Source organism: Astatotilapia calliptera, chromosome 8 (genome assembly GCF_964374335.1).
Source record: "Astatotilapia calliptera chromosome 8, fAstCal68.1, whole genome shotgun sequence".
NCBI lineage: Eukaryota > Metazoa > Chordata > Actinopteri > Cichliformes > Cichlidae > Astatotilapia > Astatotilapia calliptera.
This window is the reverse complement of record NC_137429.1, coordinates 8,284,346-8,427,647: the sequence shown is the minus strand read 5'-3', so window position 1 is coordinate 8,427,647 and position 143,302 is coordinate 8,284,346. Positions and strand designations below refer to the sequence as shown.

At 40.3% G+C, this 143,302-nt stretch overlaps 8 protein-coding genes and 2 long non-coding RNA genes across 15 annotated transcripts in view; 3 read left to right on the top strand and 7 right to left on the bottom strand.

The window, feature by feature from the left end:
* The window catches only part of prph2a (peripherin 2a (retinal degeneration, slow)), a 6,687-nt gene extending 4,836 nt beyond the window's left edge, over window positions 1-1,851 (bottom strand). The window contains exon 1 of the mRNA XM_026178267.2: window positions 1,128-1,851. Coding sequence (XP_026034052.2) covers window positions 1,128-1,708 — 581 coding nt within the window. The 5' untranslated portion in view covers window positions 1,709-1,851. The remainder of the gene's footprint in view (window positions 1-1,127) is intronic.
* Window positions 1,852-4,463: 2,612 nt separating this feature from the next.
* Window positions 4,464-5,757, bottom strand: tbcc (tubulin folding cofactor C). Its single transcript, XM_026177626.2, has one exon. The coding sequence runs from the start codon at window positions 5,740-5,742 to the stop codon at window positions 4,615-4,617; it is 1,128 nt and encodes a 375-aa protein (XP_026033411.1). The 5' UTR covers window positions 5,743-5,757; the 3' UTR covers window positions 4,464-4,614.
* A 1,205-nt stretch (window positions 5,758-6,962) lies between these two features.
* bicral (BICRA like chromatin remodeling complex associated protein) lies at window positions 6,963-14,328 on the top strand. Of its 4 annotated transcripts, none has more exons than XM_026178258.2 (13): window positions 6,963-7,042; window positions 9,128-9,191; window positions 9,345-9,390; window positions 9,687-9,735; window positions 9,847-9,912; window positions 11,303-12,571; window positions 12,656-12,704; window positions 12,804-12,844; window positions 12,941-12,990; window positions 13,085-13,230; window positions 13,330-13,424; window positions 13,512-13,614; window positions 13,705-14,328. In XM_026178258.2, exons 3-13 carry the CDS (start codon window positions 9,350-9,352, stop codon window positions 14,178-14,180), a joined length of 2,385 nt encoding a protein of 794 aa, XP_026034043.2. In that variant the 5' UTR covers window positions 6,963-7,042; window positions 9,128-9,191; window positions 9,345-9,349; the 3' UTR covers window positions 14,181-14,328. The 4 variants fall into 4 exon arrangements, with proteins under 4 accessions (XP_026034043.2, XP_026034044.2, XP_080161153.1 ...); XM_080305027.1 differs by lacking the exon at window positions 6,963-7,042 and adding an exon at window positions 8,363-8,426; XM_026178259.2 differs by lacking the exon at window positions 9,128-9,191 and having other exon boundaries at window positions 6,973-7,042.
* LOC145430275 (uncharacterized) lies at window positions 8,407-8,846 on the bottom strand. The gene is made up of 2 exons (XR_013910741.1): window positions 8,751-8,846; window positions 8,407-8,494 (listed from the first exon to the last, which is right to left on the bottom strand). It is a non-coding gene; the product is annotated as an uncharacterized LOC145430275 (long non-coding RNA).
* Window positions 14,329-18,026: 3,698 nt separating the features above from the next.
* Window positions 18,027-23,252, bottom strand: LOC113028192 (uncharacterized). Of its 2 annotated transcripts, XM_026178261.2 has the most exons (5): window positions 23,076-23,252; window positions 19,132-20,433; window positions 18,700-18,810; window positions 18,283-18,399; window positions 18,027-18,195 (listed from the first exon to the last, which is right to left on the bottom strand). In XM_026178261.2, exons 1-5 carry the CDS (start codon window positions 23,083-23,085, stop codon window positions 18,167-18,169), a joined length of 1,569 nt encoding a protein of 522 aa, XP_026034046.1. In that variant the 5' UTR covers window positions 23,086-23,252; the 3' UTR covers window positions 18,027-18,166. The 2 variants fall into 2 exon arrangements, with proteins under 2 accessions (XP_026034046.1, XP_080161154.1); XM_080305028.1 differs by having other exon boundaries at window positions 18,101-18,399.
* Window positions 23,253-25,187: 1,935 nt separating this feature from the next.
* On the bottom strand, window positions 25,188-35,250 carry LOC113028194 (guanine nucleotide-binding protein subunit alpha-13-like). The gene is made up of 5 exons (XM_026178265.2): window positions 34,886-35,250; window positions 33,620-33,846; window positions 29,815-29,865; window positions 27,546-27,746; window positions 25,188-26,087 (listed from the first exon to the last, which is right to left on the bottom strand). Exons 1-5 carry the CDS (start codon window positions 35,166-35,168, stop codon window positions 25,716-25,718), a joined length of 1,134 nt encoding a protein of 377 aa, XP_026034050.2. The 5' UTR covers window positions 35,169-35,250; the 3' UTR covers window positions 25,188-25,715.
* Window positions 35,251-36,076: 826 nt separating this feature from the next.
* On the top strand, window positions 36,077-50,493 carry LOC113028193 (regulator of G-protein signaling 9-like). The gene is made up of 19 exons (XM_026178262.2): window positions 36,077-36,266; window positions 37,868-37,964; window positions 38,718-38,768; window positions 38,914-39,020; window positions 40,359-40,410; window positions 40,486-40,544; window positions 40,622-40,698; window positions 40,784-40,865; window positions 43,637-43,699; window positions 44,186-44,215; window positions 44,308-44,369; window positions 44,941-45,054; window positions 45,140-45,255; window positions 45,375-45,462; window positions 45,979-46,117; window positions 46,590-46,672; window positions 46,940-47,063; window positions 49,288-49,691; window positions 50,247-50,493. Exons 1-19 carry the CDS (start codon window positions 36,198-36,200, stop codon window positions 50,407-50,409), a joined length of 1,980 nt encoding a protein of 659 aa, XP_026034047.2. The 5' UTR covers window positions 36,077-36,197; the 3' UTR covers window positions 50,410-50,493.
* A 12,368-nt stretch (window positions 50,494-62,861) lies between these two features.
* Window positions 62,862-64,763, bottom strand: LOC145430274 (uncharacterized). Its single transcript, XM_080305029.1, has 3 exons — window positions 64,227-64,763; window positions 63,800-64,082; window positions 62,862-63,672 (listed from the first exon to the last, which is right to left on the bottom strand). Exons 1-3 carry the CDS (start codon window positions 64,640-64,642, stop codon window positions 63,001-63,003), a joined length of 1,371 nt encoding a protein of 456 aa, XP_080161155.1. The 5' UTR covers window positions 64,643-64,763; the 3' UTR covers window positions 62,862-63,000.
* Window positions 64,764-66,093: 1,330 nt separating this feature from the next.
* LOC145430276 (uncharacterized) lies at window positions 66,094-66,483 on the bottom strand. The gene is made up of 2 exons (XR_013910742.1): window positions 66,354-66,483; window positions 66,094-66,250 (listed from the first exon to the last, which is right to left on the bottom strand). It is a non-coding gene; the product is annotated as an uncharacterized LOC145430276 (long non-coding RNA).
* An 8,506-nt stretch (window positions 66,484-74,989) lies between these two features.
* LOC113028189 (glutamate receptor ionotropic, NMDA 2C-like) lies at window positions 74,990-135,903 on the top strand. 2 transcript variants are annotated; one of them, XM_026178255.2, is made up of 17 exons: window positions 74,990-75,787; window positions 76,203-76,327; window positions 87,109-87,481; window positions 89,056-89,154; window positions 100,697-100,762; window positions 102,397-102,585; window positions 103,371-103,711; window positions 104,103-104,217; window positions 108,640-108,851; window positions 116,978-117,146; window positions 118,877-119,030; window positions 119,423-119,548; window positions 120,825-121,054; window positions 125,650-125,810; window positions 128,488-128,675; window positions 130,357-130,589; window positions 133,042-135,903. In XM_026178255.2, the coding sequence occupies exons 3-17, from the start codon at window positions 87,125-87,127 to the stop codon at window positions 134,599-134,601; spliced, it is 4,200 nt and encodes a 1,399-aa protein (XP_026034040.1). In that variant the 5' UTR covers window positions 74,990-75,787; window positions 76,203-76,327; window positions 87,109-87,124; the 3' UTR covers window positions 134,602-135,903. The 2 variants fall into 2 exon arrangements, with proteins under 2 accessions (XP_026034040.1, XP_026034039.1); XM_026178254.2 differs by having other exon boundaries at window positions 74,990-76,327.
* The last annotated feature ends 7,399 nt before the right edge of the window (window positions 135,904-143,302 follow it).

Sequence of the window (143,302 nt, the reverse complement as noted above, 5' to 3'; positions counted from 1 at the left end):
CCTCCACAAAGCTAGCCTGAATTGGCATTCAGTCGTCAGCTAAAATGTTCCATCATACACTGCTGTTTCAAACTATCTCAAGGAGTACATATTAAGGTCTGAACAACTGCGAGAAGCAAGAAGGCAGGCACTCAAACACTGAAATTAGAATCACTGCTCAGTCTGAGTAGCTGATCTTGACTATGATTGAGAGTAGTAGGTCAATGGAAAGACAAGTGTAATTGGATCACAAAGAACTGGGGGGTGTCAGATATGTATCCGTTATTGCAAGAAATGTCACCACCTACTTGAGCTTTCCGAATTATGACCCAGACAACTTGTTGGTCAAAAGCACAGAGACTTTATGATGTAGAATAATTCTGGAGTTACTGTTACTAAGAAAGTTGGCAGTGAATGTGATATCTTGCATGTATAAGTACAACAAAAACCTGTAATGGCACCACAACAACACTGACCCCAAATGCTGCCCAATTAGAAGGCTCTAAAGCATAGCTGTTTCCTGTTTTCATGATAACGCTGTTGTCCTTAGTTTATGCTAATGTGAGCATCTCTGGCTACACTTTTTTTGACTGGCAGTGCTGTTATTGGAGTGCTGCCATGTCCTCTGCTGATTGGACAAGACACTGGTTCATGAAGGACAAGACACTGTAATCCTGGAGATTAAACACTAATTATGTCCCGGCACACAAAATTGTTTACAAAAAGTTAAGTGGTGCTGGTTGGCCGAGACATAAACAGGCTAGTGTAAAGCTTTCTCGTGGGACTTGACTGTATCTTTTTCTGCAACCATTCACTAAAGTCCAGATCTTCACATATAAATGCCCCCAGATCTCTTCTCTGACCCCAAGAACACATCTCTGCTATGAACTATAGCAGTCACCGTTTCTGCTATGGTAATCCTCAGTGGATGAAAGTAAGTATTACGCCTGATCTGATCTACCTTCATTTCAAATCCACTTATACTGAACTCTAACTTTGCACAGATCACCCCACCTCAGCAGCTTGGTGCACTTAGGTTCAACGGCAATCCAAACACATTCATTTTACTTCCACATTAAATAACTCTGCAACTTTTAAGGCCAACAATAAAGGATTTAACTTTTTTAAAAAAAATCTCTGTCACTTACTCTTTGACTTCCTTTGAGCTGAAGTCCAGGTAGCGGTTGCTGACCCACTGAATCTCAAACCAATCTCTGTAGTTGTCATTTCCACAGCAACGAAACTCAATCTGCATCAAGTCCAGGGTCCTCTTCATGTAGCAGCGTCCCGGTGTGTCGGTGTCCTTGTAGTACCTCATGCCGTTCCTCAACCCTTCAGCCAGGGTGAACTGCATAGGGATTCTCATCAAGAAACACAGCACGGCCGTGACAAGCAGCAGGGCGTTGAATCCTACACAGAATACCAAGTAGGTCTTCAACATGGGCTTCCACTTTGCAAACTTATCGGGGTCCAGTGAGTCATAGCACACTTTGCCTCCAAAGACGTTGATGCTGCAGGCTATTAGACCCATGAGAATAAGCAGATTGGGCAAAAAGTGGCTTTCATTGTTGTCCATAAGTTCAGAGCGTTTTCGCAGCTCGATCTTGAAGAACAGACCCATGCTGAGGACCAACACGCCGGCCAACACAGCAAACCAGTACATGAACCAGACTGTCTGAGCCAACTTTACTCGCTTTTTCAGATCAAACTTAACTGGCAACAAAGCCATTCTTCAATCTGTGATGTGTCCTTGCTTGTAAAAAACACTGCAGGAGTTCCAAGATTTCCACTTCGGTTTAGATAAAATTCTTGAGTATGCTAACCTGCACTTCCCTGTTTGTTTGTAATCAGTATGTCCTCTGGCTGGTCCGAAAGAACAGAAGAGTCAGCTCAGACTGTAATCCATCCTATGGCAAAAGAACCGCTATAAAGAACTCAGGAGAACAGCACCGGATCCTTATTTTAAAGGTTCTTCTGCACCATTGAGTCCTAAACTTCAGTGTTCAAAAGGGTTTATTTCTTCAAACCTTTACAGGAGAAGCTAATGTTGCGTTCTCTCAAAGAGGTTGAGGATGGCCGGGGATCCTCATGATTAAACTCAAAGTTGCAGTACGTCATGCTAAGCCCCTGTAAGCACCCTGATCCAATTTACAGAAGATGAGCCTGATCGTAAGCTGCTGCCAGGGGCCATAATTGGTTTGAGTGTTCATGTGGTCATGGTTGCCTTGATCAAACACATCAGGAGCAGCACAAGTTTCAGCAGATGGTTGACAAAGGTAATGGACATGACAGTAGGGCTAATGATAAAGCCTAATCATTCATAGGTATGGGGTCCACAAGCTCAACACAAACCAGATGTCTTCACAACGAATCAAAAACACTGAGTTAATAAAGCCCCACTATGACTTTACTTTGGAAGTAATTGCTTAATAAATCAAGACCAAACTGTGACAAACTGGACAAATTAAAATTTTGCTTAAACATTATTAAACATGAAAATTCAGTGTTTGCAGTAAACGTTGTCTGGCAAGCTGATAAAAAATATTCTATTGCTTTCATTGATGTTCTTGTTGTCATTTGCTATCTTGGCAGTTAGAACCAACACAGTGTCTGGCACATACACGAGCCAGATACTTATGCTGATCAAAGCCAGGCCTTTCCCTGAACAGTCTATTCTTCTTTCTCCTTGTGGCTGGATGTGAGAGCTGCAGTGTTGCTAAATGTTTACCAAATGCAATTGGAACACTGAAGGCCCAATCTCCTGATGCTCTTTTCACAATGTCTTTCATCAAACCTTTGTGCGTGTTTAGCGCTGTCTCACTAACAATATTTATGTGTTATAATCATAAGTTTGCAGTTGTCATAGACATGAATGTCATGCTAACACCAGGTATTCAATGATTTATTTAAACTGTTGGCCAAATGAATATTTCACAGCACTACTGGTTTATTCAGTAGTGTCTTATACTGCCTACAACCTGAGTGAGCAACGATATTTTTAGGAAGCAGCTGCCAAAAGCTCTTTCTTCTCTACCTCATGCAGTAACTCTTGATAATGTGACACATGTTTAGCAAAAAATACTCTTTATTGCGCTTAATTTCAAAGCTGGACTGTCCACTACATTTTATATTATGAGATATTTGCTGTGATTGTTTTAACTACATTTATTAAGCCATTTTATTTTATTTGCTTTATTAAATTTTAGGAGCCATTTAACTCTATATTGCCGATTTATTCTATTATCTTCCGTTTTTCCATAGCATTCTATTTTGTTTCCTTCTTATTTTTTGGATTTTTAAATGGCTTAGACTGCATTTTAAATAAAATACAAACACAGAGATCTTTTCTTTTCTTACTATTTTTCCCCCTCCTCCTTTATTTTGTGTAACTTGCATTACCTTTGTGGGCAGGAATTTTAAAAGGCAGAGTCGGTATAAAAACAAAGCCTGAACTATAACAGACTTAAAAATAAAAAATCTCAGACTTGGTGTCTTAATATTTTTGTGTAATAACAATTTACTTTCTGTTCCTTCTGCAAGAAAACCTATATAATCTCTCAAAAGATGCACATTTTACATTAACTGTAAACACTACTCCCATTTTTCCCCCACATATTTCAATGCAAAAATTATTCAATATAAAAATGGTTGAATTAATTATACCTGAACTTTATGGTCATCAGAAAACACATTTTGAGAGCACATGAAAGCTAGAGCTCCTTCAGTGTTGGTCAAGTCTTACTGAAACTTTATCAGTAACTTAGTAAGAAGGGTATTTTCAACAGGGTGCTCTACTTTGTTCTTGGGTCAGTGACTAACCCATGTCCACAAACTTGTTTTTTAACTGCATATTACCTGTTCTTCAGTGCAGTATTTTTTTCCCTCTGCATGGGAGTTTATGACATAAACAGCTACACAAGGGAATACCTATTGAGTACTCTGAAATATGGCTGGTGAGGTTTTCAAAGACATCCAAAGTTGGATCAGACTTAACCAGTTTGATTTCCTGCATTGCCCAAGTAGTGAAAACATCCCTCGTGATATGGATGGTGAACTAAACGCAGACCATAGATAATGATTGAGTATGTTTTGGTCCCTTTATACTCCCAGATCTTACTCTTCCTCCCCTTATGTACCATTTTTGATTTTGCAAAATGTCCTGAGTTAATCCCAAAGAGGTACACATGCAGTATGAATTTCTGAATACTTCTTCTGTTTATACACCTCTTTATAAATGTGGTGAATAGACTCAAAACTTCATATAAGCTGTAAAAATCTGATAGCTATTGAATTGGAATAATAACATGAAACTGAAAATCTTCATGTTTTGGTCTGTTAGGTAAAACAAGTGATTCTGAAAAGCTCAGCCTGTCCCAATACCAAACTACTTGAAATCTGACTTTGACCCTAGACTCTTAAGAATTAGACTTATTTTTGAAAAAAAAAAAAAACACAAACAAAAAAAATAACCACACAGTAACAGCCCAAATTAAGTGAATTTTTATTTAAATATATTAATGAAGATTATATCCATGAAATAAAATGGACATTAAATGTGCATTCTGGCCGCAAGCAGTTCATGTAAAATTTCTACTATCATTTGTTTTAGTGCATTAGGTCATTAAAAGTCCCATTCTAGGAGTCCCAGTTGGCTTTTCTGTCTGCTTCTGGAATAACAGTCCAGTTTGGGGAAGGTGTCCCAGCAGCAAGCCAGTTGAAGTCATCCACCTGAGTCCAGTTGTTTCGGGCCCGGTCCAGCCCAGACACAGTGAAGTCCTCTTCCAGGGTGGGATAGGACCATGTGAACGGGGCAAAGCTCACTCCGTGACAGTCCTCTATGATGGCTCGGCTGGTGACGTGCAGATACACTTGTGTGTCGGTTGTGTTGTGGGTCCGCAGCTGCTGACAGGGAAAGGCCAGCACGCTGTTTCTGCAATTATCTACAAAAACTGAACTGGACACCGGCCCGCACAGGATCTCACAGCTGTCGATGTGTTTCAGGTGCAGCGTGCTGGGGGAGCCGAACAGATGGACTTTGCAGTTGGTCAGGTGAGTGAGAAGCACATCTCGTTTTTGGATCTCTTCAGCCGTCTTGGTCAGAAACTCACTGGTCATGTTGGAGAAGCCGCACTGCTCGGCGGGTGCTGCTCCATCCACCTGGGTCCTACCTGTCTCTGCAGGTGTGCCTTCATCACGGGGAAGGGGATGAGCATCTTGTGCAGAGGCTTTATCTGTTGCCTTGGTGCGAGTTCGAAAGGCAAACTTCTTCCTGGGCAAAGCCTCCTCTTTGGTCTCAGACAGCGAGGTTTGGAGTTTCTGGAGAGCAGCCTGGGCTTGCCTGAGCTCGTACTGCGTTAGAAACTGCATACTGTCATTCAGAAACTTTTGCAGCTGGAGAGTTTTGGTCGTGGCCTCTTCTAGTTTCTCAGTCACCACAGCGCGCTCAGCTCCGGAACAGCTGGACAGTAGCTCCTCTATACACGCCCGCTCCCTGTTGAAGGCGATGGAGAAATACTCGCCCTTCTCCTCGGCGACAGAATGGCTCTCTTTAGCCTCCTTCCTCCGCTCGGCATCCTCGATCCTTGCCTGGTGCCGCTTCTGAAGTCGCTCTTGTATCCTGGCCGCCCCACTTTCGCCAGAAAAACCACTTTCCTCGTTACCTTCAATCACCGCTGCCATATTGTCGCACTGATAGTTGTGTCGGAAGTGATGACCCTCTTCTTCGTGACTTTCGCAAAGCCAACACACCGCCACCTGCTGCATCGGAGTTTTTAAGCTAATTTTAAAAACTATATATATATTTTTTCTTTTTCAAAGATGAAATAAAACCTGCAATTTAACCACAAAATTATATAATTTCTTCTACATTTGGTCTCTTTATAAGCTTCGACAGACTTCTTTACCTTTTGAACAAAATGAAACAAAATATTTGAAGCCAGTGACTGGCTAATTATAGCAAGTGAGCTTATTTTAGCCTCTGTGTAATAGAATATAGTATTATATTAATATGTATGTGTATTATTAATAAAACGCATTTAATGATACTGCTAGACCAAAATGTTTCTTTCATCATTTTAAAGTAAAACAAAATAAAGAACAGTAAATACTTGAACATTTGCATTATTTATTTAATTTCTTTTTATATTTCCATTCGTTTTATATTTATATATTTCAATGAAATATTTATATATTTCAAAGAACCTTTTAATTTTTTTTTCATATCACCTTCATTTTATCTACCCTGCTCCCTACAGTTTACCCATATTTATAGTGTGGTTTTTGTGAAACACATTACAGATATAGACAACAAATAAATTTAAATAGCATGCCATTTATTCATCTATCGTTTACTGTAAGGTCCCATCCCCCTGGTTGTGCAGATTGAATGAATCAAAAGTAAAAGTAAATAGAGCTATAAAAATGTTAGATAAAGATATGAAAGTAAATATCAAAGTATTAATATGAACAGCACACAGTATCTTAAAGACCATTTACAATAAGTGTTTATGTATAGAAATATGAGGTATTTACACTGAACTTCTTTTTTAAATAATATTTTCTTTAACGTTTTTATAATAAAGACATCACATACAACACTACAAGGTGGAAGAAATATTATTTTTACTCGAAAGTATGTGTAAAATGCGATTGAATTACATATAAAAAAAACAATAAGTGTAATAAATGTAAACGCTTTGCTTTCTTATAAAGTCTGACTGCTTTCTGAATACGAAATAGGCTTCTCAGCAGGCAACTAGGCATACCTGAGCAACATCCAGGTGTGGCACACACAAAGGCCCGCCCTCTACTGTTGGCAGTGATTAAGTGTAATAACGTTTATCCGCTATTTATAAAGACAGAGCCACGTGTAATTATAATTCACATAAGCATTAAAAATAGTTTATTAATTATTTGCGGTTGTTTTTAAGGTTTCGTATTCAAATGCATGGAGCCATATGCAGTCGTTGAGGACCGCTGATTTCGCTGTGTGCACTACCCCAACAACAACCCGTGCGGTGATGGCGAGGAAACCCCGTTGACAAGGCACTGCTTTTTCATGACGGTGAGTTTCCCTTTGAGTGTATTATAATTTTGTGATAAAAATTTCAAGGAAAAAACACACACAACCTCCTTCCTCCCTTCCTTCAGGGAGGGAAGAGAGTTTGAGCGGAGAGAAAAATCTATCCGAGACAGAGCAGGGACAGTGAGAAAAATATATGAGTGGGAGAGGGAGAAGGAGGAGGAGGAGAAGGAGGGGGGAGCAAATTAAAAGTTGCCAAATGGAGATATTGGGTTTCAAGAAGGAGTGAGACAGGAGTAAAAGGGTTTGCCTCTTTTTGAGTCGTCTTTATGTTATGCTAATCGGGATAAATATTTATGGCTCGACGCGGTTTTAGCCCTTTTCGACGGATTCTGGCTTTCAAAATAGGCGTCGTCATCGACGCCGCGGCTAGCTAACCAGCGCAGGCCGATATTTAAAGTTAAAAATGTGGCGGAGCCGCTGAGTTAATGTCCCGAGCAGGACACGGACTGGGGACAAAAGTCCCGGGTTGAAACGCGTCGATTCGGCTATATCGAGGCAAAATGTGACGTTTTTCATGCTGGCAGACGAGCCACATAGAGGACAAATGAAAGCCTTCCCCAACAGAGAAAGAAAGAGCACGTCAGCGACGACGGGCGTTTTGTGCTGCTTGAATGCGATTATCACTCTCTGTCGATTCAGTCTATTTTTGGAAATAAAACTTGCAAGCTGTACATTAGCCGTGTTTTTGTGCGGCTTTAACGGCGGGGACTAGCCGTGGATTTGCGTCGAAGCGCACGTGCTGTGCTGGATTTGCTGGTGGTTGTGAATTTGAGCTCGAAATTAGGCAAAAAATGCAACAAGAAATACGCCAGAAATATGCCAGTTTGATCAAAACTGGCATTAAAGATGCAAATCTGGCGATATCGAGCTAGATCACATTTTTTTAAAGGTTATTATTCTGGCCAGCATAAACAGCTCGTCATTTCATTTTTAATGCAGCTAACATTACAATTTGAGGTGATCGCTTGTAAACGTTAACTTTTTGCACCTTGGATTTAATTGGATAATATAGATTTTTACAGCCCGTATTTGATGCCTTTTTTTGTGAAGTGTTTATGGCTTAGTTTGCGTTGTTTTTGTCTCGGAATCTCGACATGGTTTTCTGTAACAAGTTTCGAAGGATAAATGACACTCGTTTGCTCGACGAGAAAATGTCGTGTTATTTGCTGTGGACACACACAAAAAACAACCGTGATTTTCCAGCGATTTAAATCGCTCAAGCGGTCGTTGTTTTTGCTTTAAACTCCAAACACGGTCCGTGTAAACGGCCTAATTTGTGCAGCAGCCCTGTCCTGTCTTTGTTCTCGCTCAACCAAAGATGGAGGCTCAACGTGGCTCTGCTGTAAAGACAGCCTATGGCATGGTAACAGCCATTTTGTAGAGTTGCAGTCGCCTTTCATGGGAAAACAAAACCTACATTTCCCCAGTCACCTGCAAACACACACACACACACACACACAGAGCAAAATAAAATTGAATGTGATACAACCATTTTATTCACATGCTCTATTAGTGATTAAATGAGTTTTTTATTATTATTATGTGATACAGTAAATAAAGCAGCCACAACCATTTACTTACAGATATTGAATCATTTAAGTGCCATTAAAAAAAAAACAACAACCCCTAAACCCCCAATTATTAAGTAGCACCAAGCTGACTGACTGACACAACATAAAGCCAATACCTCTTTCAATGGAGAGATGAAACCCAGAACATCAACCAGAACTATAATGTATAAATGTTGCAGGGTGGGGTTGTTTACACTCAAATACTCTTTTTCACTCTGCACACTGGAAAGACAACCAATGTGGGACAGCAGAGAAGCTTTATGGGTGGGAGTTTGTCATAGCTAAGCATTTGTAGGAGGGGATGAAGGCCATTCTGTCCTTATGTACTGAATAGCAAATATGTACCCCCCCCCCTCCCAACTTCCTGTCCACACCCCTGTTTCACACTTGAACCATTCTTTTATCTAGCACCTGCCTGCACTGTCTTACGCCCCTTATCTGACATACATGTCCAGTTATGTAGTTCTACTAAATGAAGTTTCTCACTCTGCAGCCCAGCCTTTTGCAGGAAAGAAAGGGTGTTAAATGACTGAGCCCATGCTTCCTGCTGGAAACCTGTGAGTGAAATGTCTAAAAACATGCCAGCCATTTAGAGCTCAAGCACTTTTACTTTAGAGTAAAACAAAAACAAGTTTTTTTACTCCACTGTTCAGTGATTAGACCTTAGCGTGTCCCATGTCCTCATCTGATGGCCTTCCATACTCTTTCAGGTGTCATGGATGATGATGACGATCGCCGTCTTCTGGATATTTTAGGGTAAACGTTATAAGATTATAAAATCTGCACTAAGATTCGAGCTCTTCTTGCCACACCCCGGGCCATACAGTTTTATACTTGTGAATATATAGTTGCCTTTAAAATCAGTGCCACAACTATCTGCAAGATCTGTTTTTTTGGTTTTAAATCTTTCATTGAATAAGGGAAGTGAATATTTTAATGGTCATAAGCACAAGACACATGTAGTAAAGCAAATGTCAGGGAACTTTAAAACCACAGATAGTGACACAAATAAAAAGAAACTGCTAAAGATGTTGCTTCTTTATCTTTTTCAGAGATGTAGATGCGTTGAATGACTATCTCCATGGCAGCAACAGCAAGTCTGTGAGTGACACTTGGAGAATTCAGAGTTTGTCTGAATGACTTCCTTAGAAATGTTCCTTAAACACCAGAATTACCCAAGTCCATTCACTCGCTTGTCTTTTGTTCCTGCAGATTGAGGAGGATGATGTAACAAACGCAGCTTATGGGTCTGATGGATCCCTCTTTGGTAACGACACCGTGAGTATACCTATGATTACCTTGATCCAAGCCAAACCACAAGGACATTTTGTTACAGTTCATCATTAGGAGTGGATGATAAAATGGTAACGATAACTACCAGGGATAACTTTTCCTCAACAGAAATATGAGTAACGATTAATAAAAAGTCAATCGAACTCATTCCGTCCATTTTTTTGACAGACAAGACAAAAGGACGATGACAATAGCTCTACACTGAACCAATCGTGGTTGGAGCAGAGTTAAAGCCATGTCAATTTAGGTCGTCACACACATACACAGCACTACAGAGCACTACGTTAGAAGTGTGAGTGAGATAAAAGAAAAAATGTTCAAAACGTCAGCTACAGCATTACAAAACAAGAGCCCAAGTGTCCAAGACTCTGTTAAAGGGAATTCGGTGTTGTGGAGATATTCTTACCGTTTAAAGATCGACAAAGACACAGAGTAGCATGTTTCGACAAAGGCAGGTAACATCATGAATCGCTTTTAGATCTGAAGCAGTGCTATCCCAGCACAATGCACAGTTTATCTGCAGTTACCTGAAAAATACAGTGCACACACAGTACAGGAGTTTGCAGTTCTAGACACTTGTTTGCGGTATGACAGAAAATGAAGAGGGACAGTGATCTCACAACGACAGTTAAAAATGTCAAATTTAGGCTGGTGATGAAAGGACCTGATCCTCATTACCAGTCTCTGGGCTGTGGACAAACAACACCTTTTCCCAGCTGCACAGGAGTGCAGAGAGACAGCTGAACAAGCGGTGTCATACTTCACTGCCACATCGGATTTGTGGTCAAATCACGCATCTGACCCATATATAAGCTTCACTGTCCACTTCGTTGGAGTGTACTGCACTGGTATTGCCTTTTAAAATGTCTTTACTTGTTGCCTTGGAGCATAAGCAGACCACAGCTGAGTGGATATGTCTGGTTTGTTTATGCTCTGTTAAATTGATAGTTTCTTGAATTTGTACTGAGGGTATGTATAGAATTTTTTTGCTATTTATTTGTGTTTGAACAGTTTGAATATATACAAATATACGAATATATACAAAATAATGAATACCGTTTGGTTTATTGGTTTATTGAGATTTTATTTTGTATTAATATCTGTTATTTGAACTAACCAAAGAATTTTCAGTTTGTGTTCTTCTGTAACACTAACAGATACTTCTTTATTAACTTTGAAATACAATATTATATTAGTATTTTATATTCTATAATAGATAATCATGTTCAATTTTTGACAGAAAGCTAATAATATTTGAAATAAAATTAGCCTGATATCTTAACTTGGGCATAAAAAGAAGCCTTTGACTTTGAAATCAGATATGCAGTTCACATGCAAATAGTTCTCCATTTTCTTCTCTCAATACTTCCTTCAGACTGGCTCCAACACTGGCCTCAAAGATGGTTCTTCTACAATGGGTGAATTTGGCGAGGATTCGACCGGGGCAGGCCTCCAACTCTCTAGCAGTCTCTCGTTTATTGAGGATGAACTGGGGCCTGAAACCTCCCCTGGAGGGGTGGATCTCGGGGGAGAGGACCAGCCCTTTGACATCCTTCAGAAATCTCTCTTGGAAGCTGATATCACTGAGCAAACGCTGGCCCAGGAAGCCTTACTGGACTCGCAGCCTGCTCCCACTCTAGTGCAAGCTCCTGTTCCCTTCTCCTCCCCGCTGGTCTCGGGGAACTATGGAGGCGGGGTAGGTGTGGTAACGACTGCAACTGCTACGTTCTCTGCAGGCCAGTTTTTGCAAGGCATGCCGTCACTGCCTAATGGTTCTGGTCAGCCAATCCAGGTGTTGGGTTCTTTTGGTGCAGGTGGCGGAGTGATGACTTTGAGTAGCTTAGAAAGATCACCACAGATCGTGCTAAGGCCAGGTGTTTCTGTAGCTCCAGCAGGGACAACAACAGGGGGGCAGGTGTTTGCTCCCACCCAAGGCCAAGTTGGCTTACCTTTCAAAAACATCCCGCTTCAAAATATCATCATACAGAGAGGCCCAGGAGGGACCCAGACTGTTGTCAGACCAATCCAGCCTAAACCCCTCCAACCGGGGTCTCAGACTGTCTACAGCCTTGGTCTTCAGCCCACTTCCACCACCGTGACTAATGTAGTGAACACTAATACTGCTGCTCCTGCAGGACAGTACACACCTAATGGCTCCATTGTAGTACAACCACACCTGGAGCAGCAACAAGCGTCTACACTGACAAATATATCAGCCGGACAGTTCTTGCTACCCAGCTCCTTGGCTCTCACTTCATCTAGCACCATCCACAACGGGCCCATCAACCCCAACTCAAATCCCCTAATTACCAGTCAAAACACAGTGCAGATTGTTGCAGCGCAGAACTTCAATGCACCAACAGCTGGTCCACTAATTTTGAATCAGGGAGTAGTAAGCGGGAATCAGGTTGGAGGAGGTGTAACTCAGATGTGGACAGGAGTTTCTTGTGCGAGCTCCACCTCCGTGCAGACACCATGCGCTCCTGGACGTCTGACTCTGGTTGGCCCGGCTACAACAGGGATCTGCAATCAGAGCCAAGCGTCGGCTACTCCCGTGCAGCGCCTTCTAGTGACTCCATCCCAGAACTGTACTTCTCTGTCCCCTTTACCTGGTAATGTGACACAGCAACAAGACTACAGACAGGTATACAGATGGCAGTCTTTTTATTAATTTGCTCTCTCCTTATTTGTTCTCTCTCTAACATAACTTTTACTTGAAATTTTTCAGAATTCTTCATCACCTGCCCTCAAACAAGCACATGCCAGCAGCATCCACGGTAAAAGAGGCGCCAATGGCTTCAGTGTATAATATGTTTCAATATAAGCTGCAGAATTTCAGACTGATAAAGTTGCTTTGTTTGTGTGATCTCTTGTAGCAATCAAACCCATGGTACAGGATTCAATACTAAACTCTGAGGTATGTTAGCTGTTTGTTTTACATGCTTGTGTGTCTTTTTTAGGTGGAACAATCTAATGTAATGACATCTTTGGTTTTTACACTTCCCCATCATAGGTCAGTGCACAGAAGAGGCCTCTGCTTCCTACTCTTACAAAAGGAGAAATGTGAGTTTTTTTGACATGCCATCTGTCCTGTGTAGTTGTGCTTTTGTCTTTCAGTCATTTAACAAACTTGTGTCTTTCTCTGTTATTTTTAAAGGATTTTACAGCAGGTGAGGAAGGATCATGTTGCAGTTCAGACCCCAGATCGACGTCGATTCACTTCAGTTGATGACGCACTCCTGAGACTTATCCCGTACCACGTGTTCCAGGGGGCTCCACCCAGCCCGGACGAGTTCTCCCAGGGTACAGTCATGACAATACTAGATTCACCCCAAGTCTTTTATGGAATTAAAGTTGTTGTTGTTTTTAATAAAAGTAGTGTGTTGTGTTTTGAATTTCCAGTGGATGAGGAATTTGAAGCAGCTGCAACTCAGGTGCTGATGAGGACACAGGGGATGGTAAACAAATACAGGCGACTACTGATGGTGGAAGCTGAGGTAGGTGCACGCGCTAGTTAATGACTAGATGTGAGGGATGTTAGGAAATGCACAGGGCTAACAGCATAACCTCACTCTTCTGTGCAGCGTTTCAGTCCGTCCTCAGAAATGGTGATGATCGACAGGACTTTCAACCAAGAGGAGCGCAGCACCTTGATACAAGACAAACGCATGGTACTAGTGGACCCAGGTAAAACAGAATTGGAGTGAATCCCATTGTGAACTAATATTCCCTTTTCAGTTAACTTTGATTTAACACTTTGCCCCGTCTGGTTTGTAGACAGTTTCTTGGAGGAGTTCTGTTGTGGGACGAAATCCAAACTTTTCCAAGTCCCTTCCCCGCCTCAGCCTATATCCAGCTATAAATGGAATGAGTCAGAACAAGGCTCTATGGAGCCACCATACAGGACAGACTCCCAGCCTGGTTATGAAGACCCAGGAGGGAGTGAGCCTGTAGGACCTGGCTCAACAGAGAGACTTCATCCACCACACTTCGAAAGCAAGAACGTGCTGGAAATGAAGAGATCCCAGCAACTCTACGGACCCAGCGGCATCAGCAACAACAGCCTGATTGCTGCCAATAGTTGCCCCCATAATAAACCCTCACCTTTCCCAGCATTGTCAGGAGGCCCGACAAACTACCAGGTGTCTCACCACCCTGTGCAGCCTCCATATACCCCTCAGCTCACCTCACCCCCTCACCCTGACACAGATTCTGCTCTTGAGGCGGCAGTCAACAGCATCCTGGAATGTTAAGATGTATAAACCATATTACACCCAATGTATGGTTTCTACTTCTTTTTTGTATGTGCATTTCTTTTTCTTTATGTCCCCTGTGTGAAGAGAGGCTAACTCTTCTTTCAGGTCTGTGTTCTTAGTGATACACAGCCATGTAGCATGTACGTAGTTTGCCTTGGGTTATTTTAGAGGAATTTTATGTTGAAGTCAGTTAGTCTGTAAAGGTGTTACGTGAACACATGCACTTACAGTTACCTATAAAGACCCGGGAATGTGTGCAATGCAATGTACTAACAGATGCAAAATGTTCTTTTGTTTATTTTACAGTGGTAAGGTTTGCAACTGAATGCAAGAGTGTCCCTCTCTTCACACACTAGTTAATACTTTTTGCCAGTTTATTGTTTATTCCCCACCCCACTACCTATGCCGAACAAGAGGGATGAGGAGGAGGGACTCTGTGCCTAATTGTAGGTTTTTATATGGAAGTGTTTACATGAAGAAGCTCTAAATATCAGAAAATCCATTTATTTCTGTTCTTTCTACATCTAAGCACGCAAACAGTTGCTTTTGTACAAGTAGTTCATGGTTGAGAGGTGTAGATCTCCTCACATCTAAGCTCAGTAGAGATACCTTCAAACAGGCAAGTTGCACTAAACATACTGTGGCCTATTTCAGGAACTATATAAACACAAGGCTTTAGTCAATATGCGGTGTATGCTGGGCTGAACTGGATGGACACGTCAAAGAGAACCAAAATCTTTTTGCCTGCTTTTGTGTTTTTGGCTGCCTGTAACAAGGACAACCTCTTAATCACACTAGAAGCCAGTTAAACTAGTCCCATTGACACATATGGTAGTGTTACAGTGCTTTTTTTGTGCTTAAGTCACCTTTTTCATTTTCTTTTGTACCTTAAAGGTATGCAAGTCCCGACACAGACACAGGACATATCTGTAGATCTTTGCCACCTTCATCATTTCACAGTGAGTTTGTGTCTGTGGAGCTACGTCCTCAGATTGAGGAAGAGATGTTAAATTTGCTGAACTTTTTTTTTCTTTTAAATGACATTGAAAGAAACAGGACTGTTTTTGTTTGTTGTTATGTGTTCCCCAGCGTTGAGAACGTGACAATACTGTCAGCAGTTTAAATGACCCAGGAGGGTCATTGATTGTATGTATGTTTGTTTGCCTTTTGCATATAATTATATATGAATCATATCTTTCTCTCTATGCTTTACTACCCTGACACGTCAGTGTGTGTGTGTGTGTGTGTGTGTGTGTGTGTGTGTGTGTGTGTGTGTGTGTGTGTGTGTGTGTGTGTGTGTTAATTGGCAACCATACACACTGATTTCCTGTAGTTTGGTAGTGTGATTGCCATACTTTTGACTTTATTGCCAAGCGTTTTCTTAGTTCCCTGGGATAGTTTTCTCACACTTTCGCTCTTTTCCTTCTCAGCAGCACAACCAAAATTATTAGGAGAGACTGTGGTCTCATCCAGAATCCCCGTCATTTGTCTCACCAGCTCTGTGGCTAATTATTTAAAAAAAAAACCCTGTAGTGTTTCCTCTGAACTCAGAATGATTATGTTTTTGTTTTATTAAACCAAGACTTAAAAGTCCTAAATAATGTCCCTCTACTTCTGTTTTTGCAACAACACAAAAGCCCTGATTAAATGCATTAAATGCTCTCAGGGTTGATTCTGGACAGCACCACCTTTCTCCTATGAGCATGTATGTGAAATATGCTTGCTAATAGACCACACAAACAGACTGAAGGCCTTTCATATGGGATGATAGAAGACCCTTTTTTAATTTAAGTGCCAGTGGCCATGGCAGCCTGCCTGCATCTCTGCCTCAGCTCTTGCAGACCTCTTCTTTCCGAGAAAAACTGGGCTGTTTGCTTTGAAAGCAAATCTCAAATGACAAGTGAGGGTCAAGTGAGATTTTGCATTTGCTCCTCCAAGCGACTGCTGCAAGATTTTGTGCCTCTATAGCACTTATATCTACAAGGATGTTCACTTTAGGCTTTCAAAGTAGGGACATACCCAGTGTTTGTAAACCATTGTGTTATCAGAATGCATATCATGGTCTTGAGAGCCTGGTAGGAACAAACTGTGCTTTTTCTCCCCTATCATCATCATTTTTTTTCATTTTTTTTTTGTGCAGAGATGCGTTTTCTGCCTTCATTTTCATTGTTTATTGTCCCATTTGATTTGTATAGTTTGTTGTTTTGTATAAAAAAAGTTAGACACAAAATATTTATAATTTTTGTACGAAGAAAAAGAGAATGTAAAGAAAAAAACGTAAGAAAATTATTTTTTATTGTGTTGACTAAGAAGCAGTGTCAGTAAAGTCATTACAAAAGAAAATGCTGTTGTTTCTTTATTTGTATTTGTTCAATACAGCAGTTAGGAGATTCAACAATGAATTAATTTTGTGTACAACAAGGAACAAAAGAGAAAAGAAAAAAAAAAAGAAAAAAAAAAAGGAAGTGGTCCAGTCCGGCTGAAAACCTTCAATTTCCCTCCATTGCTATTCTGTGAGGGTTCACACACTGGCACTGATGGACTAAGCATGCATAATCACATCATGTGACAGAGGAAGCAGTGGCAAAGGAAAACCAGATTTGTTACCCTCTGCTGCACAGATATGATCTTTTCATTGATGTCATGACATTTAGATTTCATGTTTCTCTGCATCACAGCTGCCAAAGTAATATTTTATCAAGTTAGAAATCTGTTGGTTCTCTTTAATCCTTTTATGGACTCCAGCACCGATGCCTCTACACAAAAGAGCTGAGAAAACTGCACAGCAGACATTAGACTGCCCAGCCCCCTTTGGTTCAAGTAACATAACCCAACAGTGACAGCTAGTGGATGTCTGGAGCACACAGTGGTCACTGATGAGGAAAAATGTTTTGACCCTTAAAAAAGCTGGGTTTTTTTTTAAAGCAAATACTTGTTTTTTTTTTAACATTTTCTCCATGAAATAAATAAGACAGGAATAATAAAAGAAACATACAAAAACATAAGCAAAATAAAAATAATACAATTTAGCATGACAAGCTTTCATTTTAGAAACCTTATACAGATAAGAATGAAACTCTTATCCTGGTCACCTAGAGATAGAAAGTTACATGTTTTAGTTTTGTATTCATTTGCAATTCATTTAATTAGGAAAATTCATAATCATTCAGTCTGTCTTCAAAACATATGCTTTTAGATTTTATACAAAAGATGGACAACCAGAGAGACTGAAAGAAACACACGACACCCAATTCTAAATATAAATATCTGGGAAAATTCAGCAAAAGCAAACAAGGTAGTAGGACAAACGGGGAAACAAAAAAGGCTTATTTTGGGGAAAAGTCATCAGGATTAAGCCAGTTTTATCAGATCTGACTGGTGATACCACACATGCAGTTTTATGTCCCAGTGACCACTGAAATGAAACTGCCCAAACAAGAACCCAACGGCAAGACTTGCTTCTAGAAAAACTCTAGAAGCACTATGAAGTCAACGCAGTCCCAATGTGAAGCTTAGAGATGAGCATTTGTTCTGTTGTCATGAGTGTATCTGGGGTTGAATTGAGGGGGAACTGTATGCTTATATGGAAGTGACCATTTAATTAAAAAAATAAGCATGTTGCATTCAATCAAGCTTGAAACTAGCTACTGAGACCCTAAACTCACTGGAGAATTGACATAGACTTCTATACACCTGTACTTGTTTTCCAACCAGAAGAGTTGTACACTTATGGTCACTACAAAGAATTCAGTTTAAGGCACTTTTGCACTTACTTCACTATTTATCATTTACTATATAGTGCTCCCACAATGTATGCTGGTGACAGAATACACAAAATTGGCTGAAGGGAAGGGCTTACATGCTGACAAGTAACGGTACCAGTTTCTCAGTTATAAATGCTGTGCAAATTCATCATATGGAGTCCTGAAGTTCTGAGACTTTTCTCTGTCAATGCTGCTGCTTCAAGTATCTTTCCTTGACCCTTAGTGATACTTCCTCCAGCGATCAAGCTCTGGGAAAAGAAAAAAAAGAAAAGAAAACCAGCTTATCTCCAAATCCATCAGTTAAATGGAGCACACACTTAGTAAAACACACTTACTTATGTGGCGGTAACTCCAGATGTAGCTGAGCACGCAGTATCCTGCTAACAACATGCCCAGTCCACCTACACCTCCTTTCCTCACATCAATATACCGCCTGTAATACCACTGCCAGCCTGAATCACGCACAGAAGAGTTGAGAAAGGACAAGCACAGAAATCTTAAAGAATAGACACCAATCTCACATCTGTATAGCAGATATTAAGCAGCTGCTAACAGCTGTTGGCTATAATGCTTTTGTTCTGAGGTAACATCTGACTACAAGCATCTACAATGTTCAATAAAACCTCATTTCTGAGAGATAACACTGTTACAGGAAGTTAGAAGTGACAGACAAACAAATGGGAGGACGGCTTTTGTGCTGTGAGTAGCACAAATACTGTGTCTCTCTGTGTGTGTGAGAGAGAGATACTGACCTCTTTGCAACATTCCCACAGCATCTTTTGGATGGCTTGGGGCTTTGCAGGCAAGCCATTTAGGTAATTCCCTCAGTCTCACCTGTCCAAGACTCCGGTGTGTCAGAGCTCCTGTAATCCATGACACCGACAGAGAATCAGGAAGCTGAAACACTACAATCGAGCTGAATATTATTCCAAAGTCTTTATTATTGGTACTGGCCCAGTAAAACTGACAATATATGGCAATAATTTTTCTTCATTTATGAACTACTTTATCAATAAAATCTGTGAAAAACGCCTAACACAGTGCGGTGAGCCACAAAGTGACTTGTTCAAATGTCTGAATATAATTCATTAATTATATTATTTTGTAAGTCAGACAGGGAAAGAATCCGGACCATCAGGTCTGTATACATTTTGGCTGGAATACAATTATTTCCAAATACTTACCTTTGTTTGGATTTTCAGCAGTGCTTTGCTTCCTGACCTCAGGCTTCTCCACTGTCTCCACGTTCACTGGCAGACTTTGTGATACAAGAGGGGAAAGAAGGCTGGAAAACTGACCCACTGGTGCCGATTTTGTGAGGAGGCCTGTCATGTGATGGCTCACCTTCAGCCCCTCATTCAGGTTGACTGGAGGAGGCATAGCTTGCCACTGCTGAGATGACGCACGCAGGAAGGGAGCTGTAGTAGGGGTTGATTCTGGCACATCTCGCAGAGGGACTAAAGCCAGTTGTTTAGTCTTTGAGGTTATTTTCTTATCTGATTTTAGGCCTGCATGTTGTGGGCTAGGGCTCAGCAGCTCATCAGACTGAGTTGCAACATACTTTTGATTATCTTCTAAAAGTGGAGCTGGTCCAACACCCGTATCGACTCTGATTTTACTGCACAGGTTGTCATTAGTTTGAATTTGGCTCAGGATGCTCGGCCTGCTGGACTGACGAGGCGATCTAGCTCGGCCTAATGTGGCTTTAACATCCTGGAGGGTGATCTTTGCCTGGTGGCCATTTCCTAACTTCAAAACAAAATTATTCATGGATGAATCCTCAATCTCCTGCTTGCCATCCTCCGAAAACTTGTGTCTTTTCTCTGGGAATTTTGTGCTACTTTCACTCTGTTTGGTTGTGGAAAGCATCTGATTAACATGATTCTTTGTCTTTGGTGTCTTCTTAGGTGCATCTTTGGGTTTAGCGTCTGCAGACAGATGGGCATAGTCTTTGCCTGAGATAGTTTTGGGCTCTGTCTGAGCTGTGTTTCTGGAGCTTAGAGTTGGTTCTGTTTCAGACACCTTTAGTGATTCCTTTGTAATTTGGTCATACTTAGCAGCTTCTATCAATGCACGGAGACTCTTCTTTTTTGGTTTAGAAGTGGTGGGGGGCAGAGCTGGAGATGGAGATAACAAAAGGGTGCTTGTCTTTATTTGATCAACCAGCTTTTGTTTCTTCTTCTTAGTTGGTGAAAGTAATGTCATGGATGATGATGTTCGTGGTGATGAAGATGTCGCATTTGATGGTCCTGATGCTGTGTCCCTTTTACGCGTCTGTCCTTGTAGATCTGTTATGACTGATGATGATGACTTCCTTCCCTTTGCTGTTGCTCTGGACAAAACCGAGTCCAGCTGAGAAGACGATGCTGTCTGGTTTGCTGTGACATCTGGTTTGGATGGTGGCGCTTTAGAGGCAGCAGCTGCCTTGCAATGTGGCAAGTGGCTCTTCAACCTTTTGTACGTTTTCCCGCAGAATGGACACACCTCTGTGGGTGGGTGGGTGACAGAGAACGGGTCAAAATGGGACTTCCAGGGCAAACATAGAATGACCAGTGAAGATGTGTTGGAAGGACATAATGGCTGAATATAAATAAGGTATAGTTTTAGCTTTATATGAACACTTTCATCTTTAAAGAAAGAAAATCATATCAAGCACCAGCTATGTGTGCATAAACATACTGATTATGATCTCATACACAATTTAGAATCACAAATTAACCTAACATGCATGCACGATCGTAGGAGGAAACTGGATCACCCAACCCCCGACCCAACCAGGACGTGCAAACCAAGAACCTTATTTTTGTGTGGCAACAGTGTTAACCACTGCACCAATTGCTTTTGAGGTTGTTGGGTTTTTTTAAATAATTAAATAAAGTCCATTTTGATGTTAAGTAGACCAGAAAATCAGCTGCACAAAACAGAATACCTATCCTTTCTTTTACTGTAAAGAAGAATAAGTTAAGGTCAGCCATTAGGAACAAAAATAACTAAAATTAAAATGTCACTACATTTTTACACTCGCAGAGCAGTCCACTTGGAAAGATTGGTTCCTTTGGTGGGCCGACACCTCTTCTGGTTCCCAATCTACATGTTTAACACACCTTGCATTCAAAATATGTCACACGTACAGTTGTGGTCTGAAGTTTACATCTACACATCATGGGCATTGATGTCGTGGTAATTTTCGACTTTTAACTTAACTTTTTCCAAAGTAGCATGGTTATACAACATACATCTTTAATGACTTTAAAAACAATACATAAGTGCACAGGTCTGGCTTTACTTTGCATTTTCTCTAATCCACACAGGGTTAAAAGTATACATACAGTACAACTGGTAACTTGTCTGCCAGCATAAAATGGATTTCTTTGACAGCACTCATTGAATGAGAAAGTCCAAAGAACTTGGTGAAGATCTCAGAAAGGCAATTTTAGATTTAAACAAGTTGGGAAGATCTCTTGAAGCAATTTCTAAACAGCTGCAGATCCCAAAATCATCAGTTAAGACAATTGTACATGTTGGATGTGCCACCACTTTGCCAACGTCTGGAAGATTACCCAAACTGTCCTCCTCAGATAAGATGTAATTAATTGGGATGTTCAGGAACAACCTGGGAACCAACAAGGCTCAAGCCTGCAATTAACTTGAAACTGCAGCACCAGTGTCACTGTCTACAGTGAAGCAAGTTTTACATAGCTATGGACTGAGAGCGTGCCAACCAAGAAAGAAGCCCCTGCTCCAAAATAAAAACCGTCAAGCTTGACTGAAATTTGCAGCTGCCCACAAGGACAAACGAAATGTGAGAAAGGTTTTATGGTCAGATGAGAGAAAGACTGACCCACAGTGTTTGAAGAAGTAAAGATGAAACTTTCTGACCTTAGAAAGCTGTCAGTGGTACTAGTATATTGCACAAAGTCAATGGAATAGTGAAATTAAAAGCCCAAAACTACCATGACATTCAGACCCATAATTGAGTGTCAATAAAATACTGCTTTGCATTGAAGACTACCCGATTAATGGGAAATGTAAGGTAGTTACAAGGGTGACCTTGTCACCTGAATAATAGGTTCTCTAGACCAGGGGTGTCGAGCTTATCATGGGGCACATACAACCAAATTTCAAGTTAAATAGGCTAGATCAGTGAAGCCTTAACTGTTTTTGTTCAACTTTCAGCACTATGAAAGTTACCCTTGTTTTCCCTGAGATAAGAAAAATCCCTCAGAAAAATAAGCGCAATTTTATTTAACAAAACATCTCAACTTTTCCATATTACAAAGAAATGCTGATTTAAAAAAATTGTAAGAGCTGCAAGAAATAAAGGACTTTATAATCTTTATTTGAAGTGTCCATATTTTCCAAAGCCATCCAGTGGGCTGAATTGGAGCTTTTTGGACCTACGTCTGGCCAACAGGCCATATAGTTGATACCTAGTCTCTAGATCAATTTTACATCAAGGGACGCATACTGGCCACTTTGAAATTAGCTAGAACTGTGAAAATCCCTTTTCTGTCATTGTAAAGTAGTTTAACTGCACATTTAATTCCTGGGATATCTCGATTTATTAAAAAGAAGTGTAATTTCAACAGTATGCATTAGTTTATATACTGTACATGATAAGGACATGTTTGTCAGCATGATTCTTCACACCTAAATTGCAAGATATGAATGTGTAAAATTACAGGAAAATTTCTGGTAGCTCATTGACCAGCTAAAGAGAAAGTTTTTGTTAATTTACAGAAAATGTCCTTTATTTTACTGAAGACACATTTGAAATAAAAACAGAAATTTCTAGTAGTTAGTGAAGAAACTGGACATTTTCTGTCTTGTGTTTGTTACTTTATTACTTTCTTGTAGCACAAATGGCTTATAGCATCAGCTGCGTAATTTGTGAAAATATAGTTGAAAGTCCAAATTTTATGACCTCCTTCACATTTTACATAGAGGTCCAGTGGGCCGGATTGGACTTTTTGGTGGGTCAGTTCTGGCCCCCGGGTCTTATGTTTGTCACCCTGGCTTCTAGACGAAGCTATAAACATATTTTTATAATTCAGCAAATTAATATATTGGTCGTTATTATATCACGTCTTTTTTCCGCTATTCTGAATTACAGTTGTGTGACACTTACCACAGCTCATTTCGCACGCGCCTGTCAAACAGCCAATCGGGTGAAAGCATGACTCAGAGCAGCAAAGTTACAGCGCTAAGGTGAAGCGTCAGTAATTATCACATTTACACGCGGGAGTGTCACTTTTAAACAGTTTCGGTTAAGTAAGTTCTCAGAGTCGCGACGGTGAAGTGAAAGACCCCGCTTTTAGGTAGCGAGTTCGAAGCCTGAATGTAAAATCAAAAGTTATCGTAAAATCATCAATATATTGACGCCCTAGTTTAAAATTACACCCCTTGGATGTGGTTTATAACGGTACAGCCCGTTACATTGCTGTGACAGATAAAAGTCTTGTACGAACACGCAGGGATCTGCTCGGTGGGTGTGTTGCGTCGACTTTATGATTCACTCCTCCCCACTTCCGCCTTTTGAAGTCCCCAAACATGCCGACGCATTTTTGGATGAAGTCAAAATAACCACTAAACGTTTCACAGGTACGCTTGAGGCGTCGGAAACTATGTATCCGCAGAAATGCTTACGTATTTTTCTGGCAGAGTACTGAAAAAAAGACGTCTTAGCGGTACAGTAAGGTTTATCTACGTAACACGTGGTCCTCGTGTTTTGTTAATCATTAGATTTTGGTCTAAGTGGTAAAGAACCCAGGTTTCAATTTGCACCTCAAAAAAATTCACAGTGAATTTCCAAAGACAATAAAATCAAGTTTTTCAGGCATAAAATGGCACCTCACGATTCACAATGAACCAAATTATTCAAAAAAAGCAAACATATCAAGAGAGCAAGACATAAGTAGAAAAGTGGATTTTATTGAGAAGGTTAGACTGGCATGAGAGACAACACAAGCAAGAATTTCAAAAACAAGCCGTGATGGAAAACAAATACACTACATCAAAAAGTCATCTTCATTGGAAAAGCTGTGATTTGAAAAAGCAAAAAAAATCGGGATGGGAAAAAAGTCAGCCATTTCTACAACCATTTACATATAGGAGATAAACCTGGATATTATTTACATGGCAACAGATTACAGTATTTACAAAGCCAGGGCTGGAAGCAAAGTGAAACTCTCACGAGCTGCATTTTTGGAGTAAAACTGGACACGGTCAGTGTGCACAGTCCTGAAAAAGCACAGGGTGATTTTTTGGCAGAGAAGCAGAGATTTTAACAGTGCCTGGAAATGGTGATCTAACAAAGATCGGCCCAGACCAGAATACGGTCACCAACAAAAGTATTCAAGCTTTTGTCTTTTTTTTTTGGTCACATATAATTCAAAATGTAGTTTTGAGGGAAATCTAAACAACACAAGGAAAAAAAATGTTCAAGGGGTTTTCAGAGATGCCTGGAGTCAGTGCCAACACAGATATTCTCACATAATGGGTTATATCTTACCACATTAATATTGGTTATAGTATATTCAAGCAATCTAGAGCAAATCTCTGTACATTTATTAACACACATTCATGATTCAGGCAAACAGGGGAGGACTGTCCCTTTACAAGGCATCTAATCACAGATGGAAACAAAGAAAGGGAGGAGCTGGGGGTTCTGGGTCAATGTCAGTGGTCAAAGCCAGGAGGATACGGTGCTAAACACCACCCGGCTAACGGCAGGGAGGCCTGGCTGAGTCGCACCACTCAGAATTAAAAAATAAAAAATAATAATAATCAGAATCAGAATATTCAGTTAGCTCATCAACAATTACATCAGCATCGACACCGGTTTTGATTCAACCCTGAGAAAACAGTGGACTGCATGTTCACTAAGTGGCACACCTGCCTAAGAAGGTAATCTTTTTACCCTCTGAACACCCAGAAATAAGGGACAATTTATACGGAAACTGGCATCTTAATTATCTGATTAAAGATTTAATAATAAAGCAACATTTAAATAGTGATTAAGTCTTAAGAAATTATATCAAAGGAAATAAAAGGTTCAGTCTGTTGTGGTTGTGCCCTCGTCAAGCAGTTTTCTGCAAAACAAGGTGCCAGTGCTGGAGCCAGTTCACTCCTCAAATCTTTAACTGTAATTCTACTACGTCTTCACTTCTGATCGCGGGCGTTAAACCTGCTGATCTGAAATGGAAAAAAAAAGAAAAGCTGATGACCGCCAAATGTGACTAAAATGACTTCGCAACAACTTTCAACAGACGTAACAGTAAATTTGGACTAGATGAATTCAGTGCTCGGCAAATCAACTCTCACACACAGTACTGGTAATTAAACGTTACTTAGATTAATTCCTGCGTTTGTTTGGAAGCCGTGCGTCTCATTTTGGAAAACCTTTTGCTGGCGCCAGCAATGACACCTTGTGAGAAAATAGCCCCAGTAACTCGTGCTGTGAATGCAGAGCTCAGGACAGAGGAGGTGAAGCAGCAGGTTTCAGATGTCATCCAAGATCCAAACGAGGCTTCTTCTCCATTTATATTACCACGGCGTGCACGGCTTACTCGTTCCTCAAACAAATCCTGAACTTACAAGAGGGACAACTCTTCAAAGAGGAGAGTAAAAACTAATATAAAATGTCTGAAGAAGAATGCTGACGTCTCATCGGATTCTTCTGATGCTGCTCTCTCTCCCAAGTCCTCTTCATGAGCGAGGGGGTGGTCTGTCCCTGTTCAGGTCCTCCATTTTCACAGGTTGTCAGAGGTCATTGGAGCATGAGCTGTTTGAGGTTGTCGTGCAGGATGGTGTCCTTGACGTCCCGAAACACCAGCCTGATGTTCTCCGTGTTGATGGCGGTGGTGAAGTGGTGGTACAGGGGCTTCTGAGTACAGTCGCGCCTCTTGGCCCGGAAGCAGTCCACCATGAACGCCTGGACGTCCGGCAGGCTGTGCTCCGGTCCGTTGTACTCGGGAAAGTAGTCCTTGAGGGGAACGTTTTTCACTTTCTCCTCCAGCAGATCCGTCTTGTTGAGGAATAGGATGATCGAAACGTTGTTGAAGACACGGTTGTTGACGATGGTCTCGAAGATGTCGAGCGATTCACGGAGCCGGTTGGTCTGCCTGTCCTCCATCAGCACCTGTAATAGATGACGGAACAATTAAATACTACTGCCAGTACGGATGGTGTAAATCCTTTAACCTGTACATGTTACATCCTGTCAGGTATTCATAAGCTTCCTTTTAATAGCATTTCCTGTTAACCAAAGTCAATTTGGATTAAAACTGTGGTTTTATGGTGTGCAATAGGTTTAAAAAAAAAAAACAAAAAAAAAACGAGAAAACCCCCCCCCAAAAAAAACTAGGCTATTTGGGTTAGCCTGCTATTGCATGGCTCTTACAACAACAGTTGGTATGTTGCACAGGGCAAATCAAACAAGAGCTTGTTTTTTAAGTCAGTTACAGCAAAATGAGGAAAACAGTGAGGGACTTGAAACTAGGGGCCAGCATAGCTAAAATGAAGTTGGTTAAGTCCCAGAAAACATATTTATGATGGTAAAACACTTGAGATGGTTCAATCAGAGGCAAATAATTCTTCCATCTGCTTTCAAGCAGCTTGATTCCACATTCAACCATTAAGAAAGCAATGCCATTGGAATCCTTAAAGGGGACCCATTCTCATCCTTATTTTCAGCCATTTATATACTGTTATAACGGTGGACACTCATAAAACTCACTCATATTAAATATCATCAAGGAATTCGGCTTCAGACTGCTGTAAACACTCAGTTTCAGACAGGTTTTTTCCTAATCTTGGGTCTTTTCATGTGAAAAATCTTCTAAATGGTTCTCTCAAAGAAGCCATACCTGCCTGACATTCAAGCCTTTTGTATACGAGGGACAACCAATCAGAAGTTAGTCGGCTCCATTAATGCTTGAGATAATTTCAGTTTGTGTAAAGTTAGCAGCAAAGCAAACCTTACATCTGCTCTGAGCTTCGAATCAAGTTTCTGCTGGACATTTCAGCCTCTCGTTTGTGTAAATACTTCAATCCATCACAATTTAATGTGTACTTGTAAAATGTTGTCTTGCAAGTCTTCTCACTGTTTTCCCACCGCTCTGAAAAAGTACCAAACCACAACCCCCCGAACTGAGCCTTGTAAATGTGATGAAGAACAGACCGATTCATGCTGTTGGTGCCCATTTAAACATATCAGTCACATTTTGGGGATTCACATCAGCCTGTCGCTAGAATACTGAAGACGGAAGGGGAAACATGGTAAATAAATACAGCACGACTAGCAAATAAATGAACCAAAGTTGTCACTTGCACATCTAAGTGGTGGTCAAATCAGAGCTTTAGTTAGAAACTCAAATAATTAATTCGTCTTAAGGAAAGTCTTGCAGCTGCACAAGCAGAAGCATCAATGAAACGTTATCAAAAGTTACCACACATTATTGTCAAGAACAAACTGGTTAATGTGCTTCTTATCATCCTATCTGTATTGAGCGTGCTTGCTTGTGAGTGGCAGGAAATGAGATGCCATGGTTTCTTTCTGCATCTGATGCAGCAGCGGTGTTTACTTTAATTTTTTTACCTGGTCATATTCGGAGGAGGAGACGAGGAAGAGGATCGAGGTGACTGAGTCGAAACACTCAAACCAGCGTCTCCGCTCGGATCGCTGCCCTCCCACGTCCACCATCTTGAAGGGAACATTCTTGATCTCAAAGTCATACTCATGGATGCCCTTAGTGGGTTTACGAGCCAGCAGGATGTCCTGTTGAGTGGGAAGATAATCCTAGCAGGAGAGGCAGAAAGACAAACTTTTAATTATTGAGACAAAAATACCATTTGTCCTCATTTCCACCTAACCGTTTGATAGAAAATCCTTTCCAAACCAGGATTTGTTTACAGACTGAAGAAGAAACACCAGACACATAACAAAGTTCAAACTAGCAGCCAATTCATCTGTAAATACTAGAAATGTGTTTTATTCTTCAGCTCTAACTTTGGGTCCTGCAAAAGCAAGACTGGAAATGACACACTTATGAGCGCTGAGGAAAACACAGCAGAGTTTAAGACTACACAAAAACGATTCCGTAAATATTCACAAATATGGGGATTTCCCACAGAAAGCAATCGATGGGAAGGTCAGCATTTTGTAGAAAATGAAAGTAAAGGTTTGACATAATAAGTTTAACATCTGCTTCTGCTGTAACCTCTGTGGCTCTGTGGAGGAGCTGAATCTAAAGGTGGATATTTCAACTGAAAATCACCAGGAAGCTTGGGTAGGCTCTGTATACAAGCTAATCATCTTTGTAATCATTGTTAAACTGGCTTTAGCAGGTTCAGATTCACTGCTTAATAGAGGGGATGGCTCCAGATGCAGGCTAGGTGTGTTCTGTTTAAAAAAATAACTTGAGCATTTTAAACGTGTCTTACCAAATAAAAAAAGACTCATACACAGAGTGAAACAGGGAGGAGAGAAACTAGCACAGCTACAATTGACAGCACAAAGAGTTGAAATGAATATTATGTTCATATACTAAACACAAACACCCACAAATGGATGCTGTTTGTAAAATGGTGATGAAAGAAAACACAGCAACTCCATTATGAAAACAGTCATTATGAGTTTGATTATACATTTAGGGGGGGGATTTCATTCATGTTAGTAGCGCCCATTCAAAATGTGCCCATTTGTAATGAGGACACTGTGGTTTGCAACTGTGTGTGCGTGTATTTCTATAATAAACAAAAAAAAGCCTGAGGTCAGCCACAGGAGTGAAGTTAACATACACACACCCACAGAAACAAAACTAGCTTTTTAGCTTCATAGCATTTACAAAAGCTATGAGGATGTGTGTGCATGCAACATTATATTCATTCAAACACATATAAGGTGAACCTGCTAAGCCTCTGTCCATTTTCTGTGATATGTAAACTGATATGATGGAAGCTTGCAGTAAACATGACAATGGCATGGCATTTTTTTCTTCTCCTAGTTCTGGTTGACATCATCAAGATGTGACACCACCTTAATCTTGTCATCCCAGACATACAGATCTGAGTGAGCACAGTATAAGGATTATTTTTAATATGAATCATGCAAAGCTACTCTAGTAGAGTCTGAAAAGGTGGTGCTGGAAATGAGCAGAAAAGGCTGGACTTTATGTATCGAGTTCATACTAAAGGTGGCTGTATTGAAGAGCACAACATGAAAGACGCATCTAAAAGAATACAGCAGCCTTTGTGCTTACACCACCTGTAAGCACAACCTTGGTAATAAAAGTGTAATTAAATTTACAAAACAAACATACGCATACAAACCTCATGAAGACAGTAAGATTGTAGATGTTAGCATAAGCATGTGTGTTTGTAAATAATAGTACAAGTATAAACACTTAATGTCCTCAATGTAAAAAGGATGTGTTTATGATGCACAGAAATCTGAAAAACAATTCAACTTCCAGCATGCTGATGTCAGAAAAAAGGAAGTATTGTTAAAACTCAGTTGGGAGCGGTTAAAATATCTCTCATGTTAATAAAGGAAAAACCCTGATTTACTCTCAATAACGCCCTCAAGTTTTGGACTTTAGACTTAATATTAAGGGTTTATAAACTGTTTGAACTTGCTTAGTGTGTTCATCTTGATGTTTTTTTTAACTAAACTTTTAAACACCTGAAAAAAAATTGAGCTTAACTAAATATAAGGAGCTTCTTTCACAAAATGCCAGCATTATCTGCGGCAAGCAACCACCTTAGTCATTTCTAAGGTAACCTTTAATTGTCTGGACATGTTGCAGTATTAACTATAACATGCACAAGTCTGATTATCACAAAGAGTACAAGCAGAAACAACTTACCAGCTCGCCGAGCTTATCCAGATTATCCAAGAAATACTTCACTGACTCACCCTGCGACAGGACAGAGGAGGAATTTCTGTTAATTCTACACAATTAATTAGGTTCTGTCATTTTTACCACAATCAGCAGAAAACATTTTGCAGCAATATGTTTGCAAGTGGAAAAGGCGCTGAGATACTAGTGGGGAGAGTGTTTAGCTGCCACACAGACAGAAGTAACCTGACTTTTTTCTTTCTCCCGTGTCTGCCCCAGAGCAGAGTCTGTTCTGAGGTACTGAGGCAGGATGCGCATTATTTAGTAAGACTGTGACACGTGTTTCTAAGTGTGTCTTTGATGTATTCAGAAGTGTTGGTTAGTGTGTGTCTGCGTGGTTAGAAGTGTTTTATTTGAGTTTTTTCCCAAGACTTTTTCGACACTGCTTTTGTGCAGGCAGTGCAAGACCAGACACGGGGCTGCCAGGACTGAGATGCATTCCTTTATCTGTGAGCTGGTGCGGGTCCTGCACTCGACATAAACCAAAACACTGTGTGCAAAAAGAAAAACAGATTTAACCCATCGTCTTTCCTGTGACCTGCAGCGCCTCTACTGCAACGCACTACACTTGCACAGGGGATTTTTGTTTTGTTTTTTGCATGTATTTTGCATTAATGACACGATAGGCATTTAAATGTTCCCAGTTGCAGCGATTGGGTTGTATTTCTCTCTTACCACCATGTACGAGCATTACCCACCCCAGCTTCTTCTTCTTGTCACCTTTTGATCTTTAGGTAAAAAAAAACAAACTAACCTGACCTGAAAAACCTGTGATTGTGTGTGTGCATTTCTGTGTGTGTGTGTATGTGCACGGCTAGGATTACCCAAGGGAGGAGCCCAATGGTGTGGCGCTCTACTAGAGTTAAATGAAGAAAAAGCTACTTTTCTGATTTCACATCCGACTCCGCCCGAGTAAAAGGAGCTCATAACTAAGAAGGGTTTGGTTGGTTTTGAAATAATCAAAAATCAAGTCAGATTTTTTTTCCTGTTTTTTTTTTTTTAAAAAGGAGAAGAGAAACAAGAAGCGCAATCACTCTGCGTTCTCCCTGCTGAGGCATGACAACGCCTGCAGAAGCAAAACTGAAACTCAGCAATATGTCATCTGAACCGACACTTACATTAAAGGAAGATGTGACTAAATAATTCTAATACTATGAATCTCAGAATCTCCGATGAAAAGATTAAGACTATTGTAACGAGCAACGCTGACGTCTGCACTGCAGGAAGTGAGAGAAGCCATGTGCATACTCACAGCGCTACGTGTGTGTGTGCTTTTTTAAACATGATAATTACAACCAGGCCTGAAGGCACGTGCGATTTGTGATGCAAATGCTTAAATGGGGCACGGTCAACACGAGGGGATTCTGGGTAATCTGCTGCAAATGACACAAATCTCTTCTTAGAGAAGGAAAAAATTTTTAACAGCTCCCAACAGAATTAATTTTGCCCTCAGGGTTTACAGTGTACTCACCATTAAAACTTAATATTAAGGTTTTGTACACTGTAAGCTTGCAATTGATATTCAGTTTCATTTCAAGACATCTAACAATAATAAGTTTATTTTAATATAAGAGAAAAGGCAAAAAGAACCCAAAACATCCCAAACACTTTTCAAAATGTGTGGTTGGTTTTTATAAAAGATGGACATTTGACAAAAACTACACTGTTCTGTACATACATTGATTTTAATACATATACAGAGACTTTTTTGACCCTAAAATAATGCTTTTTTTAAAATTAAAGTCAAATACTGTTTCACTTTGTACCCTAGAACAATGAATTGTCACATATGAATTAATTTTTTTTTTTTTTTTATAAACTAACTGTCTTGGCTGTGCAGTAGTGTGTGTGTGTGTGTGTGTGTGTGTGTGTGTGTGTGTGTGTGTGTAGCCCTGTGTCTGTGGTCCATTGACCCTCCACTGATATTACACAACAAATAAAGGCTCAAAGCTATTTCTGATCAATTGTTTAGTCTATAAAATGTCACCTCATTTTCCAGAGTGGGTTGAAGTGACAGGTGACCAACTATTTGGTTTGTTCAACCAATCCGCCAAAATTCAAAGAGCTTTAATCTGTAAACATGTGCACATGTGAAATAAGGATGGGACAATATATTTTATATGGCTTCCATCTGTGGTATCAATATCTTTATCAACACATGTAGGCGATTTCACTTGTTTCGTTTTCACAGATATTGTGATGTATCGCAGATGATCGCCTCGCAGCACACTTAGGCTACAGTGATTCTGTGATACCAACACCTAGCGTCCAGTAACTGAACAGCTAGTCAGGCTTTCAGCGATCCTGCCGCTCTTCAGTTACAGGCTGTTTCCATAGCAGGCTGCTTACATTGTTCCGTTTACTACTGTCACCGAATGAGTCACATTTGTGTGTTTATATGAATGATCAGTCCAAGTGACAGCTCACTTCCATTATTAAATGCACAGCTCCAGCTTCAAAAGTCTAAAAGGTGCGATGTTTTCCGTGATAATTAACGCTTTTGAAGATTTCGGGGGTGGGCGGGTGGAATAAAGGAACTTGCCAATTTGCAAAATGAATACTTACACTCTTACACAGATAGGTTATGCACGTTAGTGTGTGTGTGACCTTGTGTAACTCGAGGTGTGTGACACTCTTAGTGTTTGTGTGCAAATAACGCTGAGTGGGAGAGCCAGGGATCTGTTTGTGAGCATAAAGCTGTTTAACTACAGATCAACATTCCTGCTCTGATCACACTTATTCTCCTTGTCTGTCTGGAAAGGTTTGCACCAACAAGCTGAGTGTGTGTGTGCCAGAGCAACAAAACGCCATTGACGAAAGTTTGGTTTTATGCAACCCACTGGCAAATTGTAATTTTCTGCTTTTCATTACTGAAAGCCACTTGGAGAAGCGCAGCCCTTATTCTGTCCTCAGTTGGGGGCCCCTTAACTGCTGAAGTGTTTAAGTTTGTCACATGAAGGCAGGGCAATCAGGGTTATTCCTATACAGACAACATTTTGGCAAGAGCCACAGGAAAATCACCAGCCTTTTGACAAACACACTGTTTTCTTAATTGGGGATTATTTACTTGGATAAAATTGGCATTTTTTTGGCTTATTAAATAGCCAGAATACACAGATTTCTGTCAAATCATGTAAAGTAATCAGTGCTTTAACTGTAAAGCTACACTCATGGGAGAAAGGGGCTTATTTTGAGTCAGGAAAATCCCTGACAGCTGGTCATTTTTTAAAAAAAGCCTAAAGCTACAGTAATAAAAGATAAAATAAGAGCATATCAACAGCCCAGAAAGGACATGTGAACGCACTCCCGACCACATCTGCTCTTCTGGGGTAAACGTCACAGAGTTAAGACGTCCACACTGACAGCCAAAAGATATACGCAGCTGGGAGAGGTGTAAACAGGAAGCCTATTGAATCACATGTCTGACCACTCGGCACAGAGAGAGCACCAGAGACTAAAGAATTAGATGCAGGGAGAGTGGAAAGGGAGGATGAATTGAAAAGTCAGTTTCACTTTCTGTTTTCACTGCCATTTTCATCAATATGACTTTTTGGAAAAACCCATTCAGAAACACCAGAAAACCCTTATTGCACCTGGTGATAGAGAGCTGAGATTGAGAACGTTTTATCAGACAAAACTAGGCCACCATTATCTGTCAGTTATGCCATTTCAGCATATGTGTGTGTGTGTGTGTGTGTGTGTGTGTGTGTGTGTGTGTGTGTGTGTGTGTGTGTGTGTGTGTGTGTGTGTGTGTGCGCACGCTCTAACCCACCAGCTGAAACTCCCTGCGCCTATCGTAGGCGTTCTGTATGCCCGAGTCTGCCCACAGGGCCTTAATGGCGGGCAGGTACTCCAGGAAAACCGATGTCTCAAGCTGCCCACTGGTCATCTTGGCTGAGCGGGTGTCGAACGCCATCAGGTTGTCGCCGTGCGGCTGGTTGTCTTCATCACCCCACGGAATGTGCAGCTTCTCACGGGCGTCCACCAGCACACGTATACCTGGAAAAGGAAGTCAGATGGCAACTTAATAGTGGAAAGGGGTAGTGAGAAGGGCAGGTGAAACAAAAGTAACCCAACACCTGTGTCCTTTGGAGGCCTGCTGTGTCTAAAAAATAAATAAATAAAATACAAAAAAAATGATGATAGGGCAAGAAAAAGTGGAGTTGATTTTAAGGTAGCACATGATTAACATAACCCTGTTACTAGACAGATTTCAGGGTTTTTCCTGCTTACACAAAATTTCCACCAAAGAGGTCTTAGCCTCCCCTCAAAGGAAAAAGAAAATCACCACCTTGTGCTAACCATCACTCTACCCAATTTTTCTTTAACTGAACTTTCATTCAGTCAAGAATAAAGCACATTTTGCTGACATAATGACCAGAAATAACAAGAAAATGTGCTTCGAAAACCACATTATAATCCGGGGAAATCCCTGTATTCACAGCTATTATTTACATTTATTTCAAACTGTTTATTCATTAAAAAAATGTACAGGATGTGCTGGTCACACCAACACCTTACTTTGAAAATGGCCGAAATAACTGTCGGGTTATATACAATTTCGTGACTATTAAAAAGCGACGCTTGAGCCTTGTTGGTATTTACAGACGATTTTGTTTAACGTGGACAACACCAACGTAAAGATTTCTCTTTCATTCAGTCCGTGGACAAAGAGGAACACCTTACAGCACACTACACTGGCGGGTTGCCCTCCATTAGCTTCATCCCGAGCTTAGTTATTGAGCAACAAAACTTGCCTGTAGCTGATTTAAAACCGCGGGTAGTGTTGGTTAAAGATATCACAAAAAACTTGATTCGCTGTATTTGGTATAGCTATGCTAAACCCCTAGAAAAGTTAAGCTTTTAGGACAAACGAGGCTCCTATGGGTGTGCCGAGAGCAGATGTAGACTGTTTATGTGTCCTCTCACCCAGCCCAGCGCTGCTAAACAGATGTGGAAACTTTCCAGTGCCTTTTAACCGAGTAAAAAGGGCGATTTTCACGCTCTTTAAGTTTCCAGCCCTCGGTAGCGAGGTTACCTTTGATAACATTGCTGTAAATCGTTGCTCTGAAATCCTCTCGGGCGTGCTGGTCGAAGTCCTGGCCGTGGATGATCCGCATTTGTTTGAGGAAAGTCGACTTGCCGCTCTCGCCAGCGCCGAGGAGAAGGATCTTCACCAGCCGTTTTACATACGTTTTCTCCTTGGAGAGACATCTGTCGATCTCTTTGGACTTTCTCAGCTGTTCCACCTCGCCGCTGTTAAGCAGGCAGACGGGTAGACAAACTTTTAACACGGACCTGGTCGGCAGGAAATCCGCCATGTTCGCACAAACTTCATCGATGCTAATTTGATGCGCGTTCTCGGGCGCAGGCACGGGACCAAGCCCCTTCCCTAAACTCAGGAAGTACCGCTGCTGACTGTTTACCATCAATCTTAAGGCACAGCCTACTGTGCTATTTACGCGGATATGCCTCACATAAACACGTAATATTGTCCGTAGCTACGTTTGAATGGAAACACACAAAAATAACTTTATAAGCAGCATACTGAAATTTACACGCGAATACATTTTCAAGTTTTAGAGGTCTAATTGCACGATACACTATAAAAAGAATTAATAGGCGTTAACGGCTATAATTAAAGTAAAAAATAAATACATAAAGTTTTCATAATTAACATTAAAATAAATATGAAGGAAAAAAGGAGAGTTGACCGGTGGTGGCATGTCGCCCTCTACTGGTGCAGTATAGAAACACGTTGGAAAAAAAAAGACGCGCTCCGATTGGTTGATTCGTTTCACACTTTTAGACATGCTGCATTCAGAGACTGCAGGAAATATTGCTATCTGCAGTTGAACGCTCTGCTGAAGAACAATACAATTTGAAATCTTGACGGAAAATAACTTGGTTTTGTGAAAGTGGTTGTATTTGACCTTCTGTCTTTGCGTTTATAGCATTGATGAGATAAAGAACACTAAATTATTGCCTATACTTAACTAAAACGGCTTCACATTGCAATTACTTAAACCTATTTTAGACAATTCTTTGTTACTCTTATTGGAACTGTCAACTTTTTTATTACATGCCTGAAGTGCCACACGGGTAATTTAATCCTAATTCAATTTAAAAATGATAAAATATTGGCACATTAACAGTTTCCGTTTTTCCAAGTGAGAGGTTTAGAGGGGGGACATTTGAAGGCAACATCACCATCGATCAGTGTTGCACTTCCCCTCAAGCATCCCCACACGACACACAGGGCTCTCACAGGCGGCAGCAGTGTTGTATGTGTGTGTGTGTGAGAGAGAGAGAGAGAGAGAGAGAGAGAGCGGTGCAAAGCATCACACAACATGACCATCCGAAACGTTCTCCGGGATCATGGACAGAGGTACCGACCACGGATGGCTTGTCTCAAAAAGGTGGGCTGCACAGCTTACATTAGATGATGTAAACCAGAGCACAGGCTTATAGATTATACCTGCTGCAGACGCATCATTAGTGACTTGTATAAATTCTCTAACGCAATGCTTGGACTGTATTGGCTTACAGGAACCTCACAAACCCAGGCTGTTGTTGGCATTTGCACTATAATAATCTATAATATTCTCTGGAAATCCCAATGCTTTCATTGAATAGATTTATTAAGGATGGTCATTCCGTTAAGGATTAAAACCCACAGGTACCATTTGGACTACAACAAGCTTTAGGGAAACCCAATAGCAAAATGCATTTCTTTAATAATATGGACTTTAGTTATTAAGGGTTATTAGAGATGTTATTCATATACTCGTGTTTCAGAATGATGCCAACATACTGTACATCAGATGTCATGTCAGCTTCCCCCTTACACTCTATATAGCTGTCAGACTGTGTTCTGTTTCAACCTTTTCACTGTGATAAGGTCGTTCTGTTTAATAAGCATTAGGCCTGGATCAGTATCAATACCTCCATCTACACCAACCAGCTGCTGGAAAGAAGTTAATCCAGGCGCTGTGTGAATTGTGTGTGTGTGTGTGTGTGTGTGTGTGTGTGTGTGTGTGTGTGTGTGTGTGTGTGTGTGTGTGTGTGTGTGTGAGGCCAGCCAGAGCAGTCCTTCATTCATCATCTCATATTTAAAATTCAGTTGGATGGTCACCAAAGAGAATGTTTTAACATTAGAAAAAATAAATAAATAAATGGAAGGAAATAATCAAGACATGAGCTTCCAGATGTAGCACTCACACAGTGTCCCCCTCTCTCCAGGGGAATGCACACAGAATCCATTTCCTGGAGAACTTTGTGTTTTGGTCAATGAAAGCCCACTTTGGTCCAGCTCAGTCTGGGGCTTATAGCCTCTCCAGGTTGACTTCAAAGCACAAAGCCACTTCAAAAAGACCCAGGAGTCAGCTACAAACACACTCTCTTTCTCTCTCACACATGCATACACACACACACATAAAGTGAATTAATGTACTACAGGATTTCTTCCTCTGCCGTACACACCCAAGTTGTGGGGGAGCTCTGGGATCAGATGGTATGATGGCTGAAAAACTGTTTAGAGGGCAGTGAGTCATCACAAACCTCCCACACAAGCCAAACAAAAGCCATGAGATCAGGGCTTGAAACAATCCCGTCATCTCGCTTCTCACCACTTTCTAATGCAGCATTAAAACTGTAATCCAGTCATTGGACTAAAAAGCTGAACAGTTGTTTGGAGAGAAACAGAAACCGAATCATTCGGCATTTGTCTGATAGGAAGTATTAATTACAAGCTTACACATCAAGCCTTAACATCCCAGGGGGGAAATTTGCCCTTTTTTAATCAGTGAGACACAGTTTAATGCAGCTTTCTCTGCCTTTCATTAAGTAGAAAAGAGGTTAATGGTAATGCTGTGCATGCTCGAGGTTACACTAATGATCATCATCACCGTCATGTGAATTTCACTGATCAAAATTTAGGATTTACAATCAAATCTGCTGCCCCAAAAACCTACACTGTGAGCTCTGATGTGACACCTCCTCACAACCTTTTTTTGAGCAGGCGGAGAAGGTGGTCCTCGAGATGCAGGACCCCACAACGGGAGTGAAGCTACAGCCTCAGAGACTGGTTATCACCACAATACCACATGCTATTACTGGTAAAGTGGACACAAACACTCTCACATACACTACAGTGGCTTGATTTTTATCCCGTTGAGTGACTGTACCTGCACAACCTCGCCAGAGGATACCACGGTGTTGGAGCTACAGATTTCATCTCCATGACAACCCCATGGTCTCAGAGACAGAGAGAGGGAAGAAGTAGGAGGTGAAGGAGGAGGATGATGATTGAGCAGGCGAGAGGAAACAAACATGTAGCGCCCGAAGCAAGAGGAATGCAGGCAGTAGGTGGTGGAGGAGGAGAAGAGAGGGAACCTAGACTTCTACGTCACCTGCAAGCTTTGAATGCCCACAGCTGAATGAATGAAAACATACCAAAGGCTTCTTCTCTGCTGCTCTCTCCACTTCCCTCTCTCACTTTCTTTGCTGTTTTGTTTTCTCTCCATCTCTGATTCCTTTGCTTTTCCTGTTTCCTTTTCCTCCCCCTTTCCCCCTTTCTTTCATCTCACAAGCTTTCCTTTCCTTTCTTAGTTTCTTTCTTCCTCTTGTTTCTTTCCTTTGCCTTTCTGTCATTTTCTCTCTTCTTCACTTGTCATCCTTCTCCTCCTCCCTTTTCTCCTTCCATGTCTCTCTTTGACATTAGCTTTCTGGCATTTACAGGCATGCACTGATGGACATAAACAACATACAGTATATTTAAAGTTGTTTGCTGTTCAAGCTGCCCTTTTGACTAGTGTTGTTTATTTCCATAGATTCTTTGTTACTTCTGACCCTGAGTCCTTTTTCCTCAGGTGAAGACATAGTTGTGTGGTTAGCAGACAGATTCCAAATCGATGCACAAGGTGAGAGATCAGGCAGCTGATGCCATCCCAGTTCAAAGTGTGTGTTTTGATAAAAAGAAGACAGTTTTAGGATGTTATCATGTTAGCTGACAGTGAAAATTGGTGATAGAACCTCATTTATAGCAAATCTGTCTTTTTTATTCAGAGGCGAGGAGTTTTGGCTCCATGCTGGTGGCGTTAGGATACATCTACCCTATACAAGACCACAAGCGTTTAGTGGTCAAACCAGATGCATCCCTGTATCGCTTCCAGGTAAACACACCACATTTTAAAGCTTAGCCAAAATCTCAGCTGCAGCAAAGCCAAACGATCTTCCAAAACAGTATTTCTGGTTATGGGAAGATTTAGTTTTCATTGCTGCACACTGAACAGTGTTTTTGCATGTTGTTAAAATGTAAAAAAAGGGATGCACATAGTCATGCAGAAACACACATAGTGTGCACTCCTGTTCCTGCTATCTAGTGACTCCACAACTCATGCAAAAAATGCAGTGTAAACTGAAATGCTTGCAAAGGTCATTTAAGTGTGACTGTTGTTTACCTACAAGAAAACAGAAAACAACAGAGCAGTTGCTAATTTATTAGGTGCAGAGCCTAAAAGATTGTGATAAAAACACATCAGTACATCAAATTCATTTGATGTAAAGGCTAGAAAGTTGCTGTGTCTCTTAGCCTGAGCACATAGCAACTTCTAAGAATAATTATGTCGGTATATCATGTAAGTTCAAAATAAAAATGCAGAGCCATGGAAGGTTAAAAAAAAAGGTTGATCGAGCCTTGTGAAGTAAAATCATGCACTTCCTGGAAGTTTTTCCATCCAAAAATGTAAAAATGTGAGAAACCTTTAATTTCAAAAATGTGTAAAAATTAAATGTAAAATTCCTTCAGTTTAAAACAGTGCTGCATTTTTTTCAGTGCAGAATAATGTTTTTTTTTTAAATACTTTTTTTCTTCTTCAAAAAAAAGACAGAAAGGCCCTACACTGAAATAAAACAAACATCTTTGTAAAAACATTCACCATTTTTAAAATAAAGGAATTTTCCATATTACTTTTTATGGATGTTTTTCACTATGCATTGCATTTTTACAATACATAGAAATGCCCGTACATTTTGGTAAAAATTAAAATTTACTGTCAGAAAATTTTGGGGATATTTTTAGTTTTTTGAGAGATTTTTTTCAGTGTGATATACATATTTAATTCTGCATTCAGTCATTATTTTTAATATATTAACAGATTCATTTTATCAACATTATTGACCATGGTAATTTCCCATTGGTAAATTGGTTCCAGAAAGCGGCATGTGCCAGATTTTCTGTAATGGGTTTAGCATCTCTGCTGTAACATGCAATGATTAGATAATAAAAGAGTTTACCATTACAAGACACAAAAACCACTAAAGCGAGGTAAAACCAATTTCCGTCGTATTTATTTTATGATGTGAAACCCCAAATTAGTCTGGCTTTAGTTTCCTGAATGACTGCAAATTGAAAACAACCAACAAAAAACACCCTTAAATCTGCAAGAAATGAATCCCACTCACAAAAACGCTTACTGCTAATCATCACCTCTGCCCTTCATTGTTTCCAGACACCATATTTCTGGCCCACACAGCAGTGGCCTGTTGAGGATACAGATTATGGTGAGTGTATCTGAATGCATCCTGTTACTAAGAATCACTTACCGTTAACATCCATCTATGTTTTTGTTACTGAAGCAATCTACCTGGCAAAGAGAAACATACGTAAGAAAGGAATCTTGGAGCTGCACGAGCAGGTGAGAATTGGACACGAATCCCACGGCGATTAATTTTCTCTATTGGCATTTACTGAGGTGTTGTTTTATGTCCTCAGGAGCAGTACAACCATCTTCACAAGTGGATGAATCATAAATGGGATTTTATAGTGATGCAAGCTAAAGAGCAGTATAGGTGGGTGTGCAGGAAGCTCAGTGATGTCGGGAAGCGTTAAGGGTAACAATGTGTTATGACTCTCTGTGTTTGGGTTGGGTTTTAGAGCTGCGAAGGAGAGAAAGAAACCGGACCGTGTGGTGTTTGACTGTCAGGAAAGAGCCTACTGGGTGGTTCATAGACCTCCGGTGAGAACACACACATGCATGTTTCTATCACTACAGAAGACGTTTGTGAATTTATATTTGAAGACTTAGACTAGCCGTCACTCAACCAAGTCCTTTATGATTTGCGTGAATGAGAATGGCTTTTTGCCACCAAAATGAGCTGGGCCTCACTATGTGATTATATAAACACATTTATGTCCCCACAACATGAGATAATATAAGCATACATGCACAGATATAGTTATCAAGCCTGAACAGTAAACAGCAGATATTGGTACATTGCAGGTAAACAGAGAAGTAAGAAAGTAAATTGCACCACACTGCAGTACTTCCCAAGGTATCTCATTATCTCTACCCATGATGTCTCATTACCACTGCATGTCCAGTCAGAGGAAAAGGGCACAACTGATTAATATTTCACACTGCATGGGAGAAAGTGGTACAGTGGTTTGCACCTTGTGCACATCGAGCTTCTTGTGCTGTGATGCTGGATTACAGCTAGAACAGTTACCAAAGACAGTGACAGCTCCCAACCAAAGACCCATGTGTTTCCCATGAGTTAATTGGTTTGCAGTCATTTGATTAGGTGCAAAGATGTTTGAGGATATTCTCACTTCAGAAACTGCTGATCTACTGGGATTTTCCTGCACAAACATCTCTCATATTGCAGAAATATGTCTTTCTAAAGTTTTGGTTGCATAATATATGTGACCATAAACTATATTGTCACATCATATAAAGTAGGGCCATAATAAAAACACAGTTAAGTGCATAATGTTAAACAGTTGTGCTTTTCATTGTTTATGACTTCAGCCTTTAGGAAGAATATTGTGTTGACTACTGGTGACCTTTTCAGTAATGTAGCACATTGTAGCCTGTGCTCTGTGACTTGTGTTGTGTCCTTTCAGAAGTGAGGTACACTATATTGCCAAAAGTATTTGCTTGTCTTCATTCACATGCATATGAACTTGAGTGACATCCCAATCTTAAGCCACAGGGTTTATTATGATGTCGGCTCATCCTCTGAAGCTATAACTATTTCAACTCTTCTTGGAAGGTTTTCTATAAAGTTTATGAGTGTGTCTATGGGAACCTTTGGCCATTCTTCCAGAATCCCATTTGTGAGGTCAGACACTGATGTTGGATCAGAAGGCCTAGCTCCTGGTCTCTGCTCCAAAGGTGTTCTTTTGGATTAGGACTCTGCAGGCCAGTCAAGTTCTTCCACACCAGAATTGCTCTTTAATGTCTTTATGGATCTTGCTTTGTGCCCTGGTGCACAGTCATGTTGGAACAGGAAGGGACTATTGCCATGCTTGAGAGCATGAAATTGTCCAGAATTGTCTTGGTATGCTGAAGCATTAACAGTTCCTTTCACTGGAACTACTTATCCATTGTATTGCCAGACAGAGAAGCATGATTCATCATTCCAGAGAGCACGTCTAGGTTGGGCATGCTTCACACCACTGCAAATGACGCTTTTCTATTGTACTTGGTAACGTAAGGCTTGAATGCAGCTTCTCAGCATTGGAAATCCATTCCATGAATCTCTCTACATGCTGTTCTTGAGCATATCTGAAGGCACACGTGAAGTTTGGAGGTCTGTAGTGCTCAACTCTGCAGAAAGTTCATGACCTCTGTACACTATGCACCTCAGTATCTGCTGACCCCACTCTGCCTACTCATGCCTTGACTTGTTGTACAGGTGGCATCCTACCACAGTACCACGCTGGAATTCACTGAGTTCCTAAGATCTGTGAGTGTTTGCAGAAGCAGTCTACACGCCAGGTGCTTGATTTTATGTCTGTGGCCACAGAAGTGATTGGAACACCTGAAATTAAATAATTTGGATGGGTGAGTGAATCCTTTGGCAATATAGTGTATGCACAGAAGACTTTGACCTACGAGGGTCACTGGCACTGGCACTAATTTGTGTCTCATGGCACATGAGTTATCGCTGCAAGGGTGCTCTGTTGTCAATCCCTCAGTTGAGATTTCCATATGCATGCTGTAAAATAAAGCAATAAAGCATATTAATCAGCTACCAACGTTAAAAGCTGATAGGTCAAGTTCTGCCGGGAATTTTGTGGTACAACTACAACTAACCCATCCGAAGTTCTTAAATCCCAGTTCGATCAAACGTCCTGCTGTCAGACACAAAAGGGGCTCCTGTGTCTGCTGACACAGTATTAGACAGGAAGTTTAAATGCTGTGGCCGATTGATACTTACAAAATCAGAGTATTAACTGCTTTGCATTTGTTGGTTTGTGTATTTTAAAGCTTTTCAGACAAAAAGGATAGATATTTCTTCCGTCTTCCAGCCTTCAAGCATTTCATTCCTTCTAAATACTAAATCAGATATGCACACTCTTAATTTAAGATGCACAATTTAAAAAGGAAGAAACTTTTGACCTTTTCTAAAAAAAAATCAGTATTCAATAAAAGCAGAAACAGATGTTTCATGTTGAAAAATAAATATAATGACACCTTGATGTAAATAACATATGCTGTCCTTAAAACTTCATCTTACAGGTTCAGATTGATCGTAATGACTACTAAATGTGATTTAAAGTTAATGCATTTTAAAGCCCCCCGTGGGAAACAAATAAAGTACTTGAAGATGTATTCATAATGACCAAGAGTGAATTTGGTGATTGGCCTCTTCTTGTTTGAGATGGCCATGAGAAGTACGACACATTATCCGCTGATGATTAGCATTATAAAACAGCCATCTGTTTAATTAATTAGTCCTTTGGTAAACACTGTGTAATTCTCTTTTGTTGATGTGTATGTAGCCAGGGACTGTGAGTGCCATGGACTATGGACTGGAAAGACTAATAGATCCAAATGCACACGAGGTAACAGGTGAGTCTCTGCCTGACCCGCATGAACATAATTCCTTTCAATCAGCTTATATCCCATAAGAAGCTTTAATGCATTAATGCAGGTACAGTAAATGATATGTATGCTGTTTTCTTTTATTAAAATTAAGGCCTTCTCTTTTCCTTTCTTCTTCTCTGCAGGCATTTCCTACGGCTATGTTTTCAAATCCCAGACTTTTAGGCTGGTTGTGAACACATCTGCACACACTCACATCACCTCATGAATGCACTTGCTATAATACTTGCTAACAAAAAAAAAGTACCTGAATCTCAGCTCAGGTTGTGAAATGATGTTGAAGGTTAGTGTTCACAAGTGTTCATCATGAGTCCAACAATGATAAAGAAGTGATGTATAAAACAGTGCTTTTTTCTGTGCAGAAATACATACAGTGTCCTAACTGTGAAGTCATAAAGTATATGGCTTATTATCTGTACTCATACTTTTAATACATTTTTCCTCAGGCAAAAACACCCGATGACTACGAGAGGATCGTAAGTTTTTTTCTACTCACTTGTTGGATGTTTTATTGATCACGTATAGTGGCAGCTCTGTGTTATTCTGGCTGTCATTTCTCTCCATGTAGATGATTTTCACCCAGCAGTCCATCATGCGTCCCAGAGTGAAATCATCAGTGTCCATTGGCGCGTAAGACAGTCCCTCATATAAGAAGCTCGCTACTATCTGTAGCAAACCAGTACCCCTCCTATACCCTGGCTGCTCCATTAGCTGTATGCCTTAAAGTAACACACGCACATTAGTTTCAGCATAACCCCACTGAGTGATCTGTAAAGGTCAGACAGGTTAAAGCTGATGAGAAAGTGGGACCGTTGTGGAGGGCTGCTTAAGCTTATTGGTGGAGCCCTCCACAACAGTCTCAGTTTCTCAGTAAAAAAAAGAAAAATACTGGCCCTGATTATATGATAAGTAGCTAGCTCAGTGGCTAGCTAGTAGAAAGTTCACTTGAATCTTTGACATATGTCCCACGTGTCTTTCCAGCAAATAAAAAGAAAATGAGAATCTTCACAGTAGACAAACATGTATTGTCAAGTGTATTTGCTGTTCTCTGACTGATGAGGGATTAGATAATGTGAGTTATGCCTCCTGTAGGCTTGGCTGCACTTGCTTTACTGTTTCTGTGTGGCTGCATCATTAATGGTTAAAGACGTTATTTTCCTTCAGTGTGGTCGATGGTGATGTGTTTTTCCCTCCACTGCAGGTTGGTGAAATACTGCGCCACTTATAAAGGCCACGACCCTTTTCTGTCCAAGTGTCTTCCCAGCAACCCCTGGCTCACTGATGACGTCACATACTGGGCTTTGAATATGCCCAAGTGCGTAAGATGATTATACTTATAGAAATCACTGATTTTGGACAATAATTAAGAATATTTTGTTTTTGTTATCTGTGCGGCACAGTGTGGAAATACCCACTAAAATGCGTGTGGAGAGGTGGACGTTCAGCTTTGGAGAGCTCCTTTCAGACCCTCGAGGACGAGATGACTTCAGACTGTTCCTAAAGAAAGAGTTCAGCGGTATGATAGTCTGATGCAATTTAAAGTCACTGTTGGTCCTGATGTTAAGCTTTCCTTCAGTAGAAGGGGTTAGGAATAATCTGAGTTTATATCTGGTTATTTTCTCTAAACCTACTCAGGTGAGAACTTGGCATTCTGGGAAGGTTGTGAGGATCTGAAGTGGGGCACTGCTGCGACAATGAAAGAGAAAGCAGAGCAGATCTACAAGTAAGAACTTCTTGAAGAATATATTAGTCTTCTGGTAAATATTGAAGACAGTGGAGAAGAAAGTATTATTTGATTTAAAAATCGCCAACTATGTTTACTGACAGTGATTTATGACTCTTTAATAGTTATATTTATTAGTTTAATAGTGACACAAATACATGTTGGACATTCAGTGTTTTTAATTTTTATTTTTAACATTAAATTCACTCAATTATTTTTAATTAATAAAGATTAAAACTTAAAATAAAACTGAGAATTAATACAAATTTTGGTTGCCATCATCCAGAAATAATACGCCTTAGATTAATTACAGTTTAAATCTAAACTTTGCATGTAGTGAACTTTACCTGCAAGTATAGTGTTACTTTAACTGATGATTAAATGATGAAAACAATGCAGTGGATATTTTTTTCTCACATCTTTACTGAAGAAGAAGTTTTTATCTGGCTTTTGAGGTTTTTCCATGTAAGTGTCAAAGCATTTCCTCTTCATTCCTCCCACTTTCATTGATCTCAGGACTTTCCTGGCACGCGGTGCTCCACGATGGATCAACATCGATGGAAAGACGATGGAAATCACAGTGAAAGGTCTGAAACACCCACACAGATACGTCCTGGATGCAGCCCAGACTCACATCTACATGCTCATGAAGAAGGTCAGTAAACATGTCAGTAGGTGTGATCAGTGCAGAGACTGCATAAATTAAAACACCTTTTTGGATTTTGGTTTGAGCTGACTGTGGAGCTGATGGCGCTATGCATGCCCATGCTATAGCAACGTGTGTAATTTGCTCTAAATGGGAGCATGATTTGAAACTAAACATCACAAAGTATCAGATTAGACTTTTATTGAGACTATAAACTCACAAAAAAATGTTAACTGGTGTCATAAATGATTAAGTAGCAGGATAATGTTCTCATTGACCTTTATACAATATGAACTTTGTGACCAGATGAGGTGCCCCCTGCTGGCCACTGTAAAGAAAGGAAGTTTAAGGCACTTCTGCATTGGCTTCACTTTTCAGACCTGGATGTCTATGGTTAAATCACAAGGGAACGGTGGGGTTGTATCTGTACCTGTAAGAGACCAACTCACTGGACCAACTGATAGTATTTTGCATTTTGCAGGACTCATATGGCCGATACCTAAAATCTCCAGTGTTTAAGGAAACAACGAAGAAGGCCGTATGTCCCGAGGAACACAAGTTCAGGTAAGAGGCACTTTTTGCATTGAATTTGTGGAGCTTTTCTCAGACATTGATGGAAGATTTATTTGGAGCTTTTAGTTTGACTAACAGAAAATACGTCTTAGTCACAGCAAAGAGGAATGTTGCAGTCTAAACAACCCTAACAAATATATAACATAAACCTCAAATTTTCTCTTCTCTCCTCCGTACTCTTAAAGACAATCCTGAATTTTCAACTTTCAACTCTTACCTTGTTCCTGTTTCTTTTCCCCTCCCCATACATCATCCCAGTGACTCCCAGTTGGAGCAAAATGCAAGAAACAGACGGCCCAGTCTCAGTCCCATCATCATCCGGCAACAGGAGCAGGAGCAAAAGGCCAAGATGGCCGCCAGTGCCCCTGTTGACATCACACAGGTCATGAGCAAACTCAGCCAACAGGGCAAAGAGGCGCCTCCTCGTCGCACCTCAGTTAAAAATGACTAATTTTATTTGTCTAATTGCTATAGTAGTTACATATAATACATGTAATACATTATATGTTTAGACAGGATATAATGTTATATAATAAATTAGAAAACATCTATAATATGTTGCTATTAGACCTTTCAGTGAAGAGTCATAGACCAGAGCCCAGCTAATTTATCAGCGTGCTGATATATCTGCTGAAATTAGCTGTTTGCTGATCTATTGGTATCCATATTGGTCATGACTGATAAATAAAATTTTTAAAATTTAAAGAATTGAAGTTGTTGTGCCTCATAACAACTTTAATCATGTTTGTGCATTGATGCTGCATAGGTAGATTTTAGGATATGTGTCAAAATATTCGATTTTCAAATCAACACATATCGGTCTTAAAAATCGTATATCGATCAGGCTCTATGTAAACATACTTTATATTTCTGTGTGAGTCACATGTTTGACGTCTTTGGAAATGCATGTTTCAAAATCTGAACCAACCTTTTTTTGCAACTCATGTTAATAAATTACTACAAGAAGAAGACAAATAGCCATCTATTGTCATCGCTGACATTTACGTCCATGTAAGCTGTAAGTGTTGTCTGCTTTTTTGTTTGTCATGATACAGTTACTGTGCTGTCCATCTCTGTGCATTCACTGTTGTTTAGTATGTTTTGAGTTGTCTTTGTTATCAGTCATAAGGTAATAAAACATTCATAAAACCACCTCATACTTATGTGTTTGGACTTAAGCCGTCATTTATTCACCGTTTTCATTTTTCCATTTAATTCGATTGTAGCGCAATGCATTCAAATTCCTTCCTTCCTTCCTTCCTTCCTCCCTTCCTTCCTTCCTTCCTTCCTTCCTTCCTTCCATTGTTTCTTTCTTTCAAAACCTGCTTTTTTGTGATGCGAAAGTGCAACGTTAAGACCAACATAAGTTTGCAAATTTACTTAACCATTTGCACTTGTTGTAAACATACGCTTGTTTCTACAGCTTGATCATTGAGATGATATTAAAATGCATATTAACTTATTAAAACAGCATTTTTCCACCATAGAGTGAGGTATGGTTCTCCACCTATCAAAACTGATGAGCATTGCCGTTATATTTTATAGCTTACATTTCCCTTTGCTAAAAAGCAGAGTTAAACAATAGGAAACTGAAGCTAAGGGCAAAACAAGTTAAAAGGAGTGTACTACAAATTTATTTGGCAAGAAAAAAAATTCTGGATTTAGCTAATAAAACAGAAACGTGCCTCCATTCACAATGCCTGTGATGCTTAGGTTGGATATCCATTTAAAGTAAAATTAAAATGCTGCAGGCAACAAGCAACAGTGAGAGCTAGAATCAAAAATCTCCTGGGCTACTGCCGACCCTGTGATAGCTCGTAAGAATATTCTGGAAATTTTTTATCAGTATTGCAAAAGCAGATTTATGTGCCTAAGGCAAGGCACCTGCAAACAATTGTGCAGAATGGGGAGAACATATTTTAAAATACTTTGAAGTCGACAGACAAGAAACGGCATCATAGGCAAATGGGATAACACATTATGAAGATCTCGGGTAATCATCGCAGCACTGTGGGGTTTTGAGACCAACACTGATATCATGGGTTGATGATAAAAGTGATGACTGTTATCGTCATCACTTAAAACAAAAAAGTTGTTATTGTTTTTCCATCTGGAGCAGGACTCCCTGTTATGACATCATAGGCACTGAGGCATTTGTCCCAGGGGTATGTCAGCCTGAGGACAAAAAACAGCTGGAAAATCAGGATACGCTATCAAAGCCCATTTTCCCTACTCAGTTACAGATGTTATGTTTTTTAAAGTGCTGTGCTCTCTGAGATGAAAGTGTGGTGCTCTAATGTGAGCTTTAATATCATGAATCAGCAAAGCTGAATGCTGGTCAGACCTTTCTTTACTTTGAGCGGACAGTGAGATTGTCTTGGAGGCTAAATATTAATTTCCTGTGGTTACAGAAAGTGAGAGGGCTCTATATTGTTATAATGAAGTTGATGTTATGAAACCTTTTGCGTGTTATGTCTCTTGTTAGGTCTGTAAACAGAATAGTGATGTATTCAGGGAACCATCTGCTAAAAAAATTCCAAACACAGACATGTATTTATCTGTCTGGATGCCCTCTGACTTGTGTCTCTTGCCCTTTGACCTCACAGCTGTGCCGCTTTACCACTCCTGTGCCCCACCTCGCTGTCTATTCTGGCATGACTGACCCCCCCTCCGCCAACGCCTCGCCCTCTCTTCCCTTTTTGGCCCACACCCCAGCCTGTCCGTCCCCCATCAGCGTGGCCTTAGACAGCACCTCTGCCTCTGAGCGGCGAGCGGAAGCCAGTGAGGGGGAAAGTGAAGGGAACCCTGAGGCCCGAGCATCTGCAGGAGGGAACGTGTCCAAGTCTCGCATGGCTCTATCCCTGCGTCGTCTACTCAAGCGTGGCTGCACTCCCTCCTCTATGTTTGCCAGCTTGTCACCTAAATGTAATCCAGCTGCCGGGACAAGCAGCCGCATACAGCCAATCAGCCCAGATGAACCTAGTCAGGCTCCGCCCAGACGGATTGGCAAGTACGTGACAGTCATGCAGGACTTTTACTTTGAAAGACATATGTTTTCCATCATTTTCGCTCCAATCCAGGAGTCTTATTTTACTTTAAATTTAGGTGGAAGCGCTGAAACAAGAAGTGAAATAGTTGTAGAACAGGCCTGAGGAAGAGGCTGTTATCTGTAACTTGGACACTAGGACTATTCGTTAATTGCAAGAAAGGAAAAAGAAATTCAATTTTTAATACAATTATTAATTTTTGTTTTTATTGAAAAAATTCATACATATGCAATATTGGAGCTACAGTTCCTACAAAACCAATATGATGGGAACATCTTTGCATAAAAGCTGGAAGTCAAAACTGTCATCTCATATTCAGTTATTTATTTAACTGACACAGCACATGTAAATATTGTTATATTACATACAGTGTATGTATTTTAGTCATGCCTGTGTATGCAGACTTTGTATCTAGTTGGGCTACTAAGGTACACAAAGTAAAAGTTTATGTTGCTAACGTGACAAATAATATCAGATCAGCCCCTGATGACCTCGTCTTTTTCTGAAACATTTCTCAGCTTTTTTCAGATCAAAGTGGATATTCCTCCCGAGTGCCGCATCTACCCCATTGAGTCTGAGGATGAGGATGAGGAGAACAGAGCTGTCTCTCGGGAAAGAGTGGGAACCAAAGAGATCATCTGCCCTTGGGAGAGCCTCACTCCACAGAATGGGACAGGCTAATACACTGGAATTACACAGGTATAAAATGGTGGGACCAGACCATAATGTATAACATAAATTCAATCAACAAGAGGACAGACTGACAGTACTCTTTCTGGGATACTCTAAAAATGGCTGTCTAGAGTGGACCAAACATTAACTTGCTGAACCTGCCTGCCTGTTGGCTTGAAATGCCCCATTGTCACACATGTTGCAGCATAATCCTAACTTCACTGTCCATGCTCAGAACTTTCAAAACATTTTGTTTTCAACAATATGGCTCAGTACAAAGAGTTTATGCAGGCGTAGTTATGTCCATATATAGTGAATAATGGTCTGAAGAGTGTTTTAAAGCCTTCTTTATGCTAGCGTCACATCAAGAAAAGCAAAACTTGCAACCTTGTTGTCACTGAAATGGTTGCTTCAAAGACCGAGACCACATCTTACAGTCAGGTTTCACCTTCAAACCAACTTTGGTACATCAAGTCAATGATTAAACAGCAACATGATGGGTCAGACTGTTGTCTATCTGCTATCTGTGACTGAATAAGTTTAATGACAGCAAAAAAGCTGTTTGTGATGATATGGTAATTAACTCTGATAAATTGGCAAAAATTGTAACTGTTGCCCTCTGTTGCAAATTTGTTGCCATCTGCATAAACAGAAACTCGCATTAATCAGAAATTCACATTTACTACATACATTCTGACTCCACCCAGAACCTCATAGATTTGAAACCGAAATTCTTCAACAAAAAGTCCCGTATTTGCAGCAGAGCGGTTATTTAACTGCAAAATAACACTGTTGCTGAGAATGAAATCTTTCAGTTTAATATGTTTTGTGATTTGCGTGTTCACTACAGAGGACATAAATAAATGAGTTGAGTCTCAGGAGGAAATGACCAGAATAGATCTGGCAATGAGTTTGTTCAAGTCCACAGAGAACTTGTGCTCATTGACTCAGACGTACTCGGATTGACTGCAGTGTGTTAGAAATCTGTCTGAGAGTGATTGCAATCAGTCCGAGTTGGACCGTGATTGTTTGGAGACAGGTTGCCTCCCATCAGGTGACCTGTGCAGCTGTCTTGCAATTCCCAGTAGCCTCCCACAGGCTGAAAGTGTTACACACTCAGCCTCTGGGTAACCAGGTGCAATCGGTTACTAAATGTGAAAAAAAATCATTGTGCAATCACAGATTTTTTTTAGCAGCAAGGAGGTTGTCATCCTATTTTATACTCAAGTATGACTGAGCCATTACACATTCGGGAAAATAATGAAACCTATAAAAAAGTAAAAGGAAATCCTTAGTATTTGTTATATATTTGCATAGAAAACACTGTGGATACAAAATACGAGTCCAAGCCAACAGGCAGAAAATGTCTTAACACTTAAAATCTAGATTTTGCTGGAGTATTCCTTTAACTACAGCCTTATATTCACCAACCCTTACTAATGTGAGCACCAGCTGAGCCCTGTATTTAGGATAGAGGTGTAGTTTTGGCAGAGGCTGCTCCACATGGAGAACAGGGTGAGCGCTTTCAAAACATGAGCCGTAGCTTTCATACCCAAGCCTCATTCTGTACCTGCTGATGAACTGTAGCCCAACAGCAGCCTTATCCGCCTCCACACACTGGAGATATTTTGCTATGTTTGGTTTGTTGTTGGAAGTTTTTACTAAGCAGGCATCTACACATACTTCCTTAGAGCCAAGTGGACGGGAAAACAAAACAGCACGAATAAAAAGAGATAAACTGAAGTATTTTTGTGATTGCCAAGGACCATAAGTACCACCGGTAGTTCTCAAGAAGTACATGTTTACATCCTAGAGTGTGATAATCCAAAGCAGACATCTGTAGACTCTGCTTCCACACATGCCTGCTAACTGATAATGTACCTATATATCTATTAAAGTCGAGATGTGTTCTTGTGATGCGAAATAGACTTAGATGCCTGAACCCTAGTTTACTTACCTCTTACGCACATGTGAAATGACCAAATAGATGCGTTTCAGGTCAAATGAGAGCACATGAGCAGCTTGTCTACATGCTACTATTTTTGCTGATCTACTCCTGTGAGACGTACGCTCTTCATGCATGAAGGGTTACTTTAAAGGGAGTCGGTCAGTAGTTTTTGTATTTGACTCCACTGCTGTTTTGTACACTTTGTGTAGCTGTTGTGTACTGTACACTACTCTGAGTGAGGTGTTGATATTTTTCCCCTCACTCACAAGTCTCTCCTGTATGAGGGACAATATGGACTTACTGTCTGAATGTATTATCTTTATCATGTTTACAGATGCAAGAATGTGAAAAAGACCTTAAATTTGTTGTATTTGATATGTACATTCCATGGCTTGTGTCAAGTGCCTCAATAAAAGATTGTCTTTGCAAAAAGGTTCACCTGAAATCTGGGTGGACTGGCCTTTTAAACTATTTTTAATGCAACTTTCAGAATTTTATTTTTTTTATTGTAGTATGCAAATAAAAAAATTGAAATCAGGGGGCTAATATGATAAAATAGCACAAAATTTCGTCACCTCCCAGCATGAAGGTTCTGGATGTGAATCCACCACCTGTGTGGGTTCACACTGGCATTTTCCCACAGTCCAAAACATGCAGTTATTGGGGTTGGGTTAATCGGTAACTCTAAATTGCCCTTAGGTGTGAATGTGAGTGTGAATGATTGTCTTTCTGGTTGCCCCCCAGCCCCCCATGACCCTGAAAAGGATGAGCGTAAGAAAACTAACTTCAATAGATGCCTCACTCATGTTTAAAACTTCTAAATCTGCACAAAAAAGCACAAGAAAAAAAGCACCATTCTTAAAACAAGTGGTTCTTAATCTGTATGCTGCAGAGCACTTGTAGGTGGGGCTTGGACAATCATGGGAAAACATCAAGTTAAAATAAGCTGAAGAAATGTTGTTACAAAAAATAAACAAGAATCTTCTATTGCAATTATACCAACCCTTATTTTACTTTATATGGTCTTTTCAAAGATGGGGACAAAGTCTGCAACCACTCACACTCAGTTGTCATTTTTGGTGCATCAAGATGCTGATAAAATGGCAATAAGATGGAAGCAGTCTTCTAACAGTTGTCAAGTTGGCAATTACATGCAAGCAGTTTGCGATAATATGGAGATTTACTGTGATAAAATTGTTGCACATGTAGTGACATAGTTGTGGCAGGACAGCAATTTAATTGCAAAATGACATTGCTTTTATATAAGAATATAACCAGATTACAACCAGTTGAGTAAAAACAGCACAGACTGTCATCGGCCTATCTGCATTTATAAATTAGATGGCAATTACTTGCAGTCAGTGTGAGTCAGACTGTGACTGAGAAAACAGGTTGCCTCCCACAATGAAACCTTTGCAATGTAAAATAGTTGCTCAGAGTGTGAGGGTGTTGCATGCTCGATCTTGATAAGTTGGTTGCTGCATCTGCATGCAATTGGTTTCTTACAGCACAAAAATCAATCACTATACCACCGCAAGGTTGTTGTTCTATTTTCATTCTAGTGTGACAGAGCTGTTTCAGTTCACCGATGTGCTTGATTTGCAGCTGGACTTTAGTCAACATTAAATTGAAGCCACTGACTTTACTTTTACTGTGTTCATTTACTATTAAGGGAAATACGTATGAACAAAGGCATGCCTTAAACATGCTAAAAGGTATTTTCTTGTTCCACTAAACAAATCGTTTGTTCTAGTGGTAATGAAAATAATCAGAAATCAACAGTTCCTGCAGAGTATGGTGGAAGATTTAAAGATGTCCACCTATTTGTGTTGTCAATATGTTCATGTATGCTTAAAAAAGTGATTTGTTTTTGTATAACATATTTTTTTTGACTCTTTTGATATTAAAGGTTGCCAATTGCTGACCTAAACAAACAGTTTGCAAACATTAACCAAAAGCGCCTTAAACTACTCATAAGAACCCCTGCTCTCTAAAACAAAGTACATTACAGTTTTTTCTGATGGCTTATGCACATTTTTTGTAACTATTGGCTGTTTTTGCAAAACTCTACACACAACTAAGAAAACCCTTCACCAAATCAGCAAAACATTGTAGTTGTCTTGCAAAAGCTAATAAACCTTGCATAACTCTCCAAACCTTCGTAAAAATGGTATTTTTTATATCAAACAGTTAACACAAGCCATCACATTAATAAGCACACAATGCACCAACTACACACTGATGGCATGAATAAAAACCACATCTGGCTTTTGCTTTTCTGTGCACAAGGTAGGCCATGTCAGTTTGAGGTCATACTTTTGTCATAGGTCCGTAAACACAGAGGGATCCAAACCTCAAGTACTGGTGTTTAGTCACACACATCAAAACAAACACAAGTGTTTATTTCCAAGTCAAAACAAAATAGTAATTTCAGTGAGGAAAAAAAGAAATCAGTCTACATTGTGTCGTCTCTGTGGATCCGGCCACAAAATTTCATCTACATCACATGCAATGTCCTCTAGTCCAAGGCACCGGAGAAATTATCTTTTGGAATGGTGTATCCAGGCCTGACATGATGCCTAGTCAATATCCCCACATGCCTCCTCCATTGCCTGTAAAAGGGCTATGCGTTGATGGGGATGACGGTCATAGACCTTTCAGCGCCAGGCAGAGAAGAACTCTTCAGTTGGATTCAAGAATGGAGAGTATGGGGGGAGGTTGAGTACAGTGAAGAGTGGGTGATCTGTAAACCAGTTGCGGACCAAAGCAGCCCTATGGAAACTAACACTGTCCCATATGATGATGTATCTGGTCTGCTCTGGTCTCTGAACATTAGTGAGCATGTCATGTAAGGCGTCCAGGAATGTAATAATGTGTGCAGTGTTATATGGGCCCAGGGTTGCATGATGGTGAACAACACCATTTTGACTTATAGCTGCACACATAGTTAATGCTCCTGCCACGTCTTCTCGTCAAAAGGTACTCTGTAGATTTGTTTCATTCGGATTTTGTTGCGGGCAAGTACACGACCCAATACAGAAATGCTCACATTTTGTATGTTTTGCCCCCAGCATCTGGTCGTCTAGCAATTCTGCAAAGGAACAATTTCAGTGTTTTTACATCTATGGTATTGTTGTGTTTCTCATTAGCATATGGCAGTGCTACAAATCTTAGTGCAAAGTGACTGTACTAACCGATTCTCATTTTGAAATGTCCTTATGATGCTTGCTACAGTGTAGCGGCTCAAGTTAGGCTGAACCCGTTGGCCAGCTTCCCTCAGGGTCGTTCCATGGTTGATTACATGGTCCACTATTGTAGCTCTGATGTGATCAGCAATTCTATTTCTTACTCTTCTTACCCTTCCTCTCCCCCCTCCTCATCCTCCTCTTGCTCCTCCTTGTCCTCTTCCTCTAACTTCACCTCCTTTTCGTCCTCTTTGTCCTACTTCTTCACCTCCACATCCTCTTCCTCGGCCTCCTCTACTTCTCACTCTTCCTGCTCCCTCCATTGTACTCCACACACACAGCTTACCTGTAGCTTATTTATAGTGCTGATTGCAAAGTGAACTAATTATCTAAAACAGTTTTCACATGTGACAGTGTGCCAGGCAGTTGGCAAAGTAGTGTAAATAATAGCCATAAATGTGTATAGTTTTGCTAGGAGTGTGTTGATCATTTGGAAATTGAGTGTAAAGCAGTGAGTTGTGTTTACAGTTCTGCAAAAAGAGTGCTGTGCAGTGGATTGTACCTACAGTTTTGCAAAGTGTGTGTTACAAAATGGCAAACTGAGTGCAAAGCAGTGTTTGTGCTTTTAGTTTTGCAAACTCAGTGAGTGGTTTTAGTATTAATAGTTTTAGAAATTGTGCTATAAGAATCACAGTTAGGGTTTAAGCACTCAGAAAAAAACTGTAATGTAAACTTAAAGCCTCAACAAGTGTTCATAACATTGTTTAACCACTGGGAGGCAGTACAGCAATGGCAATAGGAACCATGTTAGGTCTCTGAAAGCTGATTTTATTTTTTTATTTTTTATTTTTTTTTGTTAGAAAAACACACTATTTCTGAGAGTATTTTTATGCTATATTTAGATTATGCATATTATGCATGTAAGTGTTATTAAACACAGGGGACTTGGGTGTTAGGCCTTATGCAGAAACACCTCTTCTGCTATGAACTCCCACATAAACCTCCTGTTAGTTTAAAATGTTGGTAAATGTATGGAACATTTTGCAGTTACCAAGACATTACTATAAGCTATTTGCTATATAAGAATGTTTGTTTGTGGGAGACACCACCTTCCATCTGTTGCACATCTCCCTGACTGATCTATAGAGACAGAGCATCACTGAGGTTACTGAACTGAACCTGGAGCAGAGCTTTGATCTGTCTGCGTGTTTGGTGTTGGTCGCTCTGAACAGAACCATCTGATTGTTGTCTCACAATACCCACAGTGGGACATTCACAAGCAGTCCATTCATTCATTAGCTCACCAAGAAGGAGGGAATTTATGCAGCATGGTTAACATTCATCTGAGGGGTGCATATATTAAAATACATTTGTGTGGAAGCATCTTTTAATGATGCCCTTGGAGTTTGGTTTTACACCTGAATCATTTTTTATTTAAAAAAAAAACCCAACACGTATCATACACATCATAATCATGGCTTGTGTTGTTGTTGTTTTTTAAGAATAGAAATCAGTGTTCTTGTCACACAGTCTCAGCCAGACAACATTTGTACATTTGTTCATTATTTGTTTGCAGCCTTCAACGCTTTGATCTCTCCGTTTCTACTGCTGGAATATGCGGCTGCAATGAAAGAGAGAGAAAAACAAAAACAAAACACTTTTCAACTCAGATATTTCATCCATAATGTAAAAAAGCAACATCCTAGTAAGCAGGAAGTAGAAAAAAATCAACATTTAATTAAAAGAAGATGTTAATTGTGATATTTACTCCAGTTTGATGTCCGCTGCCTCCTGAGAAAAAGGTGTGTCTATTTAAATCGCGAACATGCAAATTACTCAAGTCAAGAATAAGTTCTTTTAATAATCTACCCTTTTCATTTGAGTCATCTAAGGCTGTCTTTGTCATTTCAGCTTGAGATGAAAAAATAATCAAAAAAAGAGGAAAAAAGCCTGAATACACACACACACACACACACACACACACACAGGCTCAAATAGTCTCCACAGACATAAACATGTGTCGGCTGTTTTGTGACCTCGCTGTGACATGATGAATGACCAAATCAGAAGCGTAATGAAATGCTGCACAATCGCCTGCTGCTTCTCCGTGTATGCAGCCCGTGTGTGCACACATGTATATGCGATGGTGTGCACGCCCAGGACTTTAATCAGAATCACAGGTGACCTGGCTTCTCACCGAGTCTCCTAGGTTTGACAAGAGCAGATAATTACCAGTGACCTCCCACCTAGTAAAATCAAACAAGGGCAGAAAAGTGAAGATAGTGGTAAGAAGAAATGACCTTGAAACTATATGGATTTACTCGCAGCTCCTCACCCGACTCCCTCTGTTGGTCTTTAACCTCCGACACAGATTCTTAATCTGTTCTAATTTTTCATCCCTTCCTCGGTAGGTGTGGCACTGCGATCACTGTCTGAGAAATACTTTGCTAGTTCAACTCTGTGAAGACTGGTTGCACAAGTTTAGGAATTCTAGCTCCATAAAAAAAAACCCTGATCTCAGACCTCAAGCTGAAGGCTAGCAGATTTGTTTGCAGATTAGTGACAAGCTGAATCTGGAGATTCACTAGGTTGAGGCAGGCAATGGACGACAGAGCTGGGTAACTGGGTAAAAGGATGAGCTGGGCTTATTCTTTTAAATAATAGCTCATATTGAGACACAAGCAAAAGGTTATAGGTCACAGTCCTCTCAAATAAAACATGAAGTCGATCCTCAAAAGATTCAGACATGAAGACGTGCAGATAAGGCAAACCAAGGGGAAATTTAATTAAACCTGAGAATAAACTTAAGGCACTGAAGGGTTCAAGAAGGAAAATCAACCAATGTCCAAAATGAATCCAAAAACTGACAACAAAAAATTAATTATTGGAAAGATATGCAGGGGAGGATAGTGGACAGCAGATAAATTACCGACTGGAAATAAAAAGGAAAATAACTGTGAAAGAATACTCAGGTAAAATGAAATGCTGTGAGGGAGGGAATGTCAAAAACAGGAAAAATACACAAAAATGAAATGAAATAAAACACAACAGAAAACAGGAAGAAGTACAAAGAACTGGGATATACAGGAATCACAGGAGACACAGGGTAAAGTTAAACACACAGAAATATGAGGGTCTCCAACTTCCAGGGGGAAAAAAATCAACCAATAAAAACTACAAAAAGAAAAGAAAACCATATACATTTAAAATAAAAATATTTTTTGAATATTTGATCCTTTCAGTAAAATATTTAGAAACTCTATCATATGATTATTTTATCGTCTGTATGCAGGAGCCTCCGTCACGGATGCTGTCTACTGATGTGACTGGTTAGTTCATGAACATGCTTCTCTGTCAGGGGAGTTTCATTCAGAATAAAACTGTAAAATCTCTGTCAGCTGTGCCTGGGGTAAAATTTCATAAGAATGACAAACCAGCCAAGCGCTGTCTCTATGTCTCTTTTTCTGCCGCTCACCAAAACCCCCCCAAAAAACATGCACAGTCATGCTCATGCACTGTACACATGTGTAAACACACACTAAAGTACACAAACACGCACAGACTTATAGAGAGACAATCTCTGTCTCACGAGAAATGTTATTAATACCTGGCAGCCTTTAAAATGTCAGCTGATCTCAAACAAGACCCAGGTTATTTATGGATCTATCGCTTCTCATGCCTTTCTGGACTCAGGATATTTTTACTTTCAAAGTGTGTCTTTAGAAGTAGGAGAAAGAGGAGGAGGAAAAGGAGGAGGAGGAGGAAGGGGGAGATGAAGATGCAGTCAGACAGAACGGTCAAATGCTAGGAAAGGTGTGCGAGCCAGCAGCCAAAGAGATCAGCCAGTCAAACCCTGAGGAGGTGGTATTTTAGACAACACCCGGGGAAAAATGTCCCTTAAGATGATTCTTCCACTTCTGACACATGGCTGCGATCAAAGAGTTGCATTCAGAGATAAAAATACCACAAATGTGGGCTAATCACAAATCTGCATTCAGCCTTGATGGCTGCTCTCTAATATGAGCTGATAGGCTTTATTTACTCCACCTCTTGTGTACTACTCTTGTCTTTGCACTCCCTGTCCTCCTTTCTTGGTATTCACCTCCAGTCAGACACACACACACACACACTAGCTCAATCTCCAGAGCCGTTTACTCATTGAGTGATGATTGCCTGTTTAAACATCTGTCTTCACCAGTGTACACAACTACACACACATACAAAACACACACACAACTGGTTGTCTATGTGTAGCCTTGTCATCCAATGGGCTCTATGGATTAAAGATATATACTTGAGATATTCTCTTTCAGTAAATCTAGTAAATCTTCAGTACAATTAGACACGTAGTCGGGTATCTGATTCTTGACTGCACCTGATCTGTTTATTGCTATAATTCTTCCATGTTGTGTTCCTAACTATCTCTCTCTCTATATATTTATAAGTCAGATTGAAATAAAATAATATAAAACAAAAACTGTTACTCAGAGTTGCACTCATCTATATATATATATCTATATATCCATATATGTATCTATATCTCTACATATATCTATAAAGAGATATAGATATATATAGATATATACATATATATATATTATGGCAGGGATAGCTCAGTAGAGTGGTGACCCCATGATCGGAAGGTCGGGGGTTCGATTCTCCTGAACAGCTACCCTGAGGTACCCCTGAGCAAGGTACCGTCCCTACACACTGCTTCCCGGGAGCCCAATGGCTGTCCACTGCTTCACTGAGTGAATGGGTTAAATGCAGAGAGGAATTTCCCCACCGGGATCAATAAAGTACACTTTCTTTCTTTCTTTCATATATATATCATTTCAGCAACAGAACAAGTGAATGCTTAATAAATGCACCGCTTATGACTTGAAATATTCCACAATGCTCCCCGCAGCTCTATGGGAATTTTCTTATCTGTTTAGTGTTACAGGGGTAGGACTCTCATTGGTAGTGACAGGCTGCAAGTAGAAAAGTTCAGATAATCTCATTATACAATACCTGCCCCACACAAGATGACAGAAAGTCGAAGGCACTGACTAATGGGAGAATGTTGAAAGTTTTAGGCTGCAAGTTGACAGTGTGCAGCCATTTTCACACATGTAGCAAAGTCCCGAACTTTTCTACTATTGTTACCACATGTTAGTGCATGTGAGAGAGTACATTTCCAACTCAGTTGGACTGGATATTAAATGGTTCTTACCCAGCAGACCACCTTCCACAAAAGTCAGTGTAATTTCTGATTTAGCTGTGAAAACAGTGCAAGTAATATCTGGTGAATTCACAGCCACAGAGTGAGCACCATGTGCGCCTCGTGCGTCACTCTGACCTCATGCCTGAAAACAGCTTTGGTCACACTTGCTCACTCTGAGCTATCAGAGAGGGTTCATTTATTAAAAATAATTATTAATTCATTTTCAGAAATTCTTCATTTCACAGATTCAACAAGTACTGGAAATGTCCATGACATCAACAAGGTATTTTCTCCCAAAGAACTGCCACTCATTGGAGATTTTCTCTTTTTCATACCACTCTTTGTTAACCTTTGATCAGCAGTTTTTGAAGGACTGCCTGAACCAACTTAAAAGCAGTGTTAATTTTGACAGCAAATTGGTTTTAGTCACAGTCTTTTGACTAGAACATTTTAGTTTTAGTCGTAGTTTAGGCATCTATAGACTTTTAGTTTAAGTCTAAAAGAGTCGCTTAGATATTTTAAGATTATAGCAGATTAAATCTCAAGTTGACTCAAATATAAAGCATAAAAGTTTGTCATGTTTTCAACATTTTATTTTCCTTGACATCAGATGTGAAAGATGTGCCAACCTGATGCATGTCCACATGTCTACACTTCTCGTCCTCCAAAGAGTTGACATTTTGTTTTGTTTTTATGCAAAACAGGGAGTGAGGGAGCTAGTTGTGCTTTTCTAACCTTACTGCAGATTAGTTCTGATTGGATCTTGCCTCTCCAGAATATTTCTATCTCGTTTTTATTCGTTAACAAAAGTGTCTGTACATTTCATCATAGCTTTTGTCCTTGTGCATTAGGTCATTAACAAAAACTATGATGTAAGTTGTTGGTCAGTTAAATTAAAACTGTTTCAGAGCAACTTAAATCACCTTTCTTCTCCATTCTGATGCAGGTTTGAAGTTCAGAAGGTCATCTACATGCCTACTGGCATTGCTGCCCATATCACAGATTTGAAATTTGGGCTGAGCAGTTTAACAGGTGTACCTAATGAAGTGACCAGTGTGTGTAAATACAAATAGTAAAGTGCTTTGGATATAAGTAGAAAAAGGAAGCCCAATTCTATCTAACTTTGAGGAAGAGACTCACAGTACTCCTAAGTGAGTTGTTAATACTTCCATTCCTTCTGAATGTGAGTAACACACACTGTTAAAAAAAAAAAAGTAATATAAAAGTATTTTACTGTGTATTTTACAGTTTTGTACTGTTTTTCTAGAATATCATTAAATTTACATAAATAGACTGATTTTACATTTCAAATGTAAATTAACGTAAAATCACTGTAAATGTAATAAAACACAATTTTCTTGTTTTTAAATGTATCTGTCTGTACATATGCATATTTAGATTTTTAAAAACATTCACAAATGTATCATAATTTCACAAATATTTGTCCGTTATTTAAAAGATTGAATTGTTAAATTCAAATGTAATGCTATGGAAAAATATATAAAATGATTCTTATAAACTTTTTTTTTTTACATCAAATAATAATTATTATTATTGTTATTTAGGGTGATCGTTGCTCAAGAGTTGGCAGTTCGCCTTGTAATCAGAAGGTTGCCGGTTCGAGTCCCGGCTCGGACACGCTCAGTCGTTGTGTCCTTGGGCAAGACACTTCACCTTCCACCTACTGGTGTTGGCCAGAGGGGCTGATGGCGCGATATGGCAGCCTCGCCTCTGTCAGTCTGTCCCAGGGCAGCTGTGGCTACGACTGTAGCTGCCTCCACCAGTGTGTGAATGTGAGAGCGAATGAATAGTGGAATTGTAAAGCGCTTTGAGGTTTCTCGAAAAGCGCTGTATGAATGCAATCCATTATTACAGTTTTTCTCGATTGCTAAAACACATTTCTTGAAACTACGCCTCATATCCTCACAACAGTAAACACAAATCCATAACATCTCACTCAATTTCCCAAACATCCTATTTCCAGGTCAAAATGAAGCTCTACACCCAAAACTATTCACTCCTGCTGAAAAACCAAACTTTGCCCTCAGACATCAAACACAAGCCCTCAAAAACACACACACTACAATAGTTTTGCACACTGGTACAATTAATTCAAAACAATAGTTCCAAAACAAATAGGTTGCTTATGGTTCTCCCCTTCAAAACCCTTGTCACATGATAAACACAAAAGACGCAACCAATGTATGTACAGTGGCACATTGTCATTCATGTACTATACAGTACAACACACACCAGAAACATTATCCCACCTCAGCATCTTGTCTTTGGTCTGGGTCAGGCCAGAGAATCTCATCCACATCACAGGCTATATTGGCCCTGGCCAGGCAGCGGGGGTAAAATCCTCTTGCATGCCTGATCCACCCCTGGCATGCATCTACTGATATGTCTAGGCAGGCCTCTTCCATGGCCTGAAGGAGGTGAACACGGACATAAGGTTCTCGGTCATACACTTTCCACCGCCATGCCGAAAATAACTCCTCTATCGGGTTTAGAAAGGGAGAGTATGCAGGCAGAAAGATATTAGAAAACCTTGGGTTATTGGTAAACCAGTCACGAACCAGAGCAGCGCGATGGAAGCTGACGTTATCCCACACAACAACGTAGTGAGGCTGCTCTGGCTGTGCTGGTTCCCTGTAGTCCAGCTGGAACATATGTTGTCTTAAACCATCAAGAAAAGCAAGGAGAAGCATAGTGTTATAGGGTCCTAGTACGGCATGGCGGTGGAGTACCCCTCGTTGGCTGATGGCTGCGCACATAGTGACATTCCCCCCACGCTGACCAGGGACATTTACAATAGCCCGATGGCCAATTATGTTCCTCCCCCTTTTCCTTCTTTTGGTCAGGTTAAAACCTGCCTCATCCACAAAGATTATTTCATGGGGAACAGGCCGTCCTTCAATCTCAAAGATTCTCTGCAAGACACATAACACAGTAGAGTCAGTCGGTACCCTGAACCACAGTTCAAGAGTGCTGAAATGGCAGCATAAACTGCCATGCTGTGATGGTACACAATACTTTATACAGTATCAAAACTCATACCTGAACATATTCCACACGTTGGTTTTTCACTCTGTCAGAGTTTCGTTCGAAAGGGACTCGGTATGCCTGTTTCATCCGGAATTGATTCTTTCGGAGGATGCGGTCAATTGTGGAGAGGCTGACGGCATTTATGCCTCGAAAAAGATGATCATCCTCAATCACTCTCCTTTGAATCTCTTGCAGGCGGATTACATTATTTGCAATTACCATGTTTACAAGTTCCCTCTCTTGCTCCTCCGACAAAAGCCTTAACCTGCCTCCACCAGGTGGTCGTCTCTGTGTCCTACAAAAATAGAAGCACTCATTACTGTAACTGTCACACATTCATTTTACAGGCAAATAATGGAAACATACTGAAACTCAAGACACATAAGTTCAGTAACTTAAACGTTACTGTACAAAGCAGTCTTACTGCAAGTACACCTACCTGTTTTCCTCCCTGAAGGTTCTGATGATGGAGGCAACAGTGAAGCGACTCAAATTTGGTTGTACTCGTTGCCCAGCCTCCCTCATAGTCATCCCATGGACAAGGACATGGTCAACTAAAGTGGCTCGAATTTCATCCGAGACTGACTGTCTTCTTGCCCTTGCTCTTCCCCTTCCTTGTCGCCGTCGTTCTCCACCTCCACCTCCTTCACCACGTCCTCCTCCTCCTCCTCCTCTCCCTCCTCCTCCACCACCTTCCTGTTGTCCTAGACCACCTCCTCCTCCTCTTCCACCACGTCCTCCTCTTTCACCACGTCCTCCTCTTTCACCATGTCCTCTTCCTCCACCACGTCCTCCTCCTTCACCACGTCCTCTTTCTCCACCACGTCCTCTTCCTTTGCATCTCTTTGGATCCATTGTTTCAAACCTGAATGAGCTGACTTTGGCCCTTTTATCTATCCATCACAGGTTCTGATTGGTGTGTGCTAAATTTTGACTCCTAGTGTTTCCACCTGGTTAATTGTGTGCTAATTGAGCTCAAGCTATGCTGACTTACAGTTTTTTCTGATTGCTTAAGCACATTTTTTGTAACTATTGGCTAATTTTGCAAAACTCTTCACACAAATAAGAAAACCTGTCACCCAATAATCAAAACATTGTAGTTCTCTTGTAAAAGCAAACACAGCTAGATTAACTCTTCACACCTTCGTAAAAATGGTGTTTCCGTATCAAACAGTACACACAAGCCATCATCTACTAAGCACACAATGCGCCAACTGCACACTGATGGTATGAATACAAAACACATCTGGCTTTTGCTTTCTCTGTGCACAAGGTAGGCTATGTCAGTTTGAGCTCATACGTCTGTCATAGATCCATAAGCATAGAGGGATCCAAACTTCAAGTACATCAAAACAAACACAAGTGTTTATTTCCAAGTATAGGATTATTTGCAGTCGCCATAATGACTACCGTAATTGTCGGGCTATAAGCCGCTACTTTTTGCACAAGCTTTGAACCCTGCGGCTTTTAGTCAGGTGCGGCTTTTCTATGGATTGTCCATGATTTTTGTGATATCGTAAGACGATTTGTTTTGTTTGTTCCGCTGTTGTACGGCACTACGTTGCCTGGCGGAAGGATCGGGGTTCAAGAGTGGTATGTTGGTCACATGTCCATCCGCCAGGCAACATAGTGCCGTACAAGTAGCGCGAAAAACAAACTTCAAAGTAGCGCTATGCGTTCAGCGGGAGTCGTGGATGACGAGCGGCGATAAACTTGCGAAAAGCAAGTTGTGCTCAACTCTACCGGTGGATTCTGACAGCGTGGAAAAGTGTGCAAACATCCACGATCACCAACGGATTTCGAAGGGCTGGACTGCTGCATGATGAAGAGGACACTGCCACGGCCCTTCAGAGGGTGTTCGACTCTGACACTGACAATGACAATGAGGATTATCTTTGGTTTTGAAAGTGACAACGAAGGAAAGAAGCTGAGAGTGGATGACGAAGCCATCCTGAGCCTGTTCGTTTCCGACACTGGAGAAGAGGACTTTGGTGGTTTTAGTGCGCAGGAAGATGGTGGTGAATGACTGACTTTTCTTCTTGTTAAAGCCGTGTCACTGCACCTGAGCCTAAAAGGTAGTCTGAATCTATTTTTCTGGTGTGCTGTAGGTTACTGTTATGTACTACATTTGTTACTCATTTATGAAGCACAGCACATGTGCAAATATGTACCCATAACTTGATTTTCAAAATATTAATAAAAGGGGTGTGTCTCCAAACAGCCATCTCTTTCCTGACAATTCGCTTTGTGCATATTCTCTTACATATGATAAGTCAATATTGAAACACCTGCGGCTTTTGGTCAGGTGCGGCTAATGTATGTACAAAACAGGATTTTCCCCTGATTTTAGCTTGTGCGGCTAATATTCAGGTGCGCTTTGTAGTCCGGGAAATACGGTATATGGGTTACTTGGTCTGCAGTGAACATGCTTCCTCTGCCCCAGCATCTGGTCATCTAGCAATTCTGTAAAGTAACAATTTCAGTATTTTTACATCAATGGTATTGGTGTGTTTCTCATTGGCATATGGCAGTGCTACAAATCTTTGTGCGAAGTGACTGTACTCACCGATTCTCATTTCAAGATGTCCTTATGGTGCTTGCTACAGTGTAGCGGCTCGAGTTAGGCTGGACCCGTTGGCCAGCTACCCTCAGGGTCATTCCACGGTTGATTACATGGTCCACTATTGTAGCTCTGATGTCATCAGCAATTCTATTTCTTACTCTTCCTACCCTTCCTCTCCCCCCTCCTCATCTTCCTCTCCCCCCTCCTCGTCTTCCTCTTGCTCCTCCTTGTCCTTGTCGTCCTCTTCATCCTACTTCTTCACCTCCACGTCCTCTTCCTCGGCCTCCTCTACTTCTCACTCTTTCTGCTCCCTCCATTGTACTCCGCACACACAGCTTACCTGTATTATAGTGCTTAGGCTGATTGCAAAGTGAACTAATTATCTAAAAAAGTTTTCACATGTGAAAGTGTGCCAGACAGTTGGCAAATTAGTGTTAATAATAGCCATACATGTGTATACTTTTGCTAGGAGTGTGTTGGAAATTTGGTAATTGAGTGTTGTGCAGTGAATTGTGCCTACAGTTTTGCAAAGTGTGTGTTACAAAATTGCAAACTGAGTGCAAAGCAGTTTTTGTGCTTTTAGTTTTGCAAACTCAGTGAGTGGTTTTGCTATAAGTCTGAATAGTTTTAGAGATTGTGCTACAGGAATCACAGTTAGGGTTTGAGCATTCAGAAAAAACTGTAAGTTAACATTATTGCATGCTAGTGCTTTCTAAATGACTACATGGTGTAAGCACTGTAAAATGTAGGGATTTGTGTGTAGAGTTTTGCAGTAACAGTTCACCAAATTTGAGTCATGTGTCAAAGCAGGGAATAGTGTTTATAGTTCAGGGAAATGGGTGAGCTTTTTGAACAATAGCGTTACGGTTTTGAAATTTTAGTTTAGAGGCCTGGTTACAGTGTTTAAGCAATCGAGAAAAACTGTATTATTTAAACCAACTGTTAACTGTATATTTCTGTACATTTAAGTATTATTATTCATATTGCCACATTCATTGACCTTGTTTATAGGTAATTTCATTGTTTAATCACATTAAAATGTTTAAAAGCACTTGGAAAAGGCAAAATCCCATGTAAAATTAAGGCAACAAACTGTATTGTCATTACTGAAAATAACCGTATTTTTATGAGAAAGTTATTTTCTGGTATTATTTTGCCGCCCCAGCTGCTGGAATAGAACTGTTTTTTTAGGATTTTTTTTTTACAGTGCAATCTATAGCTCCTAAGTGTGTGAAAGAGAGACAAAATAAACTTACAGCAAAGGAGGAAAATAAGCTTAACCTAAAACCCAACTAAAAGGAAACTAGCCTTTGGATCTGAGTAATTTGCAACTACTTGGAAGCGAAGTTTTCCTTTTCTTGCTGCAGTTTCATTTCAGATGTGATACTCATTTCTGAAATGTTTGAGCATGCAATGTCATGTTATGAATAAAAATCACTAACTTGATAAATTCCACTCAGAAGCCTCTCCACACTCCTGAAACTGCTCTCATTAACGTTTCCAGAGATCTTCTGATTGCTGCTTAATCATTCAGTTTAATGCCACTGCTGCTTACAATCTACAAAACAACTGGCTGACCACACAGACTTTAACTTCTAGTGGAGACGTTTCTGTTAAAAGCATTTTGACATGTGAGTTCTTCTCTTGCTCTGCTCGTCCTGTTATGTCTTTGTTCTACAGGGCTCTTTTTGGGTTGCTTTCTTTTAATTTTGCATTTTTCCTTCAGGGCGCATAATTTGTAAGCATGATCATTTGTAAACGTAAAATTGCATCTAATTGCTATGCAGACGACACAGCTTTGTGTCTCAGTGGAACACAGAGATGCTGGCAACTGACACTGTGACCCGGATATTACTTCCTCCAGCAAAGCAAATTAAATTAAAGATTTAGATCACTTCTAACAACATTATCAGTACAAAGTATATGCAGCAGTCTCAATGGCAAAGGCTCTATTTTCATTCTCTCGGAGCGGTGTTTTTTAATCATATTGGTATTTTTGCTTAGTCCACTTTTAGCTAAAACATCTCTGAAGGTTACTTGTGTTTCAGTCTTTAAACAGTTATTCTAACTCCTGCCATTTATTTTGCGCAAGCCGTTTCATCCTTGTGAAGTATTTATCTAAATTTGGGTGAATGACTGAATGTAGTGTAAAGCGCTTTGGGGTCCCTAGGGACTAAGTAAAGCGCTATTCAAATACAGGCCATTTACCATTTAAATTTATATGGATAATATTATCTGGTTTCGAGGCTTAGAGTCGAGAGTGGCTCAAGTTTAGCTGGTGGAGTATTATTGTAGTTCTTAATTTTTCCTCCATTTTAAGTCATTTTAAAGTATATTTAGGTTTGTTTTTTTATTTACGCACATGTCTGTGGTGTTGTATTACTGTAGGCTTGTTATTATTATAAAACACTTCGCTGAGCTTTTTCAAGTTTTTAGAGCATAAGCTCCTACGCTTGAGGTTGTACTCAATTTGTAAAGGTATTTCTGTCTTTAATACAATGTTAAGCCTGAAAAGATTATTGATATGAGAATAGCACACAGCAGAACAGTTAGTAGTGGGTGTCTTGGCGTTGACCTAATCACACCCTGAAGCATGGATGCAATCCTACATACAGTAAGAAAGAGATTGAGTGATGATAACAGATGTCTTTCTCCCAAGAATGGACGAGGATGCTTATGGAGGTGGAGCTGATTAATGTTAAGCAGACAGAGAAGTGGGGAGAGCAATGAGCGGTATCGGCAGAATACAGCAAATGTTATGTCGCATTAGTCATTTGTTCAAATACTCAAAAGGACCGGTGCTTAAATTAACCTGACAAAGACTTGGCCACCTAAATTGTGCCTTTTGAATGCTTATATCTGCCTTATAAAGATGCAGGAAATTAGCTCGGTAGTTACATTAGACCCCAAATGACATTAGAGGTAAAAAAGAAACTGCTTGATGCCACATCCCATTTGCAGATCTATACTCTGCTACATGTGCTGCCGGCAGTGCTGGCAGTGTCGTCTTATTATTATATATTCAATCCAGTTCAGTTACATTTAAATAGCACCAAATCACAACAACAGTTGGCTGAAGGTGCTTTATATTGTCAAGTAAAGACCCTTTGATAATACTGAGAAAACCCCAACAATCAGAGGACATCACTATGAGTAAGCATTTGGCAACAGTGGTAAGGAAAAACTCCTGTTTAACAGAAAGAAACCTCCGGCAGAACCAGGCTCAGGGAGGGGCCGTCATAGATTCAGTTCTACTCTTAGAAGGATTTTTTTAGGAGTTTTGTTTGTAGTAGAATAGTAGAATACCTCTTTGCAAGTATGAGGGTCGTCACAACAACAGCATACAACTTTGAGCTCCTGATGGCAATGATCTGTTTTCCTACACATAGATGTTTCTGTTTTGATTTAACTACGCTTATATTAATTTAGTTATTGTATATAAATGGGTGCCACTGAAAAAAGTCCTTCCTCGTTTTAAATCCTTAACCAGCCAATCAGCATGCATTAGTCAGATGCTAGTGTTTTATAGTGTTTTATTTATTCCATATAAGAAAAAACTAAAGAACACATTATTGATGCTTTATTCACAAAGTTGCTTTTTTATTTTCGCAGGGAAACACATTTTTTGGAAGTACACTTATTAGCTTTTAGAGTTAAGTGGTGAATGGACTGGAAATTATATAATTCCTTTTTATTCTAACTGAGCACCCAATGTACTTTTAACCAGAATTCATGTTCACCAAGCCACGCAGTTCTTTATACGATGCCTTTGAGTGCTTTATAACTATGATGCACACACTCGCATAGAAGAATCAGGGATAACCTGGGGTTCACTGTCTTGCCGAAGGACACTTAAACATGGGCGTCCAAAACACAGACCTTTTGATTAGTAGATGGTCAGCTCTACTGGCAGAGAATGCTTCACTATTATCTGCTCGGCTGTTTCTTAAGCCAGTGCAATACTTTCAGCATTTTGATGGTGTTTCAGGATCCACTTATCATGAGAAGGTGTACATGATGGTCTGGGTGGATAGTCCACATGTACAGTGGATATGTGCTGCAGATAGTAGAGTGTGTCATTTATGAGAGTAGCTCCACAGCTTGAGTTGAGTGCATCAAGTGACTCACAGGCTTGGCTCTATAACTAAATATCTGTTCTGCTTTTTATAGAGCGTCATTGAAAAACAAGTTGCACAACTAACCCCCAAAACTGTTTGGCCTCCAGCACAAAAAGAGAATTTTCAGTGAAGACGCTGATTCACCAAATCTGCAGAGACCTTGGGATTGTTGCCTTTTTTCAGGTCTTTTTTTCAGAGCGCTGTCCAAGGTGCTTCATTGTTTTCTAGTTTTCTTTCAACATGATGACAACTACGGGTAAAGACATTTTCATAATGGTATGGATTCTCCTGGAACTTGCTGAAAACCAACAGACAGTGAAACTGTTCAATGAGCCTTTAAAATTATATAACAAATTATATTGCATATGGCCTTCTGATATGCCAACCCCTCCATCTATTTTCTTCTGCTTATCCAAGTCAGGCTTGCAGGGGGGACTCTTCTAGTTATCATAGGGAAAGAGATGGGGTACATCCTGGGCAGGTTGCCAGTCTGATGCACATTCACACCTATGGCCAATTTGGAATCACCAACTAACCTAACAACCATGTTTTTGCAGTATGGGGGTAAAAACCACAGAGAACCTATTCAGATAAGGCGAGAATGTGCAGATTTGACAAAGAAAGGCCCCAGCCTGGATTTGAAAACAACAGTCTGACGTCACGGTGTTAACTGCATCACCATGTCACCCTATATCAATCCCATTGGTAAATTTGTGACAAACCACTGTTGTAAAAACAACAAAAAAAACAACCTACCTGACAATAAAGTTCTTGCAAGGTTTAAATCAGATTGAAATAGTTTTATTAATTATGATGAAAAAATATGTAAACCGTCTTTATTTGGCTCATGAGATCAATAATAATAAAAATAATAACAGTACCTAAAGATGGCAGCTTATTTTCACCACTTATAGCCACATTTTTTTCTCCTTCTGTCAGTACCCACTGCTCAGAGGTTGACGCTTCACTCAACATCCTCATCACTGTTGATACCACACCAATCCATCTGTCAGTCTCCAATTTCAACTCCGCTCACTCATGACCACAAGATACCTAAACTCCTCCACTTGGGGTAAAAGCTCATCCCCACTCCAAAGTGGGCACTCCACCTTTTTCTGGCTGAGAGACTTGGAGAGGCTAATTTTGATTGCTATCACTTCATACTCGACTGGAAACCACAGGAGTGATAGGGGGAAGTCGCCTTCTGGTAAAGCCAAAAAGCAGAGGTGATCCTCACGCCACCATAGCGGAGACCCTCTGTCTCTTGGCTACATGTAGAAACTGTGTCCATAAAAATTATGAGGAGAATCTGTGACAAAGGGTATCCCCGGCAGAGTCCAACTCCTACCGGGACCAAGTTTGAGTTACTGCTGGTGATGCGAACTAAGCTGTCACCATACAGGGAGAGAACAGCTTCAAACAATGGGCCAAGTACCCCCATTCTCCCACAGAACGCCCCACAGGACACCCCAAGGGGACTTGGTTAAAGGCCCTTTCCGAGTACACAAAACACAATCTTCTGACAGATATAGAGCTTTAAATGATCTATGTTCATTTGATGAGCAAACTAGTGTATTCATGCCATTCCCAATCCCGGATAAGTGGGAGGTTTGCATCAGGAAGGGCATCCAGCATAAAAAAATGTGCCAAATCAAAAATGTGAATCCATCCACTGTGACGAACGCTTGGGAAATAACAGAGCAGTTACCGCAATGAATTAATCTGTTACTAAAGAGTCTATATAATCGGTCTGTTGACAATCCCTGAGAATGAGTACTGTATTAGAACAAACTGCATATAACATAAATCCTCCGTGGCAACACACAAAATAGTAGAATTAATTATTTGCTTGTCAGCCAGCAAGCTTTTCTCTTTCAGTAAACACAATTTTGTTACTCACTGAATCAATCTGAGTTAATCTGAGGGCCTGATCAAGCTGCTGTCCAGAGAACATATGTTCCCAACTGGCTGGTTTACACACTGTCCAGCTGCTCACAGACAGACTATCCTTTAAAACATCTGTCAGCTATTGTCTCTTTCCATTTACCAGAGGTATTGCTGTATCCTCTACACACATCCCGCACAGATATAAACACCTCTGTCACCCGTCTTACATCTGAAGCACTCTATTTTAACACTTGTCTGTATTTATAGAGCAGAGTCGAAAGGCTTGTCACCTGACCAAGCTGCCGAGTGAGGAAAAAGAAGAAAACGGCTTTTATTAGAAGTGATGGTAACCTGCAGAAGACGGCACTCTGTAAAACTATGAAACGCCTGTCCCACAGCGTGAGTGAGAGAAGGGAGGGGGGCACAGTGAAATTGTTTCTCCTTTCTCTGCTGAAGTAATGTCAAAAGTAAGCCATGAAGAAGGGAAGAGACGTAAGAGGCAATCAGACTGTTTTCCCTCTATCTCTCCGGCCCTCAGCATTATTCACTACTTTCTCCTCTTGGCACAGCGATACACACTTATGCGTGTCAACATGATTCCATTCAACACAACTTAAAATGTTTTCCTCTAGCAGAACGAAAGGTCTGAGAATTATGATGGATTGATTTTTTTTCTCTTTTCTCTCCTGCTTTTCAGTCTAATTGCAGGCAGATGATTGCCTTTGTAGCATGCTCTTTAGTCTGTGAATGAGACGCACAGCAAATAATCCTGAAAACCATATTTGTATGGGTGTAGCACTTCCAGGTCCATTGTCCCATTTGGTGCGCCTCTTTTATTTTTACTGGCTTTTGTGTTTGATGTGGATCAAAAATGATCAGACATCCATCTATTAATTGAAGTTTCAAGATGTGGTGGTAAAAAACAGAGCAACAAATGCATAAACTACTGAGAGTATTACAGACACAAGTGAATGCTAAGAGTTTTGGGGAGAAACTAAAAATGCATGCCAGTAATTAGTTGAAGCGATATCCAGCCCGTGCGTTATTATTCCCAAGGTATCAAATATAGCCTTTTTTTGGCATCTCTAAATTACTAACAGAAGGTGTCCTTTGGCATCTGTGCATGATGCACTCTCAACACATCACATATATGTGATAATAAAGAACTTCCTAACACAACATTTAAGCCCACTGGGTAAACTACAGGTGCAGGGGACATATTTTAATCCAAAATCCAACCTTTCTAAACCTAACAAGCAAGTCAGAGTGAAAATAAAAAAACATGTGACAATGAAAAACAAAAATCAGCAATCTTCCATCCATCTCTAAATGTTCAACATTGCTGCAGCAGGTCCGTCACTGCACGGACGCCGAATGACACCTTGCCTGTAATTTCACCTGACAGTGGTTATAAAGGTGAAGACGGAACATAAAAGTGGGACAGGAAAGTAAACTGAGGGAAAATCTGACAGAAAGGCAGCTTTGACAGCCAACTCAAACTGAGCAATAGTAGCAAAACAATTTTTACTCAGGTGTGCACTTGTCAGATTTTGGAGCCTTTTAATGGTTTGCACATTTTCCAACAGCAGCGTGTCTGTATATGCAATGCGTTTGCAATACTAAGCAAACATATTTATGTAGTTGAATTCATAGATATATATTTAAAGTTATATAAAAACATTTATCTGGGAACAAGTAGAAAAATGATATCCAAATGTTTTTCTTGGCCACTTCTTTTATTCAGTTAATATTGATAACGAGGAGCTGCTCCACACATTTGGGATAGTTATGAAAGGAAAAGCCCCAAACCGATAGCATCGTTCATTAAGGCGGGTTTGAAAGCTAAGAAAACTAGAAAACAAATCCTTACTCTGCAGTTCCGTGAATTTACTTCATGAACATAATGAGATGGGAACACAAAAAGCGAGATACTGGAAGACAAAGCTGGATTCCCTGGTGGGTTCTGATATCAAAAACACTTCAGCCACCTACAGTGTGTCCATATGTTTCGAGCTAATGCCTGTACAGCTGGTTCATGAGTTGATTATACACAGACACAGACTATATTACAAAGCAAAGATTTGCTTTCTCTGCTACTTGGAATATTTGCATTCATTTAAATTTGCAGGACTCCAGACAGTTAAAAAAAACCCTCTTTCAATTATTTTCACCACCTGAGCAGTACGGCTGGTAATTAAACTGAACAAATCTAAAATAGGTGTACAGTCCCTTTACTGGAGTATTTGCTTCAACACTTTATATGCTTGCTTAAAAGCTGCGGGCTTGTATGGTGGTCTGTTGGCTTATTGACATTTTAAAACTGTATTCCCACTGATAAACAACAGGCACAGGCTCTGGGCTCCTGACCAGGAAAACAAAACTGTGATGGGATTCATTTTGGACCTGTTGATGGTGGAAGGGAAAACAGGGGGGGAAGGCAAAGGAGGGAGTGAAGTGACTGAGCTATACACTGAGGTGATTAGGGAAAAGACGACAGGATATGTGACAGGATGAAGGTGAATAATACCGAGAAAACGGGAGCAAAAGTGGGCTGGGAGAGGAGGAGGGGTTGGTCTGAAGTGAGCGAGAGGGAGGAGAGGAAGGGAGGCAGGCTAAATCCTCACACCATTATTATCAGGACTCACAGGCAGCCCCTCCTGTGATGGAGTGAGAAGAGATAGAGAGAGAGATACAGAAAAGATGGAGTTATAGAGGAAATGGAAAGCAGGATTACTGGTGTGGCAGCAAAGGCAGATGAGCGGCAGCACAACGCTGAGAGAGAGAAAGAGAGAGAGAGAAACTCTGGTGGGAAAAAAAAAATCAGTGCAACAGGATGAGGACCTGCTAGTGCACAGCCGGCCCGACCCCACAGACCTGCCATCTGCCCCGCTGTTCTCTCCGTGTTCCAGACGCTCCCATCAGCCAACATCTGGATCACCTCTCATCCATATGGCAAAGGGGGCGAGGGGGGGAGGCAAGCCAACACAAATCTTATCCTTCTTTCCTCACCTTTTCTGATTGCACAGGACCTGAGGAGAGTCATCATCACTGGGGAGGGGGATCCCTTACTGTGGAGTACCATCTCTGAGGGAATTGATAACTGGACCGGAGGAGGGAAAAACTTTTGCTTCAAAGATGCAGATGCGTGCACAGGACCCTACCTTATAAGTCTGTGAGATTTACTAACTTCCCGTGGATCTGTCATGTTTCTCACTCCTGAGCAGGGAGAGGGAAAAACAGAACGAGGAGGCGGAGGGGGGGAGGAAGGAAAAGACGGCGGGGAAGCGTCACCGTCTCTTCTGCTGAAGTGTTACCGGCGTCTGTGCCCCTTTCACTGAAGAGGCATTTTATCACTCTCCCCCCTCCTCTTTTGCTTTTCTTCTCATCTGAACAGCGGGAAGCCTGAGGGATATAGACAGAGAGCTAAACACAGTGGGTTTATGCACATATGCACACACTCGCACAAACACACACACACACACAGGCTTGCTGCTCATCCAGGGGCTCCCACACCTCTCGTCTTCTTTCACCCTCCTTCTCCTTCACTTTCCTTTCCTGTCCCACTTTGATGTCCTGTCTTCACCTTCATGACCACTCGCGAATGCGTTGACTGTGACACATGCAGAACAGGAGAAGGAGAGAAGTGAGAGGAGAAGTCGAACAGTTTCAAAGAGAGATTTTTGGAAAATTGGGGATATCACATACACTTACTGTCACGTTGTGAAGTCCTCGAGGGGAGTGTGCAGACATCCAAAGCTGCCAAATACACTCACAGACACAGAAGCACTGATAACCTGCTCGGGCTTGCACTCACGCGGGGACTTGGTCTAAATGCATACTCCTACAGGTGCTGCGAGGAGAGAGAGGCAGGTGCAAAGCAGGTGAAAAGGAAAGCAACAGAAAAAGACACTTGGAGGAAAACATCTGGGAAAAGATGGAGCAGCAGGAGTTCACCCAGAGCAGAAAGCACAGGTAAGTCTGCAAGTCACACATACTCGCTGACACTCATGTCTCTTAATCTGATCCTCTGACAGAAAAATAGAAGTGGCAGGGATGTATGTGGGGCAACAGATAGATACAAGATTGGAGAAAAGCTTTCAGCAAGTGAGAGTATAGACACACTGCATGGATGCAGGAATACTATGATAAGTGAAGAGTTTCCTTGAGAGAAAGCTCCTGTTTGCTGCTGACAGAAACAGAGCAGCCAGTTGTTACTATAAGAAGAAATACTGTAAGAGGACATATTAGCATTTTTCACTCTGGGGTTTGGCGGTTAGCAGCTTTGTAGATGTGCATGTGCGTGTGCATGTGTTTCTGTGTATTTGTATGTGTGTACTTGTGTGTGTGTGTGCGTGTGTGTGCAATTCCTCCCCACCTGTATGCAAGCTTCCTCAAAATGACTCATTTACTTATGGATTATGAATGTTTCACTTGCAGAGTTTTGCTGCTGTGTCACTTATTTGGTAATGCTCATTGATTTCTGTCATAAGCCGTAGGTAGAGACTCATTCTTCTACATTAGTGACAGAGGCTTTCTGCTCCAGTTTGCATTCAGTTTATCGTGGAGCAGCACAATCTAGCACAGTTTGTTTAAAACTACTTAATCCACAGGCTAGTGGTTCCCCAAACAGGGGTTTGAGGCCCTCCGAAAGCTCACAAATTTAATCTGACGGCCACAAGATGTTTAATCGGACAATAAAATGTTTTTTTTTCCTGTTCTATTAATATTGATTCACTGGGTCTATAAATACAATGCTGGCATATGGTTTTTGAGCTATATATACACCTGTTCTCAGCATGGCATCTCTGAATTTGGAAGAGTTCTACAGACAAATTTAATGGATCACAAGCTCCTGGAAAGTAAATAAAATGTATGTTAATAATGTATTATCATGATTTTTACTCAAGCAGTGGTACTCAGGGGTCTTTGACCAATCTGAGGACCACAGTGTGGCAAGAGACATTTTAAACAAGTACAAACAGAAGTAATAATAAAATTAAGTATTTCTGAAATACTATAATTCTTCTGAAAAAGGTTGAGTAAAACACTACATTACAAAGTTTGTGTTGCGAACAGTTACCGCTGTGGTTCCTTTTTGGGGGTTTAGGCCACATAAGGACCCTAAAAGTTCCACACTAATGTAATATTTCTTGTGATTTTTGACAAATCTTTTTATGTACATATTAATATATACAATTTCATGTATGGTTTTGTGAGAGTGACAGTGTCTCTTTTAAGAAGGTGTGGCATGCAAATTGGGTGTCTCTGAGGTTTTGATTGCTATACATTTGAGCAGCTGAGGGCTAAGCAGATTTAGACGCGCTCTTACCATGTCAGCGTCAGTCACGTCTGCCGATACATCTGGCTTGCAACGATTTCCTTTTAAAGCTGTCAAATCTTTATGTGCGAAATCGGGAACCTACTGAGAAATGAGGCTGTGAAGCTAGCTGTTAAAATCCTTATTATGATAATTTTAAGTGGCAGACATGTGATGTGTTTTATAATAAGCTCAGAGGTTAAGCATGACACACTAATTTATTCATATTGTGAGCTTGGTTTGTATGTGGAAGGCTGATTGGCTGTAGTAACTGTATGCGAACATGAGGATGAGAGAGCTCACATATCAACTTAGCTTCTTTAAGTCATTCAGACGGAGGAATAAAGGGATAAGGGAAAGGATGTTGACAGAGTGGCTGTGCCCAGTGGACAGTTATTGGTCATATACATAGCTGTTACTTTAGGAAATGGTAATGGAAGTGCTTCATTGAGTGGATTCTCAATAATCTGCACATGACTGAGTCCCTCAAGTCTTTCCACTTGGCAGCCATGTTTTTGTTAACACTTCATTTCTCTTTCAGATATACACAAAAGAACGGAGAGTAACAAAACAAACCAATGAAAATCACCACATCACCCCACGAACAGTCTGATTTACTTTGTCTCTGCAGTCTGTTTCTGTGACATCAGTATTTCAGCCTTCACCTTGTCATTATCATGTGAACATGGTCCATTTCTTCCGTTTCTCTCAACACAGTTCCTCATGAAGTGGTACCTTATGAGTCAATTACTCCATAACATATATTTCACTCGCTACTTTCAGCCATTTACAGGCTGATAACATTTTAAACAAATATGTGTCTTCTCTTGGCACAGTATTTTGCTATCTTACCTAACCACAACACCATATGTGACCATAGGATATCGTAAACCAGAATGTTGATAATAACCTAAAAATTTACATTTACCGCTCCAGCATGGTTGTGTTACTGATGTGTTTTCCCAACACTGTTTTCTCCAACTACCTGATGATGTAGTAGATTGTTGTTTTTGCCATATGTGCAACTATTCAGAAATATTCATGCCCATTTCTTTTTCCCATTTCTATTCAACATGAAGTGCTGCATTCCTTTTCTTTTCCACTAACTCTTGATGTAATGTAGATATTGCCCAATATTACTTGAATTGTAGACTTCTAATATGGTTGTAATTATGCCATTTTTTTCTCAAAACTTTTGTAAGCATCAAAATATTCTCTAAGTTTTAACAATGCCATACCTCTTATACAGTTTCAAAGCTGCAGAGTTTCAAATTGGCAGCCATCATGGGCTTGATATGCTTTCTGATTTAGGGGGATTGGGGATATGATGTGTGTCATGCTGCAAGGATCATTTTACCTATTTTACACTGGCTAATTCCTATCTGCCTAATCTAGAATCGGAAATACAGGGTTCCTTGTTTCAAGTGAGAAAACATGGCTTATCCAAATAAACTGTATGTGATGCAAACATGTAAAATCCACGACAGTACATAATGTCTTTCTGAGAGTGGGCATAGCCACTCTATACACCACTGAACAGCCATAACATCACGCCCCAAATATTTTCTAGATTGTCCTTTGATCGACCATTTGGGGCATGGCCATGGGAACTCTGGGAGTGTGCCGTGGTGTCTGGCACCAGGTTGTTGACAGAACATCCAGTGGGATGTCCTGTCCTGTGGGTTGCAGGACAGCGTCTCTGTGGATCGAGCTTTTTTGATCGGATTGGGATCTGGGGAGTTCAGAAGCTGGGTCAAAGCCTTGGGTCTCTGTTGTATTCCAGAGCACTTGTGTGATTGGGCGGGGGCATTGTCCCACTTAATGAGGCCAGTGCTGAGGTTGCAGAGATACTACCATGGCAGATATGCTTGGTCTACAGCAACACATAGGTGGCACCCACATCAATGTCAGGACCCAAGGTTTTCTAGTATTTCATGTAACAAAAGTATCACGTTTATTAAGTTCACTTGTCGGTGGTGTTGCAATTAGAGCAATCAGTATTGCATCTAAAATTCTTTGAATCAGGTATTCACTGGGAATTTCCACTGTCAGAATATCAGTATCAGGAAATGAAATTACTCTGCAGAATAAAGGCTCATTTTGGGATTTCTTGGACCCTAGCTCTGTATAAATGGGCTCTAGAGATTCCTAACGTTTCCTGCAGCTGTCAGAGCACTGTGCATGCTGTATGTTGATGAGAGGATGTTCGTTTTTACTACATTAATTTTACCCACTAATTCAGGCTCCCTAATTAGTGCCGTGGAATTCTTTTTTTCAACAACACCTTTGAAACTAAGGCTTTTAAAAAATTATTTTTATAATTCTCACATACTAATCAATAATACCAAAAATGACTATTGGATTAGATATTCCTTTTTTCTCAGTAATGATACCAATAATGCTGTTTTTACCTCCTCCACCTGCACACAGGGAAGCACACAGCCTCTTCCCTCATTAGCAGATTAAGTAGTTTTCACAACATGAAACAACACTTTAGGAGGAATTTAGGGGAGGTCAGTAATGCTGTGTTCCAACAACACTGAAGTATCAGTTATCATAAGTGTTAACCACAAGCCAGTGTTCTCCTAGTTATGGTGTTGGTCCCAAGCCCAGATAACTGGGATGTTTGCATCAGTAAGAACATCTGGTATAAAATCTTTGCCAAATCAAACATACAGATACAAATTGCTATGGAAGGTCCTGTAGAAGTAAGTGAACAGCTGAAAGTATCTTTATCCAATAACCACATTAGCTGTCAAGTTATCATTAAGCAGTGCCTGATGGCTGTGGCCAAAAACAAATGAGCTAGGCAAAAATGCTATCAGTGCTACCCACTGGTAATGTCAATTTAAAAAAATATTTTTTTTTTGCCCCTGTGATATCAAAAATCGTATTAAGCATTGAATAATTTCCTGGGTATCAGTATTGAGCTTGGATTTCTTGTATTATGAGAACCCTACAAACAAGGCATGCTGATAATTTTCTGATGATGATGATCCTCATCCCATCAACTAGTTCCAATCTGCTTATTCCCCTCGAGAATAGAGGGAGGCTGTCATATCCCAGCTGAGAGAGAGAACTGACTTACACATCAGCTTAACATGTAGTCCAGTATTTGATTGATAATGTTAAAAACAAACATTACTGCAGACTGTGAAACAAGCCCACTTATAGGCTTATGAGAACTCAGATGTGTGTCAGTGTTTTCCCCATTGTTATAGAGAAATTACATAGAAAAATAACATTTTAATTTGTGATGACAGATTGTGCAGCAATTAATCGGCTAAAAGGCCACATGAGAGTTTTGATTGTTCCACTATTGTAGCATCAGCAGAGAGGTGAAAAGTTCAGTACAAAAAGTAGCTTCCTACTTTAGCTATGATTAATTTGATCAGTTCTCAGAGGGCGGCAGGCTTGAAATATTCTGTACTTATTAGGCAAAGATATTACGAAAAACAACAACCGTAAAAAACAAACAAAAACCCCCCACAAAAAAAACCAATGATTATTTTATATGAGACACTGTCTATTAGGTATGTTGTTTGTTTTTGTTTGTTTGTTTACTAGTCAAATTAACCAGAAACCATTCTTTTTATACTTCTCATTGTTCTTGTATTTCGCAGCTGTTTGATTGTTTTTTTTATTAACAGTGATGGCAAGAGGAATTTGGATTCACGTTGTCGTGTTGATGCTGAAGCATGCCTACCTAAGTCCCAGTGAGAGAGTTTATCACACATGAAGAGCTGCACTCCATCTGGAAATTTCCATAATAATAAAAAAAACCTGTGCATGCACTACCATGCTCATTCGCTCAAACTGTGCATGTGAATATAAACCTTAAAAAAAGGGCAAAACATCCAAGGATTTGGGGAAAATGTGTGTACACACTTACTGACAATCTGCTGTCTGACATCTTCACATCTTCACATTTATCTTTCATTGACTGCATCTTCTCTAAAACAAGCCATGTGATTTTTATAATTCATTTAAAAAGACCACAAGTCAGTTGTTGTGTGTTAAGTTTAGACACATTGTGGCCTTCTCTTATGTTCACATCCTTTGTGTGTCATAATCATACTCTTGCTGCCAATCTAGAGCAGAGACACCCACTCCCTCAACTTCCTACCCACACGTACACACAGACACTCGCACACAAACACACTGCTAATCTCTTTTTCCAGAGATTACACTGGTAAATGAACACTTGACCTGCTCTCTAGTCATATGATCCACACAGGCTATTTCCATCTTTTGCAGATATCCTCTGGTTTCCCCTCCACCACATTTAACATTTGGAGGTATATTTACATTAAACCCGTTACTGACTTTGTGTGTGTGAGCTTGAATTAATATAATTTCAAGCAAAATTCAGCAAGCATTGTGTAAACAGTTTATTATTCACTCTGGTAGAAGGAAATGAAAAAGTAAATTATGAAAGTTTATGACAGATTTGCAAGTTAATTTCACATTCATGCATAAAGCATTGAGTTATGGCACAACTAAGAGTTAATTTTCACAACAAGCAACCTTTATTTGTCATTATACAGAGTACAACACGTAGTGAAATTCTTGTGTCCGAGCTGCGGACAGGCTGCAGGGCTTGTTTTTTTTTTTTTTTGCTTTGCACGGGGGGGTCTAGCCAGGACCCTTACTAGATACCGGGTGGGAATCAAACTTGTGACTCCCGCTCCGAAGGTGTGTAGTCTTACCAATACACTATCCAGCTGCACAATTTTACTTCTAATTTTCCCTTTTAATCCTCTAGCTATTGGAGATGCGGTGTAATTTCTTTTAAATGACAAATATGTTCCAGAATATGAACGTCTTTTGATCCACAGGCTTTAATAATGTTTCGCAAAAAACAGCTCTTACCCTTGAAGATATAACATTTTCTCTCAGTACAATATTAATCTTACTGTGTAACATCCAAATTGTAAAATGAACATTATGTGTGATAATTAGGAATATTGCCTACGTTTTCTGCTTCAGATATTAACGAAGGTCAGTATGTGTTTCTTTATTTGCCTTTTATTTCACATATTTGAAATATAATCAGCTGTTCTTTGTCTATGGCTTTCAGTTTAAGTATGCTGCTTGGGGGACTAAAGTGCTAATTTTTAGTATCCAAATAACACAACAATTTACATTAACATATAATTATTCACTGGAAACAAAAGCCCCTTTTCTACTACTGCCTAATCGGATTGACTCGCCACTGATCGATTACTTTTTCATTACAATCCACTGATACCTAACCTGCGTGGCTGTTGTGAAAGCAATGCACCCCCCCCGACACGAACACTACAAAAAAGGTGAACGAGGCAAGAATATCCCTGCTGCTCGCTCTGTGGCTTTTCGTTAGACTCAGATGAACACCGCGTTGTTTTTTGTGGCTATTTCGCTTGTTGTCGGGCCTAAAAAAATTGCGGTTTAATTTTCGTGAAGGAGAAGCTCTCATGACTCATCGAGTGAGGCTACTGTCCAACCAATCGGTGGCATGCAGCCTGATGACGTCACATTTTAGTACCTGCTCTGATTGCTTGGAACACCTGGCGAACAGGTACTAAGAGAGTACCTGGTGCCAGGTAATGGAAACCCCCCAAACCGTGGCGAGCCGCACTGAGTTGATTCAAATAGTGTAGGGGTTTTTTATGATAGAGAAAACAAATATGCTCTAATTATAAATATTCACATTTTATTTTAAAAATGAAAGAATTTCAAATTAGTTTTTAATGGTGCCAGGGACCTCAACTCTCTGGCCAAGAGATTAAAGGCTGCTGCGCCCAGGCAGTAAACACTTTTCTTTGCGGGCCATAACATGATTAACATGATTGGCTGAAAGACTTGAGGGTGTGTTGTTTAAGGTCTGATACCGGCTCATATTTCACCTCCTGTAGCTTTCTGGGCATCTCCAGAAAACTGGAGAGGTTGGATTTGTTAAATTGTTGACCTAGCTAAAATGAACTGACAAAATGTCACAATATGCAGATGACATTCGATAATAATTTTCTAATATGTGCTGCACAAATTAAAAACATGCCGCATCGCAGAGCTTTTGAAGCTTAGAAAATGTCAGTAAAATGGCCAGTGTGGGACTGCTGACCATTACAATCAATAGAATAAAAGAAAACTGACAAATATAAAGCAAAACTTGAAGAAAAAAAGTCTCATTGTCCATCAGTCCCATTTTAAACACAATGGTTTATTTCTGGAATAAATCTAATAAGGATAAATTGCCTTTCAAGGGGTCAAACTGCATATTTATTGCTATGGGCACGTAAAACCCAGGAGCCTACAAACTTATTAAGATGAATGATTGATATGCCAGGAGCATGAAGTGTGTTGGAGAGATGGGACACATTTAACCCAGTGTTGCTTTGAATCAAAGCTGAGAGGTGCTGTTAATTATCAGGGTGTCTCTGATGGCCGCAGATGAAACCAACACGCTATCTATTCTGTCCTACCTATTAAGTACTGTGTGAGTGTTTGTGTGGAGATCCTTATTTGCTATATGAAAGCCCACCTGGTTTAATCAAAGGCTCAAGGTTATTGATTAAATAGGAAATGATCTTCAAACAGCAAATGCAAAGTTGAGTTGTACTGTGAATGCATGCCAAACATTAGGTTTTAATTAAAGCGACGACCATTTTAGAAGACCAAGTACAAAGAAATATAATTTTTACTTTTCAAAAAAGTTACACGCCACTTTGCCTTCCAAACATCCTTAATTCTTTGTGATTGCTCTGCACAGTTGGTCCCTGAGCCTGGAAGCGCCAGAGGTTTCTTCCTGTTAAAAGGGAGTTTTTCCTTCCCACTGTTGCCAAGAGTTCGCTCAAAGGGCATTGTTGGAGTTTTCTCTCTATTATTATATGGTCTATACCTTACAATTTATAGATCATTGATGCGACTATTGTTGTGATTTGGTGCTATATAAATAAAACTTAGTTGAACTGAATTGATTTGTGCATCCATAATGTGACTCTCCTGTTAGACTTAGAGAGACTTAGAGCTTTTTATTGTCATTGTGCAGTTTCTTGCACAGCGAAATTGGGTAGCTGGACCACAAAGGTGCTAAAGTAAGAAGAAGAGAAACCAATATACAACGAAGGTATTGCACATAGATGATCAACAGCAGTGTCAGGGTGGATGTGTTGGGGAAGTCTTTACACACTCTTAGTTTGCATTAAGAGTTCTGACAGCCCTCGGGAAGAAGCTGTTCTTTAGTCTGTTGGTTTTGCACCTGATGGATCTGAGCCTTTTTCCAGAGGGCAGGATGTTGAAGAGGTGGAGGTTAGGATGGAGGTGGTCCTTTAAAATTGCCCTGGCTCTGGAGAGACATCTTGAGCTGGCAATTAAGTCCAGAGAGGGGAGTGGACAGCCGATTACCTTCTCTGCAGTTCTGATGACCCTCTGTAGTCTCTTCTTGTCAGCTGTTGTGCAACCAGCGTACCACACAGGGATGGCGTGCACCAGCACACTCTCGATAGTGGCACAGTAGAAGGACACTAGGAGTTCAGTCTGCAGCCTGTTCCATCTCAGAACCCTCAAGAAATGGAGGCGCTGCTGGGTTTTCTTTACTAGGGCTGATGTGTTTGTGGACCAGGACAGGTCCTTGGATATGTGGGTGCCGAGGAACTTAAAGGAGGACACCCTCTCCATATAGTCACCTTTTATGGATAGGGGAGGGGGATCAGTTCTTGTTTTGCGGAAGTCCATGACCACTTCCTTGGTTTTCTTGGTGTTTAGGGTGAGGTGATTGTAGTTACACCATTCTGACAGTCGCTGGACCTCATCCCTGTAGGCGGTGTCATCATCGTTGGTGATGAGCCCCATCAGAGTGGTGTCATCTGCAAATTTGATGATGATGTTGCAGGGGTGCGTAGCGGTGCAGTCACTGCTGTTCCATCACATCCCAAAGGTGCTCTTTGGGACTGTTCAAGAAGACGATATGAAATTTGAGACTGGCTTGTTTTTCTGCTGTAACCAGTCATCAGAAGATGAGTACGCTATGTTCATAAAGAAATGGACAACAATCCTTAGGTAGGCTGTGGTGTTTAAACAATGTTCAGTTGTTACTAAGGAGCCCATCCTGTATCGAGAAAATTGAAGTTGAGAAAATTGAAAAATGCTGGTGTTAAACCAACAGCCTTTTAGCTTGAACTGTTCACACAAAGCAGGATGAATCATGTTTTTTTGTTTCTAAGTTCTCACTCTGCTGTACCACTTAATGTCCTGGCAGAAATTGAGACTAATCATACCTAGCAATGTTTCTTCAATCTTCTATTGTCCAATTTTTGTTGAGCTTGTGTGAACTATAGCCTAATTTTCCTGTTCTTAGCTGACAGGAGAGATGCATCAAGGTTCGATATGTTGTGCATTCAGAGATGCTCTTCTGCATACCTTGGTTGTAACAAGTGGTTATTTGATTAACATTTGTCATCTTATCAGCTCAAAGCAGTCTGACTCTGACATAGGCAAGGTTTTTTCAGCAAGAGAACCGCTGCTCACTGGATATTTTCTCTTTTTTGTACCATTCTCTGTCAGCCCTCGAGATGATTGTGTGGGACAATAAACAAAATCTGCACTTTCTACAATGATAAAAACCAGCCAGTCTGTCACCAACAACCATGCATTGTTCAGGGTAATTTAAATGACATTTCTTCCCCATTTTAAATCATGGTTTAGAATGGGAACGTCAACAGGCCACCTTGAGCATGTCTTCATACCTAAATGCACTGAGTTGCTGGCATGTGACTGAGCAGTTGAACAGATGTACCTAACAGAATGATGAATGAGTGTATTTCAACACTTTTGGATTATATTATATGTATTGCTTTTATTACTCTTCCTTGTAATGACAATATGCATAAATGAAGAGTTTGATGTAATTTCAGTTCTATGGCTTTATTTGCATCTTGCATTTCTGGGGTTAGTCTGATGACATCACACCACATGGAGAGAGGTTGGCTGAAGTAATGTGGTGCAACGTAATGTAATCCCAGTAATGAGAGTTGAGGACATGTGTGACAGTTTTGGAATCCTGCTTGCAGTGTGTGTGTGTGTGTGTGTGTGTGTGTGTGTGTGTGTGTGTGTGTGTGTGTGTGTGTGTGTGTGCACCAAATCAGAAATGTATAGAGATGGGGAGGTGATTACAGTCATGACACTGGGGATTGGATTTTGGAGGATTACATGCACGCACACTCTGACACACACAGACACAGTTTTCCTGACGACACAAGTCTAAATGCAGGGCTAATACTGTCATACAAAGGGGTCAGAGAGGGAGACAGACCAGGAGAGGGAAGTAAGGGATGGATATGTACTGAGGGATCATGAGGCATTATGTCAAAAGCATCACAAAAGTAAAGCAGCTTGTATATTTGACTGCTGCTCTCTTCCCTTTCCTTTTCTCTTCTTCTCCCACCCTCCTTTCCAGGCAGTAGCCTGCCAGCATGGCCCTTCCCAGGGGACATCCTCCTCCTTCCCCCTGGCCCCCTCTCTTCCTCCTTCTCCTCTTCCTTCTCCTCCTTATCTCCTCCCCGCTTCCTCTGCAGGCTCGGCCGCTCCTCCTGCACCCGTCCATCAATGTCGCGGTGGTGTTCAGCGGCTCTAGCTACCAGAATGAGGTTAGAGGTCGTCTCAGTGGAGAGAATTTTGTCGACCTTCCCGTAGTGGTCAGCCCTGTAACGGTGCTGGTCAATGACACCAACCCTCGTGACCTGCTGACACGTCTCTGCGATACCATGGCAACGGAAAAGCTGCACGGTGTGGTGTTTGAGGATGATGTGGGCTCGGGTACCGGCGCTCAGGTAAGAATAATTTATGCATTTTTGTGTTTTCTGATCCGACATCCTCTCCAGAGTCATGGTGTTCAGTCACCCAGATCCATTTCCTAAAGCTGCACGAGGCAAGACTTTATGTAAAAAAGCATCTGTCCTGTCCTAAATCACAAAGAGGAACAAATTGAGATGCCAAGCGTGTACTAAATGCTTACTTTTACTTGCTGTCTTTGCAGAAATTAAATTATGGTGTCGGTAGGGTTTCAGATCGTAAAGGGAAGAGATGTTGCATTAAATCAAAGCAGTATTTTAGAGGATTTATTAACCTAAAAAAGGCATTGTTCTCAGCTTAAATGAAGTCGTAGGAAAAAGTATAGCTAGCATAGAGTTACCAAAAACATCATCCAAAGATTTGTTTTATCACTGAAATCTCCTAAAAAGAATTTTGCTGAAAAAAGTGAAATGTTTTATGAGTGCATTAGAAGTAAAACGCTTGAAACAGGTTTATTATTTGATATGCCTTTTAATGTTAATACCATAGAATTGAAGCTTGCATTTAATTGTTAGCACATATTCTTTTACTAATAAAGAGCAAGGTCTCTGATTTACCATTAAACTATTGCCATAACTCCAACAACAGCCAGTAAAAACCAGACACCTCAAAGAAAACTGTGGCAATAGAGAATCTACTATGGAAGCACGCATGGGTAGACGTGGTACATGTAGGTTTTGGCCGCTACATGCTATTTTTTGGATTTTGTTGCTGCTATTTTAATGCAACAATTTTCCCTTCATAGATGCCTGGATCGCTGAGCAACTTTGCACTTCACAGTCAAATTCTTCTTCTTTTGCAAACATCCATTCATCCACCCATCCATCCAAGTCAAGTTTGTGATAGGGTTGGAGCCTGTGACATTAAAATGAACAACAATAGTTAATTTAGAATCACCAACTGTTTTACCACACAAGCCAGAGAACCCATGCAGGCGCAGGGAGAACTATGCAATCACATAAAGAGGCTCCTGGGGGATTTGAACCCAGGACCTTCTTGCCACCATGTTGCCCATTTGCCCCCCAAGTTTCGGCTAGTCACCCTATCTACAAGAAGTCACCACAGCGGAAAGCTCCACATGGTTGAGTTGGCAGATTTTGTGACCTCCCCTATTAGTAATTTTAATACAAATTCTGAGTGTAGTATAATAATAATTACATGAAAACAAAACTGGAGCTCTACAAGTTTTGAAACCATTACCTTTTTAAAACATCTGAAAGACTTGTTATTATGTTTTATATTTATTTTATTTTTTTTTTATTTATTTTATTTTATTTTATTTTTATTATGTATTATTTTATTAATGCCGGTTAAGGTTTGCCTGACAAAATTGGTGCTTTTCAAGTGCTGTTTTGATTTAAACAAAAAAAAGGTGCTTAGTTTGCCATTAAACTGGCAATCGATCAGTTTCTGGATTGAATATGAATTTTACATCCTGGTCTTTCGACCACTACTAATTGGTAAAACTATATTAATGAATATGAGTTATTCTGGTGCAACACTTTCATCTTCTTTTATTCAAATATGAAATCTGTTTGTTTTAATCTTTCAGGTGGCAGAAGTAGCACAGATCTTGGACTTCCTCTCCACACAGACAGCTCTGCCAATTGTGGGCATCAGTGGTGGGTCTGCAGTCGTCATACCGTATAAGGTACTGTGAAAACAATGAGACTTTCAATCTTCTCAACACTGTCCCACCACCAGGATCGAGCCTAAATTGGACCTTCGCACCACACTCGTGAATGCATTTCAGTCAGAGGTATCAAAATAATACTAGTCACATATGTATAATGAGGGAAAAACAACTTCTTGGCATAAGATGAACAACAACCTGCAATATAAATCCTGTCAGCAGCAGCACTCGCTCTTCACAGCCTCCTGTCTTAGTCAGAACTCTTTTGCACCAGCATCACTCAGCTTAAAACAACTTAAGTAGGTCAGAGCGGTGAAACCTACTTTGGCAAGCAACTCGCTGCATGCAAATATTTGGATATGAGCAATACAGATGGGTGAATTATCAGCGATGACTAGAGCCTTCGACCCTCATCATCTCGTCTAATCCGTGGCTGGGAAAAGTCTTGAGTTGTGGGAAAGGAAACTTCGTAAGGGGAGACAAGTGCTACGGGTGATCTGTGCTTCAATCAATCATGTCTACACAGTCGAAGACCAGCAGGTTTTTCCCGCTATGATTTAGCATGTATCTCATTGATGAATAGAAATGGAGAGCAGCGAGCTGTGTAGTTAGATTGTAAAGAAGAGATTGATGACACCAGATGGATTCTTAATCTTTACTTTTTCTCCACTTTGTGGTGGGAATGTGGCTCCGTCTCTACTTCCTTTCACACTCTAAGCTTTCGGCTCATCTCCCCTTCCTTCCTTTAATTGCTTAACTGCTATCTCCAACACCTTGTATTTATAGAAACAACTCTCAAACACATGCAAATGAATACTGTCACATATGAGAAGTACACACACACACACACACACACATACACACAGTCAAATGGGTTCATTCCTACACCTATCAACCAATCGAAACTTGTATAGCCCTGTGGCTATAAATTCCACCCCCAGCAACATTTTGTAAACCACAGTAATTGTTTTTATCATCTTCCTGTTGATGTCACGTCATAGATAGGCATTAAACAGGAGGAGTTGTAACTGCAGGAGAGTGATTGATTTGCTGTATTTTGATGGCAGAGTGAGTGAATAAGAGACAGACAGAAGAGAAAGATGCCTCGATGAAGCTTGGCTGACAGGTGCCCAAAGGCAGTGTTTTACTGTCTCATAGCTGAGTCTCTTTTGTGAGTGAAATAGTCCTCCTTGTTTCCATAATTCTCTCTCTTCCTCCCCCCCCTGTTGGTTAGTTCACTTCTAACCCTGTCTCTTTCCCCCATGCATTTCATATTTTGCTTTGGTCTCTCTACACCTTCACTGCTTTCTTCTTTTCCTCCATCACCTTCGCTCCTTGAATCTACTTCTTTTTTTTTTGCATGCTGGCAGAGTCTATTAAGACTGTGGCTTGAAGTAAGCCAGAGGCCTGTGCTCCTTTTTGCTCACTTGGAGCTCTAGGACAGCATTAAACTGTTAATTAGAGCCTTCAGGAGGCTGAAGCACCCTGTAGCGCTTACCATTTATCCCCAAATCCAAACCATTCACTCATCTTTTCCCTCAATTTTTTCTGTCCCTCTGAAAACTTCTCCAAGCCATTTACCTCAGATCTGCTTTTAACACACATCTCACACAGTTCTTCTGCTGCCTCCAGAATATTTTTGTCAAATTTCATCATCGATCACTGGTCTCTGGTTGGTAATTTGCAGAGCCAATCACAAAACCTGTCAACTTGACAGCGAGCAAACACAAACAAGCAGGTGTGACGTTGCCCCTGAGAAGTCCAAAGTGTTGAGTGGTGGTTCTCTGTAGAACACAAAGAGAAAAGCATTTTCCTGTGGCCTGCATGTCGAAGGCATTATTTTACCCTTACCCTCATACTCCTCTTCAGTCTCTCTATATGCTCCTTTGTTGTCCGGAAGAAGAAAAAAAAAAGCTTGTCAGAGGTGTCTGGCACAATGGGACAGGTGGGTTGGATGGAGAAAGACATGCCCGTGAGTGCATGATTCTGTTAAGGGATAAAAGAGCTCAATAGTGCTTGATTATCAATAGGCCTGATGATGATGAATATCTTTGATAGTGGGTTTAAAAAGAAGCAGCAGCCGCCCGAGCCGCCTATTTATGGCTCCTGTCTCAGTGATCTTTCTATGGTGAACAACAAGGAAGGAGGGAATGAGACAAAGATGAAAAGATTGAAGGCTGGAGAGGAAGTGTGTCTTTTGTCAGACGGCACATACATCAAGCAAAAGCGAAGAAGAGGAAATTAAAGGTTAAGGAAGCGCTGAAAAACAGCATAAAGGCTGTTCAATGGGGCCTGCGAGGGAAGGAGGGAAAAAAATGTAGTGACGTGTCTCTCGGAGGAGTTAGAAATCAGAGATTGAGCGTGTTTTCTGTTTGTGTGTTCTTGGCTGGCTGGTTGTCAGTCACTGCAGTGTGCTGGGCGATCATTAGAGGGTGCTACTTCCAGATGTCGAGTCGTGGGAGCAGTGGAGCAGGAGGCGACAGAGAGGAGATGAGGATGGGGGCAGGAGCACGGTGCCGACGAGGCTGCAGGGGGAACAACAAGAAACTTTAATAACAAAACTTTAATTCAGTTGGAATAAAATTCTAACATCTGATATATGAATATTCTAATTATGATGGCAGTGATTGCGATAATAACTGTATTCAGTCTGAGGAAAAGATGCATCTTCAGAGTTGATGGGTTTTATGTTTTCAGAAACGTCACTTGGCCAAAAGTATGCAGACAACACCAAAATATCAGACAATCCAAGTGTTAAACACGGGTTTTGTTAAGGGTGTTTTATCAAAGTATGGTTATGAGTACCCCAAAACATAGGGTTGGGGTTGTCAAGTAATGCATTACACATCAATCTTTTCTTAAAAGTAACGGAGTATGTCATTTAATTACTTACCAGAGAACGCAATTTGTTAAACTATCTTTTACAGTGTAAAGCGTATGAACAAAAGGGCAACAAAGCAAAGATGAAAACTAGCTCAAAGAGAAGTTCAGGGTCTGGCTGCTGGGTCGGGGTCGGCATGCACTCAGCTTTACAATGACTTTGAGCTCTCAGCTAGCTTTGCATTAGCATCCTGTCTGTGCAGATGGCTATAAAGAGCCAATGTGTTAGCAGTATAATGCAGTTGTTTCTGTTCTGCATGCAGTTTGCACTTTAGAATCACGCTCTGATCCTTTTGGGCAATAGAAATAAAAGTAATGTCAGTATCTCCAATCCTCAATAGCTGCAAATGTCTGACTTTTTTCTCTTTCTATCTGCCCAGCGTGCTGATAACTGATTAACTGATATGTAATTACTAAATTTAGTTCAGTAACGTTACTATGTTGCTAAAAATGTAATGTGATTACAGTATGTGTTACACCTAACACTGCCACTACACAATAGTTGTATGTTAGCTGCAAATGTATATGCAACAGTAATCTGGTTTCTCCAGCTATACTCTTCAAATTTCCAGCAGGAAAGTTTGTCCATGTTTCTGAAATGCCCCCTTTGCAACAACGACACGGGATGATGTCGTTGTTGCAAAGGGATTAAAAGCATTCTGTATTTATTATTCCACTGCAAACAATGAATCGGCTTCATAAAAGAACTATTAATTGTATAGGTTAATTAATTAGCAGATCAGGAGATTAACTGTTTTGAGGATTTAGATAACATTTTGAAGCCTGGGGCAGAGGTTTGCTCCAATTGGCGTCAGTGTTACTGACGCCAGTAGAGTCTGTTGGGGGCCAAGGCAAAAATTCACAGGGGAGTCCTCCAACCAGAGTTCGTCATCATTTGTGTTATAAATAAATACATAACTAAATAACTAACTAAATAAAATAAATGTAAGGGATTTTTTTTGGCTTAACAGAAAATGACAAAAAAGCAGCATATCAGGTAATTTGGAATCTTCAGAGTGCACATATAGTATAATCAATCATTTGGAGGGGGCACCCTATCCTTCGCTTTTGCTGCTGGTGTTATAAATGTAATGATTCTGAGAAAAGATAACAAAGAGACACTGGAAAAGATTCTTATACCAGTAACATATTAATACCATTAAATTATATTTGAGCACAAATTCAACTTTTGAATGTTGTTCTTGGGCACAGCATCCACAGTATAGCTCTACTTTTTGGATCTTTTTGATAGAACTGTAATAGTTCCAGTACAAAGGATACTTATGTGCTGGGGACTGCACTACAGATACAGAAAATACAATAGTAGACACACACAACAATGTATATATAGCACTATAATTTACATGACTAGATCTAGTAACTTAGAGTACATGTCCAAATTTCTTTGCATCAAAATTTCATAAGTTCTGTCAAACCTTAACATTTAGCTCAAATGCAACTTTAATGTTAACTAAAAAAAGATTTCAGAAAATTTTCATTCTCCAAATCACTCAGTTACTGGTGTCCTACAGAAAAAGATGTAAAACATTACTCTACAAATGGCAGAGACCATCTTCAGTTCAGCAACAATGCCTAAGGCCAAGCTGAGTGGTTATATTGTTAACGCTGTACTAGCGTCTATATTCTTTCACACATATTCCCATTAGGATTCAGGTGGGGCTCTATGGTGGCTCTGAACGTCATTCACTGCAAATGAAGAAGCTGCAAGCAGCTGAATGCTTTGCTGGTGGCATGCTGTGCCCCTCATCGGAGCTCAATGTTGGCGTCTGGCTCTCAGCTGATGTTCTAGTACATCACAGAAGTGCTGGATAGGGTTGAGGTCAGGGCTCAATGCCTGTCCACACTGTTGTCTATAATCAAGCGAAGCCTGCTAGCTAGGTCAGGCCGCTCGAGCTGCATTATGTCATAGACACATAACATGCCTGACTCTCCCACTTTGGTGGTGAATTAAAGCTGCAAAATGTCCCATCCCTCTCTCTCCTGCTCCACATCACTACCTGCTATTTCAATCCCTCCACCACCCTGCAGCCACATGCAGGCACCAGGGGAGTATTTACTTACAACTCCCCAATTTCCTTCCCAATTTGCAGTAGGTATGTCACCAGAATCAGCCATTTTTATACTTGATACGTTTTAATACCAAAATTCTAAAATCACAACTGTACATTTTTTAATCACCTGCAAGTGTTCTCGTCTGTCATCACTGCATTCACTAGAAATACTAGACATAACCATAGCAAAATCCCCAGTGGAAGATTGTAACCAGCGTGCCATGATACACCGTAAAAAAAAAAAATCCTAAAAAAAACAGTAATATTCTGGCAGCTGGGGTGCCAAAATAATACCAGAAAATAACAGAAAATAACTTTCTCATAAAAATACGGTTATTTTCAGTAATGACAATATAGTTCGTTGCCCTAATTTTACATGGGATTTTGCCTTTTCCGGGTGCTTTTAAACATTAAATTAGGAACATTTTAATGTGATTAAACAATGAAATTACCTATAAACAAGGTCAATGAATGCGGCAATATGAATAATAATACTTAAATGTACAGAAATATACAGTTAACAGTTGGTTTAAATAATAATAATAATAATAATAATAATAATAATAATAATAATAATAATAATAATAATAATGGATTGCATTTATATAGCGCTTTACAATTCCACTATTCATTCTCTCTCACATTCACACACTGGTGGAGGCAAGCTACAGTCGTAGCCACAGCTGCCCTGGGACAGACTGACAGAGGCGAGGCTGCCATATCGCACCATCTGGCCATCACCAGTAGGTGATCCACTATTTCTGGTATCATCACATCTAACATTACTTTAATTATTATTTAGAATAGAATAGAATAGAATTCAACTTTATTGTCATTGCACATGCACAGGTACAGGGCAACGAAATGCAGTTTAATTTAATATTATTAAATCTCCATAATGTAATTTACTTAACCATTAATTCTCCAAGTATCTTGAAATCTACTGAAAAGATGATAGTAGAGAGCATGCAATAACAATATTCAATTTTAGTCACTTACAGTTATTTATTCACCTTTCAATCACTTTAATGTTAAAACTGTGTAATTTTAAAACTGTATATACTGTATATTCTGTGTATTTGTTATCTCACTCTCATTGCCTGTTCTTATTGTCCTTATATTCAACATTATGCTGCTCTGTTGTATGTTAATTGCCCCTTGGGGATAAATAAAGTCTTTCTAATTCTGATAACAAGTCAGTTCAAAATCCAATATGGGTGTTAATGGGTTAGAGTCTGTGTAGGCTACATATATGATTCACGTAATTTTGAGAACCTTTAAATTGATCCAAGAAGCAAACAAAAGACAATTACTTCTTCCAACGAAAAGACTTAAGCAGTTGAAGAGATAAAGATTAAAAAAAAAACCATGAGGCATAGGAACATATTACGTCCACAGTGAAGTGGACATAATAGCAATGACGTGATAGAAAAACTACCTCATCACCTCACCTCATCTTAAAAAATGTCTTTCTGAAAAAAACAAAACAAATAGTTTTCACTTGACATAAATATAAAGAGCATCATTGCTTTTGTAAATTGGGTTGAGTTCACTCTTAAAATAATGACAGAGGGTAGTAAATTATTTTAATAGCCGCCGTGAAACATTTTGGGAAAGGAGGAATTAATTAACTGCAGATGACAGCTCTTATCTGCTCTCGTGAAGCACTATTAAATCTCTCTGTTTTGCGCCATAAATGTTTGATCACTCACAAACAAGCTTTTGTTTGTTACAGTTACAAACATCAAATAATGAGCGACTGCACTGGCAGGCGATGATACGGTCTGGAATTTAAAAAAAAAGAAAAGCTGACAGCTTTATGTGGATGCCAGTAAACATGGACAAAAGTGCCTTTAAACTGTGAACATGATGGATTTTTGAAGCAAAGAAAGCGTTGAGTTCGAGCATTCGAGCATATAAGATCATCTATTACAATTTGAGGCTGTCAGTGGAAGATTATATTCAAGGGTTACCGTCTGAGGACTGGCTGCAGTCTAAGGTCACACGCTGGTCGTGATTTTGGTTCAAAGTGATGATGTGAGCCAGACAACTGTCACTGGATCACAGTGTACGTTTCTTTTTTAGGAGTTTGTTTCTGCTGCCAGACTGACCCGCTTTCTCTGTCTGTCCTTCTGCACCTCTGTTTCCTCTCTCCACCGCCTCCCTTCTGGCTCTCCCTCGGCCTCATGATCCAGAAACCACAGCACTCTATAAACAGGTCATGAGAAGAACAGAGCTGCTGCATTCACGTTGGATACAGTTTTCCATTGCTGGGAATAAAATCACATTAATGGCCAAATCCAATGAGTATGACCCAATAATTTCTAAAAGGCAGTCGGTCAAAGTAGTAATAAAAGTATTTCAGTAGTTTAATACTTTTCCTGACATCATGAAGAGATAAATGTCACTATATAAAGGACAAGTAAGTCCCCTAAAAACATTTCCATCAACTTCCATCGAATGTGCTTGATTTCTTCCACCAACCCCAATGCACCAAAAGATAATCTGATTCTGTCGCTGATGCTCAAGTCATCACAACTACTTTTGAAATACTGCCTGAGATCATTTCTTTTGAAGATATAGTCCCTTTCAAGAGAGAAGCTGTCACCAAGACCATGTCTTCAAAAATATATCTGTGATTATCGTAGCTTTAATGTCGGATAACTTGATGAAAAAAGAAAAAAAAATTGACGAGAGCCTCCTTTCTTTCCTTTCTTTGTTTGTGCATCGGCCTTAGCATATTTAGAAAGATACATCAATTTTTACCTTCTTACAATAAAAAAAATTTCTGTGTCAAAGACCCAAAGGTGTAGACTGAAATGATCATGGTTGAAAAACACATTTATGCTTTGTTAAAACTTTACACCCAGACAAGAGGGTGTTAAATGTTGCCACATTTTTTAACCAACTTCGAGCAAAAGTACCATGGTATGTATCATAAATTCAGGGAGTCAGGTAGGAACTAATTTTTCATGGAATGAAAAATTAAACAAAAAATGCGAAACCTTTGCAGTTTACTGGCGTGATTTGTGCCTGTTTGTCCTTTAATACACACGGCTCACTCATTACAAAGTTGTCTTTTTTTTGGTGATGAAATTTTTTTTTTATCATTCTAGAGGGTATGAATTTCAGATTTCAGAAATAATGTAAATTATATGCCATTGTCTTTGGAGTCAACATGTTAGAAAGCACATTTTATCATTACTGCATCATTAAAATGCCAAAAGAGGGAATATCTCATACCCCCAGTGACACTGCAGAGACTGTGGAGCAGGTTGTTCACTAATTGCAGGGTTAGTGGTTAAATCCCAGGCCTCTCCATGTGCCAATGTAAGTGTCCTTGGGCTAGACATATAGGGCCATGTTGCTCCTGCTAATACGCAAGCACCTTTTATCATGGGCATGTTGTTATTACCCTTTGAAAGGGTGGACGAGAATCATATTTTATAATCTAGCTAGGGTTTAAAGATGGTGTTTGACAGCGAACCATTTACAGAAACACCATTATTGGATTTTCCTGTTAAATTGTCACATTCAGTATATTACACATTTGGTGTACCTCCAGAAAAGTGCCTTTATTTTTACTGTAGTTTTTATATTGTTAAGCACTTTGTGCAGCATCGGCTGTTTGAAATGTGCTATATAAATAAATTTGACCTTGACCTTTGACCTTTAAAAAATATAGATTTTGTGGGGAGAGCTGGCTTTCATGCCTCATTTTTGTTAAGAGTGCACTATACACTCACTGGCCACTTTATTAGATTCACCTTCAGTTCCTGGGTTGGACTGGGTTGTGCAATTTTGGTGAGGTATGTGAATTGCAGCCTCAGTTTCCTGTTTTTTTCTTTAGTTGACAGAAGTGGTCTTCTGCTGCTTCATGGTTTGAGCTGTTGTGCATTCAGCGATGCTCTTCTGCATACCTTGATTGTAATGCGTGGTTATTTGAGGTACTGTTGTCTTCCTATTAGCTCAAAGTAGTCTGCCCTCGCTGGATTTTTCTTCTCCTTTTTTTGGACCATTCTCTGTAAAGCCTAAAAATGTTTGTGTGAGAAACTGCTGGTCCCAAGAGACCAGCAGTTTCTAAAAGGCCAGCCTATGGAACACCAGGAACCAGGCCATGTTCAAAGTCAGTTAAATCCCATTTCTACCCACGTCTGAATTTCAGCAGATTGTCTTGACCATGTCTCGAGTCTCTGCTATGTGATTGGCTGATTAGATGTTTGCGTTAATGGGCAGTTGAACACCTAATAAAGTGGCTTGTGAGTGTAAATACATGCTAACAATATTGTTATTTTTATACATATTGATGTAATTTGTGAACTATCTGTGGCCATCAGATGCATTAATGGATGCTAATATTTGGCTGTGATTTGTGGTAGGGGGCTTTGTTAAGCAATTAAAATGGTAAATCTAGCAGACCTGTCTGGGTATTACTGTGTAATACATTTGTGTCCATATGTGAATGAGCATCTGTGTGTGCTTGACTGACACCAGTCACTCCACTGAGCAACGGTACAGTACAAAGTTCTCCCCGTGGAATGAGAGGACTGTGTGAGCAGCCACCATGTCCACAGTCTCCCTGTCATATTACCATACGCTGCTGCAGTAGGACTGCTAATTACACTTGTGTGTGACAGCCGCACTGCCAAGGTGGTGAGAACAAGACGGCTGGGAAGTGGAGGATGAAAAGAGGGAGGGTGAACTCTGTCTCTTTGTGTGGGTGTGTCACTGTGAGAGTTAGTCGAGAACAGGATTTTGTTGTAATTCTCATTTGATTTCACTATGGAAGAGAAAGTGAATGTCTTCAAACATGTTTGATTCTGATGTGACAAACTGAATAGTGATGAAGCACCGACTTGACCGAGGAGGTCACCGTGTTATTAGCTTGTTTAATAGCTCGGGCACAACTAATTGTATTTTTCTCTTCTAATGATGCACCTCACCGCTGCATAGACATACTAGCTGAAGTGGGGCACTATAGCTAACCAGGACTGCCAATCCACAGCCATTTTTTATTCATTCACTGACAGCCTCAGTATTGCTATTTTTATAGCTATTTTGATGCCTAGCCCAGTCCGTGGTCTGGTAGCATTTCAACTCTGGATAGAGGTGAGTTTCAAACAAGCACAGACAGAGATAAAATTGGTAGAAATTGAGTGAAAGAGTCTGGCTGTGATACTTCTGTGGTATTCCTCAGGCTGCAGAACTCTCTTGGGCTTTGCAGAGGCTCTGAGCTGTGAGAGAGGGAAAAGCAACAGGAAGGAGCGATGACAGTTAGTCACCTCTGAGACGAGAACAGACTGAAAAGATCTGAGACCTGGTCCCTAATGGCACTTGACAGTTTAACAGTAGCTCTTCTCTCTCTCATTCATTCTGTTTGCCTTCTTCTCTTGTGCATTACATGGTATAGTACATGTACTATACCATGTACATATTTTAAAAAGACAATATTGCCCTGATCTGCGTTTCTTGCACCAACCTCCCCATCTCCACCCATTATTAAATTAAAACATATCACTACTTGTGTCAAGACCCTGCATATTCTTGCACCTGCTTACATCACAGGTCTGCTTATGCCCTGCAGCACCATTAGGCCCCTTAGATCTCCAACTTCTTTTAACTATCACAGATGCGGGTCTAAAAAAAGATAGGGGCAAAGTGTCCAGACTGTGGAAATTTATGGTTAACTCTTTTGTCTGGTTTGGCTGTTTGAATCAAAGTGCAGCCAATGCTTAGTCTGTGTATGAGTGCACTGCTAAGAGGGATTTTGTTCATTCGGAGGTAAACTTCAGTTAGGTGTGAAAATGTACGCTAACGCCTAAAACATAAAGAGAGCAGCAGGACTGAATATTTCCACTTCAGAGACATTGAGAGCCAATTTGGGGAATCAAGGCCCTGGAAAAAATAAAAGCATTTTTTCCTTATAGGACATTTATTCCTATAGGGTGCAGGTATTTTTGACAGCTATCTGGTGTTAAGGAGCTATTGCTAACTAGTTGCTGTCATATGTGTAAAACTATAAAGGTGTGCTTCTGGTCACTTTTTAAACTGCCCAATTAAGGTTTTTTAAAGACACTGCTGAAATCTCTAAAGATCTTTTATTTCAAATGCAATCACCCGTGCATCACCCTCTTAAAATGTAGTCCTGTCTTTGTCTTTATTGGTTCTTAATTAATTGGTTATGTAAGACTGTTCCATGGTGACTTTTAACATGGACCGTTTTACAGCTGAGCAAGGGAACTAATTATTTAAATAGACTGTTCTGCAGCTGTAACAATGTTAAGATGTTGCTAAAATGAGGACAAGCGAGCAAGTTCATGTGAATATCTTGTCAGTTTGGCTTCTGTTGTGACAGGTTCAACACTGTACCAGGATTTTTTGTGTGCTGATTTACTCAGAATATTTTAGTTTTGTTCCATGGGTGAAAATATTTCACAACACAAATGAAATGAAACCCGTTGGGTACTCGATCTCAACACTTTTTTAAACCTCTGTGACAGCAAGCATGAGCCCCGCTAAAGAAGTCTGCTCTGAGCTGCTGTTGCATCATCCACCTTCAGAACCATGACAACCACAAGCATTGAATGAAGCACTCTTTTTCATTGCAGGCTGAAGGATCCTCTTTCTTGCAGATGGGAGTCTCCCTGGAGCAGCAGGTCAACTGCATATTCAAGGTATGGAAGTGCATTATTTTAAAGCTGACAAAAACTTAATTCTTTCAGTTTTGAGGAAAGAAAATTCTAGTTCATTAAATCTTAAGAGGGATGAGGCTGACAAGTCAATTGCAGATCCCCAATTTGAATTTGGAGTTTCCATAAACGAATACAATCTGCAGCAGACTTTTATTTTACAATTGGCAGGTATATTTTTTGATTGATGTTGTCATTACTGTCTTGATGTTAAACCCAAAGTTAGGCTCGATACATTTCTAAATAAAAAGAGGAATCACTTCGGCCGTACAATCAAAACAAAACCAAAAGCAACTCAATACCACAGACAGTATTCAAATTACTTGGACACTATGAATTCATGCGTTTGTCAGTGCAGTGCTGTTGTGAGGCTTTAAGCTAAGTAATGTGGTTTCTGTCATCTTGGTGTTTTGAAACCTGTAGACCTTATTTTCACCAGGTGACCTTAAAGTCATGTGTTTACTAAGGTTACAGAGCAGGCATCTGAGGGCCGTTTTACCATAGACTTCTGTACACCCAGAAGTCAGATGACAACATTTCTGCACCTCTGAAGCCTACTAGTTAACACTTTGTCTTAGTTGTTTAATCGAAATGGTAGTAAACTAAAGTTTTAGCCACAAGGAATAATTTCATAGGGAATGGAAACACTAGGAAACACAGGCAAAATCACAGGGAAGCATAGAGCAATGAGAAGTGAATACACAAACAAGGAAACTGAGGTAATGAGCCCAGGGGAAACTACACGGCAGGAACAAATAAAAGAAGAGACAAGTGAAGAAGAACTCTATCAAAAGAAAACACAGAAAGAACCAGAAACTGAAACATCGAGGAATCAAGATACTTTTTCATTCTCGTTGCCACATTTCTGAAAGCCAACATAATGTTAAACAGCAACAACAACAAGAATTCAGAGTTCACAACAGAAAAACCTTTGTCCAAAAAACAGCAATCAATTGCCTTTACCCCTTGAAACCAGTAGTTGCTGAGGGTAAAAGCAAAAGCCTCCTTGTGATTGCTTTGGTCACTTGCAACTTGCAGCAGTTGCACCTATCAAGCATAGATCATGTTTGCAGACACGCATAAGGTACTCGCCAAACAATATTGAGACTGAAAAATGAAAAACCAGAAACGGAGAATGTTTGTCTACAGAGCAAAAGTTGTGTTTTTGGAAACGTGCTGGCTGCAGCAAATTTTACTAACCTTTAGCCTTTCAAAAGTGTTTTAAGACATGTCGGCACCTTTATGCAAATTACAGCTGACTGCTGCAATCTGCTAGCGACTAAAGCAGCACCCTCTTTGTGACCTGTTTCACCTAGCAACAGCTCCAGGGCCCACTCACTGACTGTAACTGTACCTTTTCCCCCTTGTGATTGGTAGCTGAGGATGAGGAGAGATCATTTGGAAGAACTGAACATGATTTTTTAAGATGCAAAATTCAGACATTAATGACCCATAATAGCAGACAGTAGATATATTAATCTACTCTTTAAAACATAATACATTTGTCCAAGTTAGGGTTTACCATTTACTCTACTTCTTTACTTTTACTGCACCTTAGAGGATGTGACAATATTTTTTCTTGCAGCAGATATTGATAATTCTGCATGTGTCTGTTTCAGATGATGGAGGAGTATGACTGGGGCGAATTTGCTGTGATCACCAGCCTAATGCCGGGCTACGACACCTTTGTGGATATAGTTCAGTCCTACACAGATACTTCCTACTTCTTGTGGAATGTGCAGGATATAATGTCTCTGGAAATGTCCGTTGGAGCAAGTGACATGAAGCTCAAACGCATGCTTCAGCAGGTACGACAAGTCACTTTGAAATGTTAAGGGATTCTATTATCTGGGAGATTAAATCACAAGCTACTGTTTTCCTGTTTTAATGGGCAGTATGCATGAAACGCAGGGGCAGGAGGCAAGTAGTTGAGCCTATCCCAGGTGTCATAGGATGAGAGATGGGGTACACCGTGGCCAGGTCACCAATCTGTTGTAAGGCTTTCACACAGAGATAGACTAAAATGTTATTAGCTTTGTCTGTTGCCAGACGGCTATGACATTTTGTCTCTGTTCGAAGTAATGGCACTGGTTCAGGGTGGGTACTCTGAAGCATAATGTTGCAGCACTAATCTTTTTAACATTAACGTGTAATTTAACATAAAGCAATATGTTTTTGGAGTCGTTTTCAGTGCTCAGAACTGACCAAATACTGAGTAAAAAGTGAAAAGTACAAAATGAGTGAAAAGGAAAGTAATCAGCCTGCGAGAACAAAGCAAAACACAAACCTCCCAAATGGGAAACAAGCTGTGTTCTGGTGGCAGACTTGGAAAATTTGCCACAGGCATCCCTCCTGCCTCCATATGCAGACCCTAATATTGCTTAAAACAGGGAAGTTAGCTCTAGGTGTTCAATATTGCAGCAGCTGGGGAGACGAGGCATCTTGTGGACACCGTGAGCTTTCCTCTTTAATGAGAGCTGCTTCTTTTGTTGTATGTAAACTTAGTAAACATCTATGTTATCCAAGTTAGCTGCTTCTGATGACTTAGTAGTGCAGCGTGCTCAGGATATTCTGATTTATTGTCCATCTGCAGTTGGACTCCCAGGTTCTGCTGGCGTACTGCTCACACGAAGAGGCGCAGTACCTTTTTAAAAATGCCGCTGAGGTTGGTCTGTTGGGGCCAGGCTACATCTGGATCCTCCCCAGTCTGGCCGTGGGCAACCCTGACAGCTCTCCACCTGCCAGCTTTCCTATAGGTGTAATCGGTGTGATTACCGACCAGTGGAGGAAAAGCTTGCGGCAGAGAGTGAGGGAGGGTGTCGCCATCGTAGCCAAAGGGGCAGATAGTTTCAAGCGGCAATATGGTTTTATCCCCGAGGGACACGGTGACTGCAACAAGCCGGCTAAACACTCAGACAACTACACTCTGTTCAGGTGAAGCAACACTATGCAGGTGTTACTTGTTTTGTTACTCATTGAAATTTGTGCGAGTATAGCGCCTCTTTAGCATTGGTCTGAAATGCTAATTAATTTGGATTCATTATAAACAGTCTAGTCTGTCATGGATTAATGTATTAAGAGACAGTGAAATCACTCAGTGGGAACACTAGGCTGTCAGACCAATCACCTGCCGCTATCATCGCCTAATGAGCTACTTCCAGTCTCCTACATTAGATTAAGCTCCCGGGGGGAGCTTTAGATTTAATTAGCAGGTGATCATTGTATGTGCATGCATCCGTGTGAATGAATATGCATATTCTGATTTCTAGAAAGCAGAAGTCAAACTTCCTTGATTGCATACTGTTTATGTTTCTGTTGGGATTAGACACATGCTGAATGTGACTTGGGAGAGAAGAGATCTGTCGTTCAACAACCAAGGCTTCCTCTCAAACCCTTCTATGGTTATCATTTCTTTGGACCGGGACAGAATCTGGGACAAGGTACTGAGAAGCTTTAACTGAATTACACACACTGGCACAGAAACACACCATGAGCAGGGCAAGACAAAATGCATTTAAAATAAAATCTGGGATTTTGTTTCTCCTTCAAAATGTTTGCACTTTAACAGACATCATAAGTGTTGGTGTGGGTATGTGTATCATGCCTGTGTGCTCAGGCTTGTCATGACATGAGAAGAGCACAGTTGTTGTTTTTCTTTAGCAAAAATGATGGACATTACTTCCATAGGCTCAGAATCACAGCCTCTAAGTGTGAAAGCATCCAACTTAAAGATCTAATCTGGATAAATGCTGATAGTTTACACCTGAAAAACTGCATTAGACTTGAAGTTTGACATCATTATTTCAGATCAATAGAAGTGTGCATCTTTGTTTCCTGGTGAGGATGAATCCTTCCCGTTTCCTCATAACCATGCCTTGCAGCCTAGGGAGTGTTTTCAATCCCTTTTACGCACACAAGCGCACACACGCAGTCAAAGCCTGAGGGTGTATTGAAAAACAGACTGAACAGAGAGACCTAAACGTAATCTCACAGCTACAGTTGAACTCATTTATTTCTGCCCTGGAAAGACCAACCTACTTTATCAATGTCACCTCCTGGCTGGTGTGTGCATGTGTGTATATGTGTATGAACATGGACATGTCATTGTGCTGAAGTGGGGTTAGGATCGTCTGTGCTTGTAGATCCTAAAATCACGTATTCTCCCTCCCCATGTTAGTCCCCGAGCACAGGTATTGACGTTCACAAGTTACAGATAACAAGACATCTGACAAGATGCCATACAAGCATCTAAATTTTGCGAATCCTCTCCCTCCTTTTCAATCCCATCTCATTACAGCCCGATCTCTCGCCGCTTGTTCTCCCTCTCCTCTTTGTGTCAGGTATCTCATCCGTTATAATGACATGTCGTGGAGTACTTGCTCTTTTCAAGCTTCTCTCTTTTCATTGTGACAGCCTGACAGTTTAACATGCTGTTATTCCTTATCATCATCTGAAGGGTGCTGCTGGGTGACATTTGTCCCCTTTCACTGCCAGGATCCTCTCCCAGGTCTTATCTTGTATCAATTTTACACCTATAGACTCAACACAGTAAATACAAAGCAGCGATAATCAATAAAATTATATACACATGGGAGATGTGAATTGTCACACAGCTCTGCCTTTTATTTTTATTAACAATAGAGCTGCAATGTTTAAAGGAAAAACAGACTTCTTGCCCAACCCCAAAGAGTAGACAAGAGGGGTATAAGTGAGGTAAGTCGAATATAAAGTGGAGGAGGATCTCTTTTCTTCCTCTTTCCTTTGTTTTAACATGGCTAGATCACCATGGTAACTTACAGCGAACACATAAACTGATCTGGAGCAATTTTGCATATTGTTTCATTTACAGTATCCTGTTGGTATGATACTTGCCGAAGGAGCAGGTTTTTTTATATGCAACCTGTAGATCTTAACCCCTCTGTTACAGTAGTGCAAACTGCTGGTATCCCAGTGTCTCAGGAATTTAAAGGACTTTGAATTAAAGGATTTACGTTTAGTCCGAAACTAATATTTTTCACACTGCTGCATCTGCAACTGAAATTGATCAGTTAGCTTCGTAGGCTATTTATCACTAAAAATACCTATTCGATCAATAAAATAATTGATTTTTCTTTATTGTCCCATTTATGGGACAATGTCAGAACTGAACACACCAAACAACATTCAGTGTTTAAATATATACTGTTTAGTTTCGCAACTCTAAACTGCTGCAGCACAGAGCAGTAACTCACATTAATATATATTTATTTAACTGCTCTGAAGTTTTGATTAATGATTTCCTGTAACATTAATCTCACTTGCAGCAATAGTGTTGTATTCTTTAGAGAGCAGCACCATCACCTTTTCCACTGATAATGTGTATGACTGGAACAGACTGTGCCCCATCGATCCATTTTGTGCATTGGAAGAGTCGAATGATGTATCGGACACCCTCATTTTATATGAGCACACATAGAGCCTGAAGCTTGATAAAGGAAATTGCTATCCATTATCTCCAACTTGGGTTTTAGGTTTTGTGAAGCCAGCTAATGCTGGGAAAACCTGACAACTGTATGGTGAATTTGTAGGGGTGAAGTGCCTCCTGAATATGACTTACTGGCAAAAACACAAGCTATGTGCAGTATAGCCTTTTCACTTCACCATTGTTCTGAAATAGCCTCTAACTGACCTAAAGTGAGATTGTCCCAACAAAAAAAAACAAAAAAAAAAAAACAGTTTTATGGTAGCAGAAAGTTGGAAATAAACACAGGACCCAAGGCATCCAGAGCCAAACTAAAAGAAACTTCTATTAGGCTAAATTCAAAACTCTACAAAGCAAACAAAACAAAAGTCAACAAGCAATCATTCATCATCATCATTTGGCCAGGAAAGCAAAGCACACCCTGGGTAAGGTACACAAACAATAAAGGTAAGATGGGACTATTTATATACAGAGGGGTGATTAGAGAAGTGGAAACAGGTGGGGAACAGGGTACAGGTGCACATAATCAAGATCATTAACAGAGAGATAAATCAGGAAATATTTCCTGATTGACTGTGAAAAAAAATGAAGAAATAACAAGAACATCTAATTAAAATAAGACACATGAAAAATTACAGTGAACAAGATTCCAGTGACACAGAGGAGGCGAGAATAATAAACTACAATACAGGAAAACACAAGATGCTAAACACAAATGGCAAACACAATGGAAAATGACAGTTCATTTTCAGGCTCAATAAGTACCCTTTTATTTTGAAGGAACTGCAAAATAGGAAGCTCTAACAGTAGACATTTTGCTGTTTAGTAGCACCTTTTTTCTGAATTTGAAAAACTAAACAAGAAGCTTAGGAAAGGGGAGCGTAATGACAGTTTCTCTGGCTCTGTTACAAAAAATTGAAGGATCTGTTATTCACAGCTTATTGTTGTCACTCGCTCAGTGAATCCTAGAATCATGACTCTTTGGTTCTTGGCAGTGGTTTTGAATTAACAGAAGTCAGCAGAAAGAGGTCATTATTTGTCACTTTTCACAGACAATAAAATGTGTAAAAAAAGAGAAAAATAGCTGCAGAAACAGCCAAAAAGAGAGCGAGAAAACTGACGTGTTTTAAAGATGTATTTTTAAAGAAAAAAATAACTCCAAACATAAAACTACTCTGCTACTACCTAGTGCTGTCTTGGCATTGACAAAGAGACTCTTTTTTAGGCAAGGTAAATGCATTACTTATTGTCAAAACCTGACTGGATTGATAGATAGGAGTGTGGCACATTCAATCATCACACCATATTTTAACCCAGTATTCAATGATTGGTCCAGTGAGTGCCTGAATGGCAGTGAAAGCACTTAAGATGCTTAAGATGCTCAGACACACGAGGATCCCATAAATTCAAATGACTGATCTTCAAAACTGGCAGTTCTGCCATTCTGTCGTTCACAGACGGCGCACAGAAACAAATCACAGCCTTACGTGCTGCACCTTTATACAGATCCTTAAGTCGCCCATGTATGACGAAGGAAAAACATTAGTATGACTAAGGTGAAGAAAGAATCAAGAGTTGGTATGAAAAAGAGGTCTCATTAAATCTGTAAGGGAGTGAGTTTCATATGCAGTAAGTCAGCGCTGGCCAAGCTCAGCACGCCTCATTAGGTTGGCTGATGTGACAAACAGTCTTGCTCCTCATGGGGAGAGTTTCGTTGAGCTTACCGCCGACATCTATGGGACTATCCATTGCGTGATGTGACATTGTACAACAATTCTGGTGCAAAAGTGGCTTCCGTGACAATAAAATACGCAGTCTATTCCTTTCTTTCAGTAGCAATCTCGTTAACGAATCTGTCAGAATCTCAGTTTGTTCATTTATTTTCAGTTCAGTGAGCTTTACTTACACCGGCTCTACAAATGCAGCAAATCTTTTAAACACACAAAATAAATAGCGGTAATCACTTGAACAGTTACCATTATGAATAGTGACATTTCGAAATGTTTATTAGTCTAAAAAAAGGGAAAATTATTAATTGAATAATCAGTCAACAAAATGAACACACAGCGAAAGCAGCACATGCTGGGCTGTATTATTAATGTGATACAGTTGGTTTACTCTTTGTTTTAGTTTCTGAGGGGTTTTTCCTCCCCAGTAAAAGTCTTTCTCAAACACTTTTAAGTCTCCTCAGCATGTGTTAATGAGTATACTCTCCTTTGATCTTCTTATCCTCTTCCTCCAGGTCAGCGCATGCATTTTTTCATTATAAAATTTTTATAAAAATTATTCATCCTGTGAAGTTAGGAATGGCAGGGTAGGTGAAGAGGGAAGGTGTTGACACGAAGGTCGGGACTCACATGTGATACCAATGAGATCTTTGTCTCTCACGCTTCTTGCTCAGGTGGGTACGTATGCCCGGGGCGTCCTCCAAGTTCGCTACCCTATCTGGCCTCGGTATGGCAACTTCCTGGAGCATGTGTCTGATGATCGTCACCTGACCGTGGCTACGCTGGAGGAGCATCCGTTCGTCATGGTTGAGAATGTAGACCCAGGCACGGGTACCTGTGTCCGCAACACTGTGCCCTGCAGGCGTCAGTCCAATTACACAGATAGGTACACATGGCAACACAAACACACGCACAGCTTAATAAATACATAGATGTAAGCAAATACATGGTCACAGATGTTTATACCACAGCATTGTCTCATGAAATGTAGTGCTGTGGCTCTAAATAGATGAGAACTGTGCAATTCCAGTGACACAGTGTTGGTGGCGTTGTTTCAGTATGCATTCAAAAAAAAACCTCTGAAGCAGTGGTCTTGGCCAATGAAAAGAGGACAACATATGTCAGCATATATTCATAAAATACAAAATAAATGGTCTAGTTTCATGTTTTTTGGTTATAGCAGAACTTGCCAGTAGTTTGACCCAGACTGAGACACTGTGTCTCAATGTGCATGTTGGGCTACACAGGCAAAATACAACTAGCCATATGTTTTGATGACATGTTTATATATTTTATCTCCCATCTGTGAACACAAAGAATATTTCCATGTTCAAGAAACCACTTTGAGATTTGAGGTGATGCATAAATGATGCATTATTTTGCTGGTAAACTGGTATCATAAAAGAATAGAGATTGTCAGCAACAGTTGGTACTAAAAGGCCCAAAGAGTTCCAGGAAAATATCCCCCAGACCATTGCACCATCGGCAGCCTTAACCACTGAGATAAGGGGATGGCCCATACTTTCATGTTGTTTATGCCAAAATCTGACCCTACATCTAAGACTTGCAGCAAATACTGAGACACGTTAGACCAGGCAATGTTTTCCCAGTCTTCACTTTTCCAATTTTGGTGAGTTATATCTCTGGTTTCCTGTTGTCAGGAGTGGCAAACAGTGTGGTCTTCTGCTGCTGTAGCCCAACATTCTTAAAGATGTTATGTGTTCAGAGATGCTCATCTGTATATATTATCTGTAATCATGGGCTGTTTGAGTTATTCTTCCCTTCCTTTCAGCTCAAAGCAGTCAGGTCATTCTGCTCTGCCATTAAGAAAGTATTTTAATACCAGCTTCTGAAATAGTCAGACCAGCCCAACAGCCATGTCACATTCAAAGTCCCTTAAATCACCTTTCTTCCCCATTCTGATACTCGGTTTGAACTTCAGCAGGCTGTCTACATGCTTATATGCATCTAGTTGATGTTGTGTGATTGGTTGATTAGATGTTTGCGTTAACAAGCTATTGAAAAGCCGTACCTAAGTGTTCAATGACTCTAGATTTGAATTGGTCATAGTTATGAACTTCCATCATCACATGCTCCTTTATAAAGTCATTAAATGAGCTTTTACTGTTTTAATACTTAGCAAATAACAAAGGTATCATATTGGCACTATTTCTAGCAAATTTGCAGTCGCACACTCAGACATCTACACCCTCCCTCACTCCCTTTTCCTTTGCCCCAGTTTAGGTTTGAGTAGACACTGCATACCTCCACACTTCATTAAACTCAGAGTAATTGTGTGTGCTGAGTGTCTAAGCACTTTAAAATCACACCCTCAGTGTCAAACACAGATCACAGCATGGCAGAAAACAGCCATTAAACAGCTATTACCTCTGAACTAGTGTTCATTAAGAATACACACTATCTTCATCATGGTCACACACAATAGAAATGAAACTATATCACGAGTTGTTGTTGTTGTTTTTTCACAGATATGTCTTGTAAGCAGTGTTTACGACTTTGTCATCTCACTTATCAAGTTGACAAGGGGAGAACTGAAACTATAAATATATTTACAAACACTATTTTTTTTAATAAAAATCTTTCTATGTGTCTTGGATTAGCTATTTTACACGAGCACCTATGCTACAGTGCTGGTAAATTTTATTAAGGGCCTTTGCTTGCTTACTTACCAGTTTTTCGTTGAATATAAAATTTACATCTAAGGAACATGTGTAACAGGAACAGATTATTTTTAGTTTGTTAGCTCTTACAGTAAGATGTTTTGGTTTGTTTTACTAAGTGCCAAAAAGAAAGAGAAAAAGGACTGAAGTTTTCCATGTTGACTAAGAATTGGCAGGTCAATCCAATAATTCAAACCCAATAATTTAGCCATTTGGGGCATGGATGTGTTTGTGTCTTTGTTTCGTGTTCTGCTAATTCCTCTATTTCATAAAGTTATGTTTTAATGACTAAACTGTATCTTCATCCAGCATTTTTTTTTCTCATAATCTGTCAGTGATGTTGATGTTTTTATTATGAGCCACAAGCATCGACTGCATTGATTGCATTTTGACTGTGGTGGGTACATAAACTGTAGGGATGCAACGGACAGATAGATATATGCTACTTAGTGCTGAACAACAAGATTAATAAAATATTAGAATTTCACCCATAAAAAACTGGAGCACAAACGCCTGGACAGGCTGTATAATAAAGCAAGCTGTATTGGTGATAAGTTAATCACATTAAAAACATGCTCAGAAAGGTATAAACATATTTAGCCCACTTGTTCACTATCTATAGGCACCGAGTTGCCTTTGGACTTATCTTTAACGCTACAGTCACATTTGGAAAACAGTAGCTAAAGACCACTGTACAGCCAAAGTATTGCAACTGTGTGCAATGAAGTTACGATTGATACATTGGCTTTAAAAAGGTTGCCTCCCACCAGGCAACCTGTGATCAAACGTGGTTACCCAGAGATTTAAGGGGTTGCATGTCCTGCCTTTGGCTAACCTGTTTGTCAATGCAACTCCTTGCAGTTGGTCACTGACAGCAAAAAAATGGCTGTTTATTCTGCACCTTTTAATAACTAGTTCTGCCAGGATATTAAGTCAGATATCATGATGCACTATCCCAACTGACAGCAAACAAGCTACGTCAATGCATTGGTATGATAATGTATCAAAAGGATGTAACTGTAGTTTCCTTGATGTTCTTAGCCCTGTACTCTGGGAGTTTGTTATCGCTAACTGGAATCTCACTGCCTGTTATTGATTATGTTACAATTTATTCATTTTTGTATGTTTGCTTGCAGTGTTTGCTCAAGTGTGGAACCTTATTGATTGTAAGGTCTGCTCCATTTGGTAGAGTCTGACCATCAGACATGTGCTTGGTACATGGCTGAGTGCAAGAGTGCTATCCAGTTTTGAAATGATTTTCAAAACTGTATATATATAGAGAGACAGAGAGAGATATGGCATGGACACGGGACCTCTGGGTGTGTTGTGTAGCTTTTGGCATCAGGATCTTGGCAGTGGAGCTTTTGGGTCCTGCAGGTTATACGGTCGGGTGTGCAGGGATTGAGCTCATTCTGGTGCATCCCATGGATGCTTAATCGGATTGGGATCTAGAGAGTTTAGAGAACAGGTCAACCCTCAGCCTCTTTGTCATGTTCCTCAAGCGGTTCCTTAGCAGTTTCTGCAGTGTGGCAGACATCATTGTCATGCTCAGGAAGGCCACTGCCATTGGGAGGTGTTATCACCGTGCTTGGCCAGCCACAATGTTTAGCTGGATGGTACATGAAAGAATCCATAGTTTCCCAGCAGAAAATTGTGTTGTACCAACATCCACTTCGCCTGTCAGTGGTTTTAAGGTTTTGGTTGATCGGTTGTTTGTTTAATCTTTAAATATCCACTAAAACCAGAACTTGCTATGGTTTTAATGATGTTACGTGTCCAGCATTTACGTACTTCTTTATGCCAGTCTAAGCTAACTGGGTGCAGGTTGTAGCATAATATATAGACACAAGAGCAGTGTCTATCTTCTCATCTAACTCTCAGCAGTAAAGAGGAATCTGTATCTGTATATCACAGCTAAACGTGAAGATTTCTAGGTGTAATATTTGCAGTCTGCACAAACTGACCGGTCTTCAATCATCTGATTGTAAGCAGATAAACTATTTTAATTAATGCTGTGTTCATGCTCACTTCAATGACTCCACGTATGTGTGTACATGTGTCTGTGGTGCATGTATCATTTATGCAGATTGCAGATCTGGCTATGGCTGGCACATTAATTATAGAATGAGATATGTAGCGGCTGTTGTTGGGCACAATGGCACATTGATTGCTAGTAAAGAAGATTTATCTATCTAACATGGGGACATCTGTCATAGTGGGACAATGTTATCCCAGCCTACCCTCTTTCTGGTTCTCTTTCTCTACTTCTCTCTGGCTGGCGTGTCCCATTTGGACGGTGACCAACAAAGAGGGAGCAGGAAAGAGAGAGGGAGAGAGGCGACTGGTGCTCTATAAATCAGTTAATCTTGTTGTGTGGTCTGAGCGGCTTCCCTGCAGAGCAGATGTTTAGTGTGATTAAAACTTTTTGTCTTGCTCATTAAAAACCCTTTCTTTGGACAGATGATAGCTTCTTTTGCCAAAAGGCTAAGCCTACCTCTCCGGGCTGATTAAGAGTAGGAATTCCACACTAAAATCCAGCGTCTCAAATCTCAGCTGTCTGAAATAGTATGGTGTAACCCAATACTGAGCGACCAGCTGCTAATGGGAAGCAGTTCTTAAATTAGATAAGATCTGGGGCAGAAAATTAACAGATAGGAATTTAGATAATTTATTATTTGAGATAATTGATAAATAATTTGGACAACTGATTATTCAAAATTGACAAGAGTTGCTTATGTTATCTTAAGATGTTTTTCTCTTATTGTATACTATAAACACCTTTGAACTCTGATAGGTCACAATTTTTACAAAATGTAAAAAAAAAGTTGCTGTTTTTTGAAAACACTATTTTCAAAGATTATTGTCTACATTGTCTTCACATGATGATCACAAGACTCTTTGAAGTCCTGAGAAAGTACATCCTTACTGTTTCCATAGTAACTTGGAAGGTCAGTATTAGGAAACTGGAAGGTAACTTTATGACAGTAATATCAGAAGAAGATTGAAAAAGTATTAATTCTTTGGAAGGGTTGCAGAAAAGAACACGGTAGCAGGGGTTAGGTTTACAAATCTGCATTTAAATATTTTGGAACACTGTTCTTTGCAAAGATGAGACCAAAGTGGAGATATTTGATCATATACACAACACAACCACCCCATACCAACTGTTAAGCCCAGTGATGGAGGCATGATCATTTTGGCTTGTTTTCTGGGCACCTAGCAGTCATTATGTCGACCATTACGTCCTCTGAATGCCAAAGTATTCTTGAGTCAAATATGAGGCCAGCTGGCCTACAGCTAAAGCTTGGCCCAAAGTGGATCAGGACAGTGATCCCAAAGACAGCAGCAAATCTGCAACAGGATGGCTGAAAAATAAAGAACCAAGGTGTTGCAATGGCCCAGTCAAAGTCCAGACCTCAACCTGATTGAAATGCTGTGGTGTGAGAGCTGTGCATCAACACACACCTCAATGAAATTCAGAAATATTGTAATTAAGAGGACCAGAATTCCTCTACAAGTTGTAAGAGACAGATGAAGTCATACGTGAGACTACCTCAAATTATTGCTGGTAAAAATCTACAAACTACTGAATCATAGGGTTTACTTGGCATTTCACCAGACTGCTCAGAGTACTCTGAAAATGCTCCTTTTCACATGACTGTTAGTTGTGTGCAGCAGAAGTATCTAATAATGAGGTCATTTGGAGGCGCTGGTCTTCCTCTACCTTGATGCATTTTTGCTCAAAGATAAACTGACAAATAACATTACTCTAGAATACAGTTTTTTTTTTTTTTAGTAAACCATTCACATTTCTGTGTGGAGTTTGCATGTTCTCCCCGTGTTTGCGTGGGTTCCCTCCGGGTACTCCGGCTTCCTCCCACCGTCCAAAGACATGCAGCTTGTGGGGATAGGTTAATTGGATAATCCAAATTGCCACTAGGTGTGAATGTGCAAGTGAATGTGAGTGCGAATGGTTGTCTGTCCCTGTGTGTTGGCCCTGCGACAGACTGGCGACCTGTCCAGGGTGTACCCCGCCTCTCGCCCTATGACAGCTGGGATAGGCTCCAGCGCCCCCCGCGACCCTGAAAAGGATAAGCGGAAGCGAATGGATGGATGGATGGCATTCACATTTAAATTCATGGCAGCTAGAATTGACCATTATAGTATGACCACTCAAATTTTAGTCCATAAAGGAATGGTTTTCTGAGTTTGATATGGAAGAATCTTGACCTTGCGCTCACCTAACACTATAACCTGAACTGGAACATTATAGTAAACCAGTGTCAGTGCAAGCTTAAAACCAGAAGAGTGAAGGCTATTACATGTCCATGTCTGACTGTTCCACCTCCCTCTTACTTTATGCATCAGTTCTGTCATTTGGCACGTCTTTGATTTGTCTTTCTGAGAAAATGAATCCACTTTCCATTTCAAAGTTTATTAACGATTGCATAAAGAGCACACATAAATGTACAGACGCCTTCAAGACTCATAAGTAATGCGAAACAATGTTACCTCACTTGCAGTCCTTGTGAGGCACAGTGTTCATTGAATAGCTTTAGCTCTGCTTGAATATCCTTATATAAACCAGTAAAGTAATATAAGACAAATATTTTATTATTCATTTTAGATTAGGTCCAGCTTTCTATCCAAAGGTTTAAAATAGTAATAAAATGTTGAAGAATCACAAAGCTTTAGTATCCGTATACTTATGGTTACAAAGCGTGCCTCTGGAGTTTGACTGTTGGTTTGATAAAATGTATTCTGCTTCAGGTAATCAATTAAAAGAAAATAAATGATAAACAGTGATGAGATTAATAATATAAGATTTATATTATCTGATGGAAATACAAACTTTAATAGTTTGCACTGTGCAGCAACGAGGACGATCAGTGCGGTGCAATACTGTTGGGCATTAACTTTGTAGTGTTTTCCTCATCATTTCAACTGGATCACAGTGATGGTAATTTCACAATCTCTTCTCCTTCTTCCTCCTCCTCCTCCATCTGTCCTCCTTTGCACTTGCCCTCATTTCCCTCAAAACTGAATCCGCTGCCCCATCGCTGCATCGTCTGGCTGTTGGTCCGTATGTTTCCTGTCTGCTGTTCAGCTGACAGTTTCCCTTTCTCTCACTCTCTCTGGTCTAACATGCTCCCCTCCACGCTGCACTAGTTTCTGGGCATTTGTGGAGACCGCACAGCACAGCACAACACAACTGCTGCTGCGCATCCCCAGGGGACATTGTACTGTATGCGTGCATGTGTTCGTGTATGAAACGGAGAGAGACGGCCCAGTTTACACGTGCTTTTGTGTGTGTTTGTGTGTGAATTGTTAGTGGAGTGTGTATAATGACGACAGGTGGCCAGCTCCTGAAGCAATTAATTAACACGGCGTTTATCAGAGCTAGACTCCCGTGAAAGAACCAAGCCCTCCAAATGCACTTAAAATGTTTCTAAAATGAACTCTTAAGATTTGGAAAATAATCACCTTAATGTTAATTACTCACTTGACTTTTTTCATTCAATCACTTGCTCATTTATTCACTCACGTCGTCTCTTTATCGTTCTTCAGCTCGTATGCTGACTCATTGACATGCCGAGGTTATCAGTCAGTTACGCACAAAGACGCACGCAGACAGACACACACACCGAGTGACTCAGCCCTCGTAGATTTTAGACCCACTTCTTCGGCAGCTGAATAGATGAAAGAGCGGAGGGGGAAAAAGAGAGTTTTTCTTTTCTTAGGAAGTGTGTCAACTCCATTTTCACTTTGTCTGATTTTAACTTTCCCTGTTTGGTGTCACTTTTTGAGGTTTCCATTATTTTTTATTCTATTATTTTTTTTCCCACAATTTCCTTTCCCTCTGTTCTCTTCTTCAACACCCCATTAAGTAGCAAGGCCACAGAGAGGAAGGGAGTGCACCCCACACATGCTACACACCTTAATGGGCTTTGATTAGAGGCCATCACAGTCAGTCAACCATTCACTGTGGCCTCTGTCACACAGTGTGCGAGTGTATTTGTGCTTGTTTGTCATTTTTAGGCATCGCCTCCATCTCACTGAAAGACGTGCTGTTAACCGACATTGATTCCAGCTAATGAAGCAGCCGTTGCCTGCCCTTCACTTTGCTGCTGTAGACGATGGTGTCTGTCAGCATGAGAGCCTGCGACTATTTAGCACTCGCTCTCTGAAGCAAAGTAAAACAACAGCATTGGTGTTGATGCTAAAGATAGCAACTGTCCCAGCTGCCAGCGAGGATCTTTGATCACAGGATGGTTAAGCAAAGTTGTACTAACCGTGTGTGTGACTCTGCTTTTTCTCACCCTTCTTGCAGCATTATTGGCCACTCAGAGTCCTACACAAAGCTGTGCTGTAAGGGCTTCTGCATAGACATCCTGAAGAAGCTGTCCCGCACCATCAAGTTCTCCTATGACCTTTACCTGGTTACCAATGGGAAACATGGCAAGATGGTCCGCGGCGTTTGGAACGGGATGATTGGAGAGGTGAGACATATGTCTACTGAAACAACAAGAAGTCCCTGAATCCAGCAGACATTACAGCTTTCTTGAGCTGCCTGCTGGCGTTGAACAGACAATTATTATAAAAAAGGTGTATGAAGATGTTCAGCCACAGATCTAACCACAATAAATGGAGGTTTTAGGCTACAGCCTGCCCTAGTAACATAAATGTAAGTTATTTATGAGTAGCATATTAGACATCAGCCAAAAACAGCACTGAATATCAAATACAGCACACAGCAACAATTATTCTTTAGTTGTCTACTCCTTTCAACCAAAGCAGTTCTCTTGAATTCAGAAATAGTCCAACTTTAAAAAGAGAGACTCCTGTATTTAGAAGCATGGCACACACAAAGTAACATTCATTTTAACCGTTTAAATATGTATGAGGCTGATTTTAGGGTTACTTGCAGGAAGTGCAGAAAGCTGTAACTGACAATTATAAGTTTCCATGCCCCCCCCAATACATCTAATTACAATACTCACTCTTCTTGTAGATCTACATTGATTTCTACCATCCTCCTCTTCTTTAGCTGCTAAAAAGCTGCTCCCTGGTGCACTTAGCGTATAGTGGTTATTATAAAAGCTTTTTCACTTAAAACCAGCGCTGCGTGCTAAAGCTGGAAACAAGGCTGATGAGAGTAATGAGAATAAAGTAAAAGGTTAATCCCGCAGGCTATAAAACCCGACGACTGAACTGAGACACTATAATACTCTGTGTAAGTGAATGAAAGTACAGAGAGGTTGACGATTCTTTGTGGGTTTTTCACCACAAGTCAGTCTTTTCATACTAAATAAAATTTTTATTCACTGTTAACATAAAAAATAGAACTAAAAAGTGTCAAAGTATAAATTTTCACTAAACAGTACTTCAGAGTAAGCCCCATCAAGTAGAGCGGGATCAGAGTAATAATTTCCTATCAGATACTTGTCAGATAATACAATTTGTGATGAAACTAAAACAAGACTGGAACGTTTTAAATGTTTTTACACCAGGTACACTTTTTTAATATTGAAGCCATTATATTTTATGTATTTTAAATGGGAAATTTTAACATTAGTCCAGCTAAAATGAAAAATGTCAGGGTAAAAGTACCTGAGAACAGTACTTGAGCATTTGTAGGCAGTGATTTCCTACTTTTGCACAAATACAGTTTCAAGTAATGATAGTTGAGAGTCAAGAATAGTCAAGGGTTTTGGTTTTTTGGATGGGCTTTTTTTTAGGTCAGTGGTGTGATGTCATGCATATGCATACGGTGCTAATACATCATTTTCCCCGCACACACCAAGCCACGTCCAACACAGCTGCATCTGAAAGTGAAGCACCTGAACAGGTGTTCCTCAGGAGAGACTTTTGCTTGTGTTTTTGTGCCTGAAGGCGTTGTGCTTTGGAACAGTATAATTGCGCGCGCGCGTGTGTGTGTATGTGTGTAAAAAATGCTTTACAGAAAAACTGGCTTGGATGTGAGAGCTCTTGAGATGCAGCATTTTCTCCTTGTGGATTCTGAAATGATGAAAGAAATGTTTTTCATTTATTGCTTGCTGCTTGTGGCTTCCCTGTTTTAAAAGGATTGCTTGTAAAATGTGTAAATATTTCTATTTTAAGCAGAGCACATGTAGGATAAAGAGGGGGAAATTGTTGACCACTACAGCTGGCTCACTGTTGTGCTTCTGTGTTGGTTTTGTTTGCTTTCTGCTTATGTCTCTTCTCTCAGGTGCTGTACAGGCGGGCTGACATGGCCATTGGCTCTCTCACTATCAACGAGGAGCGTTCTGAAATCATCGACTTCTCTGTGCCATTTGTCGAGACGGGCATCAGCGTCATGGTTGCGCGCAGCAACGGAACAGTATCTCCGTCTGCTTTTCTTGGTGAGAAGCACATTCACATTTACAATTTCCTCTGTTCAAGCTGGTTGTATCATTTGTTATCTTTGGAGTGCGATGTTGCCGTCTTTCAAACCACTTTCTTGCAGGGTGGCCTACTTAAACGAGTTCTGTCTCCGTAGACGCTTTAGGAAACTTTTCATTAAGCTTTTATCCCACCAATGACTGTAGCCTACAACTAAATCCCCTAATGCATGACACACACACACCTAAATCTCTTTACCAAACAACAAAATTCAGCTTCATTCTCCCTCCTGGTATCCTGTTATCACACACGTTGATCCCGCCTATCTCAGGCTGAGGTTTTGAAACAGAACCACAAAAGAGACTCACGCCAACCCATGTTTGTTCCTTCACTTCTCCTCCCCCTCTTCCAGAGCCTTATAGCCCAGCAGTCTGGGTCATGATGTTTGTGATGTGCCTGACTGTGGTGGCTGTGACGGTGTTTGTGTTTGAATACTTCAGCCCAGCTGGCTACAATCGCAGTCTGGTGAGCGCCAAAGGTGAGTCTTACATCTTCTTATTGGAAGAATTTATGATGGATAATACAGGACTCATAATTACTAGATCATCGTTAAAGCAGAGGCAAAGTCTGTTGTTTTCAGAGTGTAATGTGTCAAATGGAGTCAATTAGTATTTTCTTCTTTTAAAACTATCCACAGAATAGCTCAGAGCTATTCAATTTGAATCCACCAAGCATTTCAAAGTAAGCCTGCCTACAGGCCTCTAAATCCCGCCCCTTCCCGCTAGCATGTCCTGCAACCCAAAATTTTGGGTTGGGTTTGGGAGGGCTAATCAATCCCAGAATTCAGAGCTGACAGAGCGTGCCTCGTCTCCAGGTCCGAAAGGTCATTTTCCTGTTTTAATTAGCATTCGTCGCTTCACTAATCGAAGTGTGATTGATGGCGGTGGCACCCTCCGTTGCTGCACATGAGCAATGGTGGCAGAGAGCGATGGAAACCGGCTGATGCTGTGAAATTGTTCTGTCATCTTGAAGTTTGTAGAAGGGCATGAGATGGCTGATGAATACTTACACAGTGAACAGTAGACATATTTTGTGTGAAGAAAGAACCCAGATAAAGAAAAGGGCTGAACACTGTCATCAAATACTGCACTTAAAGAATCCATTCATCCACGTAAAAAGAAAACAAACAAAACTTAATTTCCCCTTAACTCTGGTGGTATTTTACCATGCAGATAATTTAGCTTTGCTTAGAGATTTCTTTTTTATATTATATTTTGGCTGAAGAAAGCCCCAATCCCCAGTGAAAACAAGACTGTTCTGCTGAGGAAATGACAGCCGCAGTGGGTTTTGTAACTGAAAAAAGCCTGGAAGCAACTGCAGGGAGTGTTAGTTTAGTTTGTCAGGAGCAAAGAAGGAAAGAACATGGAAGGACAAAGTCTGCAGTAAGAGGAGATCTGGGTAGAGGTACTGGTCAAGAAAACTCTGACGTCAGATAATTTCTTCTCTGACCCTTGAAACGTGGGTATTTAAGCCAAAGCAAAGCCTTTACTTTTACATCACATAATTGGCAAATATCATTTTTCAAAGTACAAACAAATATGAAATGTCTATCACAGTGCAATCCAGACAGTTAACTGAAGATAGTGGCATTTATTTGCAGCAACTGATCCAGGGACAGTTCCACAGTTTTCCCACTTCGCTGTTTATTTCCACTAATCCAATAAAGGAAGATGAGCTCAAGGTCCTACTAGTTTATTCTAAAAGATAAAACTTGCATGGTTAGATGATACTATCTCCTGTTTCTATTTCATCAGCGCCCGGTGGTCCAACATTCACTATTGGGAAGTCAGTGTGGCTGCTGTGGGGCATCGTCTTCAACAACTCTGTCCCGATTGAAAACCCTAAAGGCACCACGAGTAAGATCATGGTCCTGGTGTGGGCCTTCTTTGCCGTCATCTTCCTGGCTTCTTACACCGCCAACCTGGCTGCTTTCATGATCCAGGAGCAATATATCGACACCGTGTCTGGGCTCTCTGACAAAAAGGTAAGACACTGAACAAAGTTTCACTTGGAGGAACAATGAGGTGGAACAGTTGCTCTCAAACACAGAGAGCTTTCGTGGAGCTGTGAGATATGGAGAAAATCATGTCTTTTTGTTCAAATCCAGCTTATACCACATCATCTGCTCGCTGTCACTCCGCATTGACTAATAAGCCGTGAATGGAGGAGAGACAAAAGACTCACAGAAAGCCTTTAAGATGAAGTCAAGTAAAAAGACTCTGATGTGAATGTCTCTGTCCTTTTCCTATCACTGGGGAGCCCAGTGGCATGAATGACTAATCAATTACTCCCTTCTGTCAATACAGATGGTGTCTGAGTCTCAACTTGTCCTGTCAGTGTTTTGGTCTGTCCATCAATATTCTCTCTGTGCCGTCTCCATCGCTTGTCTCGCTCACACTGTTAAAACAAGATCGGAAAATGTCAAATGATTTAAAAAAAAAAACTAAACAGCAACAAAAAAGGGTCAACAGAAGAAAAGAACACCCACATACTTTACTTAAATATGCATGCACATACTAAGACACACACACATACACTCAACCTGGAAGCAGGTCCTCAGAGGAGCTTTACAAGAAAGCCTGTCTTCATACATAGCATAAACATCTCCCAGGCAGGGATCAGCAGAGCCACTTCAGTGATCTATGGCTGTATTAACTGACTATATTAACTTTATGCAAATGCATTATGCTCCAGAACTGATATTAATTAGCCTGCACAGCATAGAGCCGCACCTTCCTTTAATTCAGCACAACAAAAGATTGGTTAGGTTTAGATCGTACCCTCGCTAGGTTTACATGTTGCAGGTTTAAAGGACACACAATTAGGAGTCTTTGAAATATGTCTTGTTCTGAAAATAACATCATAATTTCCTAGAATTTCCAAAGAAAATTAATAGAAAGAAATCTGCTCTGTGGCACTAACTATGGACAAAATATGAATCTATCTAAAAGAAGAGCTTTATTTAAACCCAAATATATCTCAATATTTAGTTTAGCATGCATAACTATATGATCATTCTTTATTATTTATTCTCTATCATGAGCCAATTGGACTAAATAGGGTTTAAGTTACTAAGAGCCAGTGTTGGTCAAGTTACTTGAAAATAGTAATTAGTTACTAATTACTGATTACTTCTCCAAGAAAGTAATGCCATTTCTTTACTGATTACTAATTACTAATTACTGTTTTGCAATCATAATCCCTTACTTGTTACTTGAAACAAGTAATCAGATTACAGTTACTGTCCATCTCTGCTAATAGCCACAGGTGGGAAGTAATAAAGTGCAAATATTAAATAAAATTAAATAGAATTTCAGGTATCTGCACTTTATTTGAGTATTTATTTTTCAGATAACTTTTTACTGTTATTCCCTAAAATTTTAAACAAATATGTGTACTTTCTACTTCTTACATTTTAAAAATGGACTCATTACTTTTGGTTTAACTCTGGAGCTTAAGTGGGCCGGAAGAAGCGCAGGTGTCTTTTGCAGTACTCCAGAATCTAGCTAGCACTAAATTGCAGATTTAAAGCTTATGTGTAATGCCATAATTATCATCACATATTTGAATTGTATATGATGCATTTGGATAAAGTATGTATTTTCATATTGTGAAACATCCTGCAAAACAAACTAAGCTGTAATAATTTTAAATGGTGTGTTATTTAGTGCATGATAAACAGGTTAGTTTGCAGTACTGTGGTGACTTCACAGTGATGAAAAAGATGACAAGAATTTTTTTTTATTGAAAAATAAAGTTTTCAATTTTCTTAAACAGCTGGCTAATAATAATAAAGTGTAGCAACACTTACATAGCAGGTTTGTGGTCTTACTGTTCAAGCGCTTTACACAACAAGTCACTAAAGCCATTCATGCAGTGCTTTATCTATCACACATCTACAACTACAGTCAGTTTCAGATCACCAGTTAACCTAACAAGCATGTATTTGGACCTTGGGAGGATACTGGCATCCCCAGAGAAAATCCACAGGCACAGGGAGCACAAACTACACACAGAATATTTAAGGAGGACCCAGAACTTGCATGCTGTGAGGCAACAATGCTAATCACCGCACCACCTTACCACCCGTGAAGTTCTGAAATTTCTCAAACAGGATGAAATACTTTTTGGAGGGGATTATTTGTGAGCTGTGGATTTATTATACACATCACTGTAGTGTAGGTGTTTCATATTCAGGTTTGGAAAAATGTCTCCAGCTCAGATGAAATGGGAATCTTCTGATGCTGTAAATAAGAACAGATGATACATAAGGTAAAAGGATGATTATAATTGTGATGTGATTATAATCGCAATCATGAGGTTTTAAGTTTACCATGAGGCATTTGTACTTTTAAAAAAAAAAAAAAAAGGTTATAGGACGCACTGCTGAACGAGATTACTGGCTTAATCCTAATGATAGAAATTTATTTCCTAAAATTTAACCTAAAGAGTTTCCTCAGTAAGAGAACTTTTTGTACAGTCATTATGTACTAAAACAAGTGTATTTTAATGCCCACATACAATATGAGACATGCATAACTGCCCTTTTTTCTATTAAAGTAATTTCAAACTAATGGGAACAAACTCTGTAGTCCTTGATCTGTATAAAATTGCAGTAAGCTTTCAAGTTCAGGAATTGTTGTGTGAAATTCTGCCCTTTGCTTCCACAGAAACTGTTTTCCAAAGCTGCAATTAGTCACTAAAAGGCTGTTGATGCTACATATTATTATTTTATTAACTTAAACACACTCTGCAATTTTGTACACAAGAGGAGCTCAGGACATCGCCGCCCCATCAATTACAATGAAATTGCTTTTAGAGGGAATCTCTTGATGGCCAGCATGGACGGGAGCAGCAATTACAGCAACCAATAATTCTTCAGTTGTATGTATGGGTGTCAAATTAAGATAGACTTGCACAATGTGAACCTATCCTGTAATTTCTAATCTTCTGGCTGTGATGTGGCCTTTTTTTTCCCCAAATAGCTCATTATAACAAAAAGCCTCTCATCGAAAGCCATTGCAATGCAGCTAAAGCGTGATTATATGAACACACATAGACACATCTACTCGTACGCTCACATTTTGATTGGCCCATTCATTCGTGCTCAGCGCAAAAGGTCAACGCTGTAACCAAGATGAATAGCTCTTTGCTGTTTACAGTCTAATTGAGCGTTAACAGACATATTTCGGCTTCATTCTGCTCTCTGCATCATCTAATCAAACGCGAACTTCGATCAGCCACAGATTGAACCACGCTAGGATCATCTCTGTGCAGTGAAATGATTCGAACTCATGCATGTTGATATCAGATTTTAATAACACTGAGGTGAGTGAGTGGCTTCCATTCCATTTATACAGCGTTACGTTTAGTCGCCGATAAGATCAGTTTTGGAAAAAGATGGAATGACTTTAAGATGGATTTCATTAGCAAGAACCTCAACCTGAAATATGAATGACAGGCGTTAATTGAAGATGAAGCAGGGAGCTTGGGCAGAGGCTGTAGTTTGGAAAAGGCTTTACCAAGGATCGGTGGTGGCTTCTGGGCCTAGCAAATCGCCATCATACCTTTGAGAGACGTTGAGCCAGGGAAAATGGCAGCAGAGAGTACGTGGTGCCAGCAGGCATTTGTAGAAATTCAAGTGTTTGGGGTGTGGTCCAGCTCATGAAATTGAAATAAATTATTCTAAGTAGTCCCTCATCCTTTTGACTCCTTTCTACCATGTTACTTCACACTTATGTCTGCTCTTTAGTTTATTTTTAATTTCCTCTCCATTTATTGATTCACAATTTCTTGCCTAAGATTCTTCCTAATTTCCCTTTATGTTTCCTTTTCTCCTTTTCCTGAATTCTTCTTGTTTTTTCTTTCCCCTTTCCTTCCTTTTTATTCTTTCCTCTGCACATCCTTCATCTTCATTTTATTTCACCTGTTTCTTCTGCTCTTTCGTCTTTTGCCTCCTCTTTTCCACATCCTTTGGTCTTTCCTTTGTTTTTTGTTCTCTGACACTCCTTTAGGGCATTTATTCCCTTCAAGGACCTGAAGCTCCATAAAGCACCCCTCCAATAGCCAAACCCATCTGTTCTCTGATTGGATAGTTAAATATGTGATTGACATGACATTGACCAATCAGATGAAAGGAAGAAAAATAGGGTCAAAATTCGTACTTGCAACTTGCAGAGTTTCACACGTATTTTTTTTGGCTAAGTCCACATACAAATCTTTTTTACACACACAAATTCTTTTTACACATACAAAACTGATTTACAAGTACAAAATATTTATGACCACAATTTGAGCCCATACTCCTTTTTCATATCTTCATTTTTCTTTACTCTCCTCAGTTTTCCCTGTCTACATTTTAAAATATATTTTCCCCTTTTGCTCTTCTCCTCATCAGCATTTTTTTTGTTCTCTCCCACTTCCATATTCTTCCCTGACTACCGTCAGTCTCTTGTCACTGCTTACTCCTTCTCTCTTTATGTTTTTCTCCTCACTGAAAGTCTCTTATTTCACTATGTCTCACTTATCTCATGCGTCTTCTCCCCTTTCCCTTTTCTCTCTTCCTCCGTCTCCCTGCAGTTCCAGAGACCACATGAGCATTATCCTCCTTTCCGCTTCGGGACCGTCCCAAATGGAAGCACAGAGAGAAACATCCGCAGCAACTACCCCGACATGCATACGTACATGGTGAAATACAACCAGAAAGGGGTGGAGGAAGCCCTAGAAAGCCTCAAAAATGGGTAAAGTTTTAATTACATTTTAAATATATTACACATTTTGATAGAAAATTATATTTAATTGGTCCTCATCCAAGTAAAGACATAGTAATAATTATTAGAATTTGTATAGTACACTTGAGGTTTGATGCTCTATGTATCTATTTCTAAAATAGGCCAATCTGATGGGTGTATTTTTAGGTTTAAAGTAATTTCTAGTAGAGCTTAATTTGTATAGAAAAGAGCTGTCGGGAATGCCAACTTCACAAAGGACCAGATCATTTTTGAAGAACCATACAGGTGATTTGGGACATTTTTTATAAACCAGTTGTGCGCTCTATATATTTTTTTTTTACTGATTTTCTTGGTTTCCCTCTGAAATAAAAATAGATTTTCAGACATCTGATCCAACATTTTCTTTCTTTCTTTCTTTCTTTCTTTCTTTCTTTCTTTCTTTCTTTCTTTCTTTCTTTCTTTCTTTCTTTCTTTCTTTCTTTCTTTCTTTCTTTCTTTCTTTCTTTCTTTCTTTCTTTCTTTCTTTCTTGTTTATCTTTAATTAGTAATACACCTGATGGAGTGTGTTGTCAGTCAGTTCCAGACGTAAAAGACCACCGACTTATGGACTGCTCTGAAATTCTGCAAAAGCATTCACGGTGGCGAGATGATGAAGTAATTGTATCAGATACTTTGGTGTCACGATCAAGTACAAGATAGATAGGAGGTTAATGTAGTGAGATAGATTCCATTAAATTTAGTGCAGGTATCCATGAGCCCAAGAGCATAAATCGTAACTATTGTGTTGATCCTTTGACTTTTTAATCTAATGCAATGTCCTAACTTTAAACTTTATCCAACCAACTCAATTTTGTTGCAGACAGTCACTGTCTGCAGGGAACAGATATTAGCCCGTGAATACTTGCCTGTCATTGTGAACCCGTTGACGTTACCTCTTTGCCCAAAGTGTTTTTTATCTTAATTCAGCCTCACAGAGCCTCTAGCTGTAGCTTTGGGGTCCAACGATATCCTTGTATCCGACAGCCTGGGTTTCTGTTCGAGACTCTTCAGAGTGTTGTAAGAGAGAGGCTCTCAACTGGTGCATTTAAATTTGGCATTATACTTTTAAAAAAAGCTGAGTAAAGCTTCTTTTTGATGAATTTCTACTATCAAACAAGATTCAAACTAGTTGATTGCTTTTTAAATTAACTGACAGTAATGTCGGACTAGAAGGCAGAATGTGGGCTGTAGTAAGTAAAATACCACATTCCTATTTGATAGGCTAAAATACCCCAAACTACACACAGAGTACACAACTCAGTAAGTACAAAAAAAATTCACTAAGGGAGAAATTCTATCGAAGCTGATGCTGGTGCTTTGTGAAAAAATACACCCAACTCTTGTTGGAACATGAATTAACTGCGATTAACCTTTTTTTTGTTTTAATTTGAGTTAAATGTCACAAACCATTCTTAGGCATGATTACGGTTACACCTGTCGAAAAAGCATCATATAATTATGCCACCCTCTAAAGACACTGAAGTCACGCTGATGTCTATTACTCTGGGAAGCTTTACAAAGCAGTTTCTAAGGCTTTGATACTCCACTAAACTGCGATGAGAGTGATTACCCACAAATAGACAAAACTTGGAGCAGTGGCTGGTTTAGCAAAGTTATTCCAAGAGCCCAGAACAACATCTAAGGAACTGCAGGCCTCACTGGGCCTTCAGAGACTGGGAAAAAATGATATTCATGGGAGAGTTCCAAGGCGAAAACCACTGTTGACCAAAAAGAACTCAAAGCTCTTCTCACATTTGCCAAATCTTGATCATCCCTAAGAGTTTGGGGAAAATATTTAGTGGCCTGACAAGACAAACATTTTGGAAGCTCTGAGTCCTGACATGGTACCAGCAGTCAGACATGGCTGTGGTAGTGCGATGGTCTGGGGCTGCTTTGCTGCTTCAAGATGCCTTCATCTATTCAATTCAATTCAAATAGCACAAAATTAATCTGTTGTCTCAAGGCGCTTTATTTATAAGATAAAGATCCTGCAATAATACAGCCAAAGACCACCGAGGAGAAAGCACTTGGCGATAGTGGGAAGGAAAAACTCCTTTTACCAGGATATAAACTCCAGCAGAACCAGGCTCAGGGTGGGGCGGCCATCTGCTGCCATCAGTTGCCAGTTTTCACAAACACTTGATTGCAATTCTTGTCACAGCCAGGTTGTTAGTTACTTACGTTTAGGATGTAACTGCTTTTCCACACAGGACCAGGTAGGTTTGGATAACTTTACTTGCTTGATAAAAGAAGTCATTATTTAAAAAAAATACATTTTGTGTTTACTCTGTAATCTTTGTCTAATATTAAAATGTGTTCATGATCTAACACATGCAAATATGACAAATATGCAAAACGGAAAAGAGAAATCAGAAGGAGGGTAAAGTTAGGCAGTGAAACACACGGTGCAGGGGATTCTGGAACAACTTCACCTACGTCTGTGGTTCATGAGGACAGCTTACAGTCTGAAAAATCCAGCAGAACTTGTAATATATAGAATAACTTTATTGACTGACTGATGCATTTGGATTTGAAGCTTCATCAGGGTGGAAATAAAATCATACAGAGAACATTTTAAGTAATATATATATGTATATATAAAAACATCAAACAGCCACTACACTTAAGATACTCCATTTGCATGCAGGAAGCTGGACGCCTTCATTTATGATGCTGCTGTTTTAAACTACATGGCCGGGAAGGATGAGGGCTGCAAACTGGTGACCATCGGCAGTGGGAAAGTGTTTGCCACCACGGGGTATGGCATCGCTCTGGAGAAAGACTCACGCTGGAAACGACCTATTGATCTAGCACTGTTGCAGTTCCTTGGAGATGGTAGGCACAGATCCAAATCTTTCATTTTCAAAAGTACATCTCGTACCTGCACACACTTTTAGATTTTCCTCAACTGTAAACGTCTGTGTTTATTTCTGTCTCTGTGGCACACTGTATGTGCACCATGTATCTGGAGTCAGTCCAGTTCAGTGTGTGCTGTATCAGCAGGGAAGTGGGTTTACAGGGAAGAGTTAATATCCTGCAGAACAGCAGGAAATGTTAGGGATATGATTATCTCTGTGACACACTCACACACACATATATATACACGTCCTACCTACACATACACACAAACACATTCACCATGGTGGCTGCCGCCAGTGTGGAGTTAATATCCTCCCTCCTCTGAGAGCTTAAGAGCACCCTCCCCGCATACGCACACACTCACACTCACTCCGAGTTTTCCGTGATGATGTAACTAACAGTGTGTTTATGGTCAACATACGGTAACTGGGTGATAAAATGGGCCGCTGGGGAGAGCTCAGCTCAAGAGGTGGCCACCTGTTCAGAGGCCTAGAGGGGTGGCTTTTGTGGTAATGATATTTAATGGAGATATGTTCAGGGACCTTACGTTCTCTGATATAAAGGGTGCTGTATTGGAACAGGGGAATGCATTAACATGACCAGAAAAACAAAGAAGACAAAATATGCATATGTATAAAGCTTTTGTGTACACCTTATGCATACATATCTTTGAGTTTTGGTCCAAAACTTTGTTGAATTTTAAAAAACATTAATAATTACCTAAATATACAGTATAATATGCACTTAATATCTCCCTTTATAATTCACATATTCACATTAAAGCTATACAGTATCTCCACAGATGGAAATATTCACTTCAGTTAGACATACCTGTGTTCCAGCCACACAGATCTCCACTATATATGGTCAGCTCATAGGCAACAAAGAATGAAGTTGCACCACCAAATGAATAAGGATTACCACAGGTTAATTAAACTTAATAATAATCATGATGAGTGTAAATTCATATCAGTGGTGTGAAGCAGTGCATGGATGAGCTGGCAAGTGTGTGGCATATGATGTGTGTGCAAAAAGAACAATAAACCAAATTAAACACACTCCAATCTGAGCACATTTCTCCCCAATATGTAGGGTTAATTTAATAGAAGGAAATCATCAACATTTAATAACCCTTTGCCCTGTGACTGGGCCATTAATGTGGCCAGGGAAAGTGGAAAGACAAGTGCAAATCATACAGTCCACTAAACCAACAACTAGACTATATTTACTCACATTTTCCCAAAATTAAAGGTGGGAATATTGGACGAGCCCCCAATTGTTACGATTCCTAGGCCGCAATACAGAATGAGTCATGCAAACTGAATAATAATTATCATAGGTTTATTATGAGAAATTGAAACCTATGACATTTGAATATTTTGTTTTCTAAAGCAAAACAAAACAAAACAAAAACTTTGCTCTACTCCAAAAACTTAAATCACCTTAAAAACTTCATCTATCCAGAATAATTGTTTGCTTTGTTTACAACAAGCATTCACACTATGGAACTCAGAGTTGCCTGAAGTTAGCTCTGTCCAACTACAGTGTAAAAAACCTCTAAAACATATGACATGTTCATTATGGAAATGGTTATCTTCAGGTTACTATAAAGCTGCCATGTCTCTGACTAACTCCCATAAACCTTCATCCCTTTTAGGAGACACCGAGCGCTTAGAGACAGTTTGGTTGTCAGGCATCTGCCAGAATGAGAAGAACGAAGTAATGAGCAGCAAGTTGGACATCGACAACATGGCAGGTGTATTCTACATGCTACTGGTGGCTATGGGCCTCAGCTTGCTGGTCTTTGCCTGGGAACACCTGCTTTACTGGAAACTAAGACACTCCCTTCACAAGTCTCACAAACTCGACTTCCTGTTGGCCATCAGCAGGGTGAGATTTGCAAGTTTGTTCACTGATTTTTGTTGTTTTATTTATTGCCTTCGTGGAAATAGGAGCAACAAAAACAGGCAGGATAGAAAGAAAGCAGGCAGCAAAAATCAAGCGGGAATTGGGATGGGATCACTGCTGATGGCATTTGTGCACATCTGGTATGTTCCAGGGTTGCACTGTGGTCCAGTGAGGACACAGAAAATGCAAAAAAGATTTAGACATACATATTGATTTTAATATATATAATGAATATATTACATATATTGGATTAAATCTTCTTTTTTAACAGTTGATATGGCTCTTTGGTACAGAGGTTAACGCTGGGTTCTGACCTGCTGGTTGGCTGGGGCCTTTATTTGTGGACTTTGAATGATTTCCCTGTGCCCACCTGGCTTTTTTCTGGGTGCTTAGGCTTCCTGCCTCAGGTTAATTGGCCGTATGTGTTGATGTTAGCTCGAACACCTGTCTATCTCTGTGTTAGCCCTGAGATGGACAGGTGACCTATCCGGAGTATATCCCACCTCTTAGCCAGTGTCAGCTGGGATTGGCTCCAGCCTCACTCTGACCCTGGCTGGATAAGCGATGAAGAAAATGGATGGATGGCTGTTATGTGCTCTAACCTCTCAGCTATCAGGTTGCCTCTTGTCAGTTGATTAAGTTGTTTTTGTGAGAGAGCTGGGTTGTTTATGCATCCTCGGTTGGTTTGATAACTGATTGCATGATTTACAGAAGGGGGATTGAGAAATTGCCTCGCTGATTTTTGCATTGATCATTTAGTTAAGTGACTGATTGGCCCCTGTAATTTGATTAGTTGTATAACAGCTTGCTGGAGAGATTGAAAGACTGGCTGGTATATTATTTTGGCTCTAAGTGGTTGGTTGGTTTTTTCTTCATTTAACATGTTGTTTTACACGAAGTGGCTTTTATGTGATGATAAATTAATGCAAATGGCTGTGTATTTGCATGCAATTACATTGCGTTATTGAAAGGCCTTGTTATAATGTTAGCTAAAATGGTACAGTATTCTTATTAAGAATGAGAGGGGAGGGGAGAGACAAAAAAGGATGAAAAGCAGCTCTAATTCTGATGTTTACTCAGCATTTAACTTTGATTGCCTAATGTTCAATTAGCCTAAATCACTACCCAGTTTGTTGATGCAGTTGTTTTGGAATGTGGTTATTGAGGCAAAATGCTCTGGCCTCAGTTACAGCCAGGAAAATGGAGTCTATGACTCCAGCCTCCTCTACATTGTGCCTGGATCTGGGTTTTATCAGATTAACGGCTAAATGACTATCTGATCATTAATCCATATGGGGCGGCCCCAAGGACCAAATTAAATTTGGCTCTTTCAGGATGTCTCAGCTAACTGTAAGCAGAGAACAGTCATGGGATTTGGCTCTTTGTTTGTTAGAGTTAGAGACAGTTTGTTCTGTAAGGGACTTTAGGCATGTGTCCCCATGTGCCACTATTGGTCCAATCCTCTCAGCTTAAACAGTTTTTCCTTGGGTTCGGGGAGAATGCATAATTTACTGGTGACTAACACTTGCCTTGGTGACAAGATAAGATATTAATGAAATCTATTTTTATGCCAATGGGATGTTTAGTATATAAGAGGTGGGTCATCACTTTAAGATGGGGGAAATCTCATCTGTCAAATTGTTCCCACTAGGGCGATTCAAAGTTAAACAGTTTGTGGCTAACCAGTGATTTCTTGATTTATTCCTAAATTCTGTTTTCTTGTCTTTTGAGTCATTCTTGTCTGTGGTAATTGAGAGAAGTATTGCAGTACAGACAGTAGACATCTGGATGTAAGCAGAACGGTAGCTTCTCTTCCTGCTGTGACAGATGAAGCTGTGGCTGGATATGTGCCGTTGGTTCAATCTGTGAAAGACATATCCAGCTAGAATAGGACTAGTATTATTTGAACCTGTTGTGCTTCCCTCAGATATGTGCAACCAACATATGTCAGGTTAACATCCAATGCACAGCTACAGCCAGAATCACTGACATCATTAAGAGGAGAAGCTGAGATGGAGGTGGGTTGCAAAGTTGCTTGCAGACACACCACAGCTGAGAGTAGCCTAAAGCAGCTTCAGTAGTGTGGCCAAGACTGTTGCAGAGATTGACCTCTTGAACCCTGCCTGAACCACCACTATGTTCACTGTTTCTTCCTAATATTAGAAACACAGACAGCAGCTATAAATAAGGATTCACCAACTCTCACTGTAGTTATAACCAGCAGTGGTCTATTATAACACACAACATTGTATTGTAATGCAGCTCAGCCTTTCTCATTAGATCAGATGAAATACAAACATATAAAAGAAACTAAACAGTATTTCAAGGTAATGCCAAAGTAGTCCTTAAAAAGATCTTTGGGGGCAAAGAATTTTTCTCACGTCTTGTCTTCATTCTTTATTTGTTTTTTTTGTCCCTCTCGTTTATCTTTCAGGGTATTTACAGTTGCTTCAATGGAGTGGAGGATACTGGGCGTTCGTCTGGTTTGGCCAAACCTGATTTGACCTCCAATTACGCGCAAGCAAATATGCTTAAGATGCTTCGAACTGCAAAGGATTTGGTCTCCACCGCTAATGTAGAGAGCTCCCTGGACAACGCCACCAAGACCATTGAACAGCTGACTCGACATGGTGGCAGCTTGCCTGTTCGTGTTCCACAAGTTGCCACAGAAGCTGTACCAGCAGGGTTTGCTTATATTACAGAGAATCATTGCTCTCTTCCTCAGCAGTCTCTAACCCCACCTCTGACTGCTGTAACCTCTCTGAAACAGCAGAGGGGTATGAGCAGGCCCACACCACTGCGCTACACACTACCAACACGCTCTACTTCATGTCTGTATGACAGACCACTTCCTGTTTCCAGCCTCAGCAGTCCCCACTTGGCCGTTGGAGAGCCACTCCCTCATCAACATCCACACCACTACCAAACCACCGGGAGACTCTATGTAGACACCCACTCACACTCGTCCTTCATTCCCTGCACCGATCTCCAGCTACCTGACATCTACACCTCTCACCCAGCCTCCTCACCCCAAAACCAGCATGTTCAACTGGGGTTTTCCCGACGGAAAAGGAGGTCCAAGAGTTTTCAGTTTGACGATGGGGATGTGGAGAGGAGAATACACGGGGAGCAGGAAAAGAGTGACAAAAGTCCTGTGTGTCTGAGTGAGCTTAAAGTCAACCACCTCCAAGACAACCACATGTCGTCCCCGAGCGTTGACAATATTTACACAGGGGAGACGATGCCTCCGCGTGTAGAGAACTACGGCTCTTGGCCACCGGAGGACCTTGTGCTGAGAGGCAGACGCAGGCACAGACGCCCCTCTTTTCTCAAAGCAACATGGGGTAGCGAGCAGATCCACCAGCTTGATGAATCCCAGTCTTCCCTGTCCAGTCAATCACCTTCAACCCTTCCAGACCTCTTCCCATGTATTCTTACTCAAACTACACCTGCTAAGGCATACAATCCTGCACATCTTCGAAACAACCTGTGCCTCCCGAGGAACCAGGCCTACCTCCATATAAGGGAGGACCAAAGGAAGCCCAATGGGCGTAAGGGCCAGCGGCTGCGCTACTCGCACTCAACCCACCTACCAACATATGGAGAAGCAGTGCAACATGGGACTGGGATAGGGCGGGGCGTGGTACGGAGAGCCACCAGCTTGCTCAGCAGACAGTATGCACATTACCTGAACTCATACCCTGGACTCCCCCTCTACCATGGTCCTCTGGACTTGCAGCACCACAGCCAGACTGCTAGCAATCACCCAGGATCCAGCCCAGTTTGCCAGCTGTTGGCTTGTGGTGGTGGGGGGTGTGGGGGGCAGCGGGCTCTGTTGTACCAGGACAGTGTGTATGGAGCCTACGGGGTCTATCAGGGGTCCCAGACTGGATCAGAGGCTCAGGTAGGTCAGGGAGCAGGGGGGCAGCCTGTGGGGAGCCCCTGTGTACTTAGGCCCTGGCGACGGGTGTCCAGCTTGGAATCTGAAGTTTGATTGGACACCTCTAGGACCTCAAAAGGTGAAAATTGTGGTTATACAGTTGACAGGACATTAAAACATTACCACTGTGGAGAGAGTTTATTGGTTAGATTAACGTAAAAGGGTAAAGTGTGTGACTTGAAGTAACTTTATGTGGTAAAGAACAAAGTTTTGGCTCGCCAGATTTTACGGATATGTTGAACTGACGCGATAATCAGTACAGAAAGAAGACTGCACTGTTACCAATATATCCTCAAGAAAGCTACCGAAATCTGACGTTGGCAGGTTAAACCCACTTGCTGCTTTCTTATGAACAACGCTTATGTGTTTTCTGTGCTTCAATGTGCACCAAAATTTACAGCAGTCTATGGTGTTGGCGCATGGTTAAACTATAACCAGAGTTTTCATGCTGTGTGTGTTGTGTATATTTTATTGTGGATGGTTGGGATTTAGTCTTGGGTGTCGAATAGATGGACTATCTTTAAACACAACCACCAAAAACAAGCAGCCATTGTAGCAAGATATTTTAAGAGAGATGCAAAGCAGACGTGGAGAGTTTTATTCCAACATGAAACATTCAGTATTAAAATGCTTGTATTCCAGAAACACAAAGCAGCAGCAGTTTTCTAAACTGAAGTAATAATCATTTTGAGACATCTGTTATTTTCAGGTAACTTAATTAAATATTCATAATGTTTTGGAGCTAAAATCTTCACGTCTTCATGTAGTGATGAGGCAGACAAGGGATTGACTATGTGAAAGCAGTCCATGTGAACACAATCTGCAAACTGGTGAAAGCGACAGGACAGGATTGACCAGCACTAGGTGTCTTAAACTATGGACTCTCGTTCCTCGCTGTGTCTCACTGTGAGGCTACAGTACAGCACAACATCGCACAGGGCCTGACATTAAATCAATTCTATATCCTAAATACTATATCAATATAGAGAAATGTGTTAATTGAGGCTGTTAGTGTCATATTCATGTATTCTACATATGATAGGAATTTATAGTCACTCTTTTTCTAAATACACCTCTGGCACATTCTGAGTTTTTCTTTTTGTAAAGCTGTCGCTGATTTATTGAAACATTTGTTATTACTGTATTAACTCTACAGTTTGCCTATATTACGATTTTCATCACTCCCTCTTTTCCACTCTTTTATATTCCCTCATTGTCCCTATTTCCCATCTCCTCTAACTGTTTAATGATCAAATTTAAATGAGGTAATTGAAAGCTATTCTAGTATCTATATTACCTGGCTCCCTCACCCTGTAATTAATCACTTAGACCAATTAAAGAGCCTTTTTGAAAGAATATGCATGTGTACTTCTTCTTTGTTGCTCCTATTTTGTTGAGGAACATTTGTATTCTAGTAGAATACAAAGCCATATTACAGTACTCTGGGTAGCCTGATACTTGATTCCATGACCTTAGTTCATCACAGCATAGAAAGTTTCATAGTACAAGGTGGTGGAAACATTCCTTAGAGATTTTGGTTAGCTACACATCTGTATCGCAAATCTTATTCAGCCCTGGGGTCAAATCAAAAGGAATATCATACGGATCCTTCAGGTTACACAGAATACATTGTTCACTATTATGTTAAGGTGGACAGACTGTGAACCAAAGCCTTTTTTTATGCATCAAATATTTATTCAAGCGTTTTGCACTCAATTATTTAAAACAAGCATTGCCTCAGGAAAGTTTTGATGGTGGACGGGAATGCTGGGAAATGTATCACTTGTACTTCTTGATTTAGCTTCCTGTCATTTGTAGAAAACGCTCGTGAACCGGTTGACGTCAACGATGCAATAATTTGTTTATAGTAAATGTCGTCAGCACAGTGGCATTATAAATTACGTTTAGCAGGTAAAGTAATATAATAGTGCAACGGTCTCCAACCTTTTTTTGCACCACGGACCAGTTTATGTCCGACAATATTTTCACAGACCAGCCTTTAAGGTGTTGCAGATAAATGCAACAACATAAAACCAGTACCAGTACAAAAAAAAGAAGATTTATTCATAACACCCGGGAAAAGATCCAGGGAAACAGAGTTAACGATAAAAACAATAAAAAAAGAAATAACGCCAAAAAATGATAAAAACCCTGAAAACCATAAATTTCACACCTGAGCCTCAACTCTCGCGGCCTGGTACCAAACGACTCACGGACCGGTCCATGGCCCAGGGGTTGGTGACCGCTGTAATAGTGATCAAAGGAGGAAGGAGATAAGAGAGCAGAGTAACTATGTCACCAGGACCTCGGATCTGAGTTATCAGTGACTTTGCTGTGACAAAAGATCAAGTTCTGAGGGGTGAGTACTGTTTTTGTAAAGAATTGTTGCATGTTGAAAATATACAAACATGTCATTGTGTGTATGTTACAGAGATTTTGTGGTAGGTTATGAGGCACAGCTAAGTGCCTGCTGTTCAGTGTCTTAATTCAGACTTCTCTGTAAATACACATCTGTTAATACATACACGACTTTTGAACTAACTTCTCTATTTGCCAAACCTCTGATCACATATCAAAAATCAACACATATGTGTAGAAAATATAGTTAAACATACTTAAATATCAAACAATGGCACAACAGTGATATCTGATAACTAAGAACTTAGAAAATATACAAGTTAGAAAGGACAGGAAAGACAGACTAGCGGACGAAGATGAGGATCTGGTCACAGATCAAAGCCTCCTTTGCTGATCTTGTCATATGGAGGTCAATCATCTGTTGCAGCATCCGGGAGGAATATCCTTTTGGTGTTTGGGTCACATGTCAGCTGGTGACACAAGGCAGAAAAAAAGATACCATCAACTGGCAGTGATGTTCTTCTGTCACTTCTAATCTGCTGTCAACTTTTCAACTTTTGACATAATTTCTGTCAGCGTTTACCAAACCTGACAGAGTGGCGATCATGGCACGCTGTTAACTCTCCAGTAACCCCTGCCTGAAGCAAATTCAACCAAAGATAACATACCTCAGTCCAAGGTGACCTTTTACTCCATGCTGTTGTCATAACGAGATAAGACTCCATTGAGGAAGCCAGATGAGTAATGTTCGGGAGCAAAAACATTGAGCACTATGATTTTTCCATTACTTTCTTCTTTGTTATTGGAGCATTGCCTTAGATTGGACCATAATATTGATTTAATCCTCTTCTCTGCTGCTGATCCCATATTTTTAGCATTTGAGGTAATTGGACTGCTTTTCATCCTAGAAGATCAGAAAGAGGCTCAGCGGGCTTTGGTAATTATGTAATTAAGACATGCTTTTTGGCCCAAGATAAAAAGCCTGGATTTGAACTGGTGAAGGTGGATTTTATCTTTTTGGGTACAACTATCTGATAGCATTGTTGTGCAAAAGGAAAGTATAGTTAGAAGAGATGCCCATCTCTATATCATAAAGCATCTATGTCATTTTCCTTTGTTGGTGAGAAGGAAAAAATGGATGCTTCTGAATTTGAACTTGTAATCTATGAAGCAGCAATGTATACAGTGGAGAATGATGTACTTGTGCTAATAAAAAACATAATCTAAATATAGCATAATCTAAAATAACCTTCTTCAGATGGAGGTTTTAAGAACTGCACGTTTCACTTCTTTGTTACACATTAACATCTGGAAGAGCTTCTCCATTCTGCTGTGGGGAAAGTAATTCATCCCAGCCATCAGTAAACACCCTCTACATGCTATCAGGCCATCTGGGGCTCTGTGACCAGATCTCTCCACATTTATGTAACTGTAACACATCAGCACCATTTTTTTTTTTTTTTGCCATTCTTTAGCTCTTGCATATTGTTTTTATATTTACCATATGTTAAATTACAGTTCACATTTTTTAGTTGTTAGTGAAAAGTTTTAACTATTGCATGAATATAACTAATAACTAACCTTAAGATGACTCATAAAAACTCTTTGTCAAAACTTTGCTTTTCATTGAGTCTGAATTTTAAATTGTCCTGATCTCTATGGATCTATGGATTGTTATGCATGTCCATCCATCCATCCATCCATCCATCCATCCATCCATCCATCCATCCATCCATCCATCCATCCATCTTCATCCGCTTTATCCGAGGCTGGGTCGCGGGGGCAGCAGCCTAAGCAAAGAGGCCCAGACCTCCCTCTCCCCAGCCACCTCCTCTAGCTTATCCGGGGGAACACCAAGGCGTTCCCAGGCCAGCCGAGAGATATAATCTCTCCAGCGTGTCCTGGGTCTGCCCCGGAGCCTCCTCCCGGTGGGACATGCCTGGAACACCTCACCCAGGAGGCGCCCAGGAGGCATCCTTGTCAGACGCCCGAACCACCTCAGCTGGCTCCTTTCGATGTGGAGCAGCAGCTGCTCTACTCTGAGCCCCTCCCGGATGGCTGAACTTCTCACCCTATCTCTAAGGGAGAGGCCAGCCACCCTTTGGAGCATGTATGGATCTAAAAAAAAAAAAATCAAAAGTCACAGCGAGAAACACGGGTGAACCTTCGTAAAATTGACTGGACCACCAAAATTGCTCCAAGAGCCCACCACATCCAAGAGGTCACAGAAGAACCCGGAACAACATTTGAAGATCTGAATGCCACACTTGCCCAAATAAGATTAACACAGCATTTTATTAAAAGAACATCATACTAACAGTTAAACGTGGTGGAGGTGGTGTGGTGGTCTAGGGCTGCTTTGCTGTTTCAGGACCTGGACGACTTGTTATAATTGATGGAATCATGATTTCTGCTGTCTACTAGAAAATCCTGAAGGAAATGCTTTGAAGCGTAGCCTTACTTGTGTTATTCAGTAAGACAATGGCCAGAAACATAAAAGCAAGCCTCCTCTGAGTGGTTAAAAAGACAAAATGAAGATTTTGGTGTATCTTCACTGGACTCTTTGCAGTCGAAGTAAAACTAAGTAATCCCATGATTAGGTAATTTGCAGAACCACCTTTAGCAACAATAACCAATAAGCGCACTCTTCTTACAGTTCATTGAGGTTTTCAGACATTTGTTTATAGACATTTTTCTAAAGGTCCTGCATAGCATTTCAATCAGACTGAGATCTGGACTTCGGCTGAACTATGCACATTATGGTCAAAAAATGTTTTAAACATCTTCATCCATCTTCTTTGCTTAGGCTGCTGCCCCCGCGACCCGGTCTCGGATAAAGCGGATGTTTTAAACAGATTAAGATTTTTCCTGGAAATCCTTCACAAAAGAAAACAAACCTATATGGTTTTAGTCTTTTTATAACTGCACTGTTATTCATTTTAACATTTAACATACTAACTGAAGCCTGCAGAGTCTCAGATGTAGCCCAGTATCGCATGGTCTGATCTTAGGGTGTATATGCTGGGGCCTTCACTGCCGCGAAGATTGTGTCATTGCGTTAACACTGTGAAAACCACAGCTTTCATAGAGATGGTCACACTTGTTGATGATCAGTCATTTGATTATTTTTAATTCCAACAAGTCTCTTCTTTTTAACAAGTCATATGTCTTTGTATACACAAACTGTGCAGGCTGCGACACTTGCTCGATGAACCACTGCGCCTAAGGACAGCAAAAACGGCTGCAGACTCTTCTGTTTTGTTGTTGTTGCACAGCATGAAAAGGCTGGCACAGCTAGCAGATAATGGTAATAGCCACACAATAACTGTGAGAGACACTGTACAGAAAATCATTTCAGTGTTTTACTTGAGTGCTTTGAATTAAAAAAAAAATAAGCACAGTCATTTGCATTCCTTGAGGTGACTAAATGCCTGGAAACCTGGATGTATTCCAGTGTGTGTGTGTCTGTGTGCCTGTGTCTTGATTACATGTGTGTAGAGGCTCCATCAGTACTGATGAAGGACCTGTCCTGCCAAATGATGAAAGATGTGACTCATGCATATGAAAACATCAATGGAGCACCTGGGACAGGCTGCCGACGTCACACACAGAGACCAACACATTGACATGTTTTTAATATGAAGTACTTGCACAACATTTACACATTCAAATCATTTTTTTCCATCTATAAATACATACTGACACACATAAACATATGGCATCTCAATCCCAGACACGGATGAAAGGGGAGGGAAGCACATGAAGAAATGAATAACAATTAGGCACCTTTAACAGCTTGCTGATTTAATTTTCATGTCAGGACACAGTAGTCTATAAAGACCACCCTTGAAGGTAAAACATTATTCATCCATTCATCTTGTCATTTGCACTGACACACCTCACTTCACACTGGGATGTTCGACTCGTTCATCCAGTGTGTAAATCTGCTTGTTTATGACCTCTTTTTAAATAAAATTAATGCCAAGAAGCACAAACTGAATCTGGCAGCCCAGTTAATTTTTAATTATGCATATGCTTTTCTTTTTTAAAAAATATACGGATATAAACAAGCAGCAACCTTGACAGGGTCGACGGCCACAACGTCTGGAGTCACCAGAGAGCCGGAGTCCGGTCTCCTCACACCTCCCGCTTGCGAATAAATTGCTTCACATATCGCGGCAACAGCTCCAGATGCTCTGAGTCACCTTGAGACAAAAGGCTGGCTTGCCCTCCCTGATAGGTGAGAAGAAGGAAAAGGAAAGAGGAAGAGGGGATGAGATGAGAGGACAAAATGTGTGGGTAGAAATGAAGAGAAGAAAAATATTTGGAGCAAGAGTTGAGGGGAGGAAAAAAGATTGTCGAGGGAAACTAGAGATGGCAAAGGAGATGGCTGAGAATTGTCACAGGAGGAGAGACAGAAAGCGAGGAGGAGGGCACGAGATGAGGTGGCTCGGCGAGGAGATGGAGAGAATAAGGTAGGGGAGGTGGAGGGAATGAGGAGAGAAGAGGAGAAGGATAAGAGAAAAATATTAGGACAGCTGATATGAGAACAGGTGGGAAGTGTGCAGGAGAGCAAAGAGAGGTAAGGAGAGATTTATTTCTCTGTGTCTGACAGAGGAAGGATTATCATTTGAATTGCAGGACGACAATATGGAAAACCAGGAAATGTGGAAAACCTTCCAGTGAAAAGATCCCAAGCATCTTCAAATCTTGGGTGAAATTACAGCTGCGTGAAGGAGTACAATTTTGTAATGATGGCCTTATTAAAATTAAAGAGAGATACACAAGCACTGAAAAACAACATCATTGCTATTTCACTGGCATACGTACATGCAAGAACATGCTGTAGATGACAGACGCTCTGGTTGTTTTGACTTTCGCTTTCATATTAACTAAATCATCAAAGCAGTACAGCATTCTGAGTGTGACAGCTGTCTGTGCATATGAGGACATATTTTATTGTGCTACAGTATGCAATTAAACTTTGAATTTGAGACTCCACGTGCATGTCTGTGCGTGCTTGTGTGCGTGAACGTGCGGGCATGCAGCAGCTCCCGCTGTATCCGAGACGAGACGATTGGATCTGCCAGCCGGCAGGAACGTTAATTACTTCAGCAATCTTCAGGCTCATGCCCCACAATCACTCCCATCTTTGGGAGGGGAATGAGCTCGGCCATTCAGGAAGGCCGAGGCTGTGATTCAAATCTGTTTTGAGGGAGAAGGAAATCAAATAAGCAAAACAATACAGATGGAGGCCAGAGCACGTTTGGATGTGCAATTTTCGTTTTGGCTTTAAAAATTTATATTTGCTTCTACTTTCTGTAACAGCTGGTACAATCATAGACAATAAATGCTTTGGTGTAAAAGTAACTCTACTGTTTGTTAAGTTGAGATCAATTTTGGTCAGGGAATTTTAAACACAGAGATATGTAACTGAATTAGACCAGTGTCAACCTAATTAACAGATCAATTATCTAGTGTTTAAACAAACTACTGAAATGCATTTTTTCTCTGCTCTTTAATCATTTTTAATCAAAGTAGGCTGCTTGTCCTTTTTTCTTCAGACTACGACAGACTCTTGTATAGTGAGTCTAACCATGTTAGAATAGCTAGATCTGGAGCAGCCCAGCATTACTGCAGCTAAACTTCCCCTCCATCACAACTACAGAGGGCAGTGATTTCTTCAATGTAATTTCCAAGTTTAATCTGTTTTAAAGCTTAAAGTTTTGCATTGTTAGAGACATGGCTGCTCTGAGGGACAGGCGGAGTATATGCAGACACTGCTGTAGCTGTAGGTGCTAATAATAATCAATATTAAAACAGGATGATAAGGAAAACATGAAACCCACAGCAACAAGCATGATGAAAAAGACAAGGGAACACATCAGACTATGGAGCCAAAATGCTAACCAAGGCTTTAAAATGTAAGCTCACTCCATAGTGGCTACATCTCTTAGGTTACAACCTTAATTCAAGCTACAATATTAAAAACACACCCACACTTTCTTTGCAGGATGTAAAAATCTTTTGCTGTTTATATTAACCCCATTAACGCCAGACTCCTTGTTACCACTGCTCATAAGAGCAAAAACGAAGAAAAAATTGTTGCCTGTAAACATAATCTGAGCAACAGTTATACTTCCTACCAACCCAAATGAGTACTAGATAAGAAATAAGTACTTTCTAGGAGACATGGTGGAAAAATGGGAGTGTGGTACCATGTCACCACCTCACACGGCATTTTCCTCAGCTTCTTATTGATTAGCTGGATTTTTCATCCCTCCCAAACTGTCACCAGTATCTATTAGACCAGAAGCCCCAATCCTGAGGCACACCAGTTTCTCAATGAGTTTTTTGGGGAGTAATTTCAGTGTAGCACATCAGGGTCTGGCCTGTG

Bases quoted from the DNA above. Each gene is read 5' to 3' on its own strand.
- tbcc (XM_026177626.2), bottom strand. From the start codon at position 5,742: ATGCAGCAGGTGGCGGTGTGTTGGCTTTGCGAAAGTCACGAAGAAGAG.
- bicral (XM_026178258.2), top strand. From the start codon at position 9,350: ATGGATGATGATGACGATCGCCGTCTTCTGGATATTTTAGG. The intron at 9,391-9,686 runs GTAAACGTTATA...TATCTTTTTCAG, and splicing joins CGTCTTCTGGATATTTTAGG to AGATGTAGATGCGTTGAATG. The intron at 12,845-12,940 runs GTATGTTAGCTG...TCCCCATCATAG, and splicing joins ATTCAATACTAAACTCTGAG to GTCAGTGCACAGAAGAGGCC.
- LOC113028192 (XM_080305028.1), bottom strand. The intron at 18,811-19,131 runs GTAAGTATTTGG...CATGGATTACAG, and splicing joins TGCTGAAAATCCAAACAAAG to GAGCTCTGACACACCGGAGT. The intron at 18,400-18,699 runs GTCAGTATCTCT...TGCGTGATTCAG, and splicing joins TGTGGGAATGTTGCAAAGAG to GCTGGCAGTGGTATTACAGG.
- LOC113028194 (XM_026178265.2), bottom strand. From the start codon at position 35,168: ATGGCGGATTTCCTGCCGACCAGGTCCGTGTTAAAAGTTTGTCTACCC. The intron at 29,866-33,619 runs GTGGGTTAGAGC...GTCCTGTCGCAG, and splicing joins GGCGCAGGGAGTTTCAGCTG to GGTGAGTCAGTGAAGTATTT. The intron at 27,747-29,814 runs GTAAGTTGTTTC...CTCTCCTGCTAG, and splicing joins TGGATAAGCTCGGCGAGCTG to GATTATCTTCCCACTCAACA.
- LOC113028193 (XM_026178262.2), top strand. From the start codon at position 36,198: ATGACCATCCGAAACGTTCTCCGGGATCATGGACAGAGGTACCGACCA. The intron at 40,411-40,485 runs GTGAGTGTATCT...TTGTTACTGAAG, and splicing joins TGTTGAGGATACAGATTATG to CAATCTACCTGGCAAAGAGA. The intron at 49,692-50,246 runs GTACGTGACAGT...AACATTTCTCAG, and splicing joins CCGCCCAGACGGATTGGCAA to CTTTTTTCAGATCAAAGTGG.
- LOC145430274 (XM_080305029.1), bottom strand. From the start codon at position 64,642: ATGGATCCAAAGAGATGCAAAGGAAGAGGACGTGGTGGAGAAAGAGGA. The intron at 64,083-64,226 runs GTAGGTGTACTT...CTATTTTTGTAG, and splicing joins ACCTTCAGGGAGGAAAACAG to GACACAGAGACGACCACCTG. The intron at 63,673-63,799 runs GTATGAGTTTTG...TGTGTCTTGCAG, and splicing joins AACGTGTGGAATATGTTCAG to AGAATCTTTGAGATTGAAGG.
- LOC113028189 (XM_026178255.2), top strand. From the start codon at position 87,125: ATGGCCCTTCCCAGGGGACATCCTCCTCCTTCCCCCTGGCCCCCTCTC. The intron at 103,712-104,102 runs GTGAAGCAACAC...TGTTGGGATTAG, and splicing joins GACAACTACACTCTGTTCAG to ACACATGCTGAATGTGACTT. The intron at 119,549-120,824 runs GTGAGTCTTACA...CTATTTCATCAG, and splicing joins CAGTCTGGTGAGCGCCAAAG to CGCCCGGTGGTCCAACATTC.